This window comes from Staurois parvus, unplaced genomic scaffold (genome assembly GCF_062004578.1).
Source record: "Staurois parvus isolate SC_StPar_1 unplaced genomic scaffold, SC_StPar_1.0 ptg000213l, whole genome shotgun sequence".
Classification (NCBI taxonomy): domain Eukaryota; kingdom Metazoa; phylum Chordata; class Amphibia; order Anura; family Ranidae; genus Staurois; species Staurois parvus.
Window position 1 is genome coordinate 943,105 of NW_028318009.1, and position 142,226 is coordinate 1,085,330.

At 43.7% G+C, this 142,226-nt stretch overlaps 2 protein-coding genes across 5 annotated transcripts in view; both read right to left on the bottom strand.

The window, feature by feature from the left end:
* The window catches only part of RPRD2 (regulation of nuclear pre-mRNA domain containing 2), a 107,752-nt gene extending 84,177 nt beyond the window's left edge, over positions 1-23,575 (bottom strand). For all 4 annotated transcript variants that reach the window (XR_016312972.1, XR_016312971.1, XM_089678948.1 and 1 more), the window contains exon 1: positions 23,138-23,575. Coding sequence is in view for 2 of the 4 variants with exons in the window: in XM_089678948.1 (XP_089535074.1) it covers positions 23,138-23,312 (175 nt within the window). In the remaining 2 variants the exon portion in view is untranslated. The remainder of the gene's footprint in view (positions 1-23,137) is intronic.
* Positions 23,576-55,493: 31,918 nt separating this feature from the next.
* On the bottom strand, positions 55,494-102,061 carry PRPF3 (pre-mRNA processing factor 3). Its single transcript, XM_089678950.1, has 16 exons — positions 101,949-102,061; positions 95,767-95,946; positions 87,825-87,958; positions 84,725-84,865; positions 83,412-83,492; positions 77,780-77,997; positions 76,879-77,185; positions 75,132-75,298; positions 72,610-72,692; positions 72,379-72,522; positions 71,867-71,966; positions 71,057-71,170; positions 67,054-67,172; positions 63,753-63,836; positions 60,801-60,862; positions 55,494-56,398 (listed from the first exon to the last, which is right to left on the bottom strand). Exons 2-16 carry the CDS (start codon positions 95,909-95,911, stop codon positions 56,252-56,254), a joined length of 2,046 nt encoding a protein of 681 aa, XP_089535076.1. The 5' UTR covers positions 95,912-95,946; positions 101,949-102,061; the 3' UTR covers positions 55,494-56,251.
* Between the last annotated feature and the right edge of the window lie 40,165 nt (positions 102,062-142,226).

The window sequence follows — 142,226 nt, forward strand, 5'->3', positions numbered from 1 at the left end:
CCCAGGCTGAAGACACCTGGGCATGTATGCGGACCCAGGCTGAAGACACCTGGGCATGTATGCGGACCCAGGCTGAAGACACCTGGGCATGTATGCGGACCCAGGCTGAAGACACCTGGGCATGTATGCGGACCCAGGCTGAAGACACCTGGGCATGTATGCGGACCCAGGCTGAAGACACCTGGGCATGTATGCGGACCCAGGCTGAAGACACCTGGGCATGTATGCGGACCCAGGCTGAAGACACCTGGGCATGTATGCGGACCCAGGCTGAAGACACCTGGGCATGTATGCGGACCCAGGCTGAAGACACCTGGGCATGTATGCGGACCCAGGCTGAAGACACCTGGGCATGTATGCGGACCCAGGCTGAAGACACCTGGGCATGTATGCGGACCCAGGCTGAAGACACCTGGGCATGTATGCGGACCCAGGCTGAAGACACCTGGGCATGTATGCGGACCCAGGCTGAAGACACCTGGGCATGGCTGACCACACTCGATCCATGATAATGCTGTGAATTATCAGCCCAACTTAACACATTAGAAGCTTGGTGCATTTCCAGCAGATATTCTTCAGTATTTATAGTGTGTAAATGGATAAAATGTGGGGATAGTTGTATTTATTGCAGAGATGTACTGTTTATTTTGCCTCGACTTATACTTATGGTGGGTGCAGTTTCTCTATGAACAAGACTGACCAATGAGGATCTTACAATACCATAAGATTTAAAGAATTCGTTCACCTCCTCAAAAGAAGGGCCATTGCAGATCAGAGGCGTCTGTAGGTAAAAAAAAAAACTGCAGCTCTGACTAAAGTTGAATATTGCCCTTGCTATAGGTCTATACCAGTGTTCTCCACACTACGGCCTAGGGTCCAGATGCGGCACTTTGCTTGCTTTTATTCGGCCCTTGGGGCACCATTTCATCCACTGATACCAACAATGAAGCATAATTACCCCCACTGAGACCAAAGAAGGGACACAATTTCTCCCAATGACACCAAGGGGCACAGTTCCTCTCGATGACACCAACGATGGGGCACAAATCCTCCCACTGACAACCATGGGGTACAATTCCTCTAAAGGATACTGAAGATTGTGTCAGTAATTTTTCCCCATTGACATCATGACCTTTTCTACTCCTACTGGCCACAGTCCAGTCCTCCTAAATTCTGAAGCACCGTAATCTGGACCTTTGTTTAGAAAGCTAAGAGACCCCTGGTCTAGACTATTTTTCATACCTCTCAAAGCCTGAATGGAATACTCACAGGACGTTGCTAAGTGAAGCTTAGCTGTTACTGTTCACCTCCACCATCACAGGTTTCTCACCCCCTTACCCGATGCTGTAGCTTTGAGGTCAGTGTTTGAGAGCTCACTCCTGTGATAGTGGAGGTGATCAGTAATGACTCGGCCTCACTTGGCAACATCGTGGAAATATTCCAGTCAGGCTTCATGAGGTACCTTCGTTGCCTACACCTATAGCAAGGGCATTCAAGTTTTTTTTTTTTTTTTTTATCTACAGACATCCCTTATCTGCAATGCAAGTTTTTTGGTAAAAGTGAACTAACCCTTTATCTGATCTTTTGAGATTTCAAAAACACTTTATTAGGCAGCTGAAGTTTAACCTTTTGGCCTCAGAATAGTGAAATGCACGCAACTCAGATTTTGGTTGACCGAAAAGAAACTACAAACTCAAGTCAACCAGCCGCCCTCCCCAAATCCAGAGAAATACTATCTGTAGCAGTCAGCTGGTACAGACATGAAGAGCACTAAGCACCACCATTATCCTTCACTTGTCAAATGCAAAACCTTTTGATGGGCAATAGGGGATCTGGCATTTGAAAACTGAATGACCAAAGGCATGGCTTATGCAGGCCATAGATGGGTCGAACATCGGCCGATTTTTCAAACGATAAATGAAAAATCGGTCGTCCATTCGGCCAACTTTACCACTACCGATTGAAAAAAAAAAAAAAAAAAAAAAAAACCCCCCACACAAAATCGGCCGCCTAAATCATAAAGTTCACCCTATAACTTCTGTTCCTTTCAGGTCACGGTTCATGCGCAGATTTTTTTTATCGTTAAAATGATCGGCCGATTTGGCCATCAGTGCTGGGAAAATCAGCCGATCGTCCAAATCAGCCGCCAATTTTCCAACATTGGCCGATAATCTCAAAGTGCAAAAACCTCGAAAAACGGCCGACCAATTAACCCCGAAAAAATCAGCCAATTTTCGAACAGTCTATGGCTGGCATTAGTTATAAGAGCCAATTCTCGACTTGCTAGAAGTCAGAGTCCCATATACAGCATCAATCTAGGATTTAAAAGGGCCCCCACAGGGACATGAATTCAGCACTGTGGCTAAATGGTTAGCATGTCTTCCGAGCAGTACTAGGGTCGTCTGTTCGAATCCCAACCATGGTACCACCTGCCTGGAGTTTGCATGTTTTCCCTGTGACTGAGTGGGTTTCCTCCGGGTACTCCGGTTTCCTCCCACAATCTAAAGACATGCTGGTAGGTTAATTGGATCCTGTCTAGAATTGGCCCTAGTATGCATGTGAGTTAGGGATCTTAGATTGTATGCCCCTTGAGGGTTAGGGACTGATGTAAATGTACAATCTATATGTAAAGCGCTGCGTAAATTGATGGCAATATACAAGCAACTGAAATAAAATAATGTGAAGACTAAAACCAGACGATGCAGGCATTAGGGCTCTGTATATACTAGTGCGATTTCAGATTTGACTTGAGTCCCACAGAATTGCAAGTCAATGGAATTCACATGGTTTTCAATGGTGCCCCTTCATATCAGTGCGACTCAGCACGGCATGATTTTGGAAAAGGTTTCTGTACTACTATGGTGCAATTGCAGCACGATTTTTGACTGATAGAATACGCTATAGTTGCCTACACCTATAGCAAGGGCATTATTCAACTTCAGTCAGAGCTGCACACAGTCCCTTATCTATAGACATCCCTTATCTGCACAGGGAGTATTGTGGTAAAGGTGAACTTAGTTGCACTACATAATTGCACTAAAAATCTGACCAAAATCGAATTGCATCAGCGTGCACCGAGCCTTAACAGTGCCTTAGGCATAGTACTGCTACTTTCCAGTTTTTATTTAGGCAGACAGGCCAAAGCTGTATTGGTTACATTGAGGACCTTCATTCAAAAAAGGAAGCTCCCCCCGACATAATTGGCACTGTTTTTGTATCTGGTTTTGACAAGTACTCGCTCCCAATCCCCCCTAAGCGATCCAAGCGAAGTCCATCCTCCCTGATTCCTTCTGGGACACGGCAAGTCTTCTGAGACAAGTGAAGTACATCGTGGGCAGCCAGCTGTGAAGCAGTAAGGAGTCACAGCCTTCTGCCTACAGTTGCCGATGCCAGAGACTGAAGTCCAGTGAAGAAACTGGCTTAGGCGACGATAGCGTTCAATCCCTGGACAGGGGAGAGTGTTTATTAAAAGTCAGCAGCTACACTTTTTTTAGCCGCTTACTTCATTTTTGCAGACAAGACTGAAGAACAGTTTTAATTGTGTGTCAAAGTCTGAAGTTGGGAGGGCAGTTAATGCCAATCACCCTCCAACATCACTGTCCTGTAGTGAGGCAGGGGTTGGAGTATGGAACTGCAGTGTGCGCCGTGGGACTCAGGCATCTGACACTGCCGGAAGTGTTGAATGCTGAAAGAAGCTGTAGCACCACAAAGCAGAGAAGGTTGCAGACACAGATTGCCAAAGAGGCAATGGTCTTGGTCTCCAAGGCTAGCAATCCATTATACAATTTCCCTGTTACAATTTTAATGTTAATGAATTTCCAGCATCCCATAACTCAATAGCAGAACCCCCCCCCCCCCCCCCCAAAACCAAACAAAAAAAAAACCCCCAAAACCAAACAAAAAAAAAACCCCCAAAACCAAACAAAAAAAAAAACCCCCAAAACCAAACAAAAAAAAAAACCCCCAAAACCAAACAAAAAAAAAAAAACCCCCCAAAACCAAACAAAAAAAAAAAACCCCCCAAAACCAAACAAAAAAAAAAAACCCCCCAAAACCAAACAAAAAAAAAAAACCCCCCAAAACCAAACAAAAAAAAAAACCCCAAAACCAAACAAAAAAAAAAAACCCCAAAACCAAACAAAAAAAACCCCCAAAACCAAACAAAAAAAACCCCCAAAACCAAACAAAAAAAACCCCCAAAACCAAACAAAAAAACCCCCCAAAACCAAACAAAAAAACCAAAAACAACAAAAACAAAAAACCTGGAAGGAGAAATAAAAGTCAGAAGCACATAAGCAGAATATATATCCTAACAAAAGGAACATTTCCACTAGCAGACATTTCCATATAACACAATGACAAGCTTTGGCAGCAAGTCTGTGACCGCTAATAGAGAAGCTAAAGCTTCTGGGACAAAAACCAGAAAAGCAATGTTACCTTTGCTGGACAGCGATCACATTTATAGCCTCTCCCAATGGAACTTTGTTTTTGAGTACCACAGAGCTCCCTAGCGGTCCATTCTCAATGAGTCGCACTGTTCCCAAACTCTTTCAGTGGCAGTTTAGAATGTTAACTACCTCTGTGCATTAGGAACAGTAATCTATTCATAGACACAGGATCAAAGACATTTTACTGTACAGCTACGCAGGAAAATATGAAGCTGAATAAATATTCGAAACACAATATGCAGTTTAACTTTCACACAGCTCCATGGATCCACATACACAACATACTGATTAATCTGAAGACAACCCATTGCACAGACTGAACAGAACTGAGCTCCAATATCTGACAACATAAAAGTACAGACATAAATATTACCACTCAAATGTTCCCCAAATGTCTGACAGACTTTCATACAAGATCTTTATCTACAAATGTCTGAGACATTTATACAGATCTTTATCTATGCAAATACATGCTGCAGCAATAGGCCTAATTCTTTGTACACTTTTTTGGGCAATGTCAGATTTGGAACTCGGCTCTTTATTAACAGCAAAGCATTGAATTTCTGTCTAAACCTACAGAAGAAGAATGTTCTCTGCCATCACAACTGGAAGGGAGAGCAGTCACCACCTACAATCACTGTGTGCCAATCTGCCTGTAAGACCTACCTTTAGCATTGCATCAACTGAATATCATCCATTTAGAATAGACATTTTTGTGCCAAAGCAGGATCTCTTTTAGCAGAGAACATACAGTTTTACATGCAATGGTTACCTGCTTTGACTAAACCTTTACTTCATTAATAAACAAAAAAACAACAAAACATAAAACCCCATACCTTGTGAAGCAAGCGTACACACAGACAGACGCGGCCCTCCATTTTGTTAAGAATTCTCCATGTCTCCCCTCATTCTCCCCCTCCCTCAGAGCCACATGGACATCTGGTCGGTGTGGGTGTTGGAAGTGTCACAGGCAGGCCAGAGCCCAGAGCTATACAACCTCTCTGAGCGCCTGGCTATCTAAGAAAGCTGTGCAATCTAGCACATCGTAAAAGATAACGTAAGCCTTCCCAGGAGTTCAAAGACATTCCAGAGGAGCACAAACCAGATAACATTTTTAAAATCCATTTTTCCCCAATGTCCCATATTTTGGAATATGAGAGACTTACATAAAAACTAGGTATATCTTCAGATTGCCCATGAGAAGACAGTTTGATAGGTCACGCTCCCTGACTGGAATACCTAGGAAAGCATAAAATTACATCTCTGAACCCTTCAAATATGTATTTTATATTTCCTATCTACCCGTTCCTCAAATGCGTCTGCATAGTAATCTACCTGCGGGTGGAATTTCACTTGTGCATAGGAAATGTTATGAGCCAAAATATGAACTATAGGAGATTTTGGCTCTAGTTTAGGTCTACACCCAGACCTTCACTCCCTGATGGGGCATTGGTCCTTGACTTCAGAGACACCCCCTACTAGGGAACTACAAAATGGGCTGTCAGGCCTAAGAGAGTTAAGTTGAAGAATTCTCCCATTTAACATCAGAACCAACTTGGGAGACAGCCCTTTCGCTCTGAAACTTGATCTGCAAACCCAAGGCTGATTGGCAAGTACTTTAACCTCCTGTTACCTCTTTGCTGTTCTCTGTATATGTATATGTATATATAACTTTTTTTTTGTAAATATTTTTATTGCACCCTTTTGACCTTTTAGTAATGAATCTTGCTTTCTGAAAGTGTAGAACTGTTTCTAAAGCTCCTTACTGCAATTTACAAATTTCTGCCTCTAAAAGAGCGCTACTGTGTTTGATTAACCCTTTGTATAACCGATCTGCGGTGACAGTGGTATACAGACGATTATCTCAACCATTATAGTGTTATAGCTGATATCGCCGAGTTTCCTTTTTCTCTGTACAAAAAAGGAGGTGGTGGCAATGTGAAGGGTTAATTGCGAAATTAACCTGACCCAGTAACAAGCGCATTCAGGCTGCCGGACATCGATTGGTGATCCATTAGCTGGAAAATCATTGTGCAGGGTGCAGCTGGGTGTGACATTATTACGCACGTGACACCGCGGTTTTAGACTTGCTAGTCCTTTGGTCACAGTATGGCCAAAGTTTTTTTGGTCATACTTCTCTTGTGGGTCCCAGGGATACACGTACTTGTGCATTCCTGTGACCCAGAATCAGCAGACAGTGGGCTAAAATCTGCTGTTGTCTGACATCACACAGCAGCTCCAGGCACTGAAAGAATCCTGACAATACTGGTCGGGATCCACCCAGATGCCTGACCAGCAGCTGGCTCAGCCTTCTAGAGCACTGCTGAAAGCCTGAGCCAGCCGTCCTCACCCCATTTCCTGCCTGGCACAAGAAGTGCTGGAGGAGTACAGCAGGGAGCAGTGACTGCAGGCTCTCTGCACAGAGCAGACCTGTCTGAGCAAGCAGGACAGCTGCAGCATCACAGGAATGCTGCAGCATGGAGGCGAGAATAGAACTGAAGACAGCTGCAGTTAGTCTGGCAAAGCATCAGGAAGGAGGAAACCCAGTCTTTTGTAATGTCCATGGGTTCCAGACTTCAGGCAGTCATTGCCAGTAAAGGATTCTCAATAAAATATTACAACACATTTTATTTAGGATTATATTCAATTGCCCAATTACTTTTGGTCCCTTGAAAAAAGGGGGATGGCTACTCTTAAGAGCTGTAATTCCTAAACCCTTCCTCCAATTTGGATGTACATACCCTCAAATTAAACCTGAGTGTGCACGTTCAGCCCATATCCATTATACAACTATAGCTCGAATACGTTTTGGTAAATATCTGAAAAAATAAATATGGACACATACGAAAATATATATATATATATATATATATATATATATATATATATAATAAAATAGCCCTGAACTTGTCCTTTAAGTCACTCATTCATAGAAACACAATAGTGACAGAAAAAAAAAAAGACCAAGTGGTCCATTGAGTCTGTCCAGTATTTCTTCTTTACATATTCATAACAGTGGTCCCCTCTATCAGAATACAATGGCATGGCACAATGCAACTGTGTGGTGCGGCTTTTGAAAACTGTTCCTGTGTTACTTTGGCTCCATGGGTTATGCTCGCCACATCCAGGTCACACTACATTAAACACATTGAAAGTCACACTGGAATTGCATTGCAGTAGCATGCACAGAGCCTTCTCTAAACTTCATCCAACAAAGGTAGTCAGTCCCCAATACAAGGAAACTCACAAACCAGAACATGAAATCTCATGAAAAATATAGCAGAGTGGCCAAGCAAAACTAAAATGAGACATCAAAAATTATTTTCAAGTATCAGAAATAAAAAGTGTGGTCATTGTTCTACTTAAAAGCATAACTTTCCCGTTTGTGTCCCTGTTAAAGTGTTACTAAACCCCGGAGCCTGCATTTACTATATCCGCTCTCCCCCAGAGCCTGCATTCACTATATCCGCTCTCCCCCGGAGCCTGCATTCACTATATCCGCTCTCCCCCGGAGCCTGCATTCACTATATCCGCTCTCCCCCGGAGCCTGCATTCACTATATCCGCTCTCCCCCGGAGCCTGCATTCACTATATCCGCTCTCCCCCGGAGCCTGCATTCACTATATCCGCTCTCCCCCGGAGCCTGCATTCACTATATCCGCTCTCCCCCGGAGCCTGCATTCACTATATCCGCTCTCCCCCGGAGCCTGCATTCACTATATCCGCTCTCCCACAGTACACACAACATGGAAATGCAATTATTTTAGTAACTATAAACTGCTAAATACCTTTTCTCAGCAGTTAGAGCAGTCTTGTGACTTCTATCAGTGTCCAGCTGAGCACAGGTTACAGCTTTTAGGAGGAGTTTCCATTCTCCTGAAGGACCCCATGACCTCTGTCTGGACAGTGCTGATTAGCCCTGTGCACCCTCCCACAAAAAAAACAAAAACAAAACAAAAACCACACTTCCTAGCAATACACACCAAACTGAGTATGTGTGGCTTGCCCCCAAGCCTCTGTTCTATCAGGGCATATTTAGGAGACATTAGAAGGGGAGGATCAGAAAAGACAGCATCAAACCGCCTTTTTCCACAATGTGTAGAATTACCCCCTTAGGTTCCACAGTGAGTATAACAAGCATGCTTTACTGCATCTACAGACTGATTGTACTGTTGTGGGTTTAGTAACACTAAGGGGAATCACTCTCTCTAACTGTCCTGGGAACCAATGTCACCAAAATGAAGGTGAAGGCAAATCCAAAATTCTGAGTTGGCAGCAGAACAGGAATAGAGAGGGAAGGGGTTAGTGGTGGACATTTTCATTGGGAAATACAACAGGAAAGAGAAAAAAAGGAAGCAAATCAACAGTTTAGAAGCACTAAACATTAATCCAAACTGGTAATTTGTGGCTCCTCCTCAAGTTCTCCATTAAAGCAGATTTGGCGTGAAATCAGTATCATCAGTCCCTAACCCTCAAAGGGCGTACAGTCTAAGGTCCCTAACTCACATTCATACACATACTAGGGTTAATTTAGACAGGAGCCAATTAACTAGTTGCCGACCACAGATAGCCGAATGACGGTTGCACTGCGGCCGGCCAGTTCTGGGTGGACGTCGTATGACGTCCTCCCAGAACGCGCTCTCCTGCGCGCCCCAGGGGGCGCGCACCCGGCGATCTCCATGATCACTGTGTCCTACGGACACAGTGGATCACGTGATGTGGTAAAAGGCCAATCACAGCAGCCTTTTACCACGTGATCAGCAGTGTCCAATGACACGCTGATCAGAGGGAAATGCAAGTGCCGGTTCTCGGCTGCACTTTCCTCACACTGTCAGATCGTGAGGAAAGTACTGCCGAGAACCGGCAGTTGTCAGAGCGGGGATCGGCACCGATCATCAGGGCACTGATGATCAGTGCCCTGATGATCGGTGCCTCGCAGTGCCACCCGCAAGTTTCGCCCACCTGTGCCCAGCATTCCGCCAACTAGCTCCGCCCACCTGTGCCCAGATCACCCACCTATGCCCAGCAGTGCACCCACCTGTGCCACTCTGCAGTGCCACCCACCTGTGCCCAGAAGTGCCACCCACCTGTGCCCAGAAGTGCCACCCACCTGTGCCCAGAAGTGCCACCCACCTGTGCCCACCCACCAGTGCTGCCAGTCAGTGCCGCCAGTCAGTGCTCAGGGGTTGTGCCAGGAAGTGATGCCAGTCAGTGCCCAGAAGTGCCGCCTATCAGTGCCGCCTCATTAGTACTGCCTATCAGTGCCCTTTAGTGCTGCCTATCAGTGTCCATCAGTGCTGCCTCATCAACGCACATCAGTGAAGGAGAAAAAATACCTGTTTGAAAAATTTTATAATAGAAACAAAGAAACTTTTTTTTAAAATTTTTTGCACTTTTTTTATTTATAGCGCACAAAGTAAAGCGCCCAGTGGCGATTAAATACCACCAAAAGAAAGCTCTATTTGTGAGAAAAAAATGATCAAAATTTCATATGGGTACAATGTTGCATGACCGCGCAATTGTCAAAGTGCGGCAGCGCTGAAAGCTGAAAATTGGTCTGGTAAATAAGGGGGTATAAGTGCCCGGTAGGCAAGTGGTTAACATACCAGCATGTCTGAACATGTAAACTCCAGGCAGGTGGTGCCGTGGTTGGGATTCAAACCAGCGACCCTAGTACTGCCAGGCGGAAGTGCTAACCATTTAGCCACTGTGCTGCCCTCATAACTTTTTTTTTTCTATGGTTGAACTGCATGGACTGTTTTTTCACCCAGACTATCAAAAGGATTCCCTATTCTTCTGTCCTGTTGCTGCACTACCCCCCCCTCCTTTGCATTTACAGGCAATTCCTAGCCATCAAAATGATTGCCAGAAGTTGCTGCAGGTGTTGACTGTAAAAAAAACAACAAAAAAACACAAAAAATAAAAACAAAAAATAAAAACAAAACCAGACAGTGTGCACATATAGAGTAATACAATGTAACGTGTGTGTACTCTGTTTTGCCATTTACATGTTGGTCCTGAGCAGCGGTGGGGAGCAATAGGGCACATTTGGGCTGCAGAATGTATGAATGCAAACAGAAGAAATGTTGCGTGCCCAGTGTACAGGACAAGATGTGGCATGAGGTCTTACTGCTATATCACAGCATGCTACAATTCATTCCTATTCCTCCAACACAATACACTTTGCATGTCTTAGAAGAATTTGTTGTTGTATACATCAACTCCATCTGCAAAACAGCACAAACAATACAAAGGACAACAAAGCAAGTGACACATACAGCCTTCTAAACAAGACACTGTTCCCAGCAATCCCCTCCACTTATAACGGGATTACTACACCTCCAACATCACTGTACAACCAATTCAATATTTAACGTCACACAGAACAAATCCAATGACATATGCCACTTTTTGCAGCACCATAAAGCAGTTCTCATTTTTGCCATTGTTTAGTTTGCCAAGGCAACATCTTGGACTTTTGATTGACTCGTTTAAGTAAAACAAACTGACTTGTTTGTTCAGTCATTTATTAAAATGTCAGCATCCAGCCTACCAACCTCGGCTGGTGTAACACCACAATATAGTTTGTAAATGAAGACAGGTGAAAGTATGTACGCAATATATAGCCATTTACTGATGAACCAACAGAAATTTGCCCAGTAAGCTCCCTCTCATCCAACAGGGCAGAAAATTGACAGCCAAACAGCAGCTACATACAACCAGATGCAGCTGCTGTTCTGACAGCTGCGAGAATACAATAGGCCAGATTTGTTTAGTGTGGATAGATGAATATTTTCATTGTTTTGCTCAGCCTACAGGCCAAACTAATAAAATCTAACAGTGTATGGTCAGCTTAAAGAGGATCTTCAGTGTGCTCCCAAAATATTAAAAGTCAGCAGCTACAAATACTGCAGCTGCTGACTTTTAATACAAGGACACTTACCTGTCCAGGGATCCAGCACCATCCTCATCCAAATAATTTCTTCACCAATGTTCACGTCCCTATCGCCAGAATGTTTATTAACCTCCCTGGCGGTATGATTATGTCAGGAATTTTGTACCAAAAGCGGTACCATTTTTTTGCATGGAAATATGTATTTTTTTTATTGTAGGCCTGTAATTTAGGAATAACTCCCTGAAATCTGTCCGAACAAGAGTCTAGTAAACATTCTGGATATGATAAAACTTAACGAAATCATAAATTATAATTTAATACTCATAAATATAATAAATTTAATTCAATAATATAATCAAACCAAAAACACTGAAATTTGAAATATAGCGCCAAGTTCGCACATCACGGAGGAAAGTCGCAAAATCGTTTCAGTGTCTGATGAATCATTATCACTCAATTCTGCAAGTGGTTCTGATTTACTATCGCTGTTCTCTAGCCGGTCTAAAACCACTTTTGACCTAAAGGGACACTTTTTGGACGCCATTGACTGTTCTAAGTTTCCAGGCAGAAAGAACAGTCAAAATGCAGGCAGGGCACAGGACAAAGCAGTAGGGACAAAATGTATGTGAAATGGTTTGATACAGTAATGTTTTACTATGGGAATTTAGTGAATGTCACTTTTACAACTTTCAAATTTCTCACCAGTTCCGTCCCTCATACGTCCTGAGGTCGCAGGGAACGGAACCCAGATGCCAGCATCCGCCGGAGGACATTGCAGGGGACATTCCAGGCAGAAAGAACAGTCAAAATGCAGGCAGGGCACAGGACAAAGCAGTAGGGACACAATGTATGTGAAATGGTTTGATACAGGAATGTTTTGCTATGAAATAGTTTTAAAAAAAAAAAAAAAAAAAAAAAAGTCTTTTTAAGTTTTCAAATTTGCCGCCGGTTCTGGCAACCGTACGTCCCGACGTCACAGGGACCAGAACACGGAAGCCAGATCCTGGCATCGGCCGGAGGAGATGGCCGGGGACGCTGCAGGGGACGCATCGTGGGAGCAAAGGACAAGGTAAGGGCTGTAGGTCCCAGAAAGCTGTGGGAGCAGGTACTTGTTAAAACCAGGTACCCACAAACCCCACATGTCCACAAGTGTTAAAGGAGGTGGGGAGATGGAAGAAAGCAGGACTTCCCCTTTAAGTATACCCATCATCTACATTATACCCCCTTTCAGCCCAGGCCAATTTTCAGCGCTATCACACTTTGAATGACAACTGCAGGAGCCCAAATTACATTTTTAGCATTTTTTGAGACAGATGGAGCTTTCTACTGGTGGTATTTAATATCAGTGCTGGATTTTTGCTAAACAAACTAAAAAAGACTGTGTACTAATGGGGCTGCACTGATCATCAGGGCTATTATCAGTGTGAACCATGTACTGACAACCCTGCTGGTTATCAGCTTTCTTTTGCAGAAAAGCTCACAGCTCTGAACCTTGGTGTAAACAAGGCCTTAAAGTTGCCTTTTAGGCAGGCATGGTGTGGACTCTTTGCTCTTGAAGAGCCCTGGGCACCACTGCCTTTCTATCTTTCTGGTGTGCCATACAGAATGTTCCCTGCCTGGCAATGTGATTCCTCCCACTGGCTGTGGTCACTGTTGTGTTATATATTGACATGCAGCCTGTAAGGGGAAAGGGGGGGGGGGGGGGGGTCAGGCTATCTGAACCAAACAGCCATAAAAGGTGCCATCTTGGTCTCTGTTTGATTTGCAATGCACATATGATCACTTATTACTGACATAAGTACACGGGTAATTTTGATGGTCCTCACTTGAGGCGTGCCTTGCATGTAAGGGTTTTAGCGAGTCGTAAAATCAAATCTTAATTCTGTTTTACCCAGGTTCACATCTAAAATGTTTTCTGCAGCATTTTGTGTTTTGCAGAAACGCAGTACAGTCCATTTAACAGGATTTCCTATGTGACAGGTTCATATCTGCGCAGTTTGACCCGATGCGGTTTTTGGAAAGGGTCCAGTGAGTTTCATACATGTTGCAGATTCCTACGCAGAAAACATCCACATGACTCCATTGTTGTGGTGTGAACAGGACACATGGACAATTGTTTTCTTTGTGCCCTTGCAGAACGTGTGCAGAAAAGCTCACAGCTCTGAACCTTGGTGTAAACAAGGCCTTAAAGTTGCCTTTTAGGCAGGCATGGAGTGGACTCTTTGCTCTTGTCCATTATTATTATAGAGTATTTATATAGCGCCAAAGGGTTTGCTCAGCGCTGTACATTAGAATGGGGGACAAGACATGAGACAATACAGTCGCAAAACAATACACGAGGGTTAGAGGGCCCCGCCCTTTCCAGCTTACAGTCATATTTCCTATGTGACAGGTTCATATCTGCGCAGTTTGACCCGGTGCGGTTTTTGGAAAGGGTCAGGGCCTTTTTTGAATGTCAAAAGTTGCGTTCTTGGTTCTATAGACTTCAATGGAAACGCTGCAGAAAAGCAAGTGCTGCGTTTTTGATGCATTTTGCATTTTAAATCTGCCTAACAAAAAAAAACAAAGAAAACCCAAAACACGAAGCCCCTGCAAAACGCATCAAAAACAGGTGCAAAAAAAAACAAAACAAACTCATAGCAAAACGCAATGCAGAAATGACTCAAATGCAACCTGCATAGGTGTGAACCTAGCCTTAAGGCTGGTTCACACTACACGAGTTGCACAGAAAATGTACAGAAAGCAGGTTAGTTGTCAATGGCATGGTTCAAAGCATTACTTTCAGTTCCAAAAAAATAAAATAAAAATTAAAAAGTAGAACATGCTGCATTTTTTTTTCTGCACAGAACTGTTCTGGAACGCAATAAAATGCACCAAAAATGCATCGGAATGCATCAAAAATGCACTGGACCCCAAAAAAAGAGTTGAAAAAAAAAAAAAGGTCTGGAATGCATCAAAAATGCACCAGAACGTGTAAAACAGGCGCTTACAGAAACTTATCCAGACTGCGTTTTTATAGTGCGAACTGGCCCTAAAGGATAGTAGCAGCAATCTGATGCGAAGATTCCACTGGCCATCCACAGGAAATGTTTTCTGTCACAGAGTCACATAGCAAAAAGTGCCAAGGACAGTCTAGTAATCAGTTTCCTATCATTGTTTCTAGCAGAAAGACAAATCCACCTTGACGGATCTAACTTCCTCTGAGCCAACTAAACCACAAGATGGAGCAGCAACACCTAAAGCAATTCTTAAAATAGAAATATAAGCAAAACCTTTTTTTTTTGTTATTAGAATAAAAGGGAGGGTAACAACGCCAGATTTTTTTTTTTTTGACCATATATAGATTTCCCATCACTTCCTGTCACCTAGCCAAAACAGGAAATTTTTCAAAAATGAGGAAATCCCTGGTTGTCCCCAGGGTCACCAAACCTAGTGGCCCCAAAGGAAGATTTTCCCTCTATTCTTGTTCTGGGGAGAATACAAAAATTTGTGATTTTTTTACTTTCACTTTTGAGGATAAAAGGAAAAAACAGGACAAATACAGAGGATGCATCTCCCTAATGGGGGCACAGACAGCAACAACTTAGCAGGGGTTCTAACCCTCTGAGCTCTTTCAAAAAAAAAAAAAAAAAGCCAGTACACCTTTTTGCACAAAATAAACACTTTTTTTTGCAGGTAAACAATGTGCATTATTTTTGTCTGCAGGAGCCTGTAAAGCATTGCGCCAGCGATCAGCAGATTGCTGGTGCCAAGCAGGTCTCCTGCAGATATGTCAGTATATCTGTTTACCAAACGAGATGTATGAGCAAGCAGATATACTGACAAGAAGATTCAATGAACTACCACGGCACTCCACAGCGTACTGGTAGTTTATTGAAAACTACAAGCCGACAGCCGCTAATGCAGGCCATAGACGGGCTGTTTATCGGCCGAATTTTCATCCGATAAACGAAAAAAATCAATCAGCCCTGTTGCCGATGCTGCCACAAATGTCCATGAAAAACGGCCGTTTTTCCAGTATGACCGATAAAAATAATATGAAGATCCGCGAAAAACGGCCGACTGGCTGGCCACACTAACGGCGTGAACATTGGCGGATTTTTTGTGTGGACGAAAATTCGGCCGATAAACGACCCGTCTATGGCCTGGCTAAGGCTGTAGGGACTTGCAAGTCATTCATTCATGGAACTCTGAATCAGGGGCAGAGCCCTGTGGGCGGAGCCCTGTGGGCGGAGCCCTGCACAGCTGCACTGGTTTCAAATCTGACAGCTTAGTCCCCATGCACACGGGACGTTTTTACAGCGGCTGTTTTTGGCTTCTGACATTTTTTTTCCTACAGCCAGTAAACCCCCCAGCATATTATCCTATGTGTCCATACACACAGACTGTAATCAACGTTTTTTGGCAGGGACATTTGACTGTAAAAAAAAAAAAAAAAAAAAACTAGAAAGACTGGAAAGACTAGTGGATTTCTGGAGGAGTTTTTTAGCTGTAAAAACGTTCCAAGGCGGAAAAACATGGCAGAATGTGGTAAAAAGCAGCAAACCGGCGTTTTTGGACTTTTGACCAGAAAAAACAAACTTTTTTTGGTAAAAAAAAAGCTAAAAAAAACTGCCAACTCGGAAAAACGACGCCGAACAACTCACGTTTTTAATATGACTTTACATAGCTAACGTTACCAGCATTATTAAAACATCTCGTGTGCATGAAGGGTAATACATGGGAACTTCTCCCCAGACTTCTGTCACGGGGGGTGGCGGCTGCAACATTGGGAACGTGGTACATGTTCCACCCTAAAAACGGGTGGAACATGTTCCCAAAGGTGAATTTATCCTTTCAAGAACTAAAGACAGGGATATGCAATGTCTCTTCAGCAATAAAAAACAAAAAAAAAAAAACAAAAACAAAACACCTACTTGCAGTAGGTACACTGGGCTGTGCATGCGCAGCTCAGCTTACATTTCCGGCACAGTGTCAGTGCGCCTGGATGATGTCTTCCGTGCTGGCCAATCAATATGGCTGAAGTCCAGCACCTAGAAGAGGATGGCAGCATAGGCGAGGGACCTCACAGGCGCAGGACTGCTGTAGCAGAGGCGATTCCTCCTCCTAACTTTAGCTCTGTTTTAACCACTTCCCAGTCCGGACACTTTTACCCCCTTCCAGTCCAGGCCAATTTTCAGCGTTCAGTTCCATCACACTTTGAATGACAATTGCGCGGTCATGCAACACTGTACCCATATGAATTTAGCATTTTTTGAGACAGATAACACTTTATTTTGGTGATATTTATTCACCACTGGGATTTTTGTTTTTTTTTGCTAAATAAATGAAAAAGTCCAAACATTTTGAAAAAAGTGTTTCTTATAAAATTTTGCAAAATTTGGCAATCTTGGCCAAAATTTATTCAGTTATCTTTTTAGTACAAAAAAAAAAAACCCAAATTAGTTTATAACCAAAAATCATCATTTTTAAACTTTTTTTATATTATTTATGTTTTTTTTTTACATACTGTCACCCTAGCAGTACAGTGTCACCATGGTGACACTGTACTACTTGTGGGGGGTAATGAAGATTTATTTATTTTTACACTGACTGCTTTTACAGCCATAAAGGCTGTAAAAGCAATCATTTCTCCTCCTCTCTAGCTGCATTCTTGCAGCCATTGAAAACTACTGACTGAGCTGTGATTGGTCACAGCGTGTCACATGGTACAAGGCTGTTGTGAATAGCCTTGTACCATGTGACCTCTGTGTTCATTCACAGATTTCACACGTAGTAAGCAATGATGTCAAAAGTGACATCTTGCTTACTACTCTGCATGTAATCCCTGATCGGCCAATCTGAGGTCCCGTCCGACGATCGGTGTTCCACTGTGTCCGGAGGACACAGCGGGCACCAGATCGCGGTGCTGCACGCTTCCAGGGAGCGCGCACAAGCAGGGTGCAGGGAGGCAGTTTATAAACGGCCACCCGACTCTGCACTGCCACCGTCCAGCCGATTATATACAACGGCCGGACGGGAGGTGGTTAAGGCCTAAAAAGAAAGAACATGCATGAATTTAATTTCATGTACAGCCAAAAACGCTGTCAAATATCTAACTTTTGAGTGACAGCAGCGGTCTGACACCTCCTCTGCCTTCTCACAGCTACAGCAGTGCAATCAGCAAGGATCAAACGTCCAGCGGCTTGTAGCATGAAAGTTGTGACATAGAAGGGGTGTAACTGACTGCTACAGTAAAGTGCCAGCGCTGATGCGGATTTTAAGGGCTTATTCACATCTTTGCACTTTGGTGCATTTTATTCATAATACAAAACCATGAAAATGCCTCAAAGTTCATGTCAATCTGCCTCACTTTACATTGCACATCAACATGCATCTCCACATTCACCGATGGCCATCACACATGGATGGGCTGCATAATTGGGCTGCTGTGCCCGCACAAAAGCAGCACGCAGAACTGAGAAGATGTGAACCGAGGCTTAGACCGTGGCATTTAATTTTTAATACTTATGAAAGGTTTGCTTTGAACAGTAAACACTTTTAAAGATTCTACAAACTCCATCTCTTCAGGTATTTCGGATGCACACCACCTCCCCAAATGCCAGGCCAAGTGATCACGATTATTCCCCTTCTCTCCCCCATTGAACACATGGGCACAAGCTGCATCTCCGCTCTGTTATCCAGCACATGGGCAAAAAAACTGCACCTTCTTTTATGTGCAATTGATAGCCCCTGTGTGGGCGTGTCTTGGTACTCATGTTTTCTTGAAATGTTTACAAATTAATAAATACCATTGAAATACAAAAACTGCACCTTCCTCTCCCATAAAGGCATGGGTGTAGGCTGAACCCCCCCAAAAGATTTGCAGTCCACAATCCATCAGCATCTAAAAAGCCACACACTCCCCCAAAGTGAAAGCACAGACACAACCTTTCCTCCCCTCACCCAAAAAAAAGGAAAGAGCTGGTACAGATCCTCCCTCGCCCCCAATTGAAGGAACAGGCCTTTCCACCTCCAAGTGAAGGCATGGGTGCAAAACTTCATCCCTTGAAGGTGAAGGCAGGGGAGCAAGGCTACCTCAAAAGTGAAGTGATGGAGCAAACCTCAATCACCTCAATGCCTCCACTTTGCGGGGATAAAGGTTTGCACCCGTGCCTTCTCACCCCTTCCAAGTGAAAGCTAGGAGGACATTCTTATCCCTTCCTTAACGAAGGCACGGGAGCAAACTTTCATCCTCACTAACCCCCCCCCCCCCAAACTAAAACAAGGGCCATATCCCTTCCCCATCAATGTGAAAGGCACAAACCCTCCCAGATGTGAGGGCAAAGGGGAGGAGTTTCTCTCCCCCCCACAACTGAAGACATGAGTGAAAATGCCCCCCACCAAAATGAAGGCAAATGCATAAAATCTCCCTCGGTGCTGGAGGCGCAAGATGCAAACCCAAATGCATAACATCTCCCTCAGTGCTGGAGGCGCAAGATGCAAACCTTCATTCCAATGCATGGATGTAAACTCCCTCCATGCGAAGGCACAAACCTTCACCCTCTCCAAAATATGGGTGCAAATCCCCCCCCCCCCCCAAAATGAAAGTGGTGTTTTCTTTTTAAGGCTCTTTCCTTTTTCATTTGGTGATCTGGCCAGAAAGTCTGCTTTCAATAGAACAAGCACATCCTTAATCAGCTATTACATATAACACTCTCCTTACTCCTGGACTGACAATGCTGGTGTCCGAAGGTGCTCTCTGTGCTCCTTCATCCAGAGTGGACACACTATTAGAGGAGGTGTTACCGGCCAGATCACCAGGTGAAAACAGAAAAAAAATCCTAAGAGAAGAAAACTAATGCAGCCACCACATCTAATGACAACTGCAATGTATGGTTTTGAGTTTAATACGGTATTATCACATATATGCAATGTTCCCTCTTCCCTCCTCCCCAACTGACAGTATGGGTGCAAACCTTTCCCTCCCCAAAGTCAAGGCACAAATCATCTCCCCTCTCTAAGTTAAAGTGTTACTAAGCCCACAACAGCACAATCAGTCTGTATATGCAGTAAAGCATGCTTGTTATACTCACTGTGGAACCTAAGGGGTTAATCCTCTGCATTGTGTAAAAAGGCTCTTTGTTTCTGACTGCTCTGCTTAGCCCATTGTTTAAGCAACCACCTCTTAGCTCCTGATAAGACAGACTGAACCGTAGGCATTTTGCACATGCTCGGTTTGGTGTGCATTGCTAGAGGTTTTTTTTCTTGGGAGAGTATGATCAGCAAAGGGCCAATCAGCAGGTCAAGGGTCTGCATCCTCCTAGAGCAGAAAGAAAACTTCTCCTACAAGCTTTAGCTAGTGCTTGGCTGAACACTGATAAAAGTCACAAGACTGCTATATACTGGTGATGGGAAAAAGGTATTTAGCAGTTTATATTTACTAAAATAATTGCATTTCCATGTTGGGTGTACTGTGGGAGACCGCATATTGTGAATGCAGGGTCCGGGGAGAGCGGATATAGTGAATGCAGGGTCCGGGGAGAGCGGATATAGTGAATGCAGGGTCCGGGGAGAGCGGATATAGTGAATGCAGGGTCCGGGGAGAGCGGATATAGTGAATGCAGGGTCCGGGGAGAGCGGATATAGTGAATGCAGGGTCCGGGGTTTAGTAACACTTTAAGGCATTGGAGCAAACCTTAATGAGCTTGGGTGCAATCCCCCCACAAGGGAAGGCACTAGGGCAAGAAAGGCACCCACCAAAGTGAAGGCACGGGAGCAAGAACTAGCCCCCCACCCTCCAAAAATGTGTGTGCTAGTGCTAATCCTCCCCCTGAATGAAGGTACATGCACAACACATTCCATTTACCCACTAACAGCAGTGCTACCCCACGGTAAAGTGTTGTAACCCTCAGACATGAAATATGAGCAAAGCATATCCCTCTATAGTGTTTACTTGTCTCCCTCCAGAGCACTAAGTGTCATCTGTCTGCTGCCTCCTTCCTTGGATATCAGCATGAGCCACTTCTGACAAGTTTTCCCTGACACCAAGAAAAAGATGGTGACAGGGAGAGGAGTGACAGCCTCAGCTCTGCTCCTGTGTGGAGGGGGGGTGTGTGTGTTTCCTCCAATCAGCTCTCAGAGCTCTCTTCACCGATTGCAACATCTCCCTGCCCCGTGTGTTTCAGAGCTGAGAGATGCTTTGTAATTTCTGCACTTTGCATAGGACAGACGACTGCAGATAAACAGGTACAATTTATGTAGAGGGATTTTTTTCATCTCTGTGTATCACTTGAGGGATGCCAGTCACTTCACTGGGTATATGTAAGAGAATGGCTATATATATATATATATATATATATATATATATATATATATATATATATATATATATATATATATATATATATATCTCACACACACACACAACCACTTTAATGCATGGGCAAGACACCCCCCCAAGTGAACCTTCCCTAAGTAGAGGCGTGGAATTACCCCAATGCCTTCGTTTGGTGGGGGGGGGTGGCATAAGGGCAATGCCTTCTCCCCTTTTACAAACCTTCACCCCCTCCAAGTGAAGACACTAGTGCAATGTTCCTGTAAAACCTTTGACCCCCTAAAAAGAGGGTAAGGGCATGGGCACAACCCCAACCCCCCGAATTGAATACACAAACGCTACACTCACCTCTAAGTGAACACATTGGCCTAAGGCTCCCCCTCCTAAGTGAAGGCACTGGTGCAATGTTTATGTAAAGCTTTCACCCCCTAAAAAAAAGGCAACACCACAAGCAAAAGGGCATAGACACAACCCCGACCCCTGAATTGAAGGCACAGGCGTTACAATCGCCTCTAAGTGAATGCATTGGTGTAATGCTCCCCCTTCTAAGTAAAGGTCCTGGAGCAATGTTCACGTAAAGCCTTCACCCCCTAAAAAGAGGGCGCTAACACAAGCAAAAGTAAGGGCATTGGCACAGGTACAACCCCAACCCTCAAACTGAAGACACAAATGCTACACTCGCCTCTAAGTGAACACATTGGCGTAAGGCTCCCCCTCCTAAGTGAAGGCACTGGTGCAATGTTCATGTAAAGCCTTCGCCCTATAAAAAGAAGTTACCAACACAAGCAAAAGGGAATGGGCACAGGTGCAGCCCCAACCTCCGAATTGATGGCACAGACGCTACAATCACATCTGACGTAACGCTCCCCCTCTTAAAGTGGAGTTCCAGCTACAAAAACTGTATCTGCTGACTTTTAACACCCACTCACCTCTCCCAGAGTGCAGCGATGTGCTCACCCGTGCCAACCCTTCTCTCCTCCATGGCGCCGGCATTTCAACTGTGGGCACCAGGCTATGACAGCTTGCGGCTTCAAAGCCCGGTGCCCACAGCGCATGCGTGAGTCGCGCCACACCTCCTGATTGGTCTGGCAGTCTTCTGGGACCTGTTAGCCCTGGTTCACAATGATGAGATGCAGAATTTGCAGCGTTTTTAGCGCAAATTCCGCACCGCATCAGAATCGCACCCCGTTCATGTGAACTGATGCGGGTGTGTATGTTAAGTTAACAACACCCTGAAAGCGGTGCGATGTGAACAATCGGATCGTATAGGTGTGAATACCCATGCGATCCGATTCTAGTGCGGACACAAAAAAGGGTCCTGCACGTTTTTGGTGCGGGTGCGATTAGAGCCATACAAAACGTATGGCTCTGATGACACTGCACACAAATCGCATGTGATTTGCAGGGGAATGCAGTGCAGTTCCTGTGTGAATCACATGCTACATACAGGGCCGCACGTATGTGAACCCCAAGCTGAAAGCTCCCAGGAGACTGCAGGAGGAAGGAGGGGGGCCGAACTTGCGGCTCACTTCGTCACGGCAAACTGAGCTGGAAGTGGGAGCAGGTACCTGTCAAAAACAGGAATCTCCTCCCCCCTCAAGATGTGAAAATATGGCAGTGGGGGGGAGGAAGCAACTAAGCGGAGCTTCTGCTTTTGAGTGGAACTCCACTTTAAGTGAAGGCGCTGTTAACAGAAAACCATTGCCGCCCCCCCCAAAAAGAAGGCAGTAACACAGGCAAAAGTAAGGGAATGGGCACAACAAACCCCAAAATAGAAAGGCACAGACGCTACAACCTCCTTTAAGTGAATGCATTGGCATAAGGATCCCCCTCCTATGAGAAGGCACAAGTGCAAGCCTTTGTGCCAGCAAAATATAAAGGCACAGGCATAACCCCCCCCCCCCCCAAAAAAAAAGGGAAGGGGTGCAGCCCCCTCCAAAAGTGAAGGAAGGGGTGCAGCCCCCTCCAAAAGTGAAGGAAGGGGTGCAGCCCCCTCCAAAAGTGAAGGAAGGGGTGCAGCCCCCTCCAAAAGTGAAGGAAGGGGTGCAGCCCCCTCCAAAAGTGAAGGAAGGGGTGCAGCCCCCTCCAAAAGTGAAGGAAGGGGTGCAGCCCCCTCCAAAAGTGAAGGAAGGGGTGCAGCCCCCTCCAAAAGTGAAGGAAGGGGTGCAGCCCTCTCCTCCCCCTCCCAGTAAAAGCACACTTCCCACTTGGCAGCCTGGGTACAGTGCGCCCTCTAGTGAGCACACCGGGGGAAGCACAGAGAGGGGTAGGTTGGGGAGATGACTGACAAGCTGTCAGCAGTTCTGGCGCACACACTGCCCCCTAATGGAGGGACGAGGAATGACCACAGAGCAGGTCACAGGTCCCCATGGTGATGGTGTAGGGCCCCCCCAGACCTGTCCCCAGGACACTGCACCCCTCCAGACCTGTCCTCAGCACACTGCCCCCCCTCACGTTGATGAAGGCCGCCATACTCACATCTCCGGAACCATTTCATCCAGTAATGGACGATGGTGACATGCTGCTTCTTGTTCTCGATGCACCAGGTGGACAGGCTCTGGATGGACTCCATGGTGTTGGTGACAGACTGCAGCTTGCGGTCCAGAGCGGCTTCCATGGCCCCGACAGAGGCCTTGCTGCTGCCAGCCGCCATGTTGGTTCCCCCACAATGCCCTGCGGCCGATATGGAGGAAGGGGGAGGGGGGTGTAATGGGTATAGCGAGCTACGGGCCGCTCGTCATGACAGAACTGGAGACGAAGGAGAGACGGGACACGGCTGCCACACGACACACAGCGTTTAATAGGCGACTAGAATGGTATGGCGGCGGAGCGCGCGCACGAGAGCGACCAACGCGTGCGTCACCGGCGAGCTGACACGACCCGAGAGCGCGCCTCGATGCCCGCGTTATATATTGGAGAGCGCGAGCACGGCAGCGAGAGCGCGAGCCGAACACGCCCCCTCAGTTGCTGTGCGGACGCTTTGCGGGCACGCCCCCCTCTCAGTGCTGCGAGTTTCCTCAGAAAGAGGCGGGAAGGTAGAAAGGCTGACCGGTCATGTGTATAGAGAGCAATGCAGATGGCAGTCCACAAGGAAATAAAAGATCATGGCAGTTTGTTGTCACCTGCTTTTCAATAAAACATAATACAAGAGATAAATCTCTGACGTTGGTTGCCCATAGCAACGACAAAACAAAAGGTTTAGGCCTCATTCACACCCGAGTGTTCGGTCACCTGAATCTCAAAGCGTGACAAAGTTGAGGAATCCCATCATTCTCAATGGGCCTGTCCACATCTGAGCTCTGGGTCATTCATCCCGTGAAGTTCGAAAAAGTAGTCTGGGCGCCATATTGCACATTTTTTTTTTAGCCCCGTAGACTTTAATACTTGGTTCAGATCTATTCCTGCAGATTTGCGCACGCACGTCGCGTGTAGGGCACCCTGTTCATTTCAATAGGCTGCCCTGCCCTCAAGAAATGCGGCGAAAGACGTCCCTGACACGTTACAAAAATGAATGGCACCCTTGTGCGTCCGTTAACCGCTTTCTCGCCGCCCTATAGTAGAACTACTGCTACAAGGCGGCGCAAAATCATGTATTTATATACGCAATTTGCATCTCCGGGTAGGGGGCACATGTGCCACCCTACCAGTGCCGCCATTGTCAATCTAGGGATGTCAATCACCGGGTCCCGGCCGGAGATTCCTCGCCAGCACCCGGCGATCGTCGTGCAAAGCTGACAGGGGACAGAGCTGTGTGTAAACAACATAGATCTCTCTCCTGCCAGCAAGGACATGCTGCTGTGTATCTCTCTGCACCCCATGTCTCCATATTAAACAGCACACAGTTAACCCTTTGATCGCCCCACGTTAACCCCTTCCTGCCCAGTGCCATTATTACAGTGTCAGTGCTTTTTATTAGCACTGATCACTGTATTGGTGTCACTGGGAATGTCAGTGACACCAAGTCAGTTCCCCCCCAGTGTCAGAATGCCCGCCGCAGTCCCCCTATAAGTCGCTGATAGCCGCCATTACTAGTATAACAACAAATAAAAATAAAAATCCCAGTGTCTATACCGCCATTTGTAGACGTTATAACTTTCACGTAAACCAATTAATTTACACGTATTGGGATTTTTTTTTTTAGCAAAGACATGTCGCAGAATACATGTTGGCCTAAATTTATAATGAAATTTGATTTTTAATTTTTTTTTACTGGACATATTTCATAGAAAAAGTCAAAAATATACTTTTTTTCTCAAAATTGTCAGTCTTTTATTACAGCGCAAAAAATTAAAAACGCACAGGCGGTGAAATACCACCGAAAGAAAGCTCAATTCGTGGGAAAAAAGGATATAAATTTAATTTGGGTGCAGGCGTTGCATGACCGCGCAATTGTCAGTTAAAGTAATGCAGTGCCATATCGCAAGAAAAATTGGCCTGGTTAGGAAGGGGGGGGGGGGAAATCCTCAGAAGGGCGAGGGGTTAAAGAGCGGCACATTTCTCTGTGTGTCGGGAACACACACCATTTTGCGCATGTTCCCAACAAGCATAGATCTGGCTGCAAAAATTGAAATCGAACGACAGATTGCAAAAGATAGCAGGACCAACCCCCAAAAATGTCTTCAAATATATTAACCACCTGCCGACCGCAGATAGCCGAATGACGGCTACACTGCGGTCGGCCAGTTCTGGCAGGGCGTCATATGACGTCCTCCCAGAACGCGCTCTTCGGGGCGCGCACCCGGCGATCTCCGTGATCGCTGTGTCCTAAGGACACAGCTGATAACGTGATGTGGTAAAAGGCCAATCACAGCGGCCTTTTACCACGTGATCAGCCGTGTCCAATGACATGCTGATCACCGGGAAATGTAATTGCCGTTTCTCAGCTTCACTTTCCTCACGCTGTGAAAGTGCTGCCGAGAACCAGCAGTTGTCAGAGCAGGGATCAGCACCGATCATCAGGGCACTGATGATCAGTGCCCTGATGATCGGTGCCCAGCAGTGCCACCCACCAGTTCCGCCCACCTGTGCCCAGCAGTGCACAAACCTGTGCCACCCAGCAGTGCCACACACCTGTGCCCACCAGTGCCACCCAGTATTGCCCATCAGTGCAGCCCAGCAGTGCTGCCAGTCAGTGCCCAGTGGTTGTGCCAGTCAATGCCTAGCAGTGATGCCAGTCAGTGCCACCTATCAGTGCTGTCTATCAGTGCCACCTATCAATGCCGCCTATCCGTGATACCTCATTAGTGCTGCCTATCAGTGCTGCCCAGGGGTGGACTGACCATTTGGAAACTCGGGCACTGCCCGAGGGCCTGGGGTCAGTAGGGGGCCCCATGAGATGCCCCTGGTACCTTTTTCATAGGCTTTTTTGAGTTTGGGCAAGGACACAGGGGCCCCATGATCCCCTATTGCCCGGGGGCCCCATGAGTTGTCAGTCCGCCCCTGGTGCCGCCTATCCGTTCCATCTCGATAGTGCTGCCTATCAGTGCTGCCTATCAGTTCCCATCAGTGCTGCCTATCAGTGCTGTCTATTAGTGCCCATCAGTGCTGCCTCATCAACGCACATCAGTGAAGGAGAAAAATTACCTGTTTTAAAAATTTTATAATAGAAACGAAGAAACTTTTTTTTTTCAAATTTTTTGCACTTTTTTTGTTTATAGCGCAAAAAGTAAAGTGCCCAGCAGTGATTAAATCCCACCAAAAGAAAGCTCTATTTGTGAGAAAAAAATTATAAACATTTCATATGGGTACAATCTTGCATGACCGCGCAATTGTCATTCAAAGTGCAACAGCGCTGAAAGCTGCAAATTGGCCTGGTAAAGAAGGGGGTATAAGTGCCTGGTAGGCAAGTGGTTAACAGTAAAAAGGTCCGGTCCGAGCATGTAGGCCCTTTACAAAATAATCTAGAGTGGGTGACTGGGGACAAAGAGAAGGCAAATTTATTAAATCCCTTCTTCAGCTCTGTGTATACAAAGGAGCATGGGGGAGCTCTTGTCCATAATGGGCATGGTACTGACACAGCTCCAGATGATCCACAATGGCTCACAATTGATATGATCCAAAAATATTTACACAGTATAATGGTGAATAAAGCACCTGGACTGGATGGCATGCACCCATGGGTCCTTAAAGCATTGAGCTCTGTCATTTCAAAGCCATTGTTTCTCATTTTTAGGGACTCTTTAATGACTGGCAGAGTACCACTGGATTGGCGTAAGGCCAATGTGGTGCCAATATTTAAAAAGGGGTCAAAATCTTTACCAAGTGATTACAGACCTGTTAGTGTAACTTCTACAGTTGGGAAGATATTAGAGAGTTTAATAAAAGACCACATAGATGAGTTCTTGCTGGAAAAAAATATTTTAAGCAACAGACAGCATGGATTCATGAGTTGTCAAACAAATCTGATTTCTTTTTATGAGGAGGTGAGCAAAACCGTGGTATACTTGACAGAGGGGTGGCAGTGGACGTGGTATATTTGGACAGAGGGGTGGCTGTGGACATAGTATACTTGGACAGAGGGGTGGCGGCGGATGTGGTATACTTGGACAGAGGGGTGGCGGTGGACGTAGTATACTTGGACAGAGGGGTGGCGGTGGATGTGGTATACTTGGACAGAGGGGTGGCAGTGGACGTAGTATACTTGGACAGAGGGGTAGCGGTGGATATGGTATACTTGGACAGAGGGGTGGCGTTGGACGCGGTATACTTGGACAGAGGGGTGGCGGTGGACGCGGTATACTTGGACAGAGGGGTGGCGGTGGACGCGGCATACTTGGACAGAGGGGTGGCGGTGGACGTGGTATACTTGGACAGAGGGGTGGCGGTGGACGTGGTATACTTGGACAGAGGGGTGGCAGTGGACGTGGTATACTTGGACAGAGGGGTGGCGGTGGACGTGGTATACTTGGACAGAGGGGAGGCGGTGGAAATAACATCTGGGATTAAAAATCCCAATTCAGTCTTTGCAGATGACACCAAGCTGTGCAGTGGAATAACGTCCTTACAGGATGTCTCCAATTTACAAGCCGACCTCAATGCACTGAGGTTTAATGTTGATAAATGTAAGGTTCTGCACTTGGGGGGCTAAGAATATGTATGAATCATACATACTAGGGGGGGTACAACTGGGGGAATCAATGGTGGAGAAGGATCTGGGGGTTCTGGTAGATCACAAGCTTAATAATGGCATGCAATGCCAAGCTGCGGCTTCTAAAGCGAGCAAAATCCTCTCTTTTATTAAAAGAGGTATAGACTCCAGAGAGAGAGATATCATTTCCCCCGGTACAAATCATTAGTAAGACCTCATCTGGAATATGCAGCTCAGTTTTGGGCACCAATTCACAAAAGAACATTGGGGAACTGGAGAAAGTAAAGAGAAGGCAACCAAACTGATAAGAGGCATGGAGGAGCTCAGCTATGAGGAAAGATTAGAGGAACTGAATGTACTCTCTTGAGAAGAGGAGATTAAGGGGGATATGACTTCCATGTATAATACATAAGGGGGGATACGATCTCCATATATAATACATAAGGGGGGATATGATCACCATGTATAATACATAAGGGGGGGGGATATGATCTCCATGTATAATACATAAGGGGGATATGATCTCCACGTATAATACATAAGGAGGATATGATCTCCATGTATAATACATAAGGGGGGATATGATCTCCACGTATAATACATAAGGGGGGATATGATCTCCACGTATAATACATAAGGGGGGATATGATCACCATGTATAATACATAAGGGGGGATATGATCACCATGTATAATACATAAGGGGGGATATGATCTCCATGTATAATACATAAGGGGGGATATGATCTCCATGTATAATACATAAGGGGGGATATGATCTCCACGTATAATACATAAGGGGGGATATGATCTCCATGTATAATACATAAGGGGGGATATGATCACCATGTATAATACATAAGGGGGATATGATCTCCATGTATAATACATAAGGGGGGATATGATCTCCATGTATAATACATAAGGGGGATATGATCACCATGTATAATACATAAGGGGGGATATGATCTCCATGTATAATACATAAGGGGGGATATGATCTCCATGTATAATACATAAGGGGGATATGATCTCCATGTATAATACATAAGGGGGGATATGATCTCCATGTATAATACATAAGGGGGATATGATCTCCATGTATAATACATAAGGGGGGATATGATCTCCATGTATAAATACATGGAGATCATATCCCCCCTTATGTACTATACATGGAGATCATATCCCCCCCTTATGTATTATACATGGTAATCATATCCCCCCTTATGTATTATACATGGAGATCATATCCCCCCTTATGTACTATACATGGAGATCATATCCCCCTTATGTACTATACATGGAGATCATATCTCCCCTTATGTACTATACATGGAGATCATATCCCCCTTGTGTCATACATGGAGATCATATCCCCCCTTATGTATTATACATGGAGATCATATCCCCCCTTATGTATTATACATGGAGATCATATCTCCCCTTATGTATTATACATGGAGATCATATCTCCCCTTATGTATTATACATGGAGATCATATCTCCCCTTATGTATTATACATGGAGATCATATCCCCCCTTATGTATTATACATGGAGATCATATCCCCCTTATGTATTATACATGGAGATCATATCCCCCTTATGTATTATACATGGAGATCATATCCCCCTTATGTATTATACATGGTGATCATATCCCCCCTCATGTATTATACATGGAGATCATATCCCCCCTCATGTATTATACATAGTGATCATATCCCCCCTTATGTATTATACATGGAGATCATATCCCCCCTTATGTATTATACATGGAGATCATATCCCCCCTTATGTATTATACATGGTGATCATATCCCCCCTTATGTATTATACATGGAGATCATATCCCCCTTATGTATTATACATGGTGATCATATCCCCCCTTATGTATTATACATGGAGATCATATCCCCCTTATGTATTATACATGGAGATCATACCCCCCTAATGTATTATACATGGTGATCATATCCCCCCTTATGTACTATACATGGAGATCATATCTCCCCCTTATGTATTATACATGGAGATCATATCCCTCTTATGTATTATACATGGTGATCATATCCCCCCTTATGTATTATACATGGTGATCATATTCCCCTTATATATTATACATGGAGATCATATCCCCCTTATGTATTATACATGGAGATCATATCCCCCCTTATGTATTATACATGGAGATCATATCCCCCCTTATGTACTATACATGGAGATCATATCCCCCCTTATGTACTATACATGGAGATCATATCCCCCTTATGTGTTATACATGGAGATCATATCCCCCCTTATGTATTATACATGGAGATCATATCCCCCCTTATGTATTATACATGGAGATCATATCCCCCCTTATGTATTATACATGGAGATCATATCCCCCCTTATGTATTATACATGGAGATCATATCCCCCTTATGTATTATACATGGAGATCATATCCCCCCCCCCCTTATGTATTATACATGGAGATCATATCCTTGGATCCTTGACTGCCAAAAAGTCTCTCACATGTAGTACCCCCATACTCTGGAGAAATAGCAGAATATGTCTTGGGGTGTAATTCCACATACACCCATGACATGTGTGAGTAATATATAATTTAAGTGACAACTTTGTGCAGAAATTTTTTTTTTCTTTTGTCATATTTCAAAAACTTGTGGTAAAAAAAAACTCTTACATTGACTCAACATTCCTTTCAGCAAATTGTTTGGGGTGTCTACTCTCCAAAAAGGGATCATTTGGGTGGGTTTTGTGCTATCCTGGCATTTTATTCCCAACATTAGCACACATAACCCACTCTTCCAATCACTTGAAGACGAGGCCATTTCTGACACTCTTTGTTCACATGATAAAAATCAGTATTTTTTGCTAGAAAATTACTTTGAACCCCCAAACATTATATATTTTTTAAAGCAGAGGCTCTAGAGAATAAAATGGTGGGTATTGCAATTTTTTTTATGTCACACAGTACTTGCACAGCAATTTGTGAAAAGCAATTTTTTTGGACAAAATTCACATTTTTGAATGTTAATGCACAAAAACACAATATATTGGCCAATGTTTAGGTATGATATAAAAGATGACGTTATGCCAAGAAAATAGATACCAAACATGACATGCTTTAAAACTGCGCACGCCCCGTGCAATGGTGACAGACTACATACATTTTCAATATCCATAGGCGATGCTTTTAAAGCCTTTACAGGCTACCATTTTAGACTTACAGTGGGGATCGAAAGTTTGGGCACCCCAGCTAAAAATTTGTATTAATGTGCATAAAGAAGCCAAGGAAAGATGGCAAAATCTCCAAAAGGCATCAAATTACAGATTAGACATTCTTATAATATGTCAACAAAAGTTAGATTTTATTTCCATCATTTACACTTTCAAAATAACAGAAAACAAAAAAATGGCGTCTGCAAAAGTTTGGGCACCCTGCAGAGTTAATATCTTGTACTGCCCCCTTTGGCAAGTATCACAGCTTGTAAACGCTTTTTGTAACCAGCCAAGAGTCTTTCAATTCTTGTTTGAGGTATCTTTGCCCATTTCCTTACAAAAGTCTTCCAGTTCTTTGAGATTTCTGGGCTGTCTGTCACGCACTGCTCTTTTAAGGTCTATCCATAGATTTTCAATTATGTTGAGGTCAGGAGATTGTGAAGGCCGTGGCAAAACCTTCAGTTTACGCCTCTTGATGTAATACCCCGTGGATTTCGAGGTGTGTTTAGGATCATTATCCATTTGTAGAAGCCATCCTCTCTTTAATTTCAGCTTTTTCACATATGGCATCAAGTTACCATCCAAAATTTGTTGAAATTTTATTGAATCCATTTTCCCTTCTACTCGTGAGATGTTCCCTGTGCCACTGGCTGCAACACAACCCCAAAGCATGATTGATCCAACCCCATGCTTAACAGTTGGACAGAGATTCTTTTCATTAAATTCTGTGCCCCTTCTTCTCCAAACGTACTTTTGCTCATTCCGGCCAAAAAGTTCAATTCTAACCTCATCGGTCCACAGAACTTGTTTCCAAAATGCATCAGGCTTGTCTATATGTTCATTTGCAAAGTTCAAACGATGATTTTTGTGGTGAGGACGTAGAAGAGGTTTTCTTCTGATGACTCTTCCATGAAGACCATATTTGTACAAGTATCTCTTTATAGTGGAATAATGTACCACAACTCAAGTGTCTGCCAGATCTTTCTGGAGGGATCGTGCAGTCAAACGTGGCTTTTGAATTGTTTTTCTCACAATCCTGCGAGCTGTTCTGTCTGAAATTTTTCTTGGTCTTCCAAACCTTGCTTTAACTTCCACTGTTCCTGATGACTGCCATTTCTTAATTACATTCCGAACAGAGGATATTGACATCTGAAAACGCTTTGCTATCTTCTTATAGCCTTCTCCAGCTTTGTGAGTGTCAACTATTTTCAGTTTCAGTTTTCTAGACAACTGCTTAGAAGAACCCATGGTGCTGATTGTTGGGGCAAGGTCAGATGAGTCTTGGCATTTAAAACCTTTGAGATTGACATCACCTGGTCTTCCCAGACGATGATTGAGAACAATCCATGACACTGGCAGGTCTCAGCTTTGCAAAGGGGGCAGTGCATGCTATAAATTCTGCAGGGTGCCCAAACTTTTGCAGACGCCATTTTTTTGTTTTCCGTTATTTTGAAAGTGTAAATGATGGAAATAAAATCTAACTTTTGTTGACACATTATAAGAATGTCTAATCTGTAATTTGATGCCTTTTGGAGATTTTTCCATCTTTCCTTGGCTTCTTTATGCACATTAATACAAATTTTTAGCTGGGGTGCCCAAACTTTCGATCCCCACTGTACAAAGGAGATCTGGTTCTAGAATTCGGGCCCCAATCAGACATTTGCAGCAATACCTCACATGCATAGCATAACCGCTGTTTACATATTGACACGGGGCCAATACTTACGTACGCCTTTGCGCAAGAGCGTGAGGGGACAGGGGTGCTTTCATTTTATTTTTTTTTTAATGATTAATTTTGCTTTTTTATTTTTACACTGTCCCTTTTACTTATTTATTTTTATCACTTTTTTTTATCAGAGGGAATGTAAATATCCCCTATGATAGCAATAGGCAGTGATCGGTATTCTTTTCTGAGAAATCTGGCGTCTATTAGACTGTAGATCTCTCCTCTGCCCTCAAAGCATCTGCTCACACCAAGATTAGCATGATAAGATGCTTTCCTATATTAACCTCCCTGGCGGTATTCCCGAGTGTAGCTCGGGGTAAAGTTTCAGTACCAAAAGCAGTAACCCCGAGCTACACTCGGGCTTACCATGCGGCGTTGCTCAGGGATTCCCTGCAGCGCTTACCTTGTCCTTCGCTCCCGCGATGTCCCCCCTGCAGCGTCCCCGGCCATCTCCTCCGGCCGATGCCGGCATCTGGCTTCCGGTCCCTGTGACGTCGGGACGTACGGGCACCGGAACCGGCGGCAAATTTGAAAGTTTTAAAAAATGTCATTTTTTAAAAAATGAATATAACATAGTAAAACATTGCTGTTTCAAAGCATTTCACATACATTTTGTCCCGAGTGCTTTGTCCTGTGCCCTGCCTGCATTTTGACTGTTCTTTCTGCCTGGAAACTGAGAATCGTCCATGGCGTCCAAAAAGCATCCCTTTAGGTCAAAATCGGTTTTAGACCGGCTAGAGAACAGCGATAGAAAATCAGAACCACTTGCAGAATTGAGTGATGATTTGTGGGGAAATTCGTCATCAGACACTGAAAACGATTCTGCAACTTTGCTCAGTGATGTGTGAACTTGGCGCTCTATTTCAAATTTCAGTGTTTTTGGTTTGATTATATTATTGAATTAAATTTATTATTATTATATTCTTATTTTTTATGATTATTTATTAAATTATAATTTATGATTTTGTGTTTCAAGTTTTATCATACCCGGTTTGTTTACTAGACTCTTGTTCGGACAGATTTCAGTGAGTTATTCCTAAAAATGACAGGCCTACAATAAAAAAACTACATATTTCCATGCAAAATAATGGTACCACTTTCAGCACCAAAAATCTGAAATAATCATACACCCATGGAGGTTAAAAATGACACTGTTTATATCCGGCAAAACCGAAGTGATGAAATGCTTGGAGCTTCTGCTTTCTTAAACAAAAAAAGACCCTAAGAGATTCCTCCATTCACATTGATCAAAAAAATGAAAAAATTATATGCTGAAGCATAGGGGTGATCAACCCACTGACCACCCAGGCCCCCATTGCTTGAGCATATATGATCTTTTTTTAACTGTGGATGAAAAACCTAGATTCTAAGCTCGAAAGAGCAGGGCCCTCAATCCCCTCATGTTTTGCATTGTATTGTTATTGTTCTGTCACATGTTCTGTCCCCCTTTGTAATGTACAGCGCTGAGCGAACTAGTGGCACTTTATAAATACTGTATAATAATAATAATAGAGATGATTAGAGCCATACCAGTCTCTTATCAGCTCTATGGTCATCAGGGAGAACCACCGGCTGCATTCCCGGCTTCCCCGGTGGGATGGGAGAGCCCGAGAAAGCCGTGGAAGGCAGCTGGAATATTGCCTTCCACTGCTTGTAAAAGCAATCCAGGGGCTAACCAGCCACTAGGATTGCTTTTACATGAAAGCTGACCTTCGGCTTAAAAAACAGTACCAGGATGATGCCTGTAGCAGCAGGAATCATCCCAGTTTAACCACACAAAGTCCAGCAACAAACCAGTGCATCACTGGTCCTTGTTGGGCATATATGTAATGTTCTTTTTCTCATGCAACCTGTGGGCTGAATGAAAAAAAGAGAACCTAACAGAATCCTCCATTCACATCGATCGATGTGGATGAAGAAATCTCTGCCAGATAAAGTGTGTGGTATGCCCACCACTAGAATATACCACCCTGCATCCACCCACTTCCAATGCTGGGCATACATCTAATGTTCTTTTTTTTTTTTTTTTTTTTTAGCTCAGGCCGTAGGCTAAACAAAAAAAGACCCTAAGATTTTACTCCATTCACATTGATCAAAAAAATGAAAAAATTATATGCTGAAGCATAGGGGTGATCAACCCACTGACCACCCCAGGCCCCCATTGCTTGAGCATATATGATCTTTTTTTTTAAAGGGGATGAAAAATCTCATCCAACAGCGCTGCACACACTGACGTATATTCTGAGAGCAAGACCCCCCTGTTGCTGTCAGAATACACAGATCAGTGCTTCAGCTGAATGGTGTTCCTGTAAAGCAAACAACAATGGTTAACAATAAAACACAGTAACAATAGAACATTAACTCAATAAAACAACATTTTTTTGGAGTTTTTATTTTATTTATTTAATTTATGGGGTTTTTTTTTTTAACTATTAAGAATAGCCTCTGATTTTTGGGTCTCTCAAAATGCAATAGCAGTTTCCTGACTAACATCTTTCGAGACCCTGTGTGAAAATGGTGAACATGTACTCTATACTAATACTCCACTAATGTGTGGTAGAGACGGAAGCAGTCCTTGAGGCAGAGACTAGGTTGGCCAGGACAGGAGGGACAAAAAAAAAAAAAAGCAGGAGTTGCGTCTTTTTTCTTGTCTGCTACAGACACGACTGCTTCTTTGAGGTGATCTTTGGGAACCAGAGAGGACATCTGGAAAATGCCTCTCATGCATCTGGATTTGGGTATTGGGCCACAGCACCTTCTGGATACAAAGGGGCCTGGATGATCTCTTCCTGAAATTTTAGGAAGGATCCACTTTGTCCAGTTGCTTTGTAAATTACAAAAGTGTTATATAAAGCCAATTAAAATAAATAGACACCTTGTTGTACCAGTGTCAAACTTTGCGGGAAACTAGGAACAGATTCATCATTCGGTCGTTGAAGTTCACCCCTCCCATGTTAAGGTTATAGTCGTGGACACAGAGGGGCTTCTCAGCAGCACCAGATGCTGTGGAAATTTGGATGGTCATGTCTGCGTGAATGGAAGACAGGACGAAAATATCCCGTTTGTCCTTCCACTTCACAGCAACCATTTTATCATTTCTTAAGCAGGCCTTTCTAAATCGGTTAGGTCACACAGTGCCACATGAGCCAATTCCAAGATTGTACAGATGTCTAAGTAGTGGCATGCTTGTATAGAAATTGTACACATATAAGTGGTACCCCATACGGAACAAAGATGACACTAAGTCCCATACTATCTTGCCACTGCTCCCCATGTAGTCTGGGCAATTGGGGGCTCTACTTCGCTGTCTCTTCCCTCATATGCCCCAAATTTGTACGTATACCCTGTGGCCCTCACAGAGCTTATACAATTTGACCCCATATCTGGCACACTTGCTGGGGAGGTACTATGTGAATGCAAGGCGGCCAGTAAAGTGAATGATGGACTCATCCACGCAGATGTTTTGCTGGGGCATTTATACATCGGCAAATTTTTCAGTGAGGTGGTTTACGAGGGGCTGAATTTTGTAGAGCCAGTCATGTTCGTTTGTTATCACTGAAATGTATGAAGTATATATGTTGTCTCATATCTATGCCTGGTCATGGCAGCAGAGAACACGGGCATATGATGAATCGGGTCTGTGGACCAATATGACCACAACTCATTCTTTTTTGTAATGCCCATGTTGAGGGTTAGGCCCAAAAAAGATTTACATTCAGAAACCATAATAGGTTTCCATGCAAATGGTCTGGCAAGAGCTGAATTTGGGTTGGCGGCAATATATTGTCGTGCGCATAAATTGCTTTGGCTCACAAACTATACAAATCTTCTGTGAATAACAGCTCCATAAAATCAAGGGAGTAGTTAAATTTGCTGTTCTCACCTGAATTCTGGGTTGGGCAGTGAGCGAGAGAAGTACGGGTGCTGCAGAATTTGTGGGCTGCCAATCAGGCTCGCAAGCACATCCGGAAATATACTAGGGGCTCTAAGGGCCTGTGTGCGAATTCTTGGTGGCTGCGGGACACTACTTGTGATCGCCACCGCACCAGCTTGTACTGCACTTATGGGACTCGCCACGTCAGCAATTGATACTGCAGTGCTGGTATGAAAATGACCAGGATGTACTAGGCAGCTGGTGCTCGCCAATTCACCAAAAGGTACAGCGGCACTAGTACTTGCACTCTGCTGCATATGAGACAAGTCATGCGATCCTAGCGCTTCTGCTTTATTATTATAATTATACAGTATTTATATAGCGCCAACAGTTCGCTCAGCGCTGTACATTACAATGGGAGACAATACATGAGACAGTACAATAACAATACAGTGCGATACACGAGGGTTCGAGGGCCCTGCTCCTTGGAGCTTACAATCTAGGAGGGAAGGGATTGTGGTATGGGAGGTAAAGCTGTGGGGGATGAAGTGGTAGGAAGAGTGGAAGAGATCGGCAGTTAGCAGAGGGTGGGGTAGGCTTCCCTGAAGAGGTGGGATTTTAGGGTGTGCCTAAAGGAGAGGAAAGTGGGTGAAAGTCTGATGGATTGGGATAGGGAGTTCCAGAGGATGGGTGATGCCCTGGAGAAGTCCTGGAGGTGGGCATGGGAGGAGGAGATCAGGGAACTAGAGAGAAGGAGGTCTTGTGAAGAGCGGAGAGTGCGTTTTGGGTGGAATTTGGATATTAGGTCGGTGATGTAGTTTGGGGCAGAATTATGGACAGCTTTGTACATCAGTGTTAGCAGTTTGAATTTGATCCGTTGGGCAATCGGAAGCCAGTGGAGGGATTGGAAGAGGGGGGTGGCAAAAACGGAGTGGTTGGTAAGGTGGATGAGTCTGGCTGCCGTATTCAGGATCGACTGAAGTGGGGATAGCCTGTGGTGAGGCAGGCCAGTGAGGAGGGAGTTGCAGTAATCGAGTCATGATATGATGAGGGAGTGGATGAGCTGCTTAGTAGTTTCTGGGGTTAGGAATGGGCATATTTTGGAGATGTTGCGGAGGTGGAGTCTGCATGAGTTTGTTAGCGATTGGACTTGGGGCTGGAAGGATAGATTAGAGTCTAGTATGACACCAAGTACTCTGGCTTGCGGGGAGAGCTTGATGGTGGCATGGTTGGACGTGATGGAGAAGTCAGTGGGGGGGGGGTGCGTGGGCTAAGGGGAAGACTAGGAGCTCGGTTTTGGAGAGGTTCAGTTTAAGAAAGTGGAGTGACATCCAATCTGATATGTCGTTCAGTAGGCTGGTGATTCGGGCTGAGACTGAAGGGGTGAGGCGAGGGGTCAAGAGATAGATTTGTGTGTCGTCGGCATAGAGGTGGTAATTGAAGCCGTGAGAGTGTATCAGTTGGCCAAGCGAGGAGGTGTAGATGGAAAAGAGAAGGGCCCCGAGGACAGAGCCTTGAGGGACCACAACAATAGGTAATGCTGAAGGAGCGTTGTGATAGGTAGGATGAGAGCCAGGAGAGAGCGGAGTCTCTGAGGGAGTGTAGTTTCTTGAGGAGGAGGGAGTGGTCGACTGTGTCGAATGCCGCGGAGAGGTCGAGGAGTAGGATCACTGAATAGTGGCCATTAGCTTTGGCGGTTAGCAGGTCGTTTGTGAGTTTAAGGCGGTTTTGGTGGAGTGTAGGGGACGGAAGCCGGACTGTAGGGGGTCGAGGAGGTTGTTGTCGTTGAGGTGGGAGCTTAGGCAAGCATAGACTAATCGCTCAAGGAGTTTGGATGTAAATGGCAGCAGGGAGATGGGTCTAAGGTTGGTCGGGTTGGTGGGGTCCAGGGAGGGCTTTTTAAGTATGGGAGTGATGTGTGCGTGGTTCAGAGGGAAGGGGAATGCACCAGAAGAGAGGGAGAGATTAAAGATGTGGGTGAGGGAGCGTAGGATGGAGGAGGAGGGAGATCGTAAGAGTTGTGAGGGGACAGGGTCGAGGGGGCAGGTGGTGAGGTGGGCTTTAGAGAAGACCTTAGTAACCTCCTCAGTGGTGGTGAGGTCGAAGGAGTGGAGTGTTGAGGGGGCTACTGTGTGAGGGATGTTCGATGGGGTTAGATGGATCTTAGATGGGGTGGAGGTCTGAACAGTGGCGAGGCCAAGGGGGAGGGGTGTTGAGGGGGTTGCTGTGTGAGAGGAGGTAGGTGGGGTGGAGGTCTGAGCAGCAGCGATGTTCCTGCGAATAGTGTCAATCTTGTTTTTGAAGTGATTGGCAATCTCGAGGGCGGTGAGTGAGGTACTGGGTGGAAGTGGGGGCAGAAAGAGTAGAGAGTTGAAAGTGGAGAAGAGCCGGCGAGGATTGGAGGAGAGGGTATTCATGAGGGTCAAAAAGTAGGCTTGTTTGGCAGCGTGGAGGGAGGAGGTGTAGGTGTGGAAGGCATATTTATAGCGGGTGAACGCTAGTTGGGATCTGGTTTTGCTCTATAGTCACTCGAGCGCACGACTGCGTCGTTTGAGAGTTTTGGTATGATCAGTCTGCCAGGGCTGGAGCAGGCGGGGTCTGATGCTTCATGTGGTTAAAGGCGCTAGCGAGTCTAGAGCTGATGACAGCGAGTTGTTATAGGCAGTCGTGGCCAGGTCGGGGCAGGACAGGGGAAGGATGCTGAAGTTGATCAGCTGCGGAGTGGAAGGGGGCAGGGTTCAGGTTGCGGAGGTTCCGGCTGGTACTAGTTTGACATTTGGGGGGGTAGGCATTTGAGGACGAGGAGACAGAGAAGGTGATAAGGTTGTGGTCAGAGAGAGGGAAGGGGGTGTTTGTGAGGTTGTGGGGGGCGCAGAGATGGGAGAAGAGGAGGGCCAGGATGTTCCCGTCGGAGTGGGTGGTGGATTGTATGCACTGAGTGAGTGCAAAAGAGGAGGTTAAGTAGAGGAATTGAGATGTAGCCGGGTTATTGATGTTGACAGGAATGTTGAAGTCTCCAAGGATGATGGTGGGTAGCTTGGAAGAGAGAAAGAAGGGTAGCCAGGCGGAAAAGTCTTCAAGGAAGCGGGATACGGGTCTAGGAGGCCGGTAGATCACAACAATCCTTAGAGTGGTTGGAGAGAAAAGTCGGATGCGGTGGGCCTCAAAGGAGGAGAAGGATAGAGAGGGGGGTTTGGGAGGACTCGGAAGGTGCTCAGTGGCGACAGGAGCAGACCAACCCCACCACCTTTTCGACCGTTGGGTCTGGACGTGTGGGTCCAGATGAGACCTCCATAGGAGAGTGCTGCAGGGGAGGTGGAGTCAGTGGCTTGGATCCATGTTTCCGTGATCGCTAGGAGGTTAAGGGAGCCAGAAACGGGAGCGGAAAACTTTATGGGGTCAGGTATGCCTGATCTCAACAGGGACCTCTTCCATCGTCTGAGCTACCTGTCAAGGTGCCGCTGCTTTCTACAGGTTCGTATTCTCAGGCGGATTCTGACGCTTCCCCTTTGCTCTCATTTGACATGCTCCGAATCCTGTAGGTCTCTTCACTGGGGTATCTTTTTTGGAACATTTTGGGCTCTAAATTTACAGGTATCTAGTGCGGCTCATGGGAAAAAGAGAGCCTGGCTGTCAGGGACTGCTTGAACCGCTACCAATAAAATTCACCTGCTAGTGCTAGCAGAGATCAGGTCTGATTCTACGAACGTTGTGGTTTTGTGTGCAATGTATCACAGGTGACAGCGATCAGAAATTAAACTGACACTGCACCTCTTGTTAGAGGTTAAGGGGGGGCGTTGGGGCTAAATGCAAATGCTAGCAACGAACGGGGCTGATCCTGCTACTAAACTAATACTAAGGGGGCACTGGTATAGTTTTATTCAGGATCAATATATTGATCTGTACAAACACTATACTAGTAATGACAGTTATCAGCGATCTTTAGCGTGAGTGCAATAGTGTGCGGGCAATCTAACGCTAGCTGACTCTTGACGTTATCTGACGTCGCTAGTGGCACTAATACAGTGATCAGTGAAAAATACTGTACACTGACACTGTACTAATGGCACTGGCAGGTGACAGGGGGGAAATAAAGGGTTAAAGTGGCAATCAAAGGGTTAAATGTCTCTATCTAGAGTGTGTTGGGGGAAATTTGCGGCTTTTACTCACGTGTGGTGTCTATATCTTCTCTCCCTGGAACAAAATGGTTCCAGGGAGAGAAGATCCAGCTAGACCCTGTGCCTGTATTTACAAATACAGGCACAGCTCTGCTTTTCCATTCAATATAGATCTGCAGAGTCCCGGCCACAATCACTGGCCGAGACCTGTTGACATGCATCTCCTACAGCAAGGGTAGAGGGGGGGGGCGCACATGCGCACTCTAAAGCAGGAAGTAAACAGCAACCTATGGGTACGTCGCTGGTCCTGCTGGTGCGGCCTGCAGTACATTGCAGGCAGCCCAAAAGTGGTTAATGAAACTCTTCAGTATCTTACCATTTTAAATATAGGCATCATATTGGCCTTATGCCAAGCCAGTGGTGCTATGCCAGTCATTAAACACTAGAATGCACAAAAGTTGAAAACAATATTTCATGAAAGGAAAAAAACATGACAGTTGCTTAACTGCGGAGCGCCCCATAGCTGAAATACTGATTTTGCATTATCGGATAGGGGGCCGCCATTTGCGACCGCCAATCACTGGGTCCCGGCCGACGAATACAGGCTGGCGCCTGGTGATTGCTGAGGATCTCCAAGGGGGGATGTGGAGAACTGCTAGTAAACAAAACAGTTCTCTTCCTTGTCAGCTCAGGCACACTGTTTTGCATGACTATGTATAGCACAGCCATACAAAGCTGTGCGCTTACAGTGAAGCAAAAACACAGAATACTGTGTAAAACAGCACACAGTTAACCCTTTGATCACCCCAGATGTTAACCCCTTCCTGCCCAGTGTCATTAGTACAGTGTCAGTGCTTTTTATTAGCACTGATCACTGTATTGGGGTCACTGGGGATGCCAGTGACACCAAGTCAGTTCCCCCCCAGTGTCAGAATGCCCGCCGCATTCCCGCTATAAGTTGATGATCACTGCCATTACTAGTAAAAATTAAAAAAAATAAAAAAACTCAGTATATATACCGGCATTTGTAAATGCTATAACTTTCACGTAAACAAATTTACACATATTGGGATTTTTTTTTTTTTTAGCAAAGACATGTCGCAGAATACATTTCAGCCTAAATTTATGAGGACATTTGATTTTTAATTTTTTTTACTGCACATTTACAGAGGAAAAAACTAAAAAATGCAGACCTGATCAAATACCACCAAAAGAAAGCTCTATTTGTGGGAAAAAAGGACATAAATTTAATTTGGGTGCAGCGTTGTATGACCGCGCAAGTAATGCAGAGCCTTAACGCAAAAAAATGGCCTGGTCAGGAAGGGGGGAAATCCTCTGGAGGGCAAGTGGGTAATCAGAATACATCACTTCTGAAGTTGCATTCTCTTGTACAAGAAGCTTTAGTAACCTATTTGTTTTCGATATGAGACTAGCATGCAAAAAACAAAACAAAAAACAGGATCATTCATCCAGTATTCCCAGCCTGTGTGTAAGAGGCTTTAAAGCGGTTGTAAAGGCTCAAGGTTTTTTTTTACCGTTATGCATTATTTGCATGAAGGTAAAAAACCTTCTCTGTGCAGTAAACCCCCCCCGTTAATGCTCACCTGAGCCCCATCGCGATCCATCAATGTGCACTGGAGTCTCGGCTATCCCAGGACTCCCTCTCCTAATTGGCTAAAACAGAAGCGGGAGCCATTGGCTCCCACTGCTGTCGACCACAGCCAGTGAGCCAATGAAAAGAGAGAGGTGGTGCGGCCAAGCCACAGCTCCGTGTGTATGGACACACGGAGCAGTGGGTGCCCCCATAGTAAGCTGCTTGCTATGGGGGCACCCGACAGAAGGGAGGGGCCAGGAGTTCCGGCGGGGGACCCAAGAAGAGGACCCAGGCTGCTCTGTGCAAATTACTGCACACAACAGGTAAGTGTACATGTTTGTCATGTATTAAAAAACAAAAAATAAGCCTTTAATATCACTTTAATGTTTTTTAGCTGCTCTATCCCAGATTTGACACGGTGCTTTGTGATACTAGGCTGTATATGCTTGTGACTATCAAATTGCTCCTAATTTTACCCCCCCAAAAAAACCCAAAACTTTAAGGGCCGGTTCACACTATAGAAACGCAGTCCAGATGTGTTCTGGACACGTTTTTGCAGCGTTCCAGTGCATTTTTGATGAGTTCTTGACACGTTCCAGTGCGTTTTTTATGCATTCCAGTTATTTTTTTCCCCTCTCTTTTTCTTCCGTTTGAATAGGGACATGTGCATTCCAGTGCGTTGGTGCATTCGGTGCGTTTTTTAGGCGTTCTACTGCGTTCCAGTACAGTTGTGTAGAAAAAATTCAGCATGTTCTACTATTTCTTTCTGTATCCGTAACGTACTGGAATTGCAAGTACCGATATGAACTATGACATTGACAACCATATAACCTATTTTGTGTGCATTTTGGATGCAGAAAAAAGCAGCTGAAACGCATGGAGTGTGAACTGGCCCCAAAGGCTCGTTCACACTAGAATGTATAGGTAAAACACTGCACACATGAAAAGAGTTGTGGAGCAATTCATTTTTATTGACACCCCACTCCAGAACAGTAAATAGGTCCTTGAGAAGGAGGAGCTGAATGGTGTGGTACAGCCCATGAGGCACCCGCTGGTAGTTTTATAAAATTGGCATACCACATACATCTTGGCCAATCTGGAGCAATGAGAATCACCAGAATATCCTCCATCTCGATCCTGTGAAGCAGACAAGGCATACATCCGTGTTCTGATCTTGAGTCACTACAGCATCAACTGCTTCTGTTACAGAATCCCTGGTATCTGGAAAACATATCTGTCCAGGCTGGAAGGGCCACATACAGCATCCCCTACCTATAATTCAGGTCCTAGAATACCTTTCGGGTGTAGGGATTTACTCTCCGTGGTCTAGACGTTGCTGGCTCAGGAAGACTGTCTGCCAACTGTCCACACCTGGAATTTACATGGCAGATAAGGCTGGAATGCGAAGTTCTGTCCAGGACAGGATCCGCTCCACCTCTCTTGCTGCAGCAAGACTTTTGGCTCTGATGATTGCTGTATGCAACTGACATGGCTTCGTACAAATGAATCCGGATCAGATGATCCACCAGAAGGATGGTCCAATGTTGCAGACAGCCAAATATCCCAAAGTTACAGGATGTTGATCGGATAATATGATAAACCCTGACAGCCAAGTCCCCTGCACCAACAGGTTGCCAAGGCCCCCCTACCAGCTAGCAAGCTGGCACCCATCGTGAGGATCTTCCAAAATACAGGAAAGGAAGGAATTTCCTATTCCTGAGCCATCAAGCCACAGATAACTCAAACCTCCATGATAAACTGGACTGTTCAGGGACTGCATTAACTTGTCCCATGACAATAGGTGTTTTGTGTTGTAGATATCTGGAGTGAAACTGTGCAAATGGGACCACCTTAAAGAAGACTGCCAACAGGCTCAAAACTCATGCAAAAGTGGAGAGTCGGGTGACCCCAGGACAGGAGAGCTCAAAACAGAAAGTCTGACATCCTGTGAAAGAAACACCCTGGAGTTACTTGGTCTAGTCCTAGACACAATGCAGGTCAAACAATGTATCAGTTACAGCAAGTATTTATGAAGGATAAGGATTCCTTTGATCCTGAACCTTGACTTCTCACCGCAGATGAAGGTGGGGACATGTAGGTACATGTCCTTGAAATTCACAGAAGCTAGACAATCTCCCTGGTAAAAGGAGATGACAGTCCTGGCAAATTCCACACAGAATTTCTGAGCCTGAATGAAGATATTCAGAGCTTTGAGATCCAAAATAGGGCAAATGCTCCCTTTGGACTTGGTAATGGTGAAAAGTTTGGACTAAAACTCCTAATACTGTTTTGCCATAGCAGTTGGGGCAATCATACCTTGATCCCAAAGACCTGAGAAGGCTCAGTGGAGATCTGCTAAACTGTGTAATGACAGGAAGGTTAGAAAACATGGAGGGGGCAGAAAGCGTTATTACAGCTTGGAGACCATCTGCACCCAGGCATCTGAAATGCAAGCTGTCCAAGAGTCTTCAAAGGTTAACAAACGTGCCTGCACTCTAAATTGTGAGGAAAGTTTATCTGAGGATTTGGTGGACTGAGCCCCAGACCTTGGGGGTTGGCTGTAAGCCAGGCTTGGGGGGTCTGGACCTGGATGTTGCAAGAGTAGACAAAGAAAAAGGACATTTAACAGACAGAGGGGATATTTTGAAGTCTGTTCCCTCAGCATCTACCACCTCGCAGCAGTAGAATATTTGATAATGGTAATTAAAGAAGTTCTGAAAATATGCTGTCCCTCCAAGCCATGCAGATCAGTCTCTTTTTAGATGTGGCTTCTACAGACTAGCACCTAAACCAGTGTCCTCCACAAGCGTATGGATAAAAGACCCAAGCAAGAGATAAAATGGGAAAGCTCTAGCAACCTGACATAACTGTAGATTAAGGCTACAATTTGCTCCAACTGTTTTATGGTCAAGGAATCCACTGCAGTCATGGCAGGATCCCTTTAAGGGACTTTTACCAGTCAGCCAAGATTTGGTCAAACAGAGTCACACCCAAGTGGGGTGAAAAGCAGGGCTTGCCAGCAAGAACAAAGCTCTAGAGAGTTATTTAAACCAGTTATTGTTTAGATCCTAAGACAGGTACATCCTTCATTTGTATGGAGGCCACTTTGTAGAAGGCAGGACACTGCTGAAGCCACAGTGGGAGGCAGACCACTTTTAAACAAATGGGTAGAAGGCCAATGAGCACTTGAGGTGAGCAAATACCTTGTCAGGGTGTTTCTAATATCCGTAGAACAAGACTTGGAACAGCAGGTGCATTGGAACTCAGGGACTCTAGAAGGGAGGGAGGGAGAACAGAACTCGGGGTTGGAGTTGGACTTTAACACTTGTTTCAGGTCAGTGACTCAGAATGTACTGAAGCCAGTTGCTAATTTCCTGACATAACAGCCAAGTTCTTAAAAAGCTGAACAATGGCAAACCCCATGTATTCGAATGTAAAGTTTACAATCTTAAAATTGTGCATGTGAAAAAAAATTCAGAGGGAAACGAAGTCTGTTTATTCTAGAAATTAGGCAGACAATCATGGTACAGTGTCAAATTAAAAAAAAAAAAAAAAAGGTTATTTAGGTGATAGGAGATGGGCTAAATCCCTGTTTCCTACTTTATAAAGCTTTTGTTGAAACAAATCCAACATTCCACACGAAACCATCTGCCAAACACAGAAAACATGTCATAAAATGAATGCAAAGTATCCTTTCACACATGAATTTTATGTACTGTAGGTGAATAAATGTATGTAAAAGTGAAAAAAAAAAACAAACAAAAAAACCTTTAGATGTTCAATTTTCCTTGGAAAGTGTACAAATTTAACTGCATGAATGAAATGAACATGCATCTATCTTCTGCTTCAATTGACCAGAAACAGCAGTCAGAACCTTATGTAAACCCCTTGTAAAAGGTGTGCTTTTATTGAAATCATTGGCCACAGAGCGGAGGCACCAGTATTGTGATAGAGCAGTGGTCTCCAAACTGTGGCCTTTTGCTTGCCTTTATCCAGCTCTTGGGGCACTATTCCTCGTACTGACACCAACTGTTTCTTCCAACACCAATAATGGGAGACTATTACTTTCATTGACTCCAATGATGAGGCACTTTTCCATCCACTGACACCAACAGTGGGGCACACTATTCCATCCACTAACAATGGGGCACCATTCCTCCCACTTACACCAACACCGGGACACCATCCCTTCCAATGACAGCAGGGATAGGGTACTATTCCTTGCACAGACACCAACAATGGGGAATAATTCTTCCCACCTATACCAACAGAGCTCAGAGTGGCTGTGAGTTCTCACTTAGAGCCAGTGGGGGACAGATGCTGTATCCACCTAGGTAAGTATAATTTAGGAAACAAAAAAAACTATTCCCATACTTCTCTTTTAAGGTCTGAAGGACTGTAATCTGGTACTTTGTTTAGAAAGTTTGGAGACCGCTACTCTAGAGTAATACCTATGTGCTAGCATTGCTCTAGAGCAGTGTTTTCCAAGCTGCGGCCCTTTGCTTGCCTTTATCTGGCCCTTGGAGCACTATTCCTCCCGCTGACACCAACAAGGGGGCACCATTCCTTCTACTGACACCAACAGACACATAAGTCCTCCCACTAACAATAAAGCTGGGGAAATATTCCTTTCACCAACACCAACTATGGGGCTTAATTCCTCCCACTGATATAAATGATGAAACACTGTTTTTCCCACTGATACCTGAGATCAACTAAGGGTGCTATTACTTCAACTAATACCAAAGATGGGGCACTATTCCTTCCACACTAATATCAATGATGGGGCACTATTCCTGATACTGACACCAATAATGGGGCACTATTTCTGATACTGACACCAATGATGGGGCACTATTCCTAATGATGGGACACTATTCCTCCCACTAATACCAATGATGGAGCACTATTCCGCCCACTAATACCAATGATGGGGCACCATTCCACCCACTAATACCAATGATGGGGCACTATTCCTCCCACTGATACCAAATGATGGAGCACTATTCCTCCCACTGATACCAATGATGGGGCACTATTCCGCCCACTGACACCAAAAATAGGGCACCATTTCCGCCACTTATACCAATAACTGGACACTATTCATCCCACTAATACCAAATATGGGGCACTATTCCTCCCACTGACACCAATGATGGGGCACTATTCCTCCTACTGACACCAATGATGGGGCACTATTCCTCCCACTGATACCAATGATGGGGCACTATTCCTCCCACTGATACCAATGATGGGGCACTATTCCTCCCACTGACACCAATGATGGGGCACTATTCCTCCTACTGACACCAATGATGGGGCACTATTACTCCCACTGACACCAATGATGGGGCACCATTTCTTCCACTGATACAGTGATGAGGCACTATTCCTCCCATTGATATCAACATTGGGGCACCATTTCCTCCACTTATACAAATGATTGGACACTATTCCTGCCACTAATAGCTATGATGGGACACTATTTATCCCACTAATAGCAATGATGGGGCACTATTCCTCCCACTGACACCAATGATGGGGCACTATTCCTCCCACTGACACCAATGATGGGGCACTATTCCTCCTACTGACACCAATGATGGGGCACTATTACTCCCACTGACACCAATGATGGGGCACCATTTCTTCCACTGATACAGTGATGAGGCACTATTCCTCCCATTGATATCAACATTGGGGCACCATTTCCTCCACTTATACAAATGATTGGACACTATTCCTGCCACTAATAGCTATGATGGGACACTATTTATCCCACTAATAGCAATGATGGGGCACTATTCCTCCCACTGACACCAATGATGGGGCACTATTCCTCCCACTGACACCAATGATGGGGCACTGTGCCTCCCACTGATACCAGATGGGGCTCTATTCCTCCCACTAATACCAGTGATGGGGCACTATTCCTCCTCCTACTGACCACCAACTCCAAGCTCATGCTTATTCTCACTGTGCTGGGCCCAGGACATTTTCTTCCCCCACTGGCCACAATCCGACCCCCCTTAAGTGGCTCTTTGTTTGAAAAGTTTGTAGACCTCTGCTCTAGAGTAAAAGCTATGAGTTTTCCAGCAGATGTGAAATGTGTGCTTAATAAATACTGTCTAAAGAAAAGAACCATCTGTACCCTTCACTTGAATATTTTTTCCTTTGCAGATCTGTGTAGTAATCCAGTATAAAACACATCCTACACTTTTGCAACTGTACAGGAGTTGCTTGTAATAAAGCCCAGTCACTGCTGCTCCCTCTCCTCGTACAGGGTGATTGGTCTTGCCCCCCCACCCCCATCACCACTCATGAAGTGCAATGTCATACATTTAATGCAGGGGTCTCCCAACGTTCTAAGCAAAGGACCAGTTTATGGTCCTTCAGGCTTTACTGGGGGCCAAACTGTGGCCATTGGGAGTAGAAAATACCCCATCATTGGTTTTAATGGGAGGAATAGTGTCCCATCAATGGAGTCCAGTGGGAGGAATAGTGTCCCATCAATGGTGTCCAGTGGGAGGACTAGTGTCCCATCAACGGTGTCCAGTGGGAGGACTAGTGTCCCATCAATGGTGTCCAGTGGGAGGACTAGTGTCCCATCAACGGTGTCCAGTGGGAGGACTAGTGTCCCATCAATGGTGTCCAGTGGGAGGACTAGTGTCCCATCAATGGTGTCCAGTGGGAGGACTAGTGTCCCATCAATGGTGTCCAGTGGGAGGACTAGTGTCCCATCAATGGTGTCCAGTGGGAGGAATAGTGCTCCAAGGGCCAGATAAATGACAGGCAAAGGGCTACATCCTGCTCTGTGCCACAGTTTGGAGACCACTGGTTTAACAAATAAGTACATGTCATACTGTCTACAGTGGATATAAAAGGTCTACACACCCCTGTTAAAATTTCAGGTTTCTGTGATGTATAAAAATGACAAATAATTTCAAAACTCTTTCCACCTTTAATGTGACCTATAAACTGTACAACTCTACTAAAAAAACAAACTGAATTTTTTTTTTTTTTGGGGGGGGGTAAACATAAAAAACTAAGATAATGTGGTTGCATAAGTGCACACCCTCTTTGATCTGGGGATGTAGCGGTGTTCAGAATTAGGCACATTCACAGTCATGTTAAATAGGAGTCAGTATACACCTGCCATCAGTTAAAGGTCCTCTGATTAACCCCAAATAAAATTCAGCTGTTCTAGTAGGTCTTTCCTGACATTTTCTTAGTCGCATCCTGCAGCAAAAGCCTTGGTCCGCAGAGAGCTTCCAAAGCATCAGAGGGATCTCATTCTTAAAAGGTATCAGTCAGGAGAAGGGTACAAAAGAATTTCCAAAGCATTAGATATACCATGGAAAACAGTGGAGACAGTCATCATCAAGTGGAGAAAATATGGTGCAGCGGTGACATTACCAAGAACTGGGCGTCCCTCCAAAATTGATGAAAAGACGAGAAGAAAACTGATTTGGGAGGCGGTCAAGAGGCCTACAGCAACATTAAAGGAGCTGCAGGAATATCTGGCAAGTACTGGCTGTGTGGTACATGTGACAACAATCTCCTGTAGTCTTCATATGTCTGGGTTATGGGGTGGAGTGGCGAGACGGAAGCCGTTTCTTACGAAGAAAAACATCCAAGCCCGGCTAAATTTTGCAAAAACACATCTGAGGTTTCCCAAACGCATGTTGCAAATTGTGTTATGGTCTGATGTAACCAAAGTTGAACTTTTTGGCCAGACTTCCAAAAGATATGTTTGGAACAAAAACAACACTGCACATCACCAAAAGAACACCATACCCACCGTGAAGCATGGTGGTGGCAGCATCATGCTTTGGAGTTCAGCTGGAACTGGGGCCTTAGTCAAGGTAGAGGGAATTATGAACAGTTCCAAATACCAGTCAATATTGGCACAAAACCTTCAGGCTTCTGCTAGAAAGCTGAACATGAAGAGGAACGTCATCTTTTGGCATAACAACGAACCAAAGCATATATCCAAATCAACAAAGAAATGGCTTCATCAGAAGAAGATTAAAGTTTTGGAATGGCCCAGCCAGAGCCCAGACCTGAATCCGATCGAAATTCTGTGGGGTGATCTGAAGAGGGCTGTGCACAGGAGATGCCCTCGCAATCGGACAGATTTGGAGTGGGCAAATATTGCCAAGTCAAGATGTGCCATGCTAACTCCTCCCCAGAAAGAGTGCTGGAATCAAATCAAAAGGTGCTGCAACAAAGTATTAGTGTAAGGGTGTGCACACTTATGCAACCATATTATTTTAGTTTTTTATTTTTACTTCCCTCCACCTAAAAGATTTCAGTTTGCTGTTCAACTGAGTTGTACAGTTTATAGGTCACATTAAAGGTGGAAAAAGTTCTGAAATGATTTATCTTTGTCTCATTTTTTTTTACATCGCAGGGATGTGTAGACTTTTTATATCCACTGAATATTGCAGACATCAGATGCAGGAGTACCTTGATGTGATCAGCACATTTTGTTTCTTTACATCCTTCACAGAAATACAGTGGCCCCCAAAAGTTATGCCTCATAGTGAGGAGGTGGGCAGTCTGAGGCTAGAAATGGTCCCCCTTCATCTCTAACATAACAGGCGGACTACTGCTATAAAGAGTGTACAAAGCCGTCACCCAGCACAGGTCACAATTATTACATCACGGTCTGCATTCGGTAACATAACCCAGCTCAGGAGGGTGGGGGGCCAATAGTAGAGGGTGTATTATTTGTAAATTCACATTTTTTTTTAAATCAAAAGTAGTTAGCTTTAATTTAAAAGGTAATACAATTTCATATTTCACTGAACAGCCAACAGAAATTTTAAGAAATGTTACAAAGACCATCCACGCATAGGCTGTGTTTTTTTTGTAGTTTAATTATGTTTCTATGAAACAATACAGGTAACTTCAAGTATGGCAAATAAGGCTATTGTTTTCCAAAGGAAAAAAAAAATTGACTGAACGAAAGAAAAATAAAACAAGCCTTATTTTAAAACTGATATTTTCTTCCAGAATAAAAAAAAAATAATCCTGGAGTGGTTTATTTGTTTACTGTAATGCAGTCAGGCTGCATATGTAGTAATGGATATGACATATGTAGTAATGGATATGACACTTTTATAATCTGCTGTGGGAAGGATTAAAATGCTCAGAGCTGACCGCACTAGGCGAGAGTCAGACAGCGGCTCCTATATAGGGTAGAGGTCTGACTCTCAAGCAGCCCAACACACCCCTCTCCCCATACTGAGCTCTTGCTCCTTGAGTAGCATTGCTAATTGGGGACTTACCGGACCACTGGAGACCAGGGCCATTGCTTTCGGTCTGACTCTTCTAGTGCTGCCAGCAGAGGGTATTTTAACCCTTGCCAAAGCAAAAAGTGGCAAAGCTATTACTGTATATGCAGTCTGACTGCTATACAACAGTAATCTGATTAAGTCATTTCAAACGGGCTTTAATGTAAGCTCAACTCTGCTCATAACAACCAGAACGTGTTCCTATTTAAATGAAACCAAAACACAAGTTCTTTCACAAGTTTCAGTACCTTATTCCAAAGTCTCCCAATTTCAGTCCTCCACCCTCAGAAGGTCACATATTTAAAGTGTTACTAAACCCAGGACCCTGCATTCACTAGATCCGCTCTCCCCGGACCCCGCATTCACTAGATCCGCTCTCCCCGGACCCCGCATTCACTAGATCCGCTCTCGCCGGACCCCGCATTCACTAGATCCGCTCTCGCCGGACCCCGCATTCACTAGATCCGCTCTCCCCGGACCCCGCATTCACTAGATCCGCTCTCCCCGGACCCCGCATTCACTAGATCCGCTCTCCCCGGACCCCGCATTCACTAGATCCGCTCTCCCCGGACCCCGCATTCACTAGATCCGCTCTCCCCGGACCCCGCATTCACTAGATCCGCTCTCCCCGGACCCCGCATTCACTAGATCCGCTCTCCCCGGACCCCGCATTCACTAGATCCGCTCTCCCCGGACCCCGCATTCACTAGATCCGCTCTCCCCGGACCCCGCATTCACTAGATCCGCTCTCCCCGGACCCCGCATTCACTAGATCCGCTCTCCCCGGACCCCGCATTCACTAGATCCGCTCTCCCCGGACCCCGCATTCACTAGATCCGCTCTCCCCGGACCCCGCATTCACTAGATCCGCTCTCCCCGGACCCCGCTGATTCACTTCCGGACCGCATTCACTAGATCCGCTCTCCCCGGTCCCCGCATTCACTAGATCCGCTCTCCCCGGACCCCGCATTCACTAGATCTGCTCTCCTACAGTACACAGAACATGAAAATGCAATTAATTTAGTAAATATAAACTGCAAAAATACCTTTTCTCATCAGCAGTCTTCTATCAGTGTTGTTTAGCTGAGCGAGCACTAGCTAAAGCTTGCAGGAGGAGTTTTCTTTCTGCTCTAGGAGGATGCAAAACCCCTGACCTCTGTCTGACCAGTGCTGATTGGCCCTGTGCTGATCACATGCACTCTCCCAAGAAGAAAAAAAAAAAACTCTCTAGCAATACACACCAAAACTGAACATGTGCAAATGCCTACGGTTCAGTCTGTCTTATCAGGGAGAGAAGAGGTGGTCGCTTGAACAAGGGGAAGAGTAGAGCAGTCAGGATCAAACAGCCTTTTTACAGAATACAGAGGATTAACCCTTTAGGTTCCACAGGAGTATAACAAGCATGATTTACTGCATATACAGACTGATTGTACTGTTGTGGGTTTAGTAACACTTTAAGAAATTCTCTTCAAGTTAATTAAAAGGACAAATCATCACTTTTTCTCTCCTGCAGCGCAATGATTCATTCATAACCAACTGTATTTTTAAGCATGCATACCTTCTCCTGAAAACTATATTTCTCCTTTGGTACTAAGAATAATGACAAAGAGATAGCAATGTGGCTGAAGAGTACTTGTGCATTACAATGAGAATCACTTTGATTCCTCCCATGAGCTGGTACTTGTTAAATGGTCATTCAGGCACCAATGCCATGGCACAGAAAGAGAGCATTCTCAGCCCTGTATAACACGGGTGTCAAACTGGCGGCCCTCCAGCTGTTGCCAGTAGTTGCCAAACTACAAGTCCCATGAGGCATTGCAATATTGACAGTTGCAAGCATGACTACTAAAGGCAGAGGCATGATGGGACTTGTAGTTTCGCAACAGCTGGAGGGCTGCCAGTTTGACACCCCCTGCTGTATAAGCTCTGACTAGTACCAATTTAAAGTCCATTTTGAGTTTGTCTGGTGCAAATGAATTCACCTCGGAGGCAGCCCACAGAAGTGGATGCCGACACATTGGCTGTATGAACAAGGTCGCATGTCAAAATCTGACATAAAGGAGCAGGTGCATGGACCCAAGCACACGGTTGGGTCACTTACTAAAACCAGAGAGTGCAAAATCTGGTGCAGTTGTGCATGGTAGCCAATCAGCTTCTACCTTATTCAATTAAGCTTTGACAAAAAAAAAAAACCTGGAAGCTAATTGGTTTTTATGCAGATCTGCACCAGATTTTGCACCGTGCAGTTTTAGTAAATCATTCCCAGTGTCTCCGTTTGGACTTGTCCACCAGTTCCTGCCCCCATGTCACATTTTGATAAGTGACTGTATCCATGCAGCCGCTGCATTTGAATCCACTTCTATGGGTGAACAGCAAGCAGCTCCAAGTTGGGTTCACATGCAGCAGACAGCGTCTCTAATCAAAGGAAGGGTCTGATCCCTTGTCTGAATGAGGCCTAAGATGCTACAATATAAGTAAAAGGATCATGACTTTGACCTCTCCAGTGCAGATGGCAGGGGTAAGATAAGTAGAGGCGTACCGCGGTTTACGAATGCCTCGATTAACGTACTTTTAGGTTTACGAATGAAAATCCATTGAAAATAAGGCCTTGGTTTACGAATTTATTTCGCAATACAAAGCGTTTATAGCGCCGGCCCCGTGCCTTTAAAGTGTACATTATAAAGAGTTTTGAACAGATAAGACTTTTTTATTTTTTTACTATTTTCTGAACTCCGGAACGGATTAATTGGTTTTCAGTGCATTTATTAATTAATTTTTTAAAATGTCCCTGTACAGTATTTATGCCTTTAAAGTGCACTTTATAAAGAGTTTTGAACACAGACTTTTTTTTTTTACTTTTCTCTGACCTCCAGAGCGGATTAATTGGTTTTCAATGCATTTACGAATTCATTTTTAATCATGTCCCTGTACAGTATTTATGCCTTTAAAGTCCACTTTATAAAGAGTTCTGAATAGATTAAAAGACTTTTTTTCTTTAACTTTTTTATGACCATCGGAGCAGATTAATTGGTTTTCAATGCATTTACAAATTAATTTTAAATCATGTCCCTGTACAGTGTTTCTGCCTTTAAAGTGCACTCTATAAAGAGTTTTGAACAGATAAAACTTTTTTTTTTTACTTTTTTCTGACCTCCGGAACGGATTAATTGGTTTTCAATGCATTTCCGAATTAATTTTAAATCATGTCCCTGTACAGTATTTATGCCTTTAAAGTGCACTTTATAAAGAGTTTTGAAACAGATAAAACTTTTTTTTTACTTTTTTCTGACCATCGGAGCAGATTAATTGGTTTTCAAGGCATTTACAAATTAATTTTAAATCATGTCCCTGTACAGTGTTTCTGCCTTTAAAGTGCACTTTCTAAAAGAGTTTTGAACAGATAAAACTTTTTTTTTTTTACTTTTTTCTGACCTCCGGAAAGGATTAATTGGTTTTCAATGCATTCCTATGGGAAAACCGCGTTTCGGTTTACAACTTTTTCGCTATACAAAACGTCCCCACAGTACGCATCAAATTCATAAACCGCGGTACGCCTGTATGTTTTCTATTTTTTTTAAAGCATTAAACTGATGAATTTAGATAGGGCAGAGAAGGCACTGTGTGTACAAGCAGATCTTCTGCAAGGTCCACTTTAGTACGGTGACTACAGTACTGACAACCCAAATTCAGGTGGGTGGGGTTTCTGGCTCGCTTGTTGGTGGAGATGTCAGAAACGGTTCTACTTGTAGGCCAGATGCAGAGATAGAAATGAATACGGTTCCAGCAAACCACTTTACGGGAGTGCACGATGGCCTACTGCCATCTGCTGAAAAGACAGGGTGTTCAAGTAAGAACATGCCATTAAGAGAGAAAAAAAAAATAGTCATTGTAATTATACCACACCTTGCTCTATTACCATCTCTTTATCATAGTAGTTATTATGAAAGGTGCTATACATACAATTTGCTGATAAACCTACAAATTAGAACAAAAGACTAAGGTGAATATTGATTATGAATGGACCATGCCGCAGGAAAAAAGAAATGGTACACCCTGCAATAGCTGACCTCTAGTCGAGTAACTGATTTGCTCTTACAGAGGAAGACTTTGGACCAAAACAGACACAACGACCCGATGTATAGGAACTAAAGGAAAGAGAATCTGTTCTACCCACCCCAGCCTGATGCTGCCATTCAATTTCAAGCCCACAGGGAAAACCTGGCAGCTAAAATCCGATTGGCTGTTGTGGGTAACACAGAGGCTCATTTCCTCTAATTACCTAAGAAGACCATTTTACAGCAGAGTTTTGATTTTTTTTTCTTTTTTAATATCCAGGTGATACATATGTTTTCCAGGTAGGTTGCTTTGCTTGGAGATTCATTAACCACATTTGCCACTAGAAAAGCCTCAAAGTGTAGAATGTTTCAGACAAATCAAGCAGTTACGGGGTTAACATCCATTCCGCAGCAGGATTTTATAAAGAGGCAAGTTTTGTGTTTGCGGTTTTCCCGGAAGATGTGGGTAATGGTTGGAGTCCGGTGTTGTAAACAAACACAGCTCAGGAGATCAGGGGATCTGTAGGTGTCCAAAGTTCGAGGTTGTATTTCAGCAGCGGGAAGTGCAGCGTGGGTCAATCCCTCCTCGACACGGAGCCGAGGGAGATCAGTCTGCGGTCTCCAGTACTGACTGACTCAGTGCCAGGTCCCAGTAGTGTTCAGCTCCGTGCTTCTTAAAATGTTCCCGAGCCATGTTCTCTGTGGGGCACTGTTTGAATTTGATATCTCCAAAGCTGCGATCTTTGGCTGTTCCCTGGAAATTAGGAAGTAGTATTTTATCATTGGCAGCAGGATGTTAAGCACTGTAATTAAAGCAGAACTCCAGCCAAAATAAGATACAAATCATTGGCTCGTTAATTGATATAATACCAAACCAGCTTTTGGTATTCACCATCAATCCAGATTTCCCCTATAGCGCTTTCTTTCTGCCACTGTGTCTGATGGCCAGCCTCATTCAACATACTTCCTCTGAGCCCAGATCATCTTACACCTGTTCCCTATGAGCCCAGGTCATCTTACACCTGTCCCCTATGAGTCCGGATCATCTTATGAGCATCTATGAGCCCAGGTCATCTTACACCTGTCCCCAATGAGCCCACATTATCTTATGAGCATCTGTGAGCCCAGGTCATCTTACACCTGTACCCTATGAGTCCAGATCATCTTATGAGCACTTTATGGGCATCTGTGAACCCAGATCATCTTACAAATGTCCCCTATGAGCCCAGATCATCTTATGAGCATCTATGAGCCCAGGTCATCTTACACCTGTCCCCTATGAGCACAGACCATCTTACACCTGTCTCCTATGAGCCCAGGTCATCTTACACCTGTCCCCTATCAGCCCAGGTCATCTTACACCTGTCCCCTATGAGCCCAGGCCATCTTACACCTGTCCCCTATGAGCCCAGGTCATCTTACACCTGTCCCCTATGAGCCCAGGTCATCTTACACCTGTCCTCTATGAGCCCAGGTCATCTTACACCTGTCCTCTGTGAGCCCAGGTCATCTTACACCTCTCCCCTATGAGCACAGATCATCTTACACCTGTCCCCTATGAGCCCAGGTCATCTTACACCTGTCCTCTATGAGCCCAGGTCATCTTACACCTGTCCCCTATGAGCACAGATAATCTTACACCTGTCTCCTATGAGCCCAGGTCATCTTAGGAGCATCTATGAGTCCAGGTCATCTTACACCTGTCCCCTATGAGCCCAGATCATCTTATGAGAATTTTATGAGCATCTATGAGCCCAGGTCATTTTACACCTTTCCCCTGCCTGTGACTGGACAGTGTAAGGAGAAGCAGCACAATGACTCCCACCAGCATGCTTCTTGTCAGCACATGAACCGATTGGCTCCTTATGCAGTTTCTTCCTCTCGCACTCCAGCCCTGCTGCTGTACAGGGATGGCAACAGGCTGATACTAGTTCGAATTCAGATGCCTGCATTTAAGAATACATTTAAAGATGTATTAATCATTGCATAATTTGTGTCTAATGTCTGCCTAGAATGCAGAATTGCATATCAGTCCAACTAGAACTGATCATTTGCTCTGGGCAGATAACAAAAAAAAAAAAAAATGAAAATTTGACATCACTTTCTGTATTTCTGAAGGGACCTGGATGGCCATATTTTTGAACCCACAATCTGTTCCCAGCTCCACCTACTTCTTCTCTCTCTCTATTGGACTAATTTAACAATATAAAGAATCAGGAAGTGCAAGACCCTCAAAGTGGAATTTCACTCTCTCAATCAACACAGACTATTTTTAATCCTCATGCTGCTAGCATTAGTAAATAGATAGGAAGGTCGATCATATGTCCTTGTTTTAAACAGTTTTTTCATTTACATTTTTTTAGTTACTTCCTGGTTTCCATGCCTAGGCAAATGAGGTCATTCATCCCAGGAGTCTTCAGGGGATGGGGCTTTTTCAGTGAAGCACACACACCCTCCTGCTTGCATGGCTGAGCTAAGGGCAGATGGATTTCAGGAAGTAATTGCTAAACGGATCATCTGCCCTTACTTAAGATGGCCTAGGGGGTGTATTTTTCTAAGTGATTTCTCAGCAAAAAAAGCAGACAGATGGATGAGGGCGTTTGCTTTGAATATTAAAAATTAATTGAACAGCGATTTTGGTTTGTATTGCTCAGATATAGTGAAGTCCTGCTTTAACCGCTAGTTAATAAGGTCTCATGCCCACAAAAATAAAAAAAATGCTACTTATACATTTTTTTTTGCCTGTAAAAGCAACTCTGCATTAGCCTATGTGGCCATACACACACAGGTATTTACTGATGTATTTGAAGAGATGCATTTACATGAAGAAAAAAACCTACCAACAGGAGAGTTCTAAAAAACTTTTGAGCAGAAAAAATGCACATAAATGCTACATGTATGCAAGTAAATGTATGTTACATATATTTTAACCCCTTCACGCAGACGCCTCCTGGCCCTTTAAGAACTTTGACACCGGGAGGCAGGGTTTAGGGTCATGTGACTGCCATGATTGGCTGTCACATGATCGGAAAGGTCCTGATCGCAAGGAGAGATGGGGACCTTTCCGATGCACATGGACACGTGCTGGGGGAGGAGGGGGGGGGGGTTTAGAGCTCTCACCACGTTTGTTAACAAATGGTACACAAATATGCGGCCGCTCGACGTCAAGGCCCAGCCGCTGTCGGCGTGAAGAGGTTAACATTAGAGGTGTTTTTTTATGTCAAATTCTGGCAGAAAAAAAAAATCTTATTTTCATAAGCCCGTGTGCATGAGGCTCAAGTTGGAATATCCGGGAGAAAAGCTACCCTAGAGCCAGTGGTTCATTCATGGGGCCAGTAAATGATTCAGCCCACCAGACATCACCTATGACTTTTAAATCAATTTTGGGTAGACCAATCCTTTTAAAACATGCTGTGTTGTATATATTAACAATAGAGTCACAAATATTCAAATATGATATTACAACAGAAAATCAAAATGAACTTTTTTTTTTTAATGTATACATGTACAGTTTTTACTTTTGAAATAATTCAACAAGCTTTCCTAAGAAAGATGGCCTTTTCCAACCACCACAAAGACACGGTCTGTATGGAATCTGGAGACACTACTTGGGAAAAGAGGCCATTGCGGTGTTTCCTCTTGTTTCTCAGATAAGTAACTGGTGGATCCCTTTGAGAACGTGCGTGTGCACGAAACGCATCAGAGAGGAGACTACATGCTGACGTGTCCACGTCCGGCGGCCATCTTTGTAAGTGCTTTTATCCATTGATGATTTTATGCTCCACGTGGTTGCTATCTTTTTAATAAAACATACTACACTATATGATACTGTCTCCGGACTTAGTCTATGAGCTTGTCCTCTAGGAGGAATCCCTTTAATTGGTTCACTGTGAGCTGGAGATGAAGACTTGGCTACTCTACTTTTGATTGTTCATTTGGTACATCACTGGCTACTGGAGAGATCCCACCTTCAACCGGGTCACCGGCAGGAGGAACAAGCAGGAACACCCCTCAGTGTCATTCCGTTCTGGGCTTGCTTGCTACTTAAGTCTGGTGAGTGCATTATGGTGGAGGTGCAGTGCGGAAGTCACAGAAGTCACTACATTTTGTTGATTTGATCAGATCACTATTTTTGGGACTATTATTATATTAAGAGGACTTATATATTTTCATTTGTTATACCGTCCATTTTGTTTCTTCATTGAAGTATTCACTATTCTCTATTTCTTTTTTATGATGTTTCCTTTCTCTTTTATGATCTCACTGGTCATCATTGATTATAACACACATTTATTTTTATTAGCGCTGCACGTTGATATTACAGATAAGTAACTACTGACTCCGTTGATCATGTTCACTGCCTGTAAAAGGGGAATATTCTTCCCACTGACCACCAAGGCAAGAAGCATGATCCTCACTTCCCTCAAAGTATAAGAGCCCTTCAATGACCACCACTGTAATGGCCATTTTTCTCAATGACCATCAGTGCAAGCGACCTCTTTTCTCACTGACCACCAATCTGATGCAACTAACGTGCTATGAGTGGATGCTATAACCCTTTTTATTGCAGACCTGAGACCTGATTGTTTCAATGGTTCTTCCACAATAAAAAGTTTTTCAGGGACAGGGAGGGATTTAATACAGTTTATTATTCTGTGTGCAGCGCTGAGAAATATGAGAGCATCATATAAAATAGAGACTACAGCTCAAAAAAGAAACTTAAAGACACCCTGTCGTCAGATTATTCATTTTAACAAACTCCCATAAAGGATTACTTGGTGCAGAGAGGCCTTCTGCTGACAGGTACCAACCTTAGGTTCCCACCTAAGCGTTTTCCGCAGCATTTTGCAGAAACGCAGTACAGTCCATTTAACATTATTTCCTATGGAACACGTTCACATCTCCGCGTTTTCACCCGGTGCGTTTTTTGGAAAGGGTCAGGGACTTTTTGTAACGCAAAAAGTTGCATTTTTGGTTCTATAGACTTAAATGGAAACGCTGCAGAAAAGCATGTAGTGTGTTTTTTGATTCGTTTTAAATCTGCCTAGCAACAAAAAAAACCCAAACAAACTGCAAAACGCGTCAAAAACGCAATGCAGAAACGGCTCAAACACAAACTGCACAGGTGTGAACCTAACCTAAAAGAGTTTACTCACCTCCCAAACTAAAGAGCACTTGTTGGCTTTCTTTACCGTTTCTTCATCCGACTCGTCGTCATCTATCAAGAAGAAAAAAAAAAGTTTAAATTCTAGAGCGTACCAATAACTTACCCTTTTATAAACCAGGCAGATTAGGTTAGTTTGGATATTTGATGCAAACCTTAAAGCTTGTTGCAGGGCACACAATTATAGTTTTTGATTTAATAGGCAATAGGTAAAGTGCAGAAACATACAACAACCAGCCACTGCTTGACTGATCTAAGCCAAAGAAAGCTTGGGATAAATAAGTTGCTACATGTTACATGGATAGAGAGAAAACAGGTGGCGCACACACCTAGTGCATTATCCAAGGTTTATTGTAGGAATGAAATAATAAAAACATACTCACAGACGAAGCATGTATCTAAAAAGCATAGAAAAATGACAATGGCCACAACGGCGGGCAAGGTGTTCTCACTGTCAGTGCGGTCAAATGGCTGACGCGTTTCGGGGACGAATCCCTTTCTTTAGAGCTGATGACCAAGCTCTGATGCTTATCAACAGCGAGGCTCTTTCTGTCCATACATCATCATCATCAGAGGTTGGTCATCAGCTCTGAGGAAAGGGATTCGTCCCCGAAACGCGTCAACCATTTGACCGCACTGACAGTGAGAACACCTTGCCCGCCGTTGTGGCCATTGTCATTTTTCTATGCTTTTTAGATACATGCTTCGTCTGTGAGTATGTTTTTATTATTTCATTCCTACAATAAACCTTGGATAATGCACTAGGTGTGTGCGCCACCTGTTTTCTCTATATCCAGTGGCTGATTTCCCCGTCTGAGGAGGGCTGCACCCCTGGAACATTTCCTTTGGTTGTCGCTGTCCTGGTACCCTTGGCTTCCCTTTTGGCTGTGCATATCCTGAGGCGCTGGAGAGTACATACAATATCTGCTACATGTTACATACTGGTTTTTCATAGCTTCCTTTATACAGGCTAAAACTGCCAGAGAACAATAACCAATGAGATATCAGTTCATCCTTTGTTATTAAACTTGAAGCAGAGTTCCACCCAAAAGGGGAAGTTCCGCTTTAAAGACTGGTCCTCCGCTTCCCATTAAGGATTGGCACCTTTGGGGAGCGGGTACCCGAATTTAACAGGTACCCACTCGCACTTTCGCTGCGATTGCCTAGGCGACTGGAAGCGGAAGTTGTCCTCCTACCCTCCCTCCCCGTAGTCTTCTTGGATACGTGACAGCTCCCAGAAGACTACGGTGCCATTCAGAAAGCGCAGAGCTTCTCGCGCATGCGCAGTGGGCACCCGGCTATGAAGCTGCAAGCTGTCACAGCCGGGTGCCCACACTGAAGATGCCGGCGCCTGGAACACAGGACGGCCGGTGAAACGAGCTGTGGGGAGGACACCACAAAATCACGAGACATGTGATTGGCTGTTTTTTTTTTTAAAGTCAGCAGCTACAGTTTTTGTAGCTGCTGACTTATTTTTTTTTACAGTGTGAGTGGAACTCCGCTTTAAGACCCTGTAAGTGTAAAAAAATTAAAATAAGACAATCCACCCACCTGTCTACGGAAATATAGTTTGTAGTATTGCACCAATACTGGTATCTCTGCCGATAGCAAGCATTTGCAAAAGAGATTGTACTGGTGCAAATGCACCAATACCTAAAACTGATACCTTTTCGTGCAGTGTGGTACAATCCGAGCCCATACAAAATGAATGGGCTCAAATCACACGGTAAAGAATCTGGGTTCACACAGGAGCGGTGCGGGAAACCGCATGTGATTCGGACAGGAATTGCACCACATTCCTGTTGAAATTGCATGCCATTCTTTACAGTGTGATTTGAGCCCATTCATTTTGTATGGGCTCAAATTGCACCACACCGCATATAAAATATAGGCATCAGTAATTGGCATCAACCAAAAAAAAAAGCATTGGTACTCACTTTGAAAAAGCCATGCACCCCTAATAGCTTGAAAACATCCATACATTTTATCATGGCAATTGTTGGACAAGTAATGATAGTCTCATGGGGTTTCATAAACTGGAAAATCAGAATGGGTTTAAAGCGTAAAGTGGGAGTAAATGCCCTTGGTTGAATTTTTACCTATAGGTAAGTCTAGAATAAGTCGTGCCCATTTAGGAGATATTTACTCTGGTCATGTCACTGGCACATGCTGTTTCATGTACAGGAATGGAGACAACACAATCGGCTGGTGTGAGGAATCATGTTGTACAACAGAACTGCATCCAGGTCAGCATAGAACAGGAAACAGGAAGTAGAAGGCAATGCAATATTACCATATGCAAGTAGGGTCACAGTATTTGCATAATAACTCTATAACACATGCGCTCTGCAGCAACGGCATATTGGTGCTGTTCCTTCAGAGCCATGCGCCGTAAAGAGTGACTCCCGCACACATGAGCGGGAGTGACGTCATCGCAGCTCAGCAATTCATATCGTCGAAGCCTGCAAACCCGGAGGGAACACAGGGTGAAGATGGAGGCGCTTACAGCAGTGACAGCGCAGAGGGCTTCGTTTTCAGGTAAGTCTGTCATAATGTGCAGTGCATACTAGCACGTTATGACGAATCCCTTGGTGCCGACTGTACGCAAATATGCGGCCTCTCGGCGGCTGGGCCCGACGCATATTTGCGTACCATTTGAAAAAACATATGTGCTGAGAGCGCGCACCCTGCATGCTTCCAGCACATATGCCGGTGTCTCACAGAAAGGTCCCGATCTCCCCTTGTGATCGGGACCTTTTTCGATCATGTGACCGCTGCGACAGCGAATCACAGCGGTCACCTGACCCAAAATCTCCCCACCACACAGCATCTGAAACCCCTTAAAGAGCCTGGAGGCGCCGGTGTGAAGAGGGTAAACTGCCCGGGGCCCATTTTTTTTTTCTTTTGCTGTGGTTTACTACCGCTTTAACATTATCATACTAACCATCTGCCTTAGTATTTGCTGTCTGCTCATCCCACTTTATTCGATTAAGCATCAGTCGTTTGAATTTTTTCTGAGCTTTAGGTCCTAAAAAAAAAAAAAAAAAAAGAATTAAAGACAGGTTTGTAGTAATTTAAAACTGATAAATATCCGTGATATACCAAGGGAATCGGGCTGTACAAGAGAGCAATCCTCTTAGTTCATTACATATGCAGACCCTTTTTCCTGCTCATCAACACTGAGCAGTCGCCAGCTTTGTCTCGGTGCACTTTTATGGATCAGTACTGGCCAGTGTAAAAAAAAAAAGACTGATGGAGTAGGCCAACAGAGCTCATCTCCGCAGCCATGAAAGCAGGGTTAAATATACATTTCACTACGCACAGATGACCATCGCTTTCAAATGATTGTTACAACTGAAAAGGTGCACCCCAGACACCACCAAACAACTCGTACACTCCCTCATCATCTCACGCCTGAACTATTGCAATTCCCTTCTCACTGGCCTACCTAAACGAGCGCTATCCCCACTCCAGTCGATCCTAAACTCAGCGGCTAGACCATCAGCGGCATCTCACCAACCGCTCCATATCTGCCACCCCCCTCTGCCAATCCCTTCATTGGCTCCCGATTGCCCAACACATCAAATTCAAACTGCTAACTCTGACCTACAAAGCCATTCACAATGCTGCCCCAAACTACATAACTGACCTGATACCTAAATACTACCCTACCCGTGCCCTCCGCTCCTCACAGGACCTCCTACTCTCTAGCTCCCTGGTCTCCTCCTCCCACGCCCGATTGCAGGACTTCCCCCATCCTCTGGAACTCCCTACCCCAATCCATCAGACTGTCGCCTACCCTCCTCACCTTCAGGCGCACCCTGAAAACCCTCCTCTTCAGGGATGCCTACCCCAACCTCACCTAACACCCGACCTCCCCCAAATACTAACCTCCTCCACTCCTCCCGCCACTCCATCCCCCACAGCCATCTCCTCCTGTGCCACCTTCCCCTCCCTGATTTTAAGCTCGAAAGAGCAGGGCCCTCGAACCCCTCGTGTATTGTATTGTTACTGTCTTGTCTCATGTTCTGTCCCCCTTGCTATTGTACAGTGCTGAGCATACCCTTTGGCGCTATATAAATACTGTATAATAATAATAATAATATTGGAAATATACAAGTGTATCTTAAAAGGTCTGTTACACACAGGCTTCAGCCTATTAGAAGAGCAGTGTAAGTGCCAAGCTTTACAAAGCATCTGCAGAGCTTTCATCAAGCTTTGTTGAAGCTTATAAAGTACTAATGAGCATGCTGATTGCCACTTTAACTGCTTCCTGTCCCCCTTATAGCAGTAATACCGCTACAGGGTGGCATGGGTGCACAAAATCACGTATATACATGTGATTTTGCAGGTAAGGGGGCGCGAGCGAGCAGTGCCGTGCGCCCTACCCACACCACTATTCATGGCTTCGGCTGTCAATTGCCGGGTTCTGGCCAGTGATTACTCACCGGCACCCGGTGATCAAGGAGCATTACCGACAGAGGGAGAAAATAATACAGTTCTCTCTCGTCAGCTCCTGCACACTGCTATGCATGGCTTTGAATAGCAGAGACATGCAAAGCAGTGCGTTTACAGTGAAGCACACACACCGCACACAGTTAACCCTTTGATCTTCCCTCATGTTAACCCCTTCCTGCCCAGTGCCAATAGTACAGTGTCAGTGCATTTTATTAGCACTGATCGTTGTATTGGTGTCACTTGGGGATGTCAGTGACACAAAGTCAGTTCCCCCCCAGTGTCAGAATGCCTGCCGCAGTCCTGCTATAAGTCCCGGATCGCCGCCATTACTAGTAAAAATTAAAAAAAAAAATCCCAGTATATATACCACCATTTGTAAACGCTATAACGTTCACATAAACCAATTAATTTACACATGTTGGGATTTTTTTTTTTTTTTTTTTTAAACAAAGACATAGCAGAAAACAATTTGGCCTAAATTTATGGTGACATTTGATATTTTAAGTTTTTTTACTGGGCGTGTTTAATAGCAAAGTCAAAAATATATATATATATTTTTTTTCAAAATGGTCTTTTTTTTTTTTAAATAGCGCAAAAAATAAAAATCGCACAGGCTATCAAATACCATTGAATGAAAGCTCTATTTGTGGGTAAAAAAGGACAAATTTAATTTGGGTGCAGCGTTGCTTGACCGCACAATTGTCAGTTAAAGTAACGCAGCTCCATGGGCAGCACAGTGGCTAAATGGTTAGCACTAGCACTAGCCTGGCAGTACTAGGGTTGCTGGTTCAAGTCCCGACCACGGCACCACATGCCTGGAGTTTGCATGTTCTCCCTGTGCCTGCGTGGGTTTCCTCCGGGTACTCCGGTTTCCTCCCACTCTCCAAAGACATACTGGTAGGTTAACTGGCTCCTGTCTAAATTGTCCCTAGTATGTATATGTATGGATGTGAGTTAGGGGCCTTAGATTGTACACCCCTTGAGGTTTAGGGACTGATGTGAATGTACAATATATATGTAAAGTGCTGCGTAAATTGAAGGCGCTATATAAGTACCTGAAATAAATAAATAACGCAAAAATTGGCCTGGTCAGGATGGGGGGGGAATCCTCAGGAGGTCAAGTGGTTAAACATGCTGCTAGCTGACTTCCGCACTACTTGACGCTTGTTGAAAGCCTGTTAGAAGCTTGTTTAAAGTGGCAATCAGCACTCTTAAGATCAATGTATAAAAAATCGAAAGAGGAGTTGAAGTGTGCTTTAAAGCCTTGGAGAAAGCTGCTCTAAGCTTGAAGAGAGCTTTGCAAAACGTTTCCTCAAAATTTAAAAAAGCTTGCTGTTCACACTGCTCTTACACAAGCTGAAGCCTGTGTCAAATAGGCCTAAATAAATTGATGTCGACTGAAAAGTTTACCAAACCCATTAACCCCATGAAAATCCGCTATGTAAGCTAAAGCTAGCCACACACGCAAAAATAATTCCGTTCAAGCTAAACAGTGCAGATGAAGACATTTCCCCAGCCTGCTATTGTCTTTAGTATCTGGCAAAGGCTGAATACACAAACAGACCATATCTGTTTGGATGCAGTCATTGTTTGGCTGCCCATTTTCCCCCATATTCCTTAAAAAAAAAAAAAATTGATTAAAATACTGACTTTAATTGAGCCAAGTGTTGCGGGTCATGGCTACCCACAGCTTGAATTTCAGCCGTTTTAGCAAGAATTAGCTAAAATTTGAGCTGTGCATAGCCAGCTTAAGAGATGACAAATTTTAGAAAAATGGCTTCTCTTACCTCCTTCTACTACAACAACATTAACATCTTTATGTAACACCACTACTCCTGTCAGGTATAGCTGATTGGCATTGGCTTCAATCTTGAATTTTTTGGAAGGATTGCTTAAATTGCGGATACTGGAACAAAAAGATAAACAAGCGCTATATTTAAAAAAAGTCACACACTGTAAACACAATTCTTATATAATTAAAGTGTTGCTAAACCCCGGACCCTGCATTCACTATATATCCCGTCTCCCCGGACCCTGCATTCACTATATCCGCTCTCCCTGGACCCTGCATTCACTATATATCCGGTCCCCCCGGACCCTGCATTCACTATATATCCCGTCTCCCCGGACCCCGCATCCACTATATACGCCGTCTCCCCGGACCCCGCATCCACTATATACGCCGTCTCCCCGGACCCCGCATCCACTATATACGCCGTCTCCCCGGACCCCGCATCCACTATATACGCCGTCTCCCCGGACCCCGCATCCACTATATACGCCGTCTCCCCGGACCCCGCATCCACTATATACGCCGTCTCCCCGGACCCCGCATCCACTATATACGCCGTCTCCCCGGACCCCGCATCCACTATATACGCCGTCTCCCCGGACCCCGCATCCACTATATACGCCGTCTCCCCGGACCCCGCATCCACTATATACGCCGTCTCCCCGGACCCCGCATCCACTATATATCCCGTCTCCCCGGACCCCGCATCCACTATATATCCCGTCTCCCCGGACCCCGCATCCACTATATATCCCGTCTCCCCGGACCCTGCATTCACTATATCCCGTCTCCCCGGACCCTGCATTCACTATATCCCGTCTCCCCGGACCCTGCATTCACTATATCCCGTCTCCCCGGACCCCGCATTCACTATATCCTGTCTCCCCGGACCCCGCATTCACTATATCCCGTCTCCCCGGACCCTGCATTCACTATATCCCGTCTCCCCGGACCCTGCAGTCACTATATCCCATCTCCCCGGACCCTGCATTCACTATATCCGCTCTCCCCGGACCCTGCATTCACTATATCCGCTCTTCCCGAGCCCTGCATTCACTATATCTGGTCTCCCACAATACACAGAACATGGAAATGCAATTATTTTAGTACATATAAACTGCTAAATACCTTTTCTCATCAGCAGTACATAGCAGTCTTGTGACTTCTATCAGTGTTCAGCAGAGCACATGTTAAAGCTTGTAGGAGTTTTATTCTGCACTTAGAGGATGCAAAACCCCTGACCTCTGTCTGGACAGTGCTGATTGGCCCTGTGCTGATCACATGCACTCTCCAAAAAAAAAAAAAATCTCTCTAGCAATACACACTAAACTGAGCATGCGCAGAATGGCTACGTTTCAGTCCGTCTTATCAGGAGATACGAGGGGGACACTGGAAGAAGGGAAGGATCAGGGAAGATGGGATCAAGCCGTTTTTTACACAATGCAGAGGATTAACCCTTTAGGTTCCACAGTGAGTATAACAAGCATGCTTTATTGCATATACAGACTGATTGTACTGTGGGGGGTTTCGGAACACCTCAATCTTTCAATAAATTGTCAGCTTACACCAAAAATCGTTAAAATTCCTTATGCATTTGATTGAACAGAGAATTCACAGTTCTCATACATTTAAGTTACATAATTCTGGAAACATACAACAGTTGATTGCCTTGCCCAAGTAATAGATTTCTCTTTTTCCCCCCACTCCCTTTCACTTTGGTAGGCCGAGCCGAGTTAGTGAGAACATTCAGCTCTGGAGTTTTCTTCCTCCAGCCCAACTCTACCTGTAACCCTGGGCAGCCAACTGCAACAGACTGGCTACTGTAAAGAAGTCTTTCATTTTGATTTGCACTTTAAAGCGGAGCTCCACCCAAAAGGGGAAATTCCGCTTTAAGCCTTTGTCCCCCGCTCCCCATTAGGGTTGGCACCACTGGGGAGCAGGGACCCAAATTTGACAGGTACCAGTTACCACTTCTGCTGCGATCACCTAGGCAATCGAAGTGGAAGCTGCCCCCCCTCCCTTTCTCCCCGTAGTTTTCTGGAACACGTGACAGGTCCCAGAAGACTACGGGGCCAATCAGAAAAGGGCAGCGCTTCTCTCACATGCGCAGTGGGCACCCGGCTGTGAAGCCACAAGCTGTCACAGCCGGGTGCCCACACTGAAGATGCCGGCACTGTGGAGAGAATACGGTTGGTGAAATCAGCAGTGGTGAGGACCCCGCTGGACCGAGGAACAGGTAAGTGGCTGTATTTTAAAAGTCAGCAGCTACAGGGATGCGATGTCACTTCTGGTTCCGGCCATTTTTTTTTTTTTTTTTTTTTTTTAGCACTAGATCAATTATTTTTTTGAGCCAATGCTTTACATTGCAGATGAGAGACGTGGGGTCTTAATGACCCCTTATCTCTCCATAAAGAGGACCTGTCACTAATTATTTCTATCACAAGGGATGCATGCATGCAAGAATAAGTGATGACTTTTTTTTTTTTTTAAAGGGACAGTGCAAAACAAAACAAAAAAAAAATAAAAAAAAAGTTTAAAGTGCCCCCGTTTCCCCCTGTGCTTGTATGTAGTGGTGAACCCATACATAGGCCATGCCCACATATGTAAATGGTTTTCAAAACACAACACATGAGGTATCGCCACGAATGTCAGAGCAAGAGCAATAATTATCGCACTAGACCCCCTCTGTAACGTTACACTGCTAACCTGTAGAAATTTTTAAAACATCACCCATGGAGATTTTTTTCAGTACCACAGTTTCATGCCATTCCATAAGCGTGCGCAATTTTAAAGTGCGACATGTCGGGTATTTATTTACTCGCCATAACATCCTCTTTCATATTTTACAAACAATTTGGGGTAGTTTTTTGTTGTTTTTTTTTTTTTTTTTAATCAAAGCATATTTTTTTCCAAAAAATATATATTCATTTTTAAAAACTGCGCATTTTGGGTTCGGTTTTCGGCCAAGTGCATTTTGAATTTTCATTGGTGTCAGTGGGAGGAATAGTGTCCCATCATTGGTGTCAGTGGGAGGAATAGTGTCCCATCATTGGTGTCAGTGGGAGGAATAGTGTCCCATCATTGGTGTCAGTGGGAGGAATAGTGTCCCATCATTGGTGTCAGTGGAAGGAATAGTGCCCCATCATTGGTGTCAGTGGGAGGAATAGTGCCCCATCATTGGTGTCAGTGGGAGGAATAGTGCCCCATCATTGGTGTCAGTGGCAGGAATTGCGCCCCATCATTGGTATCAGTGACAGGAATAGTGCCCCATCATTGGTATCAGTGGGGAGAATAGTGCCCCATCATTGGTGTCAGTGGGGAGGAGGAATAGTGCCCCATCGTTGGTGTCAGTGGGGGAGAGCAGCAGCTGCTCCTTCTTTCAGATTTTCGCGGGGCCGCTCGGCTCCGCCTCCTGGCTGGTGATTGGTCGCCTGTGTGCCTTTCCAGTGCTGGCGCCTAATCACCGGTGAGGAGGCGGAGCCGAGCGGCCGTGTGACCATCGAGTGGACGAACTGAAAGAAGGAGCAGCTGCGCTTCCTGGACCGGATCGTCGTGGGACCGGGACCGGAGCCAGGTAAGGTACAGCAGCCCCTCTGCCCACCCCTGTACTTTGTGTCCGTTGAAGGAGAGGGGGGGGGGGGGGGCGGCGCCACCCCTCGAAAAAGTGCCGCCCTGACACCGGCTCGCCGTATACCGGCGTATAAGACGACCCCCGACTTTTCAGAAGTTTTTTTTGTGTTGAAAAGTCGTCTTATACGCCGGAAAATACGGTACCTGTAATAAATAAAACTTCTGTGCACTAGTACATAGTCATCCACTTGTCTCAAATTTCTGCAATTGCAAACCAGACCAGCACCTTTTTGTGTGGATTAGGGGGCTAGAAACGAGGCGGAGCAGTATATTTTTCAGTACTGGACTTCAAGTTTGTATATTGGAACAGTCTAATCAGTCTAGTCATTTACACACAAGTTTTCCAAGCATAGATCAGTGCAGCTTACCTATATACAGTTACATGGACTCCTTGTGTTATATCTTCTTTTAATTTTTTTACTTTCTTTTCTTTCCTTTGTGCTGCTGTTAGTTTTCTGGCTGCATTGGCTTCTTCGTGTGCTCTGTAAAAGAGTGTAACAATCATTGGAAATGCTTAAATACAAAGCACTAGTTCCTGAGGGAATATAACCTAATAAAAGGGATCTGTCCATTAGAGCAATCGCCCAGAGCAAACAAAACGTCAGGTTCCATTAGTTACTTGCCAGAACAAAACAGGATATTTGTACTCACCCTGAAATCTTTTGTGGCCTTTTCAGCTCTGGGAATCGGTGCCAAGAAGTTAAGCAAGGGCAAGGAATCTATTTAGGCTATAATTATGCCCAGCTGAATTTTGTAATTGTTTGTTAAGTAGGATAAAGGGCTGTGTATTTTCTATTACACACAGCAACTAACCAGCAAACGTCTTTTCTTTCTTGTCCGTTGTGGACACAGGATGTCCTTCACACTAAAAGGTATACTGCTGCCTACAGGAGGACTGGACACTGGCAACACCCCAAAAATGTAAGCCAACCCAGGATGACCACTCCTACTACCAGCATGCCCAGTTTTCTAGCAAATACTATGGAGAGCATGATCATAAACATACAGTGGGTATAGAAAAGAATCATCTCCCTAAAAAAAAAAATTACATTTTGTTGCTTTACAGCCTGAAATGAAGACAAGACACAGTTTTTGGGTTATCCAGCTGTATTTATAAGTGATTTGTTGGTTTGGAAGGCCCAAAATGAAAAATAGGAAGATGACATATGTTTACTTACTTCTGTCGCTTTGCCATCTGTGCTCGGACATGGGCTTCTATTTTTGTAGGGTCTTGGACAGCTTCAGTACCCAGAACTCGCATTAGATTAGATATTCTCACTGAAAAATAAAAATGAGATAAAAAAAAAATATATATATATATTTATTTTTTTTACCAGCTTGAAGGGAGGTAAACTGTGAACACATACAGTGAAGGAAATAAGTATTTGATCCCCTGCTGATTTAGAATGTTTGCCCACTCACAAAGAAATGATCAGTCTAAAAATCGAATGGTAGGTGTATTGTAACACAGAGACAGAATAGCAACAAAAAATTCAAAAGAAATGCATGTCTACAAATTATGCACTGATTAGCATGTTCATGAGGGTAATAAGTATTTGATCCCCTTCACAAAACATGACTTAGTACTTTGTGGCAAATCCCTTGAATTCTATGATTTAAAAAAAATCATACATAATATGGATGGACAGTACCAACACAAAGCAGCTCAGAAATCTACACTGCCACTTACCTTTGGGTTCTGGTGGAGGCATAAGTCCTAATCTTACTTTCTCCTGCAACTCCTTCTGCGCCTCCCTCCTCGTCTGACGCCGCAATTTCTTTTGTTCTTTTTGGGTAAGGTAAATCCCGAGAGTCACTGGAGCATCTCTGTCAACTGAGATAATGACACAGAGTATATTAAGATACAGATAATCATGCTACAACAACTTCACAGCTGGGGAAAGTTGGGCACTGACTGTACCTGGAGGGCTAAGCTGTGCTGGGTGTTCCACAAGATTTGTGATTCCATGAAATTCTTCCCGAACTGCTAAAGACTCTGCTCTCCTAAAATTAATAAAAAAAAAAAATTAAAAAAAATCACAAATATTCCATTTTTTTTTGTTCCCCACCACAAGGTTTTTACTGAAAAATAGGAACTGTAGAATCCTCCAATGATATATCAGTTGTCTCTTAACCGCTTGCCGCCCTGCCACTGTATATATACGTGTGCAGGGTGGCACTTAGGCGCAAAACGGGTTAAAACGGGTTGCGCGCTCCCAACGAATTCGGCGGCAGGGGGGGCGCGCGCTCCCGCCGACCCGCGGGTGACACCATTTGATCCCGGAGGGATCAATCATTAGATTTCAGCCAGTGATGTCTGATTGAAATCAGATGATCGGTCCCTGTCCTATGTTGAAGTTTACACAGGACAGGATATGATGTCATTCTTCTCTGCCTGGACACATTCCGTTCCAGACAGAGAAGAAGACACAGTAAAAGTGAGTAAAACACTACACATTTACAGTTATAACACACCTAGGTCACATTTAACCCCCTGATCGCCCCCCCCCCCCGTTAACCCCTTCACTGCCCTGTCAGCAGCGTCACTGATCAGTGAATCGATTTTTACTGATCACTGTATCAGTGTCGCTGGCGACTTCCAATAGTGTTAGCGCCCCTCCTAGATAGCGCCAGTTTGGCCGCCAGTACACCAGTAATCCCATTTAACCCCTTGATCGCCCCCCCCCCCCCCCCAGTTAACCCCTTCACTGCCCTGTCACCAGTGTCATTGATTACAGTGAACAGATTTTTACTGATCACTGTATTAGTGTCACTGGTGACTTCCGATAGTGTTAGCGCCCCTCCCATATCGCGCGAGTTTACCCGCTAATGCACGGGATTTTTTTTTTACCAAAAACATGTAGCAGTACATTTTGGCTTAAATTTATGACTAACTTTGAGTTTACAATGTATTTTTATAGCTGAAAGTAGAAAATATTGTTTTTTTTCAAAGTTTTTGTGTTTTTTTTGTTTATAGCGCAAAAAAAAAAAACAAAAAAAAACGCACAGGTGATAAAATACCACCAAAAGAAAGCTCTATTTGTGTGAAAAAAAGGACGTAAATTTTGTTTGGGTACAGCATTGCATGACCACGCAATTATCATTTGAATTAGTGCAGCACTGTATAGCAAAAAAAGGGCATAAATTACAGTATCTATACCATAGTTTGTAGACGCTATAACTTTCACACAAAGCAATCAATATACACTTATTGGGATTTTTTTTACCAAAAACATGTAGCAGAATACATTTTGGCTTAAATTTATGACTAACTTTGAGTTTACGATATATTTTTTATAGCTGAAAGTAGAAAATATTGTTTTTTTCAAGATTTTTGTGTTTTTTTTGTTTATAGCGCAAAAAATAAAAAGCGCACAGATGATAAAATACCATCAAAAGAAAGCTCTATTTGTGTGAAAAAAAAGACGTAAATTTCGTTTGGGTACAGCATTGCATGACCGCGCAATTATCATTTGAATTAGTGCAGCACCAAACAGCAAAAAAAGACCTGGTCATTAAGGGGGGTAAATCCTCAAGAGCTCAAGTGGTTAAAGTGATCCTACTGCATAAAGAAAACCTGTAGAGCTAAAGAGAACCTGTGGACCTCACATAATATTTAGTATAAGTAATCTTACAGAAAGCTGTCAGGCTGCAGACATGCAACAGAAGACAACCAAAGTCTATGGGCAATGTTACAATAAATGTTCAGAGACTGGAAACACATTACATGAAACTGCTAGACTAGACATCCAGTTAATGTATCCACATTGGTGCTCCCTTAAAATAACAAATATTTCTTTCAGCAAAATTCATTAAACACCAAAGGGGGCTAACCTGAGGGCTATGCAGTAGGTGTTAAAGAATCGCAAATCCAGCACCATGGATTTAGAGGTGTCATCATAGACCTCCCCCCTCCGTGTCAACCATTCACAGAGAATGGAATGGCTACAAGCCCCATCTGCCACTGCAGCAGAGGGATTTCCAGATCTCATTGGAACACAAGTGCAGTGACGTCACCAAATTCGTAGTTTATCATATACATCCTTCAGCTCCATAACAGAGGTACTGTACTGTACCTTCTGTTATGTACCGTCTTGAAAATATTCTACAGGAGCCTGCGCACTATGCCTGCATAGCAATTGTTGCAGTTACAATTTTTGACAGAGTTCAATGCAAAATCAAATAAATGCACATTTTTTATTTTACAAATGTTGGCACATTTATAAAATTTTTGCAAAGGGTGAACTATGCCTTTAAGTCACTGACCTATATCAAGTAAGTTGTTCGGGAGCTTTAACTATGTACACCACACTTGCTCCAACTTGGTAGCCTAACTGTATTGAAATCAGATGCATGATGCATTGCATGAACAGGAAACGGTCTACAGGACTTTAGCAATGGCAGCACAAGTAGGTCTTTAAGGTCTGTGTACCAATCACTTACAGTTCACTGCCAGTGGGAATGATGAAGGAGTCCCACCATTCAATCTCTGGGATTTCTCCTTCTCTTAGTTCCTTTTTGGGTGCGATTAGAGCTAATCTGGTAGAAGCCTGGATGCCGGTTTTCTTGGCAGCCTGGGAGATTTCCGCCTGGAGTTTTTCCAGCTGAGCCTGTTTGACAAACAATTTTTAAACCAATGACAAACACTGCTGGAATTTATTTACACTGCTACATCTAAATGGGAAAAATTAGTGTCATAGAAATGGTGACTGGCCAACTGTGCCTGATCCCACCCCAGAGGGAGCCTAGAGAACCGTCATCAAAACGAAAGTTGCACGAACCAAAGTATTTTTTTTTTTACATTTTAGGGTAAAAACCTTTGCCAGGGTCCATTGCCATTTGTGTACCTGTTGGGGAGACTTCCTCTCTACTTGTCCTGATGATCATGGGAACAAAAATGTCAAGAGAATCTAACAGCTCACTGCTATTGTCCCAGAAGAATAGATGTGGGTTCTACCCATAAGAAAACCTGAGATTTCTACTTGAAGCATCCCAGTAACATTATTATTATTATTATAAAGTATTTATAGAGTGCCAATAGTTCGCTCAGCGCAGTACATTACAAAGGGGAACAGAACATGTGACAGAACAATACCAATACAATGCAAAACAAAAGGGGATCGAGGGCCCTGCTCTTTCGAGCTTACAATCTAGGAGGGAAGGGATGGTGGCACAGGAGGAGAAAGCTGTGGGGGATGGAGTGGTAGGAAGAGTGGAGGAGGTCGGCAAGTTAGCAGGGGGTGGGGTAGGCTTCCCTGAAGAGATGGGTTTTCAGGGTGCGCCTAAAGGAGAGGAGAGTAGGCGATAATCTGATGGGTTGGGGCAGGGAGTTCCAGAGGATGGGTGACACCCTGGAGAAGTCCTGGAGGCGGGCATGGGAGGAGGAGACCAGGGAACTAGAGAGAAGGAGGTCTTGTGAGGAGCGGAGTGTGTGTGCTGGGCGGTACTTGGATATTAGGTCGGTGATTTAGTTCGGGGCAGTATGGTGGACGGCTTTGTACGTCAGTGTTAGGATTTTGAATTTGATCTGTTGCACAATCGGAAGCCAGTGGAGGGATTGGCAGAGGGGGGTGGCGGAAATGGAGCGGTTGGAAAGGTGAATGAGTCTGGAAGCCGTATTCAGGATGGACTGTAGCGGGGATAGCCAGCGGCGAGGCAGGCCAGTGAGGAGGGAGTTGCAGTAATCGAGTCGTGATATGATGAGGGAGTGGATGAGCTGTTTAGTGGTTTCTGGGGTTAGGAACGTGCGGATTTTGGCGATGTTGCGGAGGTGGAGTCTGCACGAGTTTGTTAAAGATTGGACTTGGGGCTGGAAGGATAGGTTGGAGTCCAGAATGACACCAAGTACTCTGGCCTGCGGGGCGGGTTTGATGGTGGCGTTGTTGGATGTGATGGAGAAGTCAATGGGGGGTGGGGTCCGGGCTGGGGGGGGGGGGGAAAGACAAGAAATTCAGTTTTGGAGAGGTTCAGTTTAAGGAAGTGGAGCGACATCCAGTCTGATATGTCGCTCAGTAGGTGTGTGATTCGGGAGGAGACTGAGGGGGTGAGGTGGGGGGTTGAGAGATAGATTTGTGTGTCTTTGGCATATAGGTGGTAGTTGAAGCCACATGCTTACAATTTATGAATAAAAGAAGCAGGATGGAGAATGATTACAGTATAGGAACACTTAAGAAAAAGGAAATGTAGATACCTTTGTTCGCAGCCTCTGAGCGATTTTCTCGAATTTCCCCTTTTCATAAAACTTGAAGGCCCGTTTCGGCCTCTGTGCAGGTGTGAACTGAACTCGAGGGTCGAAAAAGCTGTTTGACTCCAAGTCTTCTGAAGGTTTCTCCTTCAGCTGTTGTTTGAACTGTTCCCTCTTCACAGCTCGAATGTTGGCTTTTAAAGTGGGCATGCGATGGGTCAACTCTATCTCTTTTCCTGAGGCATCTACTGTGCGACCCTGGTCATCCAAAATAAGGGGAGTGGGTTTTGATTGGTCCTTTAACTCTACTTTCCTATGAAGGACAATAACATATATTAGTGATCCCACACAGCTTTACTTCACATCAACAAGTAACATGGTAACCCAAGTTTGCGCATTCTTTGGTGTCAGTGACCACAATCACAACCCACATCATAGGTGTCAGTGACTGCAATAATAACCCCATCACTGGTGTTAGTAACCACAATAATAACCCCATCATTGGTGTCAGTGACAACAATAATAATCCTTAGCGCAGTAGCAGTGATGTTCAGAACGTGGTCCAGACAGGACAGTCACCCGGTCCGTATTTGGACCGCGGTCCGCCATTTAGTGATGCCTGGTCTATAGATATAAAAAATTATATATCTTCTGTTCTTGGCTGCATTAGAAGCTCAGAGAGCTGGGGGAATAGAAACAGCAGTACACTGATCTTCCCAGTGAATGGGTATTCGGGAAAGGGGGGGGGGGGGTGTTATTGCTGAATTAGGCACAGAGATGAAATATGAACATGGCTCTGTAGTTTACTGGTTACATTCTAACAAACAGCCAAAACATTATGGCAAATGCCTTTTAAGTATTTTAAATTAAGAATATCAGGAAACAGGCAGAAAGAGCTGATACTTACGGAGGAGCAATTCCCATGGCATGCAAGTTAGCCAAGCCCACCATATTGGCAGTTCCTAAAAGGTCAATTTTTGATGCCAGCTTGGCTTGGATTTGAGCCTGAAGTTCGGCTGCTTTTCTGGCCTTCTCAATAGCGTCGTTCATAAATGTGGCAGCTTGGGATGGCTGGATGGTGTTACCAATGAGGGACCGTTCAGGCTGGGAGGATGACATTTTGGACTGTGCAAAGAGAAAAGGAAAATAGATGGTAAAACTGAATTCCAGGGAAACATCTAAACACACAGATAAAATGCATTATTACCTGTAAAATGATTTTTATTTCTATCCATCCTTTTTTAAGATTGGCACAACTACCACACCAAAATGAACTGTCTGGTAGGACAGGAGACCTGATTTTCACTACACTTACTGGTCTCATCCCTCCCCCAGTTTGTAACTGGAAAATGAAAGAAAATGTAGCACATGGACAAGCTCATCTCTCTCCCATTTTCCAATCAGCATGCTCCTTGCACAACTGACTGCTCCTTGTGCTGCTTCTCCCACCACCAGTGGTTGAAAAAGGCTGACGCCAAGTCAAATTCAGGTACAAAACTTCCCAGTAAAAATCCTTTTTTGTACATCACAGACTCTAGGTTATATGCAATCACCTTCAGATGAGTGGATACTGGAAAACAGAATTGTGAGGCAGCCCACATCCCCTATTAATCCTAGCAATCCTTAGTTTTGTTGTAAGCCATCAGATAAAACGGTAAAAGAAAGGAGATGGTGTCTTGTACTGCACTCCAGAAAAAGGATTTTATGAGCATGTCAAAAATTGCCTATTTCTTAATCGTACAGTAAACAGGCTCCTTTAATCATAGAGCCTGGGGCATCCCCAAACAAAATTACAGAAGGAAGGGCCACGCAGTAACAACATCAACAGGTCTAAAAACAAATGGAATTAGGTTCCATTCTCAAATAGCAGCTTGAAGCATCATACAACTGAATCTGGTGTCAGGAGAGGCGTGAACATCCATCTGGTACAATTTGTGTGAAGCGAGGACCAGGTCGGAGTATTTGCAAATCTGAGAAACGGATGCCTGGTGCTGGAAACCCCTAGGAATACAGACTGAATGAGTCAAGTGAACCTTAGCAGGAAAGAGGAACCTTGCCCTTCAAGGCGTAAGTCTTCGCGGTAACCTGCCCAATCCACCTAGAAGGAGCGGAATAAGACACAGGATACCTCTTTCGAGAGACAGCCGGCAAGAAAAGATTATCTGAATTTAAATAGAAGCAGTCGCCAAAAGGTAAACCCGCATTGCTTTCATCACATCCAAACATTGGAGAGAAAGATCTTTAGGATGGTTCGGAAGTTGTAAAAGAGAAGACAGGACAAGTGCTGATTCAGGTGGAAAGAAGAGTTAACCTTAGGAAGATTTTTATGTCTCAAAACTACCTTGTCCTTATAGAGAAACAGGAAAGACTCTAAACCAGTGGTTCTTAACCTGGGTTCGATCAAACCCCAGGGGTTCAGTGAGTCAGTCTCGCGGGTTCGGCAGAGGTGAAGACCCACACCCGACTCATATGATTCGTGCAGTAAATATTCATTATTATGTTTTTGTTTTTGTGTGAAAATCATGTTTTAATGGTTTTGTTCTTTGTTCTTAACGGTTTTGTTCATTTTGCGCACCTATGTATAAATATATACCTATGTTTTGAATTTTAAAAATCATATTTTATTTTTCCAATTAAGAAGGGTTCGGTGAATGCGCATATGAAACTGGTGGGGTTCAGTACCTCCAACAAGGTTAAGAACCACTGCTCTAAACAATAGAAAGCCACCAGTTCAAGGACAGGTCTTGTCAACATGCTAGTCACAAGAAAAGCCACCGATCAAAAAAGTCAGCCAAGGAAATTTCCCTGATGGGCTCAAAGCGAGGCTTCTGAGAAGCCAACTAGATTGGAGTATGATCCCATGTGAATCATCAATTCTCTGAAGCAGCCGAGGAAGAAACCATACTGGAGGAAACACGTAGGTGAGATAAAAAAAAAATCCCTCTGTGGGATATTTGAGTTCAAGAGACAGAACAGAGTGTCGTACATTAGGAAAATTCCATGTCGTTAATTGTCTAAGTAACACTGAGAAAACCTAATTCCTGGGTGAGTTTTAATGCTTCCCAAAGTCATATCCTTGTTCTCTGATGCCAATTCACTGTCCAATGAGAAGGCTATAGGTGGCTAGGGATTTCTAACCACAAAAGTGATCTGTCTAAATAGGAACTTTCTGGGCGAGCGGTGTGGAAAAACACTTAGTCCATTGTTTTATCACCTGATCTAAATGCAGGCCATTGTTTTAATCACCTGACCTAAATGCAGGCCATTGTTTAAAAACAAATCCCGATCCCCACAGAAATCAGGATTGTCTTTCAGTATTTGTGCGTGTATACTCGAATATATAACTGCCAAGCTTCCTGCTTGTGTGTGCATGCCCACAGATACATGAGCATGTGATATACAGCCCATTCTTGTTTTATTTTTCCTGACATACAGATACTCCAAAAAAAAAAAAAAAAAAAAAATAAAAAGTAAGAAAGGCTAAGAATGGTAACTGCAAAAATCTTTTTTTTTTCCCCCACTGAAGGACGCAGGTCACATTTTTAGACTCTGGACATCCAAAAGCAGTCCAACTAAGGGCCGAGAGAAACAACAGAAAACAGACTGTTTGTAGCTCAAAAAGCAGCCTGAAGGATCCAACACTGGGTTTGGCAACGCCCAGGTGAGGCTTGAATATCCATCAGGTTAAACTTAAAACAAAAAACAGAAGACCTTAAAAACAGGGAAAAGTTGCAAGATGCCAAAAAGATCAAGAAGCACTCACAGATCTGGTACAGCATGACTTAAAAGGAAAGCATGGCACAGTATCCATAAGCTTGGATCACGTTCTGCCCAAGTCACCTAAAGATGGACGGAAAAGTCACGGTACCCATATGGGGTCCAACCAGAAAACAAAAGGCATATTCACCTTCCTGAAGAAGTAGTAGCTGTGAAGGCTCTCACAGCCTGAACTACATGCAGACATTAGGGGGAAACTTTCTATTGGTAAATCAGTTTTAGAGAGGGACAGGCCTGGACATCAACACCCCTTTGTCATGAAGCATAACCAGAAAGGGTTCCATGCAGGATAAAGCTGCCATTTCAGACATTAGCCTCATAGAGGTGATGACCTAAAAAACATATCAAGGAGTGAAAGACCAAAATTATGTGAAACTAAAACAGACCGAAGAGAACTTGTCCTTAAAAGCGCAGCTGAAGAAAAGAGGGTTCATCCCATGAAGAAAATCGTAGGGTAGAAGCCCTAAAACTTTACTATGGCAAGATCAAGCTACACTTTGCAGTGGATTTTCACTAGCAGCTGGCAGATACAGTGGATACAAAAAAGTCTATACACCCCTATCACGGGGTGTCAGGTTTCTGTGATGTAAAAAAAATTAGACAAAGATAAACTATTTCAAAACTTTTTCCACCTTTAATGTAACTTATAAACTGGACAACTCAATTGAAAAACAAACTGAAATATTTGGGGGGGGGGGGGGGGGGGGGGGGGGGGGAGTAAACATAAAAAACTAAAATAATGTGGTTGCATACGTGTGCACACCTCTAACTGGGGATGTAGATGTTCAGAATTAAGCAATCACATTCAAAAGGCTGTTAAATAGGAGTCAGTACACACCTGCCTTCATTTAAAGTGCCTCTGATTAGCCCCAAATAAAGTTCAGCTGTTCTAGTAGGTCTTTCCTGACATTTTCTTAGTCACATCCTACAGCAAAAGCCATGGTCCGCACGGAGCTTCCAAAGCATCAGAGGGATCTCATTGTTAAAAGGTAGCAGTCAGGAGACGGGTACAAAAGAATTTCCAAGGCATTAGATATACCATGGAACACAGTGAAGACGGTCATCATCAATTGGAGAAAATATGGCGCAACAGTGACATAACCAAGAACTGGGCGTCCCTCCAAAATTGATGAAAAGTTAAGAAAACTGGTCTGGGAGGCTGCCAAGAGGCGTACAGCAACATAAAAGGAGCTGCACGAATATCTGGCAAGTACTGGCTGTGTGGTACCAGTGACAACAATCTCCCGTATTCTTCAGATGTCTGGGCTATGGGGTGGAGTGGCAAGACGGAAGCCTTTTCTTATGAAGAAAAACATCCAAGCCCGGCTAAATTTTGCAAAAACACATCTGAAGTCTCCCAAAAGCATGTGGGAAAAGGTGTTATGGTCGATGAAACCAAGCTTGAACTTCTTGGCCATAATTCCAAAAGATGTGTTTGGCGCAAAAACAACACTGCACATCACCAAAAGAACACCATACCCACTGTGAAGCATGGTGGTGGCATCATGCTTTAGGGCTGTTTTTCTTCAGCTGGAACTGGGGCCTTAGTTAAGGTAGAGAGAATTATGAACAGTTGCAAATACCAGTCAATATCAGCACAAAACCATCAGGCTTCTGCTAGAAAGCTGAACATGAAGAGGAACTTCATTTTTCAGCAAGACAACGACCCAAAGCATACATCCAAATCAACAAAAGAATGGCTTCACCAGACGAAAATGAAAGGAATGGCCTAGTCAGAGCCCAGACTTGAATCTGATCGAACATCTGTGGGATGATCTAAAGAGGGCTGTGCACAGTAGATGCCCTCGCAATTGGACAGATTTGTGGTGTTTTTGCAAGGAAGAGTGGGCAAATATAGCCTAATGTCAAGTCAAAATGTGCCATGCTGATAGACTCATCCCCAAAAAAGACGGAGTGTTGGAATCAAATCAAAAGGGGCTTCAACAAAGTATTAGTTTAGGGGTGTGCACACTTATGCAACCATATTATTTTAGCTTTTTATTTTTACTTCCCTCCACCTAAAAGATTTCAATTTGTTGTTCAACTGAGTTGTACAGTTTATAGGTCACATTAAAAGGTGGAAAAAGTTCTGAAATTATTTATCTTTGGCTCATTTTTTTACATCACAGAAACCTGACATTTTAACAGGGGTGTGTAGACTTTTTATATCCACTGTAAACCACACCTTGCCGACTGATCCTTTACTATAGTGAGTGAAGCCTGCACTGTGCAGTGGATGTTAACTGGCAGCTAGATCACACAGTTCAGAGAGCACTGACTGATTATTGTAAGCGCAGGGGCCGCATTTATTATTGGGATTCATATAATCTGTGCTGATCCATTCCCCTGCCGTGCCGAATGATGGTGCTTGTGTGTCTGCTGTCATAGACGAGCACTGTCAATCAGTGCTTATTACACATTCGTCTTTTTGTAAGCAGTGTGGCTAAACAGCAGTGGGGAACATACTGTCAACCATGCTAGCCCAACTTCAATATCAAACAGAAAGACAAAATAAAGATAAGACTTCTAAGTATCCATAATTAAAAATGAAAGTGAGAGAATGGTATGAAATCAATAAAAACCCCATTGGTCACCTTTGTATCCTGAGAAATAATTTTGCTACAAAAGGGCAATGGGTCACATACAGTGACTGAAGTGCCCAATGAACTATTTGTGAGTATTATGTTTTGTAGCATATTCATACTATGATGAACCATGACAGTGATGGCAAAAACAAAATAAAAGAACAATCCCAGCCATACCAGTGATGGAGGACTGACAAAGCTCAGCTGTTTCTTCCGCTCTTCAATCTGTCGGGTTGCCACTTCCATCATCTGTTTAATCTACAAAACAAATAAGAAAAATTTTATGAAGTGTTACTTAAGCAAACCACCTACACCGGTCGTAAACTGCGCCAAAAGCCATATGAATGGCTGAGCCGGGATGACGTCACTCTCGCGCATGCAAAGCTGCGGCACAGAGCTCTGAAGGAATGGAAAATCAAACACAGCAAAAACTTTACTCCTGCGCTGGGGATGGACTCAGCAGAGGCTGGAAAGACAATGTGAATGTTCTCGAATATGCACTGCTTGCTGCCCTCAACGGACCGGGTAGTCCAAAGTCACTAAATGCAAATGAAAAAACAAAAAGGACGCACTGGCCTAGAACATTATCGTTTAAAAATATTTATTGAAAGAATAAAAAAGTAGGTATCGTACTCACAATGGAAGAGGCTGAGTCCTTGAAATGCGTCAGCAAGTTGGTCATCCAGGGTTCCATTGTTGCGGACTCAGATAATACATTGATTGAACACCTTTGTTCATTGTGATATGCCTATGTTTTATATGTCCATTGTGAGTATGATACCTACTTTTTTATTCTTTCAATAAATATTTTTATCCGATAATGCACTAGGCCGGTGCGCCCTCTTTTTGTTTTTTCATTTGCATTCTTTGAAGGAACGGCACAGATATGGTGATGTCACCGGCTGCTGCAAAAGTAAATATCTCCTAAACGGGGCACGTTTAGGAGATATTTACTGTACCTATTGGTAAGCCACAGGTAAAAATCAAAGAAGTGGCTTTACTACCACTTTAAAATTTAGGGTCTTCAATTTTTAAAAATCTAGGGCGTTTTAGAACTATTTAACCATCTCAATACCACAGAGTACACCCCACTTCTTTACCAGTCCAATTTTCGGCACTGTAAAAAGGGGAAAAAAAGGAACCAACAATTTAAGAAAAACAAAACAAAAACAGTTTTCCTTACTTTCCAAAACATCACGACTAAAAATGCCTGGACAGTATGAAAATCCCCCAAATGATCCCTTTATGAAAAGTGGGCACCCCAAGGTGATCTTTTTCTTGGCCACAATTTTTTGAAAATGAATAAACATTCTGGTATTGAGATGGCTAAGGTGTACTTGGCTTTTAAAAGTCACCCACTGAAGCCAAGTGCAAATCTTCTGTTATAAGTGAAAGCTGAAAGTTCCCCGGAGGCTGAAGATGCATTGTATGCAATGTCCAGTTGTCATGGACTTTAAACCTGTGGGTTTTACACACATTAGCCAGCTTACCTGCATCTTGGTCAGCATACCAGGGCTCTCAGATGGGGGACCAGGGATCACTTCTGGATCTTCCACTTCTTCAAATCGCGGTACCCTTTTCCTCTTTGAATTAGAGGAATCCCTAGAGTCCCCATCTTCTCCAAACACTTCCTGAAACAAGAAAACAGGGGTGTGAATCCAGCACATTATAACTGAGAAATCACATGTTTTGTCCCTCTTTGCTTCAGTAAGCAACACTGAATTCAGGTGCCACTCAGTCCAGTCTAAATGACGCATGGCACTTTTTAGAAGCCTAAAATGTTTATAATTTAAAGGATAAGTTCACCTTTTATAACTTGTTACATGGTATGAAAGGACCAGGCCCCGCTCCCCTGCTTTCTCCACCCCCCCCCCCCCCCAGCTAAATGTGAGAAATGTTTAAAAATGCGGACAAGCGGGGCCGGAAGGCTGGGTCACTCATTCACAGTTCTCTGTGAATGAAAACACTACAAGTCCCAACATCCTTGGTGGCTGTTGGCTTGTAGTTCTCAATCAACTACCTCTAAGCTGTGAGTGCTGTGGTAGTTCGTGGATTCCTCCTGTCAGAGTGTATCGGCTTGCTTTTGCTTGTATGGGATGTAAGGGCAGGCAGATATACTGACAGGCAACCTACCTGGAGTGCCCAGAAGTACAAGGTGTTCAGTGCTCAGAGACATGGCCAAGGTAAGGAAGTTTTTTTATTTAGTTGCATAATAATTCTGCACACTAATAGTTGCCCAATAATTCTGCACACATAGATAGTCTCCTAAGAAAACCAAAACCTCACTTTTACTATCTTAACCTCTTCACACCGGCCGAACGCAAATGTGCGGCCTCCCGGCGTCTGGGCCTAGACGCCGAGCGGCCGCACATTTGCGTTCTATTAAAAAAGGACATATGTGCAGAGAGCGCGCGCCCTGCGCGCTCTCAGCACACATGTCCGGTACTCATGTGACCGCCGTGACGGAGCATCACGGCAGTCACATGACCTTAACTCCGCCCCTCCTCCCAACTTCTGAAACTCTTAAAGGGCTGGGAGGCGTCTGCATGAAGAGGTTAAATATTCAGGTTTGAGATTTATTAACATTTTGGATTTACCGAGAGCACTGTAGTTGTTCATGCATGAAATCACTCCTCAAAAATACAACTCTCCTAATAATTGTGCATTCTGTATATATATATATATATATATATATATATATATATATATATATATATATATATATACACATATATATACACATCTCAACTTCAGCAGTGTAAGTCAATCCTGATGCCTCTTCCCCCTGAAAAGCAGCAATTGGTAGTTTAAAAAATATGCCAAATCACAACATACAGCAAATGTTCTCAAACATGCTGCCATGTGGTTCTGGAAATGAGATACAGTGTGGCAATACACAGAAAAATGACCTAGTGTTTCTATAGCCTAGGGATCCAGAATTAGATAAAAGCGAATGCATGTTTTTCTTTTTACAATCACTGAAACCTAACCATTCAGACATTTAAAGGTCAAGTTCACCTTTAGAAACATGTTACAGGAATATTCAGGGTGTAACATGTTACTACAGCACCTGCCAGCACCCCAACCTGACCTGCCATTGTGACAGCGTGTGGGGGATCCTCTCCCCGCCCCAAGTGCCTGTGATACATATGTGACATGAGTGTATAGGGTGTATGGATGAGAAGTGATTGACACTCAACTGTCATAATGCTAACGATTATAACCATTAGATGGGTAACTGGAGTTCAAAATAACATGTTGGAAGTGTACATTAAACCAGTTAAAACCAGTTGAAACCAGAGATGTGGCTGATATTCACCAGATGTGAATTCCATCAAAATAGGTAACTACGCGTGATGGCACAGCCGATCACGCGTTGACTCTAACTACTCCGCAGAATCATACATGACGTTATATAACCAGGAGATACTGCGCATGGCAGTAGATAAAGACATTCCAAACTATGTATATAAAAGACGGGGGATTCTAGGGGAATTTGGGACTCATTGAAGATGCGGCAGACGTGCCTTGCGGTGATTTCCCGGATTCCCCTTTGCTGACTGTTGGAGTCCCCCAGTCACTGGGCAACGGGTGATGCTACAATATCCGGTGATGTATTGATGCTTTATTCTTGCTATAATATGATCTAAATATGATTTGCAATTCTGACAATTCTTATGTTATTATACTAACAGAACTTATTCAATAAATCATGTTTTGCTTTAATATTTATTAAGCCTAATCCGTGTATTAGTGAGCGATTTGTAGTAGTGTTAAAAACACTTTGTTTTGAGGCAAAACAGTGCCACAATTCAATTATAGTGCAACAGTGCAGAGCTCCGCCCACACAGCCACATCTTTCCTTCACAGTTTCCTGTGAATTAATAGACTACAAGTACCATAACCCATTGCAGCAGACGAATTGTAGTTCTCAATGAACTGTGAGGGTGCTGGTGAGCACTCCCATCATCGATCTGCCTGGATCTCTGTCTGCCTGTACGGGAGGTGTGGGTAGACAGCTGTACTGACAGTCTGCAGGAGCCTGACACTGCACCCGTGATCTGATCGTGGGTGCATTGCTTTACAGGCTCCTAAGAAAAAACCAAATCCACATCATTTTACCTGCAAAAAATATGCATTTGTTTTTATTTTTTTAAAGATGTGAACTTATCTTTTAAATCAGCCTTTCACCCCCAACCACCACTCTTCAAAAAAAGAATAAAAAACAAACATTGCTGTTGGGCATAAACAGCAGGCACAGAGGTGCCTATACCTACAGTAGCCTCCAAGCCCCAGTGATGCAGCACAATGTTGGGTCATTCTGAAGAAAAGGTCTGAACCGCCTCCCAGATACATCTATTTGCCTATCCCTATGAAGGACTGCCTCGCTAACCAAGTGAAATACGCAGAAGTCAAAAAGGGGCCAGCCAGCTTTAACACACCCAGGAAATGACAAAATGTTGTCAGCCAGAACAGCCCATCCTTTGGGTGTAGCAGTAACTGGAGTATTTTCCTAACCGTGTTTCTTCAGCCAAGTCAAGCATCAGCTCTTTGTACACAGTATCTGTGTGACCTCAGTAAACCCCATACCTTCATTTCTCTCTTTCGGCTTCTATCGCTGCTCGACTTTGAATGCCTTGAAGAGCCTCGGCTTTCCTTGACAGCATCATATAACTTGTCAACAAAACGCATTGTGGAATCGTCAAGGAATGGCCTCAGATGATCTACAGGAGAATGGCGATATCAGAAACTGCTTCTTAAACAAACAACCAGACAATAATTACATGAGCTAACTGATTAACCACACAAGTAATGAAAGATTAATCGTCTTGACACACACAGAAAATAGACATTTTTATAGGTAAAGCTCTGGAGCCATCGTCCCCATTCTTGCTTCACTATCTAGTGAGTCAGAGATATAAAATATAAACCGATCAGCCATAACATTATGACAACCCACCATAACCCGTCAAGGCATGGACTCCACTAGACCTCTATAGGTATGCTGTTGTATCTGGTACCAAGCCGCCAGTAGCAGATCCTTTAAGTTCTATAAGTTGCGAGGAGGGGCCTCCATGGATCGGACTTGTTTTGCCAGAACATTCCACAAATGCTCATTTCCCCCTGATGAAGCCACATGACCGGTGGCGTAACGCGTAGGGGAGGGGCTCTGACGTCACCGCGTGCAGTCGGCTTTTCTGGCGAGTACAGACACAGTGTGTGTTAACACACTGCTACCTTTTCTTCTTAAAGGCTTGTTTATTTTAATGAAAATGTGAGTGTGACAGAGTTTGGCAACAAAAGGAGTTTTAGAAGGATAAAACACTATCTTCTGTTTTTCTTTGCAATTATATATGTGGAGTTTGCTGGAGTAATTCTGGAGGATTGTTCCCCTGGAGGGGAGGAGGGGGGAAGATTCATCCATCCACGCACCCATAAATCCATACAAGATAAGGAGGAGAGGAGTGACACCAGGTTAACCAGGAAAACTGCGGTTTGGAGAGGTTGTTTGAAAGTGATAAGCAGCCAAGCATACTTCATCCTTTTATAGGATAAACTGCGTGATTTAGCCTGTTGAGGCTGGAGACGGAGGTGAGCGCATGATAGAGCTGTATTCATGCTGCAAAAGTTTTTGGAACCTGGAGTGTATTCATCTAATTTGCACAGATTTCTCAAAAAGAAAGAGGACTCTTATGTATCAGTCTCTGGATATACAATGATACATTTATTTCCATAGTATAAAGGGATTGTAAAAGCACAGTGGACATTTGTTTTTTTTGACATTTTGTTTTTTTCACACTTTATTTATAGTACCGTATTTTCCGGCGTATAAGACGACATTTTAACCCCTGGAAATCGTCTACAAAGTCGGGGGTCGTCTTATACGCCGGGTGCTGTGCTGAAACCTTACCGTACTTCCGGGTTGACGCTACTGCGCATGTCTTCGGCAGCAGTAGACGATCGCGGATCACCATAGCTCGCAGAACTGCATGAGACGTCGGATGCAGCAGTGCTCGATTGAGCTTGACTGAAACTGTGATATGCAGAGAAGGGATACACAGTGATTCTGCGCATGTCACAGTTTCAGTCACGATCAATCGAGCACTGAACGGCTGCATCCGACGTCTCATGCAGTTCTGCGAGGAATGGCGATCAGTGATCGTCTACTGCTGCCGAAGACGTGCAGAAGCGTCAGCTCGGAAGTACCGGTATGGTACTGCTGCATCCGACCTTGTCCCCTTAACTTCTATGAGATACGGTAATTAATTATTAATATTATAATGTCTGTGGCAGTTCTGTGCAATTTATGGTATCTTGGAGACAGGCAGGGCTGGGCAGGCAGGGAGAGCTGACCCACCCAATCCAAGCAGGCTTTGTATGCAGTGTGCACAGAAAATACTGGTACATTGCTTGCCGTGATTGGTTGGAAGAGGGGGGTAGTCTTATACGGCGAGTATAGCCCAAACCCTATATTTTAACAGGAAAAGTAGGGGGGTCGTCTTATACGCCCAGTCGTCTTATACGCCGGAAAATACGGTAGATTTTATTTTAGTTTGTTTTTTACACGTAATCAATGTGTTTTTGATGATAATAATAGAGGAGCGCAGCACGATATTTATCTATATATTGGTTGACACTATTGTATGAGTTGGTGTGATGTGTTTGTGAACCAAAAAAAAGTTTTTTTTGATTTAATATATGTTTATTGAATATTTTTGGGTTGTGTTTGCAGAGAATTCACTGTATTGGCTCACAGGTGGACAGTTGGTTTTGAATCTGGAGGCAAGTCAACACCTCAAACCATTCTTGAATTCACCAGAACAGGCCACCTTCTTCCATTGCTCTGCTGTCCAGTTCTGATGCTCACCTGCCCATTGTAAGCACTTTTTGGCTCCTACAATGGGCAGGGGTGATCATGGGCACTGTGACCGATCTTCAGCTACACAGCCCCATACACAACACACTGTGTGTGTTCTGACACCATTCCATCAGAACCAGCATTCACTTTTGCAGAAATTTGAACTACATTAGCTCTTTGATTGGATCAGTCTACACAGACTTACCTTTGCCACATGCATTAATGAGCCTTGGCCACCCATGACCCTGTCACCAGTTTTCCTTCCTTGGACCACTTTTGGTTGGTCCTGACCACTACGGATCAGAGACATCCCACAAGAGCTGCAGTGTTGGAGTTGCGAAGAGAACTGGAAAAAAAGGCGCTGTGGAAAATGCTCTCAGACAAGCACCTTAGTGGAGGTGCATCTTTATTGGGTGAGATAAAGTAGCATAAAATTAACCAGCCTGAAGTGGACAGTGTGATTCCAATGGACGGCCCGTCCGCTCTGAGGGGAGCTGAGATCAAAGAATGCTCCTGTCGGCTTCAAATCACGTGGTGTCAGCGTACCAGCGTCCTGGGTGGTGTCACCATGGCAAACGAAGGCAGTGTCCGACGTTGGCTTCAGCTGGGAGCATATGTGGGGTTACCAAGACGACATGTTTCGCGCAGTTGCGCTTTGTCAAGTCTCCCTTGACTTGACAAAGCGCAACTGCGCGAAACATGTCGTCTTGGTAACCCCACATATGCTCCCAGCTGAAGCCAACGCCGGACACTGCCTTCGTTTGCCATGGTGACACCACCCAGGACGCTGGTACGCTGACACCACGTGATTTGAAGCCGACAGGAGCATTCTTTGATCTCAGCTCCCCTCAGAGCGGACGGGCCGTCCATTGGAATCACACTGTCCACTTCAGGCTGGTTAATTTTATTATACTTGCTACTTTATCTCACCCAATAAAGATGCACCTCCACTAAGGTGCTTGTCTGAGAGCATTTTCCACAGCGCCTTTTTTTCCAGTTCTCTTCATCATGCATATGATTAACAAGGCAGCAGTGGTGAGCTCATGATTAACTGTTCACATGTTTCCACCTGGAGTGGCCTCTCTGCGCTCATTTGTATGAGTTTTCCAGTGTTGGAGTTGCTCTGACCCAGTCATCCAGCCATGACAATTGTGCCCTTGCAAAAGTTGCTCAAATCCTTACGCTTGCCCATATTTTCTGCTTTTAAACACATCAACTTCAGGGACAACGTATTCCCCTGCTGCCTAATATATCCCACCCACTTTCCAATTGCCATTCTAACAAGATACTCAGTTTTATTCAGTTTACCAGTCAGTGTTCTTAATGTTATGGCTGATTGGTATGTATGCAGACAGTGAAGTCACGAGTCGTGATTAACCCCTTCGCTCCAAAGGATAAAACAAATCTTAAAGCCTAAGCACAATTTTGCAACTTTCACGTGTTAGTAAAACCGTACCTATCATCATAACTACTGCGTGCATCCAGGTGGATTATACCTTCAGGAGAAATTGGACTTTCATTTTGGTGGGGAATGGTAATGGATATCTCCTGATTTTGTTTTGTCTCCAAAAAGAGAACCTGTCACCAAAAATTATCACATAGTGGACTTTTTGTCCCCTATGTGATTAAAAAAAAAAATTTTTTTTTTTTAATTGAAAGTTACACCCAAACATATAACCCCCAAATTTTTCCAGGACCCCCCACCTTCACATATACGCACGTACAAAAGTAAAAGCACGCACTGGGATGCCTACACATGAAAACGTCGACTGTGATATACATGTCATATAATGCCGCGCATGCCAGAATGAGAGCAATAATTCTAGCACCAGACCTCCTCTGTAAAGCTAAACTGATGACCTATAAGGGGCTTTAACAGCGACACCTATAGAAAATATAGGATACTAAAGTTTGTTGCCGATTCACTAGCGCACGCAAATTTAAGGTTTGACATGTTGGATATCTATTTACTCGATGCAACCTCATCTTTTATATGTTACAAAAGAAATGGATAATTGCTTTTTGTGCCCTATAACCAACTTAAGTGTATTTTTTACTGATATTTTGCGTTTCCTAGACCTTTGTGATAATATCGTGTGACATAAAACATTGGAACTACCGTTATTTCATTCTTTAGGATCTCTGCTTTCAGAAAATATATAATGTGTTGGAGGTTTGTGTAATCTTCAGGCCTTAAAATTATTTTTTTTAAACGTGTGCAAAAATCGCAAGAACAGCTCTGGCAGCGAATGGGATAAAGGATAAGCCTGACACACTCCCTTTCCTTGACGAACACCCAATTGGTGCTCATTACACTACAAGGTCTCCCCCCTCCCTGCCAATCCCCGGGTGCGGTGATGGAGACAGACAGGCAGGGAGGAGAGGAGGAGATAAACAGCGCAATGTTAAAAATATTACACGTTTAAGTTGCCATAAAGCCCCTTTTGTTTTTAAAAGCCCCAGACATTCCTAATATAACCTCCCGATTTAAATACAGTTTTGGTTAAATTTCTTTTTTTTTTTTTTTTTTTATCAGAACAAGTAGATTGTCATGAGAGACAAGTAGATTGGGGCACTGATTTTGTCCCTTGACAATTAGTTTTCAAAAATTTCCACACCCGATATCCTAGAGAATCATTGTCACAATGGAAACTTGGAAGAACTTGAAAATGTATATTTTCATGTTTACTTGGAAGAACTTTGTGATCATTATGTAGAAGAATCTGTGGCGCAGTTTATTACGAACGTTTTGAGTTATACATAATGTGAATACAAAGCGTCTGTGAACAGCAATTTTCAAGTCTTGCCACAGATTCTCAACTGGATTTAGGTCTGGACTGTGACTGGGCCATTCTAACACATGAATATGCTTCGACCTAAACCATCCCATTGTAGCTCTGGCTGTATGTTTAGGGTTGTTGTCCTGCTGGAAGGTGAACCTCCGCCCCAGTCTCAAGTCTTTTGCAGACTAACAGGTTTTCTTCTAAGATTGCCCTGTATTTGGCTCCATCCATTTTCCCGTCAACTCTGACCAGCTTCCCTGTCCCTGCTGAAGAAAAGCATCCCTACAACAAGATGCTGCCACCACGTTTCACGGTGGGGATAGTGTTCAGGGTGATGTGCAGTGTTAGTTTTCCAGCACACATAGCGTTTTGTTTTTTGACCAAAAAGTTAAATTTTGGTCTCATCTGACCAGAGCACCTTCTTCCATGTTTGCTGTGTCCCCCACATGGCTTCTCACAAACTGAAACGGGACTTCATATGGCTTTTTTTCAACAATGGCTTTCTTCTTGCCGCTCTTCCATAAAGGCCAGATTTGTGGAGTGCACGACTAATAGTTGTCCTGTGGACAGATTCTCCCACCTAAGCTGTCGATCTCTGCAGCTCCTCCAGAGTCACCATGGGCCTCTTGGCTGCTACTCTTATGAATGCTCTCCTTGCCCGGCCATTCAGTTTAGGTCGACGGCCATGTCTTGGTAGGTTTGCAGTTGTGCCATACTCTATTTTCAGATGACGGATTGAACAGTGCTCTATGAGATGTTCAAAGCTTGGAATATTTTTCTTATAACCTAACCCTACTTTAAACTTCTCCACACCTTTATCCCTGACCTGTCTGGTGTGTTCCTTGGCCTTCATGATGCTGTTTGTTCACTAATGTTCTCTAACAAAACCTCTGAGGGCTTCACAGTACAGCTGTATTTATACTGAGATTACATGATACAAAGGTGGACTCTATTTACTAATTAGGTGACTTCTGAAGACAATTGGTTCCACTAGATTTTAGTCAGGAGTATCAGAGTAAAGGGGGCAGAATACAAGTGTATGCTACACATTTTAGATATTTATCTGTAAAAAATTTTGAAAACCATTTATCATTTTCCTTCCACTTCACAATTATGTGCCCCTTTGTGTTGATCTATCACATAAAATCTCAATAAAATACATTTACGTTTTAGGTTGTAACATGACAAAATTTGGAACTGTATGTATATATAGAAAAAGATAGACATTTAAATATCATTGGAATTTTGGTAGATTACTGGAGGATTATTGAGTAATTGCTTCATATTTATACTCGCCCTGATAGTGACTGCGCATAGTTTTTTGATTTAGAGAAATAATACAAATATTCTTAGTGGCTATTTCTATAGGAAGTCCAACAATCAGAACCCAATGGAATTGTTTTTTGAACTCTACATCCCATAAAAGCTTATTTATACACAGGGCTTTTCAAATTTGCTTTGAAACTAGGAGCCAGCTAAAACAGAAAGGAGCCAGGTGGTGGTGGATGTGGTGGTGTGTCAGCGGAACAAGAGGGGGCAGCATCACGAAAAAGGAGCAGTGGGCCAGCATCACAGGAGGGGGAGCAGGGAGACAAATGGGGGACAGGGAGACAGGTGAGGGGCAGCATCACAGGAGAGAGGGCAGTGGGCTAGGTGGGGGGCAGCGTCACAGCAAGGGGGTAGGGAACCAGGTGAGAGGCAGCATCACAAGAGGGATGACAGTGTCACAAGAGGGGGGTAGAAAGACAGCTAAGGAGCAGCATCAAAAGAGAGGGCAGCATCACTGGTAAGGGGCAGTGTTACAGGAGGGAGGTAGGAAGACAGGTGAGGGGAAGCATCACAGGAGGGGGGGCAGTGGGACAGCTCTCACCTGTCCAGCTGTGGATCCTCCAGATGGTGTCAATGGAGAGGATTTGGTTCCAGGAGGGGCAGCCTGGTTGTTGTGGGTCGGCAACATGGTGGAAGTGAGGCTGTCTGCTGTCACACAGGTGGCGGGACTTTGTGTTCCCACTGACTCTGGTCCTCCAGTGGGGAGCACCGCAGCAGTTAAAGACAGCATTGAAAGGCTCTGGTGTGCGGCTGGCCACCCACCGAGCACTCGTCCAGTGGTGTGGATGGGGCGATCGGTGTGGGAGGTGACGTCCTCGGCTTCATGGGCTCTCTGACAGGGGTGGCTGTGTGGTGGGGGCGGGCCTACGGTATCTTCTGGGGGGAGGGGTGGGGGGTGGAGAGCGGCTTTTGTGGGGCTGTCCAAGACTGTGCATCACCTGGACTCTGTGCACAGGGAAGGATGGAGGAGACTCCAAGGGTCCCAGAACCCTAAGCTGGGCTCAACTGTGGGGCAGGGGAGGAGAGCTGGCAAAGGATGTGGAGCAGGGGAGCACGGGGCAATGTGGGCTAGTGGGGGCCCAGGAGCCAAGTCGCGGTTTCTGGTCGCCATGGCGACCAGGAATTGTCGAGCTCTGTTCATGCCTGATGTTGGGGGGGTGGTAAACTGCCATGCTTAAGCCATGTTTTTGCCACCACCACCCCAATTGCTCCCTGTATAGATGCAGAGGCAGCCGCCTGGGGTGTAAACAAGCCGAGCCCACGATGCTTTGCTTCACGGCAAAAATTATACCCAGTTGCTCTTAAGCAAATAGGGCTACTCTACAAGCACCCCATAACTGTGTGCAATGCATGTGGTTGTGGTGAGCCAGTGTGGGGATCAAAGCAGGCAGTGAGAAGACAACACAACGCCTCCTGACCGCCTGTCAAATGCACTCTGAAGAGCAACCTAAATGCAAATTGCTCTTCAATCAGCAACACTGGTGTCAAAGAGCTCCTAGAGTTCAGGAACCCGTCAAGTAATTTAAAAAGTATACCAATAAAGTGTAGAAGGATGACTTACCAGCAGCTTTCTTTTTGTCCATTCCCTTGCCGACACAGTTCAGGGCTGCAGTGACTAATGTGGGCTCTGGGATGCCCAGCAATCCTTTCACAGTCTTCTCCACCCATGGCTTTAAATCGTCCAGCTCCCTCTTAGAAAGAGCCATATTCACACTGAGGAGGTCGAGCGCCTAATCAGTAGCTGAAAAACAAACAGGAAGTTGTACAGGTGCCTACAGCTTGTATATCTCTGAATATTTCAAACTATTTATGGATATTTAACCTCTTTACGAACACCCAAAATATATGTGTGGCGGTAAAAGAGAGGGCTTTAACTCCTACACACGTCACTGGGGGGTGGGGCAATGTTAATGTGCTGAGAGCCCTAAAACTGAGCTGTCAAAGACCGGTCCGAGGTTCTGACGGTCACATGACCATACGTTCTTCCTAGACTGCCCCTTCCGGGGAATTCTGAACTATTTTAAGAGATGCTGGGGTAGGCAGGGAAGGGGTTAAATATGCTGAACAGTCTCTGTGTGTGTTCAACAGGGAACAGAAACAAGTACAGAACATGGAAAATTGTGGACAAAATTGTTGGTACCCTTACGGGTCACTGAAAGAGTGATAAAAGCGTTATTTATGGCCAGTTCTGGTCCTCACTTTGGAGGATTTCCTCTCACTTCCTGTTATGACTCTGAGACAGGAAGTAAAGGGAAGTTTTCCAAATTGGATACAGACTTCAAAAGAAAAAAAAAAAAAAAAAAAAAGAAAAAAACTGTCAGGGGTTATAGCCCTCCCTTAGTGCCCATTCACAACGGAACACGGTGCAGGAACGGCACATTTCTGACACTACATGGGAACGTCCTACCCTTGTTATACCCACCAGGTGCCCTTAATTGTTAATGGAACCCCAAATGCATCTAACAAACACAACGTGTGTGCGTCCAGCAAAGTGCACGGTAATGCATTACCACCGCATGGTGTTGCGCAATTTATATCAAAGGTCACGCCTGTCTTTCTGTGTGCTCACTGAAATGAATGGGCTGCCCAAAAATGGGACATGCGCCTTCCAGTGTGAACCGGCCCTTGCGTTTAAACCTGCCGCTCCTCTGAAGAGCATTATGTGTTTGGACTGCTTTTCAGAGGTGCTCGACAGTCGATGAGGTGATGTGCCGATACCTCACTGCCTTTTTTAACCCCATCTTTGCTGAACAAACATGCAGCAACCACGTACACTGCATGCAGTTGCTGCGATTCCCTGGTGGATTGAATTAGTCACATTTAGTAGGTTTGCTGCCTACTGAATGCAGCATGTTGGATAGAATGGAGATGGATTAGTACCCATCAAGTTTTAATTGAGGTCTGTACCCCCACTAGAGTCACCCTATATGTTTACTGTTGTCACCAAGAGTGAAAGTGAAAAAAATCCAATATTTCGAGTTGTCCCCAGAAAAGTAATAGAGGGGAAATCTTCCAATGAGGACACTAGTTCTCATAATCTGCCCCCCCAAGGAACTTCCTTTCACTTTGCAGGAATTTCCTTTAACTTATTTCCTTTAACTTCCTGTTTTGGCTGTCAGGTTTTCATTGATATCTGTGCTCTCATTAGGGAGATTCACCCTCCCTATTTGTCCTTTTAACTTTTGTCACCAAAAGTGAAAAAAATCCCATATTTTGGGTTTTCACCAGAAATGGAAGAGAAGAAATCTTCCAATTGGGACCTGGGGGTCCCCAAGGAATTTAATTTCACTTTGCAGGGATTATCTGTCACTTCCTGTTTTGGCTATGCAGCAGGAAGTGTAGAGAAATCTCTCCAATGGGACATAGATGGCAAAAAAAAAAAAAAAACTGACAGGGGTTATAACCCTCCCTTATTCTATCCAAAATGGAAAAAAAAAAGGTTTTGCCTATAGTTGTACTTTAAAGTGTCACTAAAGGCAAAACTTTCTTCATTTTGGATAGAATGGAAAGGGTAGAACCCCGGTCAGGTTTTTACTGCTGTCTGTGCCCTTGTTATTGAGATTCACCCTCTCTCTGTTTACTTTTATCAGCAAAAGAAAATCCCAAATTTTGGGTTGTCCCTAGAAAAGTAATAGAGGGGAAATCTTCCAATGGGGACACTAGTTCTGGTGCCCTGGGAGGCCCCAAGGAATTCCCTTAATTTGCAGGGATTTCCACTCACTTCCTGTTTGGTTATGGGATGGGTAGTAAAGAAATCTATCCAATAGGAGACAGATGACAAAAAAACAAAAACTGACAGGGGTTATAACCTTCCCCTATGCCAGCCATACATGGTTCGAATTCCGAACAATTTTTCGTCTGAAAATCGGAAACATCGTTCGCTCGGTAATTTGATGGTGCCATCATTGATTTCGAAAATTAGCCGACCAAGTCATAAAAGTTCACCCCATATAACAGGCAAAACTTCTGTTCCTTCCAGATCACGGCTCATGCGCATATTCTTTTCAGAAAAACGATCGTACGATTTGACCATCATTGAATTGAAAATCGGTCATTTTTCACAAATTTTCCAACATGCCCGACCACTGAAAAGGAGAGGAACCACAAAAAACGGCCGGTGCCATTGACCCACTGACAGAGTGAAAATCAGCCGATTATCCTTAGGTCCGATTTTTGGATGAAAAATTGGTCGAATTTCGATCCCTGTATGGCCGGCCTTACTCTAGCCACAATGAAAAAAAACAAAAAAGTTCTGCCTATAGTTCTTTAATGATTTGATCTCTGGAAGATTTACCCCTCTTCCTGACCAGGCCATTTTGTGCGATATGGCACTGCGTTATTTTAACTGAAAATTGCGCGGTCATGCAACACTGTACAAAAATAAAACTTAGATCAATTTTTTCCCTCACATATAGAGCTTTCTATTGATGGTATTTTATCACCTCTGTGGTTTTTATTTTTTGCGCTATAATCAAAAAAATGCCGACAATAAAATAAAAAACAAAAAAACAAACAAAACAATATCTTTTACTTTTTGCTATAAAACATCTCCAATAAAAAAGTAAAAAAAATCTAATTTCTTCATAAATTTAGGCCGATATGTATTCTGCTACATATTTTTCATAAAAAACCCCCCCCCAATAAGTGTATATTGTTGGGTTTGTGCAAAAATTATAGCGTCCACAAACTATGGGATATATACTGGAATTTTTATTTATTTAATACCAGTAATGGAGGAGATTAGCGACTTATAGCGTAACCGTGATACTGCGGTGAACAATCTGACACTAACGGACATTTCTGACACTGTGGTAGCCAGTGACACCAGTAATCAGTGCTAAAAATATGCACGGACACTGTACTAATGGCTGGGAATGGGTTAAACATCTAGTGCGATCAAAGGGTTAACTGTGTGCCTAGCCCAGCAATGGGCAAACTACGGCCCGGCGGACCTTTTAATCCGGCCCGCGGAGCTAGGCTCCCACTAGGCTCCTCTCACAGTCCGCCCTGAAGACCGGTGTAGCATGAAAATCTGTCTCCTATGAGGATCTGTCCCCCTCGACGTATCTGCGCATGTGCCGGAGATCGCCGATCGGCTGCTAATGCCTGAAACTGGCACATGCGCAGATACGTCGAGGGGGACAGATCCTCATAGGAGACAGATTTTCATGCTACACCAGAACGGCGCGGGAACACGGCGAGAGGAACGCGCGGAGCAAAGGTAAGTGAATTGACACAGGGGGGACTTGGGGACTTAATATGGGGAATGAATTACTATAGGGGGGATGAATTACTATAGGGGGGGGATGAATTACTATAGGGGGGGGATGAATTACTATAGGGGGGATGAATTACTATAGGGGGGATAAATTACTATATGGGGGATGAATTACTATATGGGGGGATGAATTACTATATGGGGGATTAATTACTATGCTTACTATGGGGGAATATTACTATACTTACTATGGATGACACATACACATCATTCATCTACTCTTGGTCCGGCCCCCGGGTCCAATATATGAACCCATTGCGGCCCTCAAGTCAAAAAGTTTGCCCACCCCTGGCCTAGCCCATGTTCTGTGTCAGGTGCTCTGACTAAGGGAAGCGATGGAACTTATTCCCACCTTTGCTGAGTAAGCAAAAGTGCAGAATCACACACACATACATATACACTATATTGCTAAAAGTATTGGGACCCCCCTCCAAATCATGTGATTCAGGTGTTCCAATCACCTCCATGGACACAGGTGTATATAATCAAGCCCCTAGGCATGCAGACTGCTTCTACAAACATTGGTGAAAGAATGGGTCGCTCTCAGGAGCTCAGTGACTCCAAGCGTGGTCCTGTGATAGGTGGCCACCTGTGTAATGAGTCCATCCGTGACATTTCCTGGCTACTAAATATTCCACGCTCAACTGTTAGTGGGATTATAACAAAGTGGAAGAAACTGGGAACAACAGCAATTCAGCCACCAAGTGGTAGGCCACGTCACATGACAGAGCGGGGTCAGTGCATGCTGAAGTGCACAGTGCGCAGAAGTCGCCAACTGTCTGCAGAGTCAATAGCTAAAGACCTCCAAACTTCATGTGGCCTTCAGATGAGCACAACAACAGTATGTAGAGAGTTTCATGGAATGGGTTTCCATGGCCGAGCAGCTGCATCCAAGCCTTACATCACCAAGTGCAATGCAAAGCGTCGGATGCTGTGGTGTAAAGCACGCCGCCACTGGATTCTAGAGCAGGGGAGACGTGTTCTCTGGAGTGACAAATCATTCTTCTCTGTCTGGCAATCTGATGGACGTGTCTGGTGGTTGCCAAGAGAACGGTACTTGCCTGACTGCATTGTGCCAAGTGTAACATTTGGTGGAGGGTGGATTATGGTTGGAGGTTGTTTTTCAGGGGTTGGGCTTGGCCCCCTAGTTTCAGCAAAGGGACCTCTTAAGGCGTCAGCATACCAAGACATTTTGGACAATTTCATGCTCCCAACTTTGTGGGAAGAGTTTGGGGATGGCCCCTTCCTGTTCCAACATGACTGCACACCAGTGCACAAAGCAAGGTCCATAAAGACATGGAGGAGCCAGTTTGGGGTGGAGGAACTTGACTGGCCTGCACAGAGTCCTGACCTCAACCCCATAGAACACCTTTGGGATGAATTAGAGCTGAGACTGTGAGCCAGACCTCCTCCCCCATCAGTGCCTGACCTGACAAATGTGCTTCTGGAAGAATGGTCCAACCTTCCCATAGACACCCTCCTAAACCTTGTGGACGGCCTTCCCAGAAGAGTTGAAGCTGTTATAGCTGGAGAGGGCGGGGCTAACTCAATATTGAACCCTACGGACTAAGACTGGGGGGCCATTAAATGTTATGAAAGGCCGGCGGCCCAATACTTACGGTAATATTGTGTATGTGATTTTGCACAGGAGGACCACCCTGATGCAGTAAATCTCAAGGGGTTAAAGTGTCACTAAAGGTAAAACTTTGTCTTCACTTTGGATGAAGCGGAGCGGGATTAGAACCCCTGTCGGGTCTTTATTGATGTCTGTGTCCCCATTAGGGAGATTCACCCTCTCCATTCTGATCACTGTTGTCACCAAAAGTGAAAGGAAATCTTATATTCTAGGTTGTCACCAATAGAGGGGAAATCTTCCAATGGGGACACTGGTTCTGGGGGTTCCCTCACTTTGGAGGGAGTTCGTCTCATTTCCTGTTTTGGCAATGGGACAGGAAGTGAAATCTCCCCAATGGGACACAAATAGCAAAAAAGGAAAAAAAAACAGACAAAAAGCTTTGACTGGGGTTATAAGCCTCCCTTATACAAAATGGGAAGAAAAAAAAAGTTTTGCCTTTAGTTAAAGGGGGGTGGAAGGGGGCACTAAAAGCACAGCTCAGTGACATACTTTTACCGCCCCCCTCCCAAAACCACACGTCTCAACTTTGCCCAACTTTAGCCTACCCCCCTTGTGACCTGTCAGGCAGGTAAGGTGCAAAGTGTCGTGTATGGGGATGTGATGACAGGGTGGGGGGAGAGGCGACCCCCTGCCTGGGCTCTCCCATATTCTGGCCACAGCCAGGCCCCCTCACCATACACCCCAATGACTGCCCACTGCTCAGCCTCTCCTCAGGACAGCTCCCCCCACCCTCACTCTCCTCTCCTGGGCAACCTGCACACCAACCCGAGGACTCTGCCGCCTCCACCAGCTCAGTCAGCCCCGTACACCTTCCCCCGCCTCCACTCACCCGCTACCGGGGCGCCGTCCTTCCTTTTGCCAAAAGCCCACCACCGGGGGACTACGGAGAGCGAACGTTAGACCGGAACCGGAAGTCTAGGAAGCATGCAGTCTGGCGCTTCACCAATGACCCGCATCACGTGACGGCGACGTAACTCCAGAGCCGCACCGTGTTCTCTATATAACTTTATTAACAAGCGCACACGAGCACACTCGATGAAGTCTTTGGCCTACTTCCATTCTGTTCATTTTTAATAAAGTTGTGCTTTACTGTTCTCACTTCCCTGTGGGGAAATCACATAGGAGAGTAATGACCTGGAGATCTTCACCTAGGCCCCATTCACATCTGTATGGTGCGGTTTTCCGCGTTATAATCTGTTCTGCGTGTTTTACACGCGTTTTTAGGTGCGTTACGGTATTTTTTTATTGGAACCCATGTTTTCATGAAAGTCCTGCAGGCTGCGTCCTTGGCGTGCTTTCATGAAATATGCATTCTAATAAAGTTATGTTTGTGCCCATAAAAACGCAATGCGGCAAAATGGATGCCCCACGCTGATGTGACCCCAGCCTTCGGGTGTCTTCACGATTGATGTTGGGGGGTGGTTTGTTTAGCTGCTGAGGCAGCAGGCGGGGTGACCATGTGCCGTGGCAATGACGCTTCGCTTCGTGGAAGGAATTATACCCCCTGTCGCTTTTGGCCTGCCGATAGGGACCCATTGAAGTGAATGGGGCCACCCTGCGAACACCCCACAACCTCATGCAATGCACCCCCAATGCTACCCCTTTCACCACCATAAACACTTTTCTCCTGCGCTTGGAAAAGACTCAGTAGACCCAATGGGAGTGTTCTGGAATTTTCTGGCATATGCACTGCTTGCTGTCCTCAACAGACCAGGGTGGTCCAAATACACTGGATGCAAATGGAGAAACAGAGAAAGGGCGCACCGACCTAGTGCATTATCGTTTAAAATATTTATTGAAGAAATAAAGTATCATACTCACAATAGACATAAAAACACAGGCATGTCAAACTGAACAAGATGTATGATCCAAACAACATCTGAGTCCATAAGATGGAACCCTGGATGACCAACTGTCTAACGCATTTCGAGGCCACAACCTCAGTGTTGGCTCTGAGGAAGAGGTTGTGTCCTCGAAAACGCGTTAGCCAGTTGGTCATCCAGGGTTCCATCTTATGGACTCAGATGTTGTTTGGATCATACATCTTGTTCAGTTTGATATGCCTGTGTTTTTATGTCTATTGTGAGTATAATACTTACTTTATTTCTTCAATAAATATTTTAAACGATAATGCACTAGGTCGGTGCGCCCTTTTTTTGTTTCTCCATTTGCTACCCCTTTCACCACAGAGGCTGTAGCCGGGGGTATACATGTGCCGTGGCCATGTTGCTTTGCTTTGCAGCCACAGTAGGAATTATAACCCCTTAGGCTTTCAGTGGGAGCTACCACCATTTAGTTGACTGGGGCCACTTTGCAAATGCCCCTTAACCAGATGGAATGCATGCAGTTGTGGGGTGCTTGTGCAGGGTCCAAGGGGTCAAAGCAGGTAGGGAGGAGACAATACAACACCTCCTAACCACCTGCCAAATGTTCTCTGAAGAGCAATCCAAACGTGAATCGCACTTCAAAGATCATTGCACAATTGAGTGAGGCCTAAGGAGGAGCTTGGGTGTGTTTGGATTCTAAGGAGCCTAGGCATAGCTCTGTCCTGGGCCATCATTAGAGACTGTGGTGTCTTTTATTATTATTTTATTATTATTATATTATTATACAGTATTTATATAGTGCCAACAGTTTGCTCAGCGCTGTACATTATAATGGGAGACAGTACAGGAGACAGTACAGTAACAATACAATACAATACACGAGGGGTTCGAGGGCCCTGCTCCTTGGAGCTTACAATCTAGGAGGGAGGGGAGAGTGGTACAGGAGGAAATAGCTGTGGGGGATGGAGTGATGGGAAGAGCGGAGGAGATCGGCAATTAGGTGATGGCGGGGTAGGCTTCTCTGAAGAGATGGGTTTTCAGGGTGCGCCTAAAGGTGAGGAGGGTAGGTGACAGTCTGATGGATTGGGGTAGTGAGTTCCAGAGGATGGGGGAAGCCCTGGAGAAGTCCTGGAGACGGGAATGGGAGGAGACCGGGGAACTAGAGAGTAGGAGGTATTGTGAGGAGCAGGCAGAGTGTGTTTTGGGTGGTAGATGGATATCAGGTCGGTGATGTAGTTTGGGGCAGTGTTATGAACAGCTTTGTACGTCAATGTTAATATTTTGAATTTTATGCGTTGGGCAATCGGAAGCTGTAACAATCATGCACACAGGGAGAAGCGCGGCTCTCCATTTTGCTCCAAACGTCTGCATTTTGGTATTTCTCTTAAATTCCAAATCAGTCTCCCTCCTCCGATTTCCCCCCTCCCTCAGGAATGCGTTCAGTGTACCTTGCTAGTTCCCTGCCTTTAGACAATCCTTTTACCAAATAAGGCAATTGGGTTCTGTTGTAAGAGACACCCCGTTGATTTTGGGTGGAAAAAAGAGGCTGTTATGTTTTGTGTGTAGACAGAGAAGTGAGGACCTTCTGCGTTTTAACATCTAGCAGACAGAGAGAAAGGAGAATCTCGCTGTAACAACGAAACTGAGTGCGAGACCAGAAATCCCTTTTGAGCTCATCAGACTTGAAACTGCATAACCCCAGGCATCTTTCGGCAATTACTTACTGTATTTACCTAAACTTCTTTCTGTTATCTGTTTGCTATGCTGTTGTGCTCTGTATATTTATATATATATATATATATATATATATATATATATATATATATTGGTTACATCTTTTTTCTGTAAATATTTCTACTGCACCCTTTTGACCTTTTAGTAATAAATCTTACTTTCTGAAAGTGTTGAACTGTTTCTATAGCTATTTACTGTGACTTACGAATCCCTGCCGCTGAAGAGCGCTACTATGAGTGTTTAACTCTCTGTACTGTATAACCTGTCTGTGGAGATAGCGGTATACCGACGATTAACCAATAATCCTAGTGTATTGCTGAGTTTCCTCTTTCTCTGTACAAAAAGGAGGTGGTGGCAGTGTGAAGGGTTAATTGCGTAATTACCCTGACCCAGTAATCGCATTCAGGCTGCCGGTACATAGATTGTGGTCCAATTAGCTGGAAAATCATTGTGCAGGGTGCAGCTGGGCGTGGCATTGTTACACACGTGACATTGCGGTGTTGGATTGGCTAGTCGTTCGGTCACGAGTGTGGTGAGAAGGTCAGGGGTCTGACGCGCGATCGTCACAATCCCTAGAAAAGTAATAGAGGGGAAATTTTGTAATGGGGACACTAATTCTATTGACTTGGAGGTCCCCAAGGAATTTCCCTAATATGCAGAGATTTGGCAAAAAAGAAACTGACAGAGGTTATAACCCTCCCTTACTCTATCCATAATAATAATAATAATAATAATAATAAAAAAACATGTTTTTCCTATAGTTCTACTTTAATCTCTCCAGGCCCCAGCTGTCTTTTCAAATTCTACATTGTGATTATTTGACTCGACTTTTGACAACCGATTTATCAGTAATCTAAACTCACTTCTATATTTAATTTTACGACTCTGGTCACAAAAGTTTTAAACAAACCAATGGAAATATGTGAATGTATGGTGAACAAGGGGCGAGGAGACTCAGGAAATGCCTCCTCTGCCTGCAGCAGACTGATGATGTTATCTTAGTCTAGGTAAAATCATTCGACTATCGTTCAAGGACTGCTTTTTATCAATATAGGGTTGAGTTTTTTTTAAAAAAACAAGTACTGGTGGTCTGTATTTTGACATGTCAGGAAATTAATCATGCAGACAAGTAAAGTTCCCGAAAAGTGCACTTTAACATAATTCTGAAGAATTGTGACGGATACCGCTGTCCCAATGAATGGTAACGTTGGGACGTCATCCGCACACGCCTCTCCTATGGGAGACAGCGGTTATAGTACTCTGGAAATGGCTCCAGGAAGGACATTACAGGCAATAGCATTCACTAAGTGGGCCCGTGCTTTGCCTTGCATTACATTACGGATGGGGTCTGGTTTGAGCATGTGCAGGACTCTGCTGCTGAGATGATACTGCCACCTTGTGTCTAATCAGTACATCACTGGGTCTTCATCATACCTGGTGCGATATACACCTCCAGAACGTGAGTGTATTTCTTATGTTTAATTGATGAATAAAAGTTTAAAAGGATAAAGCACTATGTGGAGTTCTTTTTAATGAGGACTATGGCTGATACAAAGACGCTTATCAGGAGGGAGCTTACTTTGGAAGCTGATCTTCTGAGTCCATATGGGACCAAAAGTGCAATTAGACCGTAACATTGTATAATGTGAGGTCACACTGCGTGAGGTGAGCGGATATATGGTGGAGGATGTCTTTGCACGGGAATTGATGACAGATGCACATATTTTTCGTTATCCAAAGGAGGGTTCACTGAAGACCGCTTTATTGATTGAACTTGAGTTTTTGAATGACTTTTGGTTGATTCATAATTGTATACTGTCACTGTATAGAGAGAGAGACCCCCCCTCCAGGCCAGCTGGCTGCCTGGGCTCCACTGCCCTAGCCTGCTTCTTCTGTCAGACCCTCTGATGTCCCGGGGGGGGGGGGTCCAGTATCATCCTGGCCCCCCACTGTGTCCCCTGTCTCCAGCCCCATATGCCGCCTTCATCCCTGTGGTCCAGTGGTCCACCCTCACCTCTCGCTGCAGTGGGATGAAAGGTGCGGTGTTCCCCACCTCTGCCACCATCTTCTCCCTCTCCGGTGCGAACCTCCCCACAGAGATATTCCAGGCTACGGCGTCTCGCTGACGCCATTTCAGCCCTGTCATCCGCAGTGTTGGCATGGGAAGTTCCCGCATTTGCGGATGTCCCTGCAGCCAGCTGGCCGAAGGGGGGGGGGGGGGCTCTCTCTCTCTCTATACCGTGACATTTACATTTTTTGATTTGTTTTGTGTGGTCCTTGATATATAGATATATATCTATATATATATATATATAGATATAGATATATATAGATATATATATATATTATAGTTTTATTTAATTTTTCACTTTGCTTTTGATATATAGGAATTGTGCAATTTTTTCATGTAGCGCAGCGCTTTTTTTTTTTTACTTTATAATACTATTGCATAATTTTCCCCACTGAGACATGGGTTGTGTGCACTAGTGGCTACAGTATTTATACGTCACTGTTTTAGGATAATTTTGTTTTGTTTTAAATCACCATAGTAAGCGCTTGAGTTATTTAATTTATTTTTGAACCCATTTTCATGCTTGCCTCAATACCTACTATATCAGGTGATAATATATTAACCACTCTGCCCTATAGCAGTTTTACTGCTACAGGGCGGCATTCCTGTGCAAAATTGTGTGTGTGTGTGTGTATATGTATATATATATATATATATATATATATATATATGTATATATTTTGCGCTTCTGCCACATGAGGGCATGCGTGTGCCACTGGAGGATCACTTCTGCTGTGAAATGTCACAGCACAAACAGATCTACAAGTTTGGATGAGCAGTTGCTCACCGACACCTGCAGATCGTCAGTCAGGGAGGAAGAACAGAGCTGTATCTATGGTTACATAGATACAGTTGTGTTTTGACGGGGGAGTCATGAATTATGTCTCTGCAGAGCTGAAAACACGATCCATCACTTCCCATAGTAAAAGCACCACCTAGTGTATACCAAACACATAGCTATGCACACACTTAACCTTTTGATAACTGTAGATGTTAACCCCTTCCCAATCAGTGTCATTAGTACAGTGAGTAGTGTATATTTTTAGCACTGATCACTGTATTAGTGTCACTGGTTCCCACAAAGTGTCAGTGTACAAATGTCTGCCGAAATATCGCATTCCCGCTATAACTCTCTGATCGCCACCATTACTAGTATAAAATAACATGAGAAAAAAAAAATCCAGTATATGTACCAGTTTGTAGATGCTATAACTAAAACTAAATCAATATACAATTATTGGGATTTTTTACCAAAAATTTGTAGCAGAATACATTTTGGCCTAGATTTATAAATAATAAATTAGAGTTTCTGAATTTTTTTAAATTGGATATGTTTTATAGCAGAAAATAGAAAATATTGTTTTTTTTTCAAAATTGTTAGTCTTTTTTTGTTCATAGGGCAAAAAGTAAAAACTGCAGTGGTGATCAAATATCAAATATCACCCACAATATACAGCTCTTCCATTATATAAAGTGCAAATTAAATAAAGTGCAATAAACTATTATATAAGTGCAATTTCTATTGTATAACGTGTGACTCTCTAAGTATACAAAGTGCTTCATATATATCCTTCAAATCAATACATCTGTCTATAAAATGCAACAGTTCTTTCATAAAAAAGTGCATTGGTATATGATTTCTCCTCAGTGTAAATAAAGTGCTTCATGCAGTTCCACCACTTCCAATATTTGCTCTTTGTGCTCCACTCCACCTCCGTGTGCCACCACCACTACTGAGAACTCACCAAACAGCCATGACCTTCTGACTTAAGAGTTGGTCTATGGAGGCGCCTCCTGATGATGTCAGCATGACTAAACGTATGTCGAGGCAAAGCTACAGGAACTGACAGTCCAGTGACCCGAAAGTGGTGAGACACACTTGTATTGTGGAGTGGCCTGAGCGATGAGAGGCAGGGCGGATCGGGTATAAGATTGAGCGTTTAACCGCTTCTGCACCACACTATAGCAGAAATACTGCTATAGGGCGGCACTGGTGCGCAAAATCATGTGTATATATATGTGATTTTGCAGATCCGGGTAGGGGTTGCGTGCGCCCTACCTATGCCGCCATTTGCAGCCTCTGCTGTGAATCACTGGGTCCTGGCTGGTGATTCTCCTCTGGCACCCGACTATCTCCGAGGATTTCCAACGGGGGAGAGACCTGTATGTAAACAGTACAGATCTCTCCCCTGTCAGCTCCTGCACACTGTTTTGTATGGCTCTGTATAGCAAAGCCATGCAAAGCAGTGTGCTTACAGTGAAACACACACACAGCACACTTCGTAAAACAGCACACAGTTAACCCTTTGATTGCCCCGGATGTTAACCCCTTCCTGTCCAGTGCCATTAGTACAGCGTCAGTGCTTTTTATTAGCACTGATCACTGTATTGGTGTCACTGGGGATGTCCTTGACACCAAGTTAGTTCCCCCCAGTGTCAAAATGTCTGCCGCAGTCCCATTATAAGTTGCTGATCACCACCATTACTAGTAAAAAAAAAATTCCAGTATCTATACCGCCATTTGTAAATGCTATAACTTTCACGTAAACCAATTAATTCACACATATGGGGATTTTTTTTTTAGCAAAGACATAGGGCAGAATACATTTTGGATTAAATTTATGATGAAATTAGATTTTTCAAATTTTTTTACTGAACGTGTTTAATAGCAAAATGTAAATTTTTTCTTCTTCAAAATCTTCAGTCTATTTTTTGTTTATAGTACAAAAAATAAAAAATTCAAAGACCCTAGACCAGTGGTCGGCAAGCCGCGGCTCGCGAGCCACATGCGGCTCTTTACACACTTTAATGCGGCTCTTCTGTGAGCCGGGCACCCGCTCCCCTCCCTCCTCTCGGGCGGCCGCCCCAAAAGTCAGGACTCTGCATTTCTTTTCACAACCCCTCTTTTTTTGTTTTCTCTGCAGCTAGCCCAGCAATGGGCAAACTACGGCCCGGCGGACCTTTTAATCCGGCCCGCGGAGTGTGGCAAATAGAGATGAGCGAATCGAACCAGGCGAACCGGAATTCGAGTCGAATTTCAGGAAATATTCGATTCGCGGCGAAACCGAAATTTTGCCTACTTCGGGTGCGCGAATCGAACATTTCCCGATCAGCCGGCAAAAGTGTCCCTGCAGTGAGCTCCGCTATTTCTGACAGTTCTCTGACAGAAGGAACACATGTTTAGCGGTTGAAACATTGTATCTATTAGTTTACATTTAGGATACAGATGTTTCAACCACTGTTCATGTGAAGAAGCTGTGAGAGAACTGTCAGAAATAGAGGAACTCTGCACATACACTTTTTGCCGGCTTGGAATTATTCTTCTTTTCATCCTACTTCTTCTTCTTCTTCATCTTCATCCTCAGAAGAAGAGGATGAAGATGAAGAAGAAGAAGAAGAAGTAGGATGAAAAGAAGAATAATTCCAAGCCGGCAAAAAGTGTATGTGCAGAGTTCCTCTATTTCTGACAGTTCTCTCACAGCTTCTTCACATGTACAGCGGTTGAAACATCTGTATCCTAAATGGAAACTAATAGATACAATTTGATGTTTCAACCGCTGTACATGTGAAGAAGCTGTGAGAGAACTGTCAGAAATAGAGGAACTCTGCACATACACTTTTTGCCGGCTTGGAATTATTCTTCTTTTCATCCTACTTCTTCTTCTTCTTCTTCTTCATCCTCATCCTCATCCTCTTCTTCTGAGGATGAGGATGAGGATGAAGAAGAAGAAGAAGCAGTAGGATGAAAATAAGAATAATTCCAAGCCGGCAAAAAGTGTATGTGCAGAGTTCCTCTATTCTGCAGATACACTTAGAGGAGCTCTGCACATACACTTTTTGCCTGTTTGGAATTAATCTTATTTTCATCCTACTTCTTCTTCTTCTTCTTCTTTATCCTCATCTTCAGAAGAAGAAGAAGAGGATGAAGAAGAAGAAGAAGAAGAAGAAGAAGAAGAAGAAGTAGGATGAAAATAAGAATAATTGCAAGCCGGCAAAAAGTGTATGTGCAGAGTTCCTCTATTCTGCAGATACACTTAGAGGAGCTCTGCAGATACACTTAGAGGAGCTCTGCACATACACTTTTTGCCGGCTTGGAATTAATCTTATTTTCATCCTACTTCTTCTTCTTCATCCTCATCCTCATCCTCAGAAGAAGAAGAAGAGGATGAGGATGAAGAAGAAGAAGAAGAAGAAGTAGGATGAAAATAAGAATAATTCCAAGCCGGCAAAAAGTGTATGTGCAGAGCTCCTCTAAGTGTATCTGCAGAGCTCCTCTAAGTGTATCTGCAGAATAGAGGAACTCTGCACATACACTTTTTGCCGGAAACCGCTGTATGGAGGGAATGTCCCAGAACTGTCATAAATAGTCTATTTCTGACAGTTCTGGGACATTCACTCCATACAGCTGTTTCAACCGCTGTATGGAGGGAATGTCATAGAACTGTCAGAAATAGACTATTAATGACAGTTCTGGGACTGTCCTTCCATACAGCGGTTGAAACATTGTATGTATTTGTTTCCATAAATGGATCCATTTATGGAAACAAATACATACAATGTTTCAACCGCTGTATGGAAGGACAGTCCAAGAACTGTCATAAATAGTCTATTTCTGACAGTTCTATGACATTCCCTCCATACAGCGGTTGAAACAGCTGTATGGAGTGAATGTCCCAGAACTGTCAGAAATAGACTATTTATGACAGTTCTGGAACATTCACTCCATACAGCGGTTGAAACATTGTATCTATTTTTTTCCATAAATGACATTCTGCAGATACACTTAGAGGAGCGCTGCAGATACACTTTTTGCCGGCTTGGAATTATTCTTATTTTCATCCTACTTCTTCTTTTTCTTCTTATGAGGATGAGGATGAAGAAGAAGAAGTAGGATGAAAATAAGATTAATTCCAAGCCGGCAAAAAGTGTATCTGCAGCGCTCCTCTAAGTGTATTTGCAGAATGTCATTTATGGAAAAAAATAGATACAATGTTTCAACCGCTGTATGGAAGGACAGTCCCAGAACTGTCATAAATAGTCTATTTCTGACAGTTGTGGGACATTCACTCCATACAGCTGTTTCAACCGCTGTATGGAGGGAATGTCATAGAACTGTCAGAAATAGACTATTAATGACAGTTCTGGGACTGTCCTTCCATACAGCAGTTGAAACATTGTATGTATTTGTTTCCATACAGCGGTTGAAACATTGTATGTATTTGTTTCCATAAATGGATCCATTTATGGAAACAAATACATACAATGTTTCAACCGCTGTATGGAAGGACAGTCCCAGAACTGTCATTAATAGTCTATTTCTGACAGTTCCATGACATTCCCTCCATACAGCGGTTGAAACAGCTGTATGGAGTGAATGTCCCAGAACTGTCAGAAATAGACTATTTCTGACAGTTCTGGGACAATCACTCCATACAGCTGTTTCAACCGCTGTATGGAGGGAATGTCATGGAACTGTCAGAAATAGACTATTAATGACAGTTCTGGGACTGTCCTTCCATACAGCGGTTGAAACATTGTATGTATTTGTTTCCATAAATGGATCCATTTATGGAAACAAATACATACAATGTTTCAACCGCTGTATGGAAGGACAGTCCCAGAACTGTCATAAATAGTCTATTTCTGACAGTTGTGGGACATTCACTCCATACAGCTGTTTCAACCGCTGTATGGAGGGAATGTCATAGAACTGTCAGAAATAGACTATTAATGACAGTTCTGGGACTGTCCTTCCATACAGCGGTTGAAACATTGTATGTATTTGTTTCCATAAATGGATCCATTTATGGAAACAAATACATACAATGTTTCAACCGCTGTATGGAAGGACAGTCCCAGAACTGTCATTAATAGTCTATTTCTGACAGTTCCATGACATTCCCTCCATACAGCGGTTGAAACAGCTGTATGGAGTGAATGTCCCAGAACTGTCAGAAATAGACTATTTATGACAGTTCTGGGACATTCACTCCATACAGCGGTTGAAACATTGTATCTATTTTTTTCCATAAATGACATTCTGCAGATACACTTAGAGGAGCGCTGCAGATACACTTTTTGCCGGCTTGGAATTATTCTTATTTTCATCCTACTTCTTCTTTTTCTTCTTATGAGGATGAGGATGAAGAAGAAGAAGTAGGATGAAAATAAGATTAATTCCAAGCCGGCGGCAAAAAGTGTATCTGCAGCGCTCCTCTAAGTGTATTTGCAGAATGTCATTTATGGAAAAAAATAGATACAATGTTTCAACCGCTGTATGGAAGGACAGTCCCAGAACTGTCATAAATAGTCTATTTCTGACAGTTGTGGGACATTCACTCCATACAGCTGTTTCAACCGCTGTATGGAGGGAATGTCATAGAACTGTCAGAAATAGACTATTAATGACAGTTCTGGGACTGTCCTTCCATGCAGCGGTTGAAACATTGTATGTATTTGTTTCCATAAATGGATCCATTTATGGAAACAAATACATACAATGTTTCAACCGCTGCATGGAAGGACAGTCCCAGAACTGTCATTAATAGTCTATTTCTGACAGTTCCATGACATTCCCTCCATACAGCGGTTGAAACAGCTGTATGGAGTGAATGTCCCAGAACTGTCAGAAATAGACAGAAACTGTCACAGAACTGTCCTTCTTCTCATCCTTCTCCTTCTTCTCATCCTTCTTCTCATTCTTCTTCTCATCCTTCTTCTCATCCTTCTTCTTCTCATCCTTCTCCTTCTTCTCATCCTTCTCCTTCTCCTTCTTCTCATCCTTCTCCTTCTCCTTCTTCTCATCCTTCTCCTTCTTCTCATCCTTCTCCTTCTCCTTCTTCTCATCCTTCTCCTTCTTCTCATCCTTCTCCTTCTCCTTCTTCTCATCCTTCTCCTTCTCCTTCTTCTCATCCTTCTCCTTCTTCTCATCCTTCTCCTTCTCCATCTTCTCATCCTTCTCCTTCTCCTTATTCTCATCCTTCTCCTTCTCCTTCTTCTCATCCTTCTCCTTCTCCATCTTCTCATCCTTCTCCTTTTCCTTCTTCTCATCCTTCTCCTTCTGCTTCTCCTTCTCCTTCTCCTTCTCCTTCTTCTCATCCTTCTCCTTCTTCTCATCCTTCTCCTTCTTCTCATCCTTCTCCTTCTCCTTCTTCTCATCCTTCTCCTTCTTCTCATCCTTCTCCTTCTTCTCATCCTTCTCCTTCTTCTCATCCTTCTCCTCATCCTTCTCCTTCTTCTCATCCTTCTCCTTCTTCTCATCCTTCTCCTTCTCCATCTTCTCATCCTTCTCCTTCTCCTTCTTCTCATCCTTCTCCTTCTTCTCATCCTTCTCCTTCTCCTTCTTCTCATCCTTCTCCTTCTTCTCATCCTTCTCCTTCTCCTCATCCTTCTCCTTCTCCTTCTTCTCATCCTTCTCCTTCTCCTTCTTCTCATCCTTCTCCTTCTTCTTATCCTTCTCCTTCTCCTCATCCTTCTCCTTCTCCTTCTTCTCATCCTTCTCCTTCTCCTTCTTCTCATCCTTCTCCTTCTCCTTCTTCTCATCCTTCTCCTTCTCCTTCTTCTCATCCTTCTCCTTCTCCATCTTCTCATCCTTCTCCTTCTCCATCTTCTCATCCTTCTCCTTTTCCTTCTTCTCATCCTTCTCCTTCTGCTTCTCCTTCTCCGTCTTCTCATCCTTCTCCTTCTCATCCTTCTCCTTCTTCTCATCCTTCTCCTTCTTCTCATCCTTCTTCTCATCCTTCTCCTTCTTCTCATCCTTCTCCTTCTTCTCATCCTTCTCCTTCTTCTCATCCTTCTCCTTCTTCTCATCCTTCTCCTTCTTCTCATCCTTCTTCTCATCCTTCTCCTTCTTCTCATCCTTCTCCTTCTTCTCATCCTTCTCCTTCTCCTTCTTCTCATCCTTCTCCTTCTTCTCCTTCTCATCCTTCTCCTTCTCCTTCTTCTCATCCTTCTCCTTCTTCTCATCCTTCTTCTCATCCTTCTTCTCATCCTTCTTCTCATCCTTCTCCTTCTTCTCATCCTTCTTCTCATCCTTCTCCTTCTTCTCATCCTTCTCCTTCTCCTTCTTCTCATCCTTCTCCTTCTCCTTCTTCTCATCCTTCTCCTTCTCATCCTTTTCTTTCTTCTCATCCTTCTCCTTCTTCTCATCCTTCTCCTTCTCCTTCTTCTCATCCTTCTTCTCCTTCTCCTTCTCCTTCTTCTCATCCTTCTCCTTCTCCTTCTTCTCATCCTTCTCCTTCTCCTTCTTCTCATCCTTCTCCTTCTCCTTCTTCTCATCCTTCTCCTTCTTCTCATCCTTCTCCTTCTCCTTCTCCTTCTCTTTCCTCATCTCCAAGGGCATTTAAATTAAAGGTACAGTGTTCTGCACTAATTTAAAGGCTCTCTGAAGCCTAGAAACCCTTTTTATAAGTCATCTTCGTAGCGAAGAAATTCGCATCGAATCGAATTTCACACTGGAATTCGCCGAATCAGCCGAATCGAATTTTTGAGAAATTCGCTCATCTCTAGTGGCAAACATTGGCTGTCAGGATGTAGGCGGGGCAGCGTGACGAACTCCTCTCACAGTCCGCCCTGAACACGGCGAGAGGAACGCGCGGAGCAAAGGTAAGTGAATTGACACAATATGGGGAATGAATTACTATAGGGGGGATGAATTACTATAGGGGGGATGAATTACTATATGGGGGATGAATTACTATGGGGGATGAATTACTATATGGGGGATTAATTACTATGGGGGATGAATTACTATATGGGGGATGAATTACTATGGGGGATGAATTACTATATGGGGGATGAATTACTATGGGGGATGAATTACTATGGGGGATGAATTACTATATGGGGGATGAATTACTATGGGGGATGAATTACTATATGGGGGATGAATTACTATGGGGGATGAATTACTATATGGGGGATGAATTACTATGGGGGATGAATTACTATATGGGGGATGAATTACTATGGGGGATGAATTACTATGGGGGATTAATTACTATAGGGGGATGAATTACTATATGGGGGATGAATTACTATGGGGGATGAATTACTATATGGGGGATGAATTACTATGGGGGATGAATTACTATATGGGGGATGTATTTTCAGTTTTAAAAATGTGGCTCTCAAAATAAATTTCAATCGTGGTTTTGGCGAGATTTGGCTCAGTTGAAAAAAAAGGTTGCCCACCACTGCCCTAGACCAACTCTAAAGCGAGAAGGACATGGCTGTCTGAGTTCTCAGTAGTGGTGGTGGCACACGGAGGTGGAGTGGAGCACAAAGAGCAGAGATTGGAAGTGGTGGAACTGCATGAAGCACTTTATTTACACAGAGGAGAACTTATATTACTGAATATGCATATGCTTGAAGTGGTCTTACTTGGGTAAATAAAATCTCCCATCATAAAACTCCTTGCTTCCTATACATGTTATAGGAATGTCAGGTGTATTATTTTTAGAATGAATTTTGTATTTTACAATTCAGCCACTAGATGGCAATAGTTCCATGTGTGATGATGGTAGTTTGGCTAGGATAAAAGAGATACATTCACATTGGATCAGGCTTTCTCAACCTTTCCAACATGGAGTAACCCTCGAAATAACTGTGGTCGCAGGGTACTGTATCTACAACTCATGATACATTAGAGTGATGGTCAGTGGGAAGAATGCTCCTTACACTGGTAGACATTGGGGATAATTATCCCCTTACAGTTAGCTAAAAAGATCATTGGTGTCAGTGGGAACTATATCTGAGTGGCAGAAATTACTCATTGCTCAAGGAACCCCTAGAGGAACCCTCAAAAAAACTTTGTGGTTGCAGGGAACCCCTGCTAAAATGTACTGTATCTACACCTCATGATACATTAGTGTGATGGTCAGTGGGAAGAATGCTCCTTACACTGGTGGACATTGGGGAGAATTATCCCCTTACAGATGGATAAAAAGATCAGTGGTGTCAGTGGGAACTTATCTGAGAGGCAGGAATTGCTCATTGCTCAAGGAACCCCTAGCAACCTCTGGAGGAACTCTGGTTGAGAAACCATTCATTAGATGCCCTGAAACCTCTAAAGTTGTTTACATCGACATTCAAAAATATCTTTATTCTGCCACAATATTCCATGCACATCCACTACATAAAGGCTAAAGTCACATTTTGCAACAGATGCTCTCCCCATCATCTAAAAGCCCCCCACTCTATGACAGCATGCAGGGATTCTTCCCCCTCAATGGCACTGTCACATTTTTCATGGCTGTGTAGGAGCAATGGCATTACACTTGTGATCCATTGATCACGGGTGCAATGCTTTGCAGACTCCTATGAGAAAAAATAATACATGCACATTTTTCCTGCAAATATATGTGCATTTATTATTTTTTTTATTTTTAAAGGTGGTCTCAGCCTAGAGGAGACATCTCTTCTTGTTCATTTGGGCAGTTGTTCATAAAAACTTCTACATATGAGAGCCTGGGAAGCAGATCTGGGGACTCCTTTGGATATAGAAGCCCGGACCAAATGAATAGATAGTCTATAAAGGCATTGTAAGTATGTCTGTAGCACTATCCCCATGAGGGCCACTAAGTATTTTTCGGGTTCCCTGTCTTTCCTGAGCCTGCCTTGGAAGCCCAACCCCTGCTGACACCACCTTAGACCATTGACTAGGAAAAACCCTTGGCTGCATTCACTCTAAACCATGGATATCAAACTGGTGGCCCTCCAGCTGTTGCAAAACAACAAGTCCCATCATGCCTCTTCCTTTGGGAGTCATGCTTGTAACTTTCAGCCTTGCAATACAAGTCATAGGACTTGTAGTTTGGCAACAGCTGGAGGGCTGCCAGTTTGACACCCGTGGTTTAGCGTGAATATATATTTTGACTATATTGAGGTCAGAATGCAAGCACAATAAAATGACTAGAAAATATGTACATAGAATAACAGCTGACAGTCTTAAGACTCTAGTAAGAGTTGCAACACCGCACAATTTCAATCAGTTTTTAGATGTCCTGCAAATCAGAATTTAAGCAGTAGCTACAGTTCTGAGATGTTTCTCCCCAAGTGAGCTAAAGGGAGACTATCAAATTGCCAGACTAACTCACGGTTGGGCCCTCAGTTACTGGTAGCTGTTTTCAGGGCTGCTGTTAGAAACCACGGGGCTCCATACAGTCAACCTGACAGCTGGGTTCAGGGCTGTTGTTAGAAACCACGGGGCTCCATACAGTCAACCTGACAGGCACCCCCCCAAAAAAAACCCCAAACAATTTACTATGCTTCAGTTATGAATGAACACAGTGCATGATCAGTATCAATCACTCATTGTGTTCTTTCAGGAAAGGAAGGGGCTGGTAAATGTGACATATTTACCAGACCCTTCCCCCACTCTCCATCCTGAAGGATTCTATTGTGTGCTTGCAGCTGCCATTGGAAAGAGATAATCTGGCAGCACTGCAGGAGTGGAGGGTACACAGGGGTGCCTGGGCAGCAGGGGGAAATGTATAGTGCACAGGGAGGGTGATGGGTACAGCAGGGGGGCAATTGCTGGAACCGATCCCCTGTATGGCTCTCATTGCAGCAGCTGAAAGGCAGCGGGAGGGAGAGGAGAAGAAGCCAGCTTTCAGCTGCTGCAGAGAGCCAAGGGATTGGTTCCAATAATTGCACCCCCCCTGTGCTGATCACCCTCCTTGCCCACATACAATTCACCCAGCTGCCTGGTCCCCCCTGCTGTCCTGGGAGCCATACAGGAGGCCTGGTGGTACCCCTTTATCCACGGCCTTGGCTGGGTTTAACTCTGAAATGGAAAATAGCTCTTTAATCAGATATATCAATATCCCTTTAACAATGAAATGTCCAATCTTCTGCACGCTTGATGGGGCCCTAATTGGTGCACACGAAGGTTTAAATCATTCTTGGTGTAAAGGCAGGATTTCCTTAAGAGTGTAATTGCAAGTTTAAAAAAGGAACTTCTTCTGTAAGTGATGTTGAATTTGGATGATGCTTCTTTAACACACACAGAGTAAAATGTGAGATTAGGCTGAGATTTTGGAAAGGGGGCAGAATAAGGCTTCAGCAAGGGTTAATTCCTCATTAAAAGGTGGCAAGCTGGTATGATAAAGAATTTCCTTGATAAGTAGAATAGACTGGAACTGGAACACTAATATAACTTGATCTGCAGGGTGCATGTATTGCAGCAGAATCCTGTGATTCAATATGTTGAGTATAATAATCAGTAGGCCACAAGGCAGGATAGGCCAGACAATCTAGGCCTTAGCACATGTGAAACAAAGTGTGTGAACTGAAAAGAAAGCAATTAAAGCAATGTCACTTGCAACTTAGATGATTTGAGTATGGAGCGCTCTCTCATGATCGGTAGCCTCAATCATATGATGGATAGTCTCTCTGCAGGGGGGTCCCATGTTCCCTTGATTCCCCCTTCAAAGGTCAATGCAGATGACAGCACCCCGACCCACCTTCGTGCAGGATTGTCAGCAGTCTGCAATTCCTCCTCATTCTTCCACTCTCTGCAGTCTGGCTCTGCCCGATTCTCCAACGTCCTGCACAGCCTCCTCATGCCTGCTCTCTAGCTCCCACCATTCACTTCCTGTCATCTGGTTCCTGAACTTCTGTATTTATCTGCCTCCACCCATTAGCTAGCTCCTCTGGGAAATGTAGTTTGTTAGCTTGTTATTAAACAGTGAAGTCCTGCTATCAGCCTACAAGTCCAACAAAGCTTTTCTTCAACAGAGTCTGTATAACTGAGCTGCAGAACACTGCCATCTTGTGTTTATTTAACATCCTGCAACCAGTATTACTGTAGGGTGTTACATGTCCCTGATACAGTAGATATGAAGCAGAAAGTTCTTTCAGGATGGTGCTTGGTACAAACTACTCGTGCAAAAATGTATGTGGAGCAAATTGGACCATGCTTTATATGAATGATTTATTGATCAATTTTTAGATCTTGCATAAAGTATTAATTTATTTTTCACAATTCATATTACTGATGGTCATTATACACATTTTATATAGTAGAAAGGCTTTTTCTTTTGCACTAATATTGATGTAGATATCATTTGGTTTGCATTTATAGAGAAAAATTTGGTGAAGAGCACTGTTCTAATCAACTAATTACATTTATATGTACATATTACCCTCCCTGTCATGGTCACATTTAGAGGAAACTTCATTTTTGGCACGCTTACTTTAGAATTTTGTAACAAATTGCAATATCAAATATGACATAGTATTTATTTAGGAATAAATGTAGTCTTCGTTTTGACACATTTGTCCATAAAACGTAAAAAAAATAATCCAACTTCCTCCAAGAAAATAATAGTCAGTACCATTGTCACCTTGAAATGACCTCTACCTCAGGGTGCATTTATACAACGAGATAAGGCCTAAGGTATTCTGTATAGATAACCAATTACTGTAGGTAAACTTTGGCTTCAACAATACATTATTTAAAATGTAAAACTCGGACACCAGTTTATTGTTCTCAAATACTTTGGATTGTTTTACAATCTTTGTATGATGTCTTTAGGAGATAACACTGTTTGCCAGAGCAGAGGACTGTAATCATGGCATTGGATTTTTGGTCCTGTGCGTCAGTTAATTCTATTGACATCAAAGATTTATCAGCTGTACAAGCATACCTAGGCAAGTTCTAACACCTCAGGTTTAATTATGTCACCAGCGGATTACTTTGCTGTGAGATATGAATGCAAGGCAGGTTAGGTTATAAACACAAATAGATATACATTGTTTAAAGGAACTCCTTTGTCTGCATAAAAATAGAAGAAAATATTCAGATTCTTTAGAAGATGGTTGTGTTATGTTGGTCTACAGGCATTGATCCATGTACCACCTGTCTCTTATTTGGAGGAACTGTTCCTCTCCTTCTGTCACGTACCTGGTTGGAGGCCGACTTGATGAGCGCTTGCCTTGTGGCTGAGCGCCGAGCACCCCTGAAGGTGGGAACAGAGTGCAAGGCCCAAAGAAACACAGGTGCCCTTTAGGTAGCTCTGCTGGTGGTTGATGGCAGTGGAGTCCACCGGGTAGTTGTTAGCCGGTGTGTCAAGATAAATGGCAAGGCCTTGGTTGCCCTTGGAGATACAGCAGGACCAAGACAGATGGCACTCAAGGTGGTGGCATGGTCAGACTGGCAGGACCGGATGAGAAGAAGCATAGTCAGGATGGATGCTAACGTCCTATAAGGAGAGGCAAGCCAAAGAGAGGGCAGGAGCGAGGTCAGGAACGATGGCCAAGGTCAGACACAAGAATCCAAAGGAGCAGGCAGAAGAGTATTCAGGTGACAGCCTGGAGTCATGCACGGTTGGGCAGGAGAGGCAGAGGCCTTAGAGCAAGCCAGGGTCGAATCAGGCAGCAGAAATGTTGGTAGCAAGAGGTTCAAGGAAAACAGGATACACAGGAGCACTGGTAAATGAATATCATCCAGCAAACTGAGTGCAGTCACTATGCTTGTATAGAGTGTTTGGCGGCAGTCAGGCAGGTGTGCGTGAATGTGCGTCAGTGTGCGCGCCCACGCTATCAAGCATGTGTGCATACATGCATTTCTATGCAAACGAGCATGACCAAATATAGTATTGGCAACTATGCCAGGTCTTTTCCCCAGCACATGCTCATTTTTGTTCTGCTGTTTTCCCAGCACATGCCCACCTCTGCTCAGCATGGCACCCTGGCACCCTCTTTCCTCCTCAGTAGTGATGAGCAAGGAAATATGTAATACAATAGTGCAGCGCTAACTTTCAGCTGCTTATATTGTATTATATATTTTTTTATATTTTTTTTGCACTGTTTGGGTATCAGCTTGAGTGTAAGCAGCTGAAAGGTAGGGTTTGGGGTCCATAACAGCGCAGGAGGGATTTTATTATAAAGTGACGAGCAAGGGCTTCATCTGAACCTGGATGTATCACTTACAGTACGGTCCATCTGATGGAGAAATATCTATCAAATTCTTAATAGAGGTAGTGTTCTATCCAAGAGGACCAGGTTTGTTCAAATTTATGGACTGTAGCTTTAAATATTGCAGCTATCTCCTGAGATCAGGTGCCATGTCATTTTATGCATCACTTGGGTGATGGCTTTGGTAGATGACCACCATATTTAGCAAGGTTCCCTCAGGTGATTTACACATGCCCTTGTCCAGTATAGTATATGCTAACTGATACACACTGGTCCAGAATCTCTTGATCTTGGGACACTCACACCATATACTGTATGTAATAGGGAGCCTGGTGACTTGCATCCTCAAAAGCATCTGCCTGAGGGCATAAATGTTGCTAGATGCTGTGGCATCATCACATAAGCAGTTTGTAATGAGGTTTCTATAGCTGATGTGTTGATGGAACAATGGGCTGTAATCTGCCAGAGATGTTTCCAGCACTCCTTTTCTATGCCACAACCCAGGTCTGTCTCCCATTTCTTTCCATGTACGGGTAAAGGTTTGGTGTCTCACTATCTAAGATCAAGGTATAGCTGCTTGGAATAATCCCCTTGGATGTTGGGTCTTGTAAGCATATATTTTCAAATGATGTTATTGTTTGGAGGGAAGGTGACCATTTAATTGTTTGGGTAACAAAGTCTTTAACCTGAAGGTACCTTAATGCGTCTTGTGCTGGTGCGCTATATACGTTTTGTATGGCTGGGAAACTCAACACTACTGTCAAGGATACCAGGATGTAGATCCTGTATGTGTTTGGAAACCCACCATTTAAATTGAGTCGATTCCATGTATCCAGTGGGGATTGTGGGATTTTCGGTAATAGTTGCAAACAGATCATAAGGAGACATACATTTGACAGAATAATTTATATTGTCCCAAATCTGTAGGGTGTGGCACTGTATGGGGTTGGGAATTTTGGAAATGTGGAGAAATCTATCATCATGTCACAATGGAGATCGTTCCTGTGCCTCTATGGAAACCCAGAGCAGGGGATCAGTGGTATTGTGGTATATTGTGAGTTGAGCTGCTACATAGTAATGGGTAAGATATGGGACTGATAAGCCAAGAAATTTCTTTTTTTAACCAGAGTTTATGGTCACTTTAAGTTACCTATGGGTTTTGCCAAGTCGGCAAGTGGCCATACTGTCCATGCATATTCAATGTTGAGATATGCATTTGAAACAGATCATAGAATATATAAAATTATATCATGATAGGCTCAATTCACAAAGCTTTCACACAAGGATCTTTATTTTCAGCAAGCTGTTTGTCATTTTCAGATCTCTTGGCTGTTGTTATTTTTAACATAAGGACCCTTCTCCTGGTTTATTGTCTTGGTGAATTCAGCCTTATGAGTGTGGTCAGAATAAATGCTTCAATAGATGTTAGATGACAATGAAATTGCCGAAAAATGGCTGGATTGGGAAATAATTGGATTGGGAATAACCAAGCTTGTTGGGGTATGAAGTGATTGGATGTGTTGAAAACCCTGTCTGATTGCTTTGTTTTTACTTTGATAAGCCAGCAAACCTCCTCCAAACCCCTGTAAAGACTAAATATTAATGTTTACAAGGTGGCCAGTATACAATAAATGCTAGCGATATATACAATGGAACAGTTTGTACAATTTCCTTACAAAGTCTCTTACATTTTCCATAACTATGTAACAGGAAGGCTTATATATTCCATTTGTATTCAGTCAAGTATATCCTTGTACTATGTAATTGTTGATAAATCCAAAATAGATTATATAGTCAAATTGTAAATGATATGGTCAGCTTACTGTTTGTGGTTCCCTAAAAAGAAAATATAGTGTATGTATATTGAACATATATTTTGAATTGTTATAATTTTTATTTGGAATTTGATTTTCACATTTACACACTTCCACTTATTTTTTTCATGTTTCAATCATTTTATTGTAGAAAATATAACAATAGGCACACCCATGCAGGGCTAAATCATCTGATAGAATGTATGAACATTTAGAGTAAAAGGAAGAAGCATATAGAGTATATCATTCAGTTTTCAGGTCCCAATGGAGGATGTCTTTTAAGCCCTTTATGAGTTGAGTAGCAGGTGGTAGGTCCAAGCTACCATATACATAGGTAGATGGACTTGTGCAAGACAAATTGGGATAGTCTAAAAAAAAAAGTAAGAGGGAAGCAATTCTAGTGAAAACTGGAAGGGGAAATTAATCTGGAAAAAACTGCATGAAAACAAAGCAGAAAGTCAAGGTAGGGAAGTGGAGGCAATGTGAAGGAGGGGGAAAAGGAGAGGGTACAAAAGGATGCATCCCCTATAGACTCGGGCCAGAGGATCAAGTAAATGCACTATAGGCAACTTAGGCTCAGGGGCGGACTGACCATTTGGAAACTCGGGCACTGCCTGAGGGCCCAGGGTCAGTAGGGGGCCCCATGAGATGCCCCTGGTACCTTTTTTCATAGGCTTTTTTGAGTTTGGGCAAGGACACAGGGGCCCCGTGATTCCCTATTGCCCGGGGGCCCCATGAGTTGTCAGTCCACCCCTGCTTAGGCTAGAAGGGTTAAAAAATGTAAAGGCATAAGCAAGCCACGGTTCCCATAATTTGATAAATTCATGTTGTGAATCATTAAGGATGCTTTCCAGTTTGCCACGGTTTCCATATTTTAATTAATTCAGGTTGTGAATCATTAAGGATGCTAAACAGTTTTCTCATTAGCCAGTACTGAATTAACATGGTCTTTAATTTCTTGAAAAGGGACTGTGGTATTCTTCCAGGCTTTGGCTATCATTTGCTTCGCAGCCATAAACAAGCATGTGGCCAATTTCCGTTGGTGTGAAAAAAGGCCTGGACTCGTGTGATGGAGGGCCATCCTCACATCCTTGGGGATTATTACATGAAACATGGGTTTGGAGGTGGCTGAAGTTCTTGACCAAAACACAGCCAGCTTCTGACAGGACCACCAACTGCATAGTACATCATTGCATTGACTGCATCCCCCATAGTACCCGCCACTGTAATTTGGGTTGGTATGGGGTATTTTCTTTTTTCGTAAAATTCTGTTTATTAGCAATTTTTCAGAAAACATACAGATGAACAAAAGAAAAAAAAAACTATGGCTACAGCCAACAAGCCAAGTAGTCATACAATTGCAAAATAAAGAATACAAAAGAGGAAACCTTGCCCGTGTTGTACAGGGATCGTCAGTATACATGTCCATTCAGGAGAAATAAGACACCCCCTACCCAAAAACACACAGGTTACAAAGAAACACTCTCCACCAGGGGTGGACTGACAACTCATGGGGCCCCCAGGCAATAGGGGATCATGCGGCCCAAACTCAAAAAAGCCTATGAAAAAGGTACCAGGGGCATCTCATGGGGCCCCCTACTGACCCCGGGCTTTCTGGCAGTGCCAGAGTTTCCAAATGGTCAGTCCGCCCCTGCTCTCCACACCATTTCTGCAGATAAAGGCATATTGTCATAGTCCAGAAACATGAATTAACTGGCCAACAAGACCGCTAAGGAACAATCCAATATAATTATTATGGGAACCAAAGTTCAGTACTCCTCAATCTGCCACTGAACGCGGGGAAGCAACCCAGCCACCCCAGACTTTATCAAATTTATGGGGTACCCTTCTATTAGCATAAGTGGCATTATATAATGGAAGGGCCTTATTTATAAGAGCTTTCCAAGCTGCAACAGTTGGAGCCTCGGGTTTCTTCCAGAACAGTACAATAAGTTTACATGCATAATAGAAAAGGAGAGTGAAAAAAGTACAAATGGTCTTAGTGGGGGCCAACTCATCCACCAAACTCAGGAGACAATGCCATGCAGATAGACTAAGGGGTATATTAGTGACTGACAGGACACACTGAAGCACTCCGGACTACTATTGCTGTATGGCAGGGCAGTCCCAGAAAACATGCATAAAATCAGCCCCAGAAGCTGGGCAATGCTAGCAGGAGGATGAGTCCTTACCAAATATTTTAGCTAGCCTAGCAGGTGTCAGATAAATATTTATAATGCATAAGCTGATCCTGAGCAGAAATGAGCCTGACAAAGGGGACATCCCAAATGTCGTCCCAATCCTGGTATGGGCTATTTAACCTGGGACTGAGTACCACCAAAAAAGGACCTTGTAGGTTGCCTCTGGGATAGATGCATTAAAGGAACAGTTTTGGACCGGATTTTACCCCAGTCTGCCAGTTTTAGGGGTACATAAATTTTTGTTTATTGTTAAGGAAGGATAACTTTACTTAGAAATTCCCTAAACCCAAGAAATGTCTATACCAGCCTTCTCGCCTCGCTGAGAAAGCCGGTAAGGTTGGACGGGAGTTATTTGTGTACATGAGAAACTAGAGCAATCATGGGCACTTTTTTGGGACTTGTATCTAGTGCAAGAGCAAGTTTTTTTTTTTTTTTTTTATACCAGCTGTAAGGCTTGCCTTGTGTATCTGCACTTGGCACCTATTACTTATTTTTGCACTTATTTATCAAGGGCACTTGCACAGAACATGTGGTTTGTTGTTTTTCCCACAGAGATAGCGAGTGCAAGATATTAGAGCCTGCCTGATGTCAGGGATAGGATTTGATGTCTTTGGGTCTTTCCTCTTCTCAACCAGGGGCACTCTTCAAACGAGCCCTTCACCAAGTACTTGGTATACAAACTTCAGCCTAGATAGACCAAAGTATATTTTATCCCTGTCAGGAGCCTTGAGGGATTGGGGCCCTTCCTCTTCGGAGGATAGACCATTTGCTGTACCTCTGTGCACTTTGTGTTCTGTGATTTCACAGTTCACTTTGCTTATTCACAGGAGATCATTTATGCACAGGGGCGGACTGACCATTTGGAAACTTGGGCACTGCCCGAGGGCCCGGGGTCAGTAGGGGGCCCCATGAGATGCCCCTGGTAACTTTTTCATAGGCTTTTTTGAGTTTGGGCAAGGACACAGGGGCCCCATGATCCTCTATTGCCCAGGGGCCCCATGAGTTGTCAGTCCGCCCCTGTTTATACATCGTACTTTGGAGCTCATTAAAAAATTAATGGCACTTATGTGATTTCTGTGAGTGTTCCTTATAGAGGAGGCTGCTGCCTTTTCAGAGTTCTTTGTCAAAATCTCACATAACTTGGAAGCATGTTGATCTGCAAAGAGAGACTGTATGGCAGCAGCTTTGGTAACTAATGTAGCCATTTTGCCTACAAGAAGAAAACACGTTAGTTCGGCTCTAACTACAAAAACCTCTTTTTCTAGCAGGACGATAGAGGATGCAGGAGATTTACTAGGTGGATCCCTTTGAGAACGTGTGTGTGCACGAAACTCATCAGGAGGAGCCTATATGCTGATGTCACATTGCTGGGTCCACGTGATGGTCCGTCGGCCTTCTTTGTAAGTACTTTTTATCCATTGATGATTTTATGCTCCATGTGGTTGCTATCTTTTTATTAAAACATACTACACTATATGATACTGTCTCCGGACTCAGTCTATGAGCTTGCCCTCTAGGAGGAATCCCTTTCCTTGGTTCACTGTGTGTTGGAGATGGAGACTTGGCTACTCTACTTTTGATTGTTCATTTGGTGCATTACTGGCTACTGGAGAGATCCCACCTTCAACCGGGTCACCGGCAGGAGGAACAAGCAGGAACACCCCTTAGTGTCATTCTGCTCTGGGCTTGCTTGCTACTTATGTCTGGTGCAGGGGCGGACTGACCATTTGGAAACTTGGGCACTGCCCGAGGGCCCAGGGTCAGTAGGGGGCCCCATGAGATGCCCCTGGTACCTTTTCCATAGGCTTTTTTGAGTTTGGGCAAGGACACAGGGGCCCCATGATCCCCTATTGCCGGGGGGCCCCATGAGGAGTTGTCAGTCCGCCCCTGGTCTGGTGAGTGCATTATGGTGGAGGTGCAGTGCGGAAGTCACTACATTTTGTTGATTTGATCACATCACTATTTTTGGGACTATTATCATATTTAGAGGACTTATTTATTTTCATTTGTTATGTTATACCATCTATTTTGTTTCTTCATTGGAGTATTCACTATTCTCGATTTCTTTTTTTATGTTTCCTTTTTCTTTTATGATCATACTGGTCATCATTATAACACACATTTTTATTAGTGCTGCACAATGATATTTTAGGTCGATTTACTAAAACTGGAGCACTCCGAATCTGGTGCAGGTAGCCAGTCAACTTCTAATTTCAGCTTGTTCAATTAGGCTTTGACAGTAAAACCTGGAATCTGATTGGTTTCTGTGCAGAGTTGCATGCTTCACTTTTAGTAAATCTTCCCCCATGTGTCCAGATCATCCATTAATCAATAGCTCTTACTTGTCCAAACTGCAGAAATTATAAGCTGCAATATAACCAAATTTTTTATTTTGGGTTTAATGCTACTTTTAATTCTTTCTAAACTCCTGATATGTAGACTTAAGTAGCTTTTCTGATACTATAAGGCAGGTTATGTACAGACATGTCATGCTAATAAACAAACAAGCTTTAACTCACACAAACCATGGGACATTGATACAGTAATCAGTTAATTTACCAAGGAGACCATAGAAGATGGGAACCATTGTGTTCTGCAGGGAACATGCTGAGTAAGGGGTTTGCTGGGGAAAACATCTTATGTAATACAGACAGAATTGTGTTTTTACTTGCAGGCATAGATCACATGCGGAAGGTGTGAATGCATCAACGTGACCGTACATCTCAGAGAGCTGCAAAAATAAATAATTTTATTAGTCATGCTATCTGCATGTGCCCACTGCGTGTCTGAGAACATGATCATTTACCATTCGCTTTGGGTTGATAACTTTGGAGGTTAAAATTGAATTTATCCCATTGCAAAAAAAACCCAAAAACAAATGTAATTATACTAATATAAGCAATATTTTGTATTGATAGTATTTTAGTAAACATATATTTAAAGCCTATTTAAACCCTAAACAAAAAATGTAATTTTTTAGTTTATCTATTCTTAGATGTGGTGGCTGCATTATTTTGTTTATTCAGGCTTTATTTCCTATTTTCACCTACTAATCCTGCGAATAGCCCCCTCTACACCCCCTTATTTGGGCCAGGGGGTGTAGAAGTACTCACACTGTCCTTTTCCTGTAGCTTAATGGGTTGTAGCTGCTTTCAGGTCTTATGCTGGGCTGGCTCCTTCCCTGCTGACATTGTGTCTCCTAAGTAGACTGTGGGACAATGGAGGTCCTTCTATCCAGCTTCAGCCTGTGGTCAGATCCCCCTGGGACCCCCTCCCAGGCTCCACGCCAGCAACACCTTCCTCACTCCATCTTCCACCCAACTCCAACAATTCCTGCTGATCAGGCTTTCCCACATTTAAGGTTGTTCTAGCAACCATGCCAGGCCTCCGGCCTGGGGATTGGCCAGGTTCCCTCAAACATGCAAATCTATGCATCCTCCTCTGCCCCTCTTCTTGAAAATTCCAGCAGTTTCTAGAAGGGTGGGAGGGCTCCAGAAGCCCTGACCTGTAGAGCCTCCCAGGCTAACCTGAAGTGACATTGCTCACTCACTCCCAGGCTAACTTATACCCAGGCTTCTAGCAAGCCTCAAATTAACCACAAAAATTCTATCCAAGCTAGAGGGTACTTAACATTTTTTTTCTTGGGTTTAGAAACCCTTTAAGCTATTTTTGCAGTGCTAAGTAATGCTTTTACCAGCTGACAGCTATGTTTTTGTATTTTTGGATACCCAGACCTTGCGTCATTTTCTTCCTTTGTTGCTTCTGTATTATTCTTCTGCAGTGTGGGCAGGGTTAAACTGATGTTCATAAACTCAGAAGTGCAGCAGCCATCGTTAACCTCCCCGGAGGTATTCCCGAGTGTAGCTCGGGGAAAGTTTCAGCACCACAAGCGGTAACCCCGAGCTACACTCGGGAATACTCTGCAGCGCTGCTCCGGGATCTCTTCTTCACTTACCTTGTCCTGCGCTCCTGCGATGTCCCTCCTGCAGTGTCCCCTGCAATGTCCTCCGGCGGATGCTGGCATCTGTCTTCTGGGTTCTGTTCCCTGCGACCTCAGGACGTACGGGGGACGGAACTGGCGGGAAATTTGAAAGTTGTAAAAGTGACATTCACTAAATTCACTAAAATCACATAGTATAACATTCCTGTATCAAACCATTTCACATACATTTTGTCCCGAGTGCTTTGTCCTGCGCCCTGCCTGCATTTTTACTGTTCTATCTGCCTGGAAACTGAGAAATGTCCATGGCGTCCAAAAAGCGTCCCTTTAGGTCAAAAGCGGTTTTAGACCGGCTAGAGAACAGCGATAGTAAATCTTACAGAATTGAGTGATAATGATTCGTGGGGGAAATTTATCATCAGACACTGAAAACGATTTTGCGACTTTGCTCAGTGATGTGCGAACTTGGCGTTATATTTCAAATTTCAGTGTTTTTGGTTTGATTATATTATTTAATTAAATTTTATTAGATTTTTTATGATTATTTATTAAATTGTAATTTATGATTTCGTGTTCCAAATTTTAACATACCCAGGATGTTTACTAGACTCTTGTTCGGACAGATTTCAGTGAGTTATTCCTAAAAATTACAGGCCTACAATAAAAACAAATACATATTTCCATGCAAAAAAATGTACCACTTTGAGCACAGAAATTTGGACATAATCAGACCGCTAGGGAGGCGACCGGAAACCACTTTGTAATGCTTGTATATGGAATGTCTCCAGTGCAGCAGGCAGCCATCTTGGCTGTTTCTAGAGGACAGTGATTGGCTAAGGCAATGGAACAAGAGGACTGAACTGGGCTGCTGGAGAAAGGAAGCAGAAAGGAAGAAAAGAATGCAGGGAGGCAGCCACTGTGGGGACCATGTGCTTCTGCAACCATTTTCCTGTGATGAGCATATGAGAGAGAGAGCACCAGAAGGATGCAGTGAAAGGGGGGACAATGGTGTGTGGCAGGGGCAGACTGACAACTCATGGGGCCCTCGAGCAATAGGGGATCATGGGGCCCCTGTGTCCTTGCCGAAACTCAAAAAAGCCTATGAAAAAGGTACCAGGGGCATCTCATGGGGCCCCCTACTGACCCAGGGCCCTCGGGCAGTGCCCGAGTTTCCAAATGGTCAGTCCGCCCCTGGTGTGTGGCCAGAGTTTGCTGGAGATATCTGATGCTGAGCTGCCCAGTAGACAACCCCCACAGGTCTTGTGTCAGTAATGCCTATTTTTCGGTAGTGGTTGTAAATCTGAGTTGTGCTTTGCTTTAAGGCTTCATCTCGATTCAGAAGCAAGCCAAATGCAGCCACTAGATTGCATGTTTCCAAGCATATCTAGGATAAAGAAGGTTCACTATACAAGTGATTCTGTTGGTACCAAAAAAAAAAAAGTTAAAGAATTCCCTGTAAAAAGGAGAGGAATAATGTTTATCTGGCGCCTGCTTCGCCAGCTGCCTGACAATGACTACTTTCTTGCTTGACTCCTGCCTTGACCTCTGCTTAGTCAACCAACTTGTCACCTTATCTCATCCTGTCTCCTCAATGTAGTTATCCTGCTCCTGTGACTCCTTGGTGGGGCAATCCTGTGACCTGGTTTTGACTTGCAGCAAAGTATCCTGGGGGCCACTTGGGTCAGGGCCGGTGCGAGACTATTTTGCAGCCTAGGCAAGACCAGCTACTTGCGCCCCCCGAAAGCATTTTTAATTTTTTTTAAACCGTAGAAAATATTAAATCAACAAAAACGTGAAACTGCTAAATTTCTTTTAATTTGCAAAAATAAGTGCTTTAAGATGCCACCAGCACCAATATTAAAGTCAGTGTCACAGATGGGACTGTATCTGTGGCTGGCAGTGGCAGGATGACGGTTGCAGTGAGTGGAGGATGATGGATCCCCACTGACAGATCGCAGGCTGCAATTTTCCAGGCAATGGGGGGAGATAACAGCAGGCTGCCCAGCCCACACACACAAAACACCTGAAATGAGCGATCCCATACAGTCACAGATCTGACATAACACACCACCACCAACACTGACACAGATTAGCAGACACTGGAAGAGCAGGCTGGGGGATCGTGATGTTATCACTCACTGGCACATTGCACATCTGGATGTCCAGCCGGCCAGGTCACACTCGCACAGACACGAGACATCAGACATTACCTTCCTCTGCAGGTGCAGCTCTGCCTCCACTGATGAATGGGAAGAGCAGGGCTGGAACTCCACCGTGATCAACAGCCACCAGTCGTTTGCAGTAAGGGACTGAGTCTGAGAGGAACACTGCAAAGAGCGGCAGCTCAGCTGCTACCAGGGGCGGACTGACCATTTGGAAACCCGGTACTGCCTGGGGTCAGTAGGGGGCCCCATGAGATGCCCCTGGTACATAGGCTTTTTTGAGTTTGGGCAAGGACACAGGGGCCCCATGATCCCCTATTGCCCGGGGGCCCCATGAGTTGTCAGTTTGCCCCTGGCTGCTGCACTGGCCCCAGACACCTAGCATCTTCCTTTGTCCTTTCTTCCACTCCCCTGCTGCCCCTCCTCTCAGCTGAAGGACCATTCATGACGTGGCGGCATCCCACACAGAGAAAGTGCCAACCTATGCTGTGCCCAGGTGCCCAGATGGTAGTGTGCCCTATGAGACTGCCTAGTGGAAGCCCCGGCCCTGACTAGGGTCTCAGGTCCATCACAGCTTGCAGGGTGCTTCAGTGAAGGCTAAATTGTGACTTAAGCCGGCTTCAAACTGCTGTGCTGCGGTTTGGACACAGCGCAGGGGTACCTTTTTTTAAATTTTTTATTTATTTTTTTTTGTGTGTAGTTAACCAGTCATTTCCCTTAGATTCTCTAATAGATAATGCATTTTTGGTGCGTTTTGTGAAAACACACCAAAAGTCCTGCATGCTGAACCTTTTACATGGTTTCAGAAAATACACCAAAAACGCACAAGTAACCAAAGGGTGGGTTTGTATTAAATTAAATGTATACATTATATGAGTACCATCCCTATATTTAGCAAAAAAATCACTCAACCCACCAAAGCAGGGGATAAATATGAAGAAAAGGGACACATAGCAGGAGAAAAATATGTAGATTTAAATACATTTTTATTACAAAAGTTTAAAATACAGTTCACATTAAAGCCATAAATAATACATTTCCAGACTGTTAGGGGTCATTTACAGCTGCTTCAAAATGTGGCATTGGACGCACTTTTTTAACCACTTGCCCTCCAGAAGACTGACTCTCCCCTTCCTGACCAGGCCATGCGGCGCGGCATTACTTTAACTGACAATTGCACAGTCATGCAACACTGCACCCAAATAAAATTTACATCCTTTTTTTCTCACGAATTTAGCTTTCTTTCGGTGGTATTTGATTGCCTGTGCATTTTTATTTTTTGCGCTATGTCCAGCAAAAAATTAAAATCAAATTTCGTCCTAAATTTAGGCCAAAATGTATTCTGCCACATGTCTGTGCTAAAAAAAAATCCCAATATGTGTAAATTAATTGGTTTACATGAAAGTTATAGTGTTTACAAATGGCGGTATAGACACTGGGATTTTTTTTTCTTTAATTTATACTAGTAATGGTGGCGACCAGTGACTTATAGCGGGACTGTGGCGGACATTCTGACACTGGGGGGGGGGGGGGGGGACTGTCTTGATGTCACTGATATCCCCAGCGACACCAATACAGTGATCAGTTGGAGATCCTAAGCAATCACCGGGCACCGGCGAGTAATCATCTGCTGGGACCTGTTGATTGACAGCTGCGGCTGCGAATGGCGGCGCGGGTAATGCGCACGCACACGCCCCCTACCCGGAAATGCAAAATCACATATATATGTATGTATATGTGACTTTGCGCACCCATAGTGCCCTGTAGCAGTATATCTGCTATAGGGCGGATGGGAAGCGGTTAAAGCACTCTGAATATCAATCAATGTAATTGTCACGAAGTGAAATGGTAAACGTACAGTCCTGTTTACATGTTGCGTTTGCTTTGCTCCAAAATATATCCCATGTCGCTTTCTTGATGCTTCAAAGTGCCTCCATAGAAGTCTATGATAACGATTGCTAACCATACCTGTGGCTTTTGAGGGGCTTTTGTTCACTTTGTTTTGGAGGTATTGCAAGTATGAGATATTCCAGCATGCACTGGGAAACCAACAAGTGAACTGGAAAGACGGCATCAGCAGTCACTTCCCATTCATGTGTATATATTCTGGGAGTGTCTGGTGCAGACGTCACATCTGGTGTGGAGCAGCAGGAAGGTAAGCAGGGTCTGGACTAGAGAAGAGCAACTAGCAGAAGACACACAAGGTGTGCAACATGGGAATGCTATAGTGCACGGGTGTCAAACTGGTGGCCCTCCAGCTGTTGCCAAACTGCAAGTCCCATGAGGCATTGCAAGATTGACAGTTACAAGCATGGCTCCCAAATCCAGAGGCATGATGGGATTTGTAGTTTTGCAACAGCTGGAGGGCCGCCAGTTTGACATGCCTGGAATAGAGGAAGGTGAGTGGGGACTGGAGAGAGTACTAAGCAGCAGTGGATTAGTAGAGCTGGCAGACTGGAGAAGGAAAAACTACCAATGTCACACTTGGTGCGCAGCATGGGAGCAATATAGTGGGAGGTAGGCGAGGACCAGAGAGAGAGGAGGATCAGCAAACCAGAGGATCAGCAGAGTTGAGGGTTACTACTGAGCGAGGGATCAGCAGAGCTGGGGGTTAGTACGGAGCGGGGGATCAGCAAAACTGAGGGTACTACTGAGTGGGGCACCAGCAGAGCAAGGGGTACTACTGATCAGGGGATCTGCTGAATGAGGGTACCAATGAGCTGGGGATCTGTTGAGTGGGGGTACTACTGTGCCAGGGTTCTACTAAGCTCCTTTAAAACAGATAGAAAATCGTAACAAAATATACTGACAACATAACTAGATAAACTGTCCCTCATTGGTGGAACATGGGATGAAGAAAAAAAAATTAAATAAATCTGCCGAAGTACGTACCTTTTTGTCTTCTCCCTGATAAATAGCAATGCAATTCCTAGTATGTTAATCTGCCCAGGCCTTCCTGTACATATAATGCAAAAGAAAAACAAAGAGGGCGCACCGGCCTAGTGCATTATCGTTTGAAATATTTCGTTTGAAATATATATAAGAATAAAAAAGGTATCATACTCACAATGGACATATAAAACACAGGCACTTCACAATGGACACAAGTGTTCAATCCATATAGCATCGACCACAATGATGGAACCCTGGATGACCAACTGGCTGACGCGTTTCAAGGACTCAGCCTCTTCCTCTTCCTGTGCACATAGCCTCATAGATTGTATATCTGCAGTGTGAGATCTAAGGAACTGCTGCTCACTACTAGTCTTGCTAGTCTCAGGTGATTTGGAGTGAGATTTGTTGATATCACTACCGTGCTTCACACTGTTATCCTTGCTGGAGGCTCTGACATGAGGAAGCAAGGCCCTGCTGATATCAAGACTGCCACCTCTATGCAGATACACAGGACAGAACAAGGATTACTAAGTCAGTAATGGGAAAAGATCAGCTGTAGGGAAACCGCAGGCAATACTTTGACCCGTTTTTTGCCATAGGGTGTAGGGAGCATGTAATTCCCCCCCATTTCTTCCATGTGATAGTGCGAGTTATTGGTGGTTGGATGGATGCTCTGGCAACCAACAAACCTTGGGGTGGGAATATATTGCCTATATAGGTCCATGGTTTGATGCTTACATGGGGCTTCTAATCCTTTTTTTTCCTGGTAGCTGAATGGAGGGCTGGAGGAAATATGGAAAGGTATGGTCAGCAAAGCAACAGTTTACTTCAAGGGAGCAACAGACTTCAAGCAGAATGCAGTGCTTTGCTTTAACATAAGGGATCTTTCCCATAATCTCATTTTGTTTTGCTCCAAAAAATAAGCTGGCGGTGGGAACATTCTTTCATAATTGAGCTTGGTATGCTAGGAATGTTCCTCCACAGAAACCATCAAGCAGTAAAGAACACAACAAGACAAAGAGCTTCTCGGAGAACAGGGTTGCTAAGTCAATGAATTATCGCTTCTTATTGTCAGTAAGGGATTCAAGACAAACATGCATTAAAGATAATACATCTCCACCTTCTAAATAAAACAAACTGCTATAAAGTCAATATACTTTAAACCAAGATGGAATTTATACTTCATGGCTTTAAAGTGAACCAGTGATTTGCCATTTTTTTTCGAGCCCACAGCGTGGTGCTCAAAGACTAGACATTGGCAGCACAGTGGCTAAATGGTTAGCACTTCTGCCTGGCAGTACTCGGGTCGTTGGTTCGAATCCCAACCATGGCACCACCTGCCTGGAGCTTTCTTGTTCTCCCTGTGCCTGCGTGGGTTTCCTCCGAGTACTCCGGTTTCCTCCCACACTCCAAAGACATGCTGGTAGGTGAATTGGCTCCTGTCTAAATTGGCCCTAGTATGTGTATGTATGAATGTAAGTTAGGGACCTTAGATTGTACACCCCTTGAGGGTTAGGGACCTTAGATTGTACACCCCTTGAGGGTTAGGGACCTTAGATTGTATGCCCCTTGAGGGTTAGGGACCTTAGATTGTACGCCCCTTGCGGGTTAGGGACCTTCGCAGTTTGCCAACTTCCTAAAATTCTGTTTTATTGAGGAACTAACAGTATCATTTATAGGGCATATGATGCAGGCAAAGCATATACATTGATTGGGTGAAAAGTCCACTGGTTTCTGCGTGTTCGTCCATCCGTGTTGATATCTTCCAATCATTGTCCCCAAAGAGACTCATTCCCTTTTATGGGGGTTGTTTACATTAAAAGATACTTTTCTCCTAATGAGTCACCAAGGGTGAGACTCCGGATGAAGGCGCCATCTTAATTATCATCATTGTTCTGTCAACCTATATCTGATTGTTTACTTAAGAGAGTAAGGAATTTAAAGAGCAAGAAACAGAATGTAGCAAGACTATAAAATTGTCATTTTACTGATCATCTAATAAAACGTGGACTGTCAATCACAATCCACTACATGGACATGTATACTGACGATCCCTGTACAACACATGCAAGGTTTCCTCTTTTGTATTCTTTATTTTGCAGTTGTATGACTACTTGGCTTGTTGGCTGTAGCCTTAGTTTGTTCTTTTGTTAATCTGTATGTCTTCTGAAAAATTATTAATAAACAGAATTTTACGAAAAAATAAAATAGCCCATACCAACCCAAATTACAGTGGCGGGTGCTTTGGGGGATGCAGTCAATGCAATGATGTATTATGCAGTTGGTGGTCGTGTCAGAAGCTGGCCGTGTTTTGGTCAAGAACTTGACCAAAGATGCCCATGAGATGCCCCTGGTACCTTTTCATAGGCTTTTTGGGTGTGGTTTATGTTTGGGCGAAGACACAGGGGCCCCATGATCCCCTATTGCCCGGGGGCCCCATGAGTTGTCAGTCTGCCCCTGACCTGATGTGTACATTCTACTCATAAGGTTTCTGCCTGAAGGTCAAACTTTGCTTTTCAAAATGCCACAACCAATAAAGATTTGCAGGCATGTCTGATCAATTTTTCAGATAATGATTGTGAGCTGAGGCCACTGGTAAGTAAAAATAACCTCTGAAGATTTTGGGTGTCCACAGACTTCTAGGAGGGATCTTTCTTTAAAACCGATTCAACAATTGTCATTGAGAGGAGCAGCCAGTTTAATGTCACCGTACTATCATCACACCAAAAATAAACTAAAAAAAACCTTGGTCCAAAAGATAAAAAGGGTTGGTTTCGAATCCATGCACCCAACCAGTAAGGTTTCTGTCCAAAGGTCAAAGTTTGTTCTCTAAATAACCACAACAGTTACAGATTTCCAGGCATGTCTGATCAATTTTTCATTTACTATGGTTCTTTGTGTATACTTTACTATGGTTATTTTGTTCCATGCAGAACGATCAAGTTTAAATCCCCTGTACTTGTATCTCATGTCTAAAATAAACTCCATATTCTTTTAATAATAAGAGTTCGCTGTTGGTGTACTTCTCTGCACAAACACAACCATAAGTCTTACTCCCCCTGTGGAGGGCCTACCGGGCACTTTCACCCCCTTCCTGCCCCGGCCAATTTTCAGCTTTCAGCACTATCGCACTTTGAATGATTGCGCGGTCATGCAACACTGTACCCATATGACATTGTTATCATTTTTTGAGACAGAGGCTTTCTTTCGGTGGTATTTAATCACCATTGGGGTTTATTTTTTGCTAAACAAACGAAAGAATATTTTTCTTAGTTTCTGTTATAAAATTTTGTAAACAAGTAATTTTTCTCCTTTGGTGATGTGCGCTAATGAGTCTGCACTGATGAGTCTGCACTGATGAGGAAGCATTGGTAGGTGGCACTGACACTTATTACTGACGGGCACTGAAAGGCAGCACTTATATATGCGCAAACATAGACCTCTATATCAAATCAATATATAAAGTGCAAACATATATAGAAAATTATATTAGTAGTGAAAGTCCATCATGATAATAGACAACAAAAGTTCAGAAAATTTGTGCAGAAAGATCAAAAATTCTTCTAATGAATGACATACTTTATCTGGGGAAAATTCTCCTCTGTACTTGTAGCCCCTTCAGTGCCACCTGTCAGTGCCCATCAATGCCACCTGTCAGTGCCCATCAGTGCCACAATGCCACATATGAGTGCCTACCAGGACACATCAATGCCAAAAAAACAATTAATAAAGTAATGAATGACATCCCTACTGAATAGTAATAAAAATAAAAATAATAATGTTTAAAAAATAAAAATAATTTTTTTTTTATAAAAAGTGAAAAATAAAAAATACAATAAAAATAAAAATAACTATAAAAATGAAAAAAATAATAAAAAAATGAAAAAAATAAATAAAAATAAAATTAAAATAAAAATAAATATAAAACTAAAAATAAAATTAAAATAAAATAAAAATAAAATAAAAATAAAAATAAAATTAAAATAAAATAAAATTAAAATAAAATTAAAATGAAAATAAGAATAAATGAAAATAAAAATGAAAATAAAAATAAATATAAATATGAAAATGAAATAAAATAAAAATAAAATTAAAATAAAAATAAAAATAAAAAATAAAAAAATATATAAATAAAAATGCAAAAAAATTTTTTTAATGAATACAAATAATCAAAAAAACTATATAAAAAGACATATAAAATATATGAAAAATCTATTTAGTAGTGATAAGACACACATAAAGAATTTTTATTTGAATATCTCTATAAAAATAACTATGCTATTACCAATTAGACAAAAAAACAATTAATGTCTATGTCCGAGTTCAAAACAAAACAAAATGGATCTTTCAATTGGGATCTTTATACCCTAAGGGGTTGAACTCGGACATAGACATTAATTGTTTTTTGTCTAATTGGTAATAGCATAGTTATTTTTATAGAGATATTCAAATAAAAATTCTTTATGTGTGTCTTATCACTACTAAATAGATTTTTCATATATTTTATATGTCTTTTTATATAGTTTTTTTGATTATTTGTATTCATTAAAAAAATTTTTTTGCATTTTTATTTATATATTTTTTTATTTTTTATTTTTATTTTAATTTTATTTTTATTTTATTTCATTTTCATATTTATATTTATTTTTATTTTCATTTTTATTTTCATTTATTCTTATTTTCATTTTAATTTTATTTTAATTTTATTTTAATTTTATTTTTATTTTTATTTTATTTTTATTTTATTTTAATTTTATTTTTAGTTTTATATTTATTTTTATTTTAATTTTATTTTTATTTATTTTTTTCATTTTTTTATTATTTTTTTCATTTTTATAGTTATTTTTATTTTTATTGTATTTTTTATTTTTCACTTTTTATTAAAAAAAAATTATTTTTATTTTTTAAACATTATTATTTTTATTTTTATTTTTATTACTATTCAGTAGGGATGTCATTCATTACTCATTTAATAAAGAACGTTTTTTTGTAATATGTAGGCAATTTTTAATTTATATTTTTTGTCCCACTAAGGATATGTATTAATATATTTTGTTGCAAGGAGTAAATCTAGTATTGATGGGAATATTTTAAAAAGGTTTTTAAGTTGTGTAGGTATATGCCTCGTTTGTAAAGGACTCTCACGTCACACAACAGGAGGAGTAGTTTTTGATAATCCTGGGGATGTGTTTTGACCAATTGTAACGGAGGGGTGGGTCCCTGTTGGGTATTTAAGGGAGCTTTAGACAGGAAATGGACGTCTTGAGAACGCCCGATGGGAGGGGCGAAACGCGTTGACGCATTTCCGGTCTTTACCCCGTACGTCTGACGTCACTTCCGGTGAGTGGAGCGCACGCTGAGCGGTGCGTTCCAGCGGCCATCTTTTGGGATCTGTGCATGTTTGTTCTCTGTGGACCTTCTGCTGTATCCTGGAGCTGTGATGTGAGATTCCTGAGGAGGTTGTCTGACATTCATTGTCCATCTGGAAGAAGCTTGTCCTAATAAATATGCCTTTTTAAAGTGATTTAAATGAGAGTGGCCTTAATCCTTGATTTTATTTAAAAACGGTAGTTTGCAATATCACACTATCTGAGATTTTCTCTCCCCGGTTGTATGGTGGAGCCTATACTGAAGGTGAGGATTCCTATAGAGTGGACACGAAAGAGGGTTTAGGATCCCATAAAAATTCCTAAAAGGCGTTTCATTCACCTATATCTGGTGAGTGTATTTGATGTTGGTTTGCACGGGTGGAAGGTGGAAGTTTTTCTTTTCATTAGAAGAATTTTTGATCTTTTTGCACGAATTTTCTGAACTTTTGTTGTCTATTATCATGATGGACTTTCACTACTAATATAATTTTCTATATATGTTTGCACTTTATATATTGATTTGATATAGAGGTCTATGTTTGCGCTGTTTATTTATATTTATCACATTTTGTGTTCATCACATTGCACAGCAGCAGGACAGATCCTGTAGTAGTGTTTTTCACTTGGCGCAGGAAGAATTTTTAGCACTTATATATGGCACTGATTGGCTGCACTGATTGAAACTGTTAGGCGGCACTGACGGGAAATGTTAAGAAGCACTGACTGGCACTGATGGGCAGCACTGACTGGCACTGATAGGCGTCACTGAAAGGCAGCTTAGATGAGCACTGATATGTGGCATTGATGTGTCCTGGTAGGCACTCATATGTGGCATTGTGGCACTGATGGGCACTGACAGGTGGCACTGATGGGTACTGACAGGTGGCATTGATGGGCACTGACAGGTGGCACTGAAGGGGCTACAAGTACAGAGGAGAATTTTCCCCAGATAAAGTATGTCATTCATATACAGGGCCAATGCTTCCACTAGGCAAACTAGGCAGCTGCCTAGGCTGCACTGCTACCTAGGGGCACCTGGACACAGCTGGCACTCTCTCTGTGTATGACGCCGCCACATCATGAATGATCCTTCAGCCAAGGGGTGGGATGGCGGAGGGGAGGAAGGAAGGACAGTGGAAGATGCCGGGTGTCTGGGGCCAATGTAGCAGCTGATTTGCAGATCCTTCCAGTGTTTCTCTCAGACTCAGTTCCTTACTGCAAGCCAGCTGGCAGCTGCTGATCACTGTGGTGTTCCATCCCTTCTCTTCCCATTTATCAGCGGAGGCGAAGCTGCAGAGGAAGGTAATGTCTGACACTGTATTGTGTCTGTGTGATCCAGCCGACTGTCCATCCATCACATGTCCAATGTGTCAGAGTGATGACATCATCACAATCCCACAGCCTGCTCTTCTAGTGCTTGCTAAACCTGATGATCGGTGTCAGTGTTGGTGGTGTGTTGTTGGATCTGTCATTGTGTGGGATCGCTCAGTTCAGGTGTTTGTGTGGGCTGGGCTGCCTGCTGTCACAACGTACTAAAGCAGGCTCCCGCCAGTCTCCCAGCAACCAATGACATGCTAGCATTCACCGGAGAACAGAGCTTTTTCTGTCTCTGCTTCTCAGCTTCTGCTCTGCTGCTACAGCATGCTGTAAGCCTTACAATGGTAAAGGGGACTCTGATGGAGAACCTGATGTAAGGTGACTCTGATATAAGGGGGACTCTGATGGAGATCCTACTGTAAAGGGGGCTCTGATAAAGACTCTGATGTGAACCCTGATGTAAGGGATACTCTGATGAAGACCTGGATGTAAGGGGAACCCTATTTTAAGGGGGATTCTGATGGGGACCCTGATGTAAGGGGTGGACTCTGATGGGGACCCTGAAATAAGGGAGGACTCTGTTAGGTTCTTGATGTAATGGGGGCTCTGATGGAGACCCTGATGCAAGGGGTGCTATGATGAAGACCTGAATGAAAAGGAGACCCTGATGTAAAGGGGAGTCTGGAGATCCTGATGTAAGGGGGGCTCTGATAACGACTCTGATGTAAGGGGGGGTCTGATGTGTGTCCTGATGTAAGGGATACTCTGATGAAGACCTGGATGTAAGGGGAACCCTATTTTAAGGGGGATTCTGATGGGGACCCTGATGTAAGGGAGGACTCTGATGGAGACCTTGATG

Bases quoted from the DNA above. Each gene is read 5' to 3' on its own strand.
- PRPF3 (XM_089678950.1), bottom strand. From the start codon at position 95,911: ATGGCTCTTTCTAAGAGGGAGCTGGACGATTTAAAGCCATGGGTGGAG. The intron at 84,866-87,824 runs GTATGGGGTTTA...TTCTTGTTTCAG, and splicing joins GCCGAAAGAGAGAAATGAAG to GAAGTGTTTGGAGAAGATGG. The intron at 71,171-71,866 runs GTAAGTAAACAT...ACTCTTTTACAG, and splicing joins CAGATGGCAAAGCGACAGAA to AGCACACGAAGAAGCCAATG.